General features: G+C 37.3%; 1 long non-coding RNA gene across 1 annotated transcript; it reads right to left on the bottom strand.

Moving 5' to 3' along the window:
* Positions 1-66,240: 66,240 nt before the first annotated feature.
* LOC122228385 lies at positions 66,241-99,558 on the bottom strand. Its single transcript, XR_006206546.1, has 4 exons — positions 99,402-99,558; positions 95,746-95,849; positions 68,015-68,203; positions 66,241-66,335 (listed from the first exon to the last, which is right to left on the bottom strand). It is a non-coding gene; the product is annotated as an uncharacterized LOC122228385 (long non-coding RNA).
* Positions 99,559-132,126: the final 32,568 nt, after the last annotated feature.

The raw sequence follows: 132,126 nt of genomic DNA on the forward strand, positions 1-132,126 counted from the left end.
TCCTATAAAATGATGATAAGAGTTGAGGTTAGGCTTCATTATTGCAGCATCTAAGGTCTCCTTGCCTCCCTCTCATTCCACAACCCCCCCCCCCCCCACTTCCAACCTGCAGAAGCTTTTCTAGTCTGGGGTCAAAATGTGCTTCTTGTAAAAATCATCATATTCTTCCAAATGCACTGCCTTCTTCAAAGTCCTTTCTATATTTCCAAAGGCCTGAGCATGAAAACAAAATAGCCTGTCAAAACTTTCTATCACCTCTAATCCTTTTCTGAGCTAACAATCATGGAATGATTTAGCTGACAAACCATTCAGGACAAGAAACATGTAAGTTAATACTTTTAAAAAAGCATCCAACTATAATTGTTTGCAAAGGCTATAGCTTTTTGGTTCTTAAATTCCAGAGTGGTAGAAATTCATCTCACCATCAGGATCTGCAATTGTGGGAAAAGATTCTTCAGGAAAATGCCAACAGAGAGTGGTTGCAGGTAAGGCTTTGGTATATTAAAGTTGTTTAAGTGTGGAGTCAGTTATGTCAATAACATAGCTTCATATCTTTGTACCATTCAACCATGTTTAATTTGGTCTTTATTTTCCCCCTCTCTGCCCCCCACCCCCACAAAAATCCTAAACAGTTATGTTGTAAAGCGTGTCTTTAATCACCTGTAGAAGTTGAACAAATTTGGGGCGCCTGGGTGGCTCAGTCAGCAAGCGTCCGACTTCAGCTCAGGTCATGATCTCACTGTTCGTGAGTTTGAGCCCCTCGTCAGGCTCTGTGCTGGCAGCTCAGAGCCTGGAGCCCGCTTTGGATTCTGTGTCTCCCTCTCTTTCTGGCCCTCCCCCACTCACACTCTGTCTCTCAAAAATAAACATTAAAAAATTTTAAAAGAAAAAAATCTATTATCTCAGTACTCTAACATTTGGACTAAAACTTGCTATTTGGTGTCAGGGAGTTTAGTCTTTTGTGCCAATGAAAAGGAGAAGGGCTGTCTGCTTCACGTATAGTACATTGTAAGAATCACTTCATACACCCAGTTGATATTAAAATAAATTCAATGAACTAAATTATATTTGTGGTTACTGGAGTCAAGAGTAACTCCACCCCCGTATAGATCGTGCTGTCAGTAACTTACAGGGTGAGACTCAATTCCTTTTTCTCTGAGTCAGCCACAAATTGTCTTGAGTCTTTGTTCTTGGAGCTTCAAGGAAGTTAGGAAAACTTACATAAATCCTTAAATAAGTAACTAACTAAATAAATAAAATAATGATTTTTTTTAGTCCTAGGACAACTTCCCACACCTTATAAGCATTGTTTACGTTGATTAAACATATTCATTCTGTTACCTGAAGGCAGAAAAATGTGTGGCTGATGTGTGGGGATGGGAAATGAGAGATAAAATACAGATTGTCCAAGGAACAAAATTGGAGGCTTGGTTCTGAGAAACTTGCACTTTGTATCCAGAAGAAGCCCAGATTCTGGAGCAAGAATGAATGAATTCTAGAAGAAGTCCTTTATGGAACAATAACACTGTTGATCTGTGCCTTAAGATCTGGTCACCTCACAGGCAATTCTTTGTTCCCTAGCCATGCTTCATCAGGAATCCCTCTGAGTCCAATGGTGGATGATCTCTCAGATTCTAACACCAGCTTCCTTTACTACTTCTGGCTCCAAAATGAGACGGCTGGTTGACTATAATTTCTTAAACATGGTAAGTGTATTTTTCCTATACTTCTATAGCCACAGTGCATCTTAGGGAGGTACTGCCAGCCATCCTCTAAAATTGGGACTGAATCCCACAGATGGTTTCAGTGTTATAGAAGAAAAACAATGTTCTAGGAGAAAATTAGGATGGGACAGACTTTCCGGAAGTCACTCTACCCGCACATTCTCGTGGGATTTCACAGCAAGGAAATTAGGCCTTGCTTCTCTCAGTTAGAAAAAATTTATTAGACAATGAGACAGGATGTGTCCTACCACTGATATGCTTCATACCTTATCATTAGATCTCACAAAAATAAAGGCATAGAAAACAAACTTGGTGAGAGCTTCTCAAGGAATCCTTTGTAACATCGTTGTACTCTAATTCTTCCCCTCTGTGTTATCCATAACACCCAATTTGCCACAACTAGATTGAATCAAGTATAAATTCATTTAAAAATTATTTTCAGGATTTAAACTTCAAAGAAGTAAATCAGCTGACATTGTCCAGCTAGGACAAAGTAGACTTGAGACGCTCTTGGGTAATCTCCCCACCTCCAAAAAGCTGAGGAGAACTATGACAAGGAAGAAAGTTTTTTGAAAGCATACTCTGTGTCCTGTTATCTGGCCTGTCTTTGAATACAATTAATTCAACTATGTGATAGGAAAAAGAAACATGAAAATGAAGGTTTTAAAAAAATAGAGGTGGTTTATAAAGAAATACATTATGCCTCAATTTTAATTACATAAGAACTGCTCAATGCTCACATAATCAAAATAAACACAGACCTTAGGTTGCTTTTCATGTGTGTTATGTTTGAAATTTGTCTAGCTTTAATGTTACTTATCCTTAAGTTTAATGTGCAAGCTACTAAAACACATGAACAGTGTGGGGATAGAGTTGAATTATGTGAAGTCCATTATAGAAAGAGTAGTCTTTGGGCTTGCTTTTTTAAAAATTCACCTGGAGTTGTCATGTAGTTAAATACCAATCTCACTTATTACATACAATCTGACTTAATACTTGGGATTTTTTGCATGTACTAAAAAGGCTTATCTCTTGTTTGTGTCAGGTCTGTGAACATAAATGTCAAGAATAAGAGATTCTTTTCTTTTGAAATGTGCCTCTGATCATAAGCATCTTGATCAACGTAAGGGTAATTCTCTTCATGCTAATATTTGAATTTCAGTTATAATAACTCCAGGAAGAGTTGGCTTTCACCTTCCTCTTTCAACTGTCCAAGACATGGAAAGAGATTCCCAAAGACCTGTTCATTCATGCTGCTGAAAAATAATTCCAAAAAGCTTCAAACTGCTTCAAAAAAAAAAAAATCAAATCCATTCTCAAATGAAGATTTTTCAATCCTTAAATCTAAAGAACCAATTGCAGACCTGAAAGTAATTCAACAGAAACAATGACACTCATTTGTTTTTGTTTTTGCATTTTAATACCAGATTGCTTTAAAACCACACCTATTTCATTCAAGAATTTCCATACATGTAGTCAAATTTCTTGTGTTTTCTCCAAATGTACATTTCCACAAAACTAGAAGAGTAATTTCCAAACATAACCACACATCAGAATCCATGAAAAAAAAATTCAATATACATTTTAGCAGCCCATCCCATATTTGCAAATTCATAAGTCAAATGCCAATTTTAGGTCAAGCATTTGAATATTACTCTCTAGAATATCTCTAATGTGATATTCTTATACTTGAATGCATTTGACAACTGAATAATCTTTTTCACATCTAGTAACAATGATTCTCTCTGTATTTTTCTTTTTTTATCAAAGATAACACTGCCTTGGTTTTGTAAACTTCATTATATTGGTACCCTGTTATTTTTCTCTCCTCTCTCTAACAGATCTTAAAATCTAAATCATTATAACTTATCGAACGTTTTATCTTTCTACAGTCATGACTAGTCTGCTCGTGTTTAAAACAAGCCAAAAAACCAAATTAACCAACCAAACGAAACACCTTGTAAGATCCATGGTGACAGTGAATCCCAAAGTTCTGAGCAGAAATGAGAAGAAACTATAGAAACTGTTTCCTGCATGTGTGCTGAAAAAGAAAGGTTTCTGAAGTGATCTTCTAAAGTTAGTTTAATTCGGAATTTAATCTGTGAAATTTGATAGGTAAAAATGTCAAATGAAGACCATTCTCACTTACGAATATTAGGAAAAATCTAAATATTTATGAAACATATTTATCAATATAGTATCAATTAGATACATAAGATTTATTCTAATGATGATAGTATGAATTAATGTTAAGAAATCCATAATTCATCATGTTAAAGGATCCATAGGAAAAAACACTTATCGTTAACTACACAGATACCAGAAACAAAATGGCTGAAAATACAACCATGATTGATTTTAAAAAACCAAAAACACATTAAAACAAGAACAGAACAATGAGTAAAAAACTCAAACCATCTCAATTTAAAAACGAGGATTGTCCTTTAAAAAATGAAATTAGGAGGAATATGCACATGATTAACACCACTATTTAACCTCATCTTTAGAATAGTTATCTAATGCAATTGTTCAAAACCATAATATTAGATATATAAATATTAAAAATATGATTGCTGTGCTATGGTTTCTGATTCATGTGATGGCCCATATGGAAAATCAGTTAATTAAAGTGGCAAACTGTATAAAACAAAGCACTCTTTTTTTTTTAAGTTTATTTATTTTGAGAGAGAGAGAGAGAGAGAGCATGAGCAGGGGAGGGGCAGAGAGAGAGGGAGAGAAAGAGAATACCAAGCAGGCTCTGCGCTGTCACCACAGAGCACAAGGTGGGGATCGAACTCATGAACCCTGAGATCATGACCTGAGCCTAAACCGAGAGTCAGATGCTCAATTGACCGACCCACTCAGGCGCCCCTAAAACAAAAGCAGTCTTAGGCAGTAAAACAAATAAACAAAAAAATTGCCTGGAAAAACATGTTCTCAATCTAATACTTAAATAAATACTTAAAATCATTTAAAAAGGAAACTGTTAAAACAGACTGAAAATTTCCAGGAAAAGCGATGATGGAAGATTTGCTAGTTTCAGAAACATATTACTATAAGCTTAAAACAAAAAAATCCTGAATACATTGGTGCCAAAATAGAATGGTAAATGGCTGGAACCAAAAAAAAGGTTATATGTATCCCTTGTGTGTGTGTTTTATTTCTCAAGGCCTTTTGAAGTCTCAATGAAGTTTTAATTGAAATATTTAACAAAAGACAGAATTGTGCATCTCCTTTGATCAGGAAATTAAATCTAATTAAATCTAAGAATTAGCCTTAGGAAAAACAATTCTCACAAATATGTCAAAATGTGTATGAAAATAAAAATAATAAGGAATTTATGAAATAAATCATGGGTATTGGCCAGTGGAATACTCTCTACAACCACTAAAATAATGATATAAATTGTTAGTTTTGAGAGGGGAAGATGTTTATTTTTTACTACGAAGTGTGTAAAGCAAGTGTATTCAGTCTCATTCCATTTTTGTAAACATAAAATCAGCACATGCATATAAAAAATGTCTGAAAAAGTAAGTGTGAGAGAGATAATGGAAATGCTTTATTTTCTTCTCTGTAGTTTCAGACACCTATAAAAATTTTTAAGTCTTATAATCATAAAATAATGCTGGTATTAGCATATTTTGAAGGTAATGAAGAAATAATTTACTGTTCCTCGTTTCTCCAGTTCATTCTTTAATTCTCTTCAGCATGTTTCAAAAATGTCTCTCCAGCATTCTTTTTTTAAAAATGTTTCTTTATTTATTTGGGGGGAGAGAGCGAGAGAGAGCGAGCACTAGTGGGGGAGGGGCAGAGGGAGAGAGGGAGAGAGAGAATCCCTAGCTGTCAGCACAGCCAGACTCAAGACTCTATCTCATGACCTGCGAGATCATGACCTGAGCCAAAATCAAGAGTCACAGGCTTAACTGACTAAGCCCCTCAGGTGCCCCCCTTTTTTTCTCCAGCATTCTTTTTTAAACATTTATTCAATTTTGAGAGACAGAGAGAGGCAGAGCATGAGCAGGGAAGGGGCAGAGGGAGGGAGACACAGAATCTGAAGTAGGCTCCAGGCTCTGAGCTCTCAGCACAGAGCCCGAGGCAGGGCTTGAACTCACGGACAGTGAGATCATGACCTGAGCCGAAGTCATACCCTCAACCGACTGAGCCACCCAGGCGCCCCTCTCCAGCATTCTTAAGGCAGCAATAATAATAGGATATGAACAGGAGGCCAGAATAGAATAACATGACAGGACTTTTCCCCTGAGCTCAGGTGAATCACTATTATTCCTGGATATTCTTGGAAATACCTGGAGACTTTTTATGATTGTGCAGTAATTGTTCAGTTGGCCCTCAGTTCTTTTTCAAGAGGAATTGTTCTATAAATAGGTGTTATTTGGTATTTTCGGTGGAGGAGGTGTGTTCAGGGTTTTCGCATGTCGCTATTTTGGATCAGAACCTCTGGAGACTTTTTTATGAATAAAGAGAATGCGATGAAACAGCTAACAGCGTAGAGGTCTTGAGGTCCTCATATTACCATGAATGCTTTTGTATTCGAATCCCATTAATGTGTGTGACATATAAGCCATTCATATATGAAAGTTAACATATCTCCTAATTGCAAACCCATTTACTTATTTAAAGAGAATTTCAAATCATTAATATATAAAAAAATATTTCAATTGGACACTGTAAAGTGAATTTATACTCTAAATGAAAAATTAAATTCTCTTGACAGAAAAAGGTACTGGGCAAGTTTAAGCTCCTGGATTAAAATCTTCAACAGAAAGATAAATGTGCTTATCTTTACATTTTTAAAAGCAATCGGTCCAAGAATAAGGAAACAAAGATCAGCTACGTACAGTTGAAAATGATTAAAAGAAACCAATTGTAATTTTAAAAGAATCAAAACCTCTTAATGAGACTTAGTGAGCGCTGAATTACCACTGGTTCCCTAAAATCAAATCTAAATTTAAATAAAAATAAGATTCATCACCTTAATAATATATGCATTTATAAAGTTGCATTTTGCTGCTGGAAGTTTCATTGTTATAGGAGTGTAAATGCTAATTTAATCTGAAAAAGTATTATTTATAATGATGTGTCCCAAAGCAGGCATATCTATCAGAGCAAAAGAAATTTTTTGAATTGTTAAGGTGAAAGAAATTTATAAAAAAACTTTGTCTTAAATAAGTATTATTGTTTATATTCTGGTTATGAAAGTAACATACATTGTTGAAATTTGGAAAATAGAAAAAAGTGTAAAGAAGAAAATAAAGATCATAATCTCACTGTTCTAAGGCAATTGTTATTAATATTTTGGTGTTTTCCTTCCAATAATTTTTTTCTTTTTGGAAATAAATCTTTCTTCTGCCAAACTGAAATCATACTCTGTGAATTGCTTCTATATTGCTTTTTTCACTTCATGTTATATTATAAACATATCTCCAAGCTATAAAGAATTTTTCAAATGCGTTGTTTTTGTTTCATACTATTCCAATGTATGCAGTACCATAATACATTTAAACATTCTATAAAGTTGGACATTTGAGTTGTTTCCAATTTTTTAATTAAAAATAATGCTTCAATAAGCACCGTTATACATATGTTTTGCCCATATTTTCTATCTTTTCCTCGGGAAAAACTCCTGAAAATGAAATTTCACAGTAAAAGTATAAGAAATGTCACAGATTCTGAACATAATTTCTTTTCAGAAAGCTATACCAATATACACTCTCACTTACTAGGTAAACATATGCCTAATAAGAACACTGGGAATTAACCTTTTTTAAAAAAAAATAGATTTTACTTGGTACCAAAAACATATTATAACACCTAGAGCAGTTTTTATACAGTTATTCATTCCATGACAAAGGGAATTCTCATAAGAAGAAGACCAAGGAATTTCTATTTCTTCCCCCAAACAAGTCATTTCAATCTCCTTCAGAGGTAGTCCAAATTTCCCATTTCTTGGACATCAACTTGTCCTTCTCTCTTTTTGGTTTTCACCAGCTGCAGACATCTGCTCTAAAGAGCTTACATGAACTCTCAACTAATTGTCTTCTACAAAGGATTCATTATTTCCTATCATTGGGGCCATCAGCTGTGCTGTGTGTATCTAAACCTGTGTGTTCCTGGGGCGCCTGGGTGGCTCAGTCAGTTGAGCGCCCAACTTCGGCTCAGGTCATGATCTCACAGTTCGTGAGTTCAAGCCCCGCGTCGGGCTCTGTGCTGACAGCTCAGAGCCTGGAACCTGCTTCGGATTCTACGTCTCCTTCTCTCTCTGCCCCTTCCCCGCTCATGCTCTGTCTCTCTCTCTCTCTCAAAAATGAATAAACATTAAAAAAAAATTATAAAAAAATAAATAAAAATAAACCTGTGTGTTCCTTACCAAAGAAGGCATCTTGACTTGGAAGAAAGGACATAGACTCTGCATTGAGAAAAGAGTTCCAGGCCCTCCTTTTGCATACTGAGGCTAAACCCTCTGACGCTGAGCTTCTATATTCAAAGCCTAAACGTGCCATCTCACAGGATTATTGTGAAGATTTGAAAATAATGAGGAGCTACCTAGAAACCAGTATTAATTAGGTACTGAAGAACCTTTGAGGTATGAACAAAAGAGCAAAAAATACGAGTTCTCATTTCGAACAAAATAAGCCACTCCCATCATGTAGGTAAACCGAACGAAAGGTTAAAATGAATTATTCTTAGAAGGTGAAAACACCAATGGACTCTTGCATTTCAGAATTTTTTTTACTTATGTCTTTTAAAGGATTCTGTGTTTGGGAGAACAACACAAATTAAGAAGACACTGTAACAAGCCAAAAATTATTACCAAATCAGGTTCGCTACTCCTGCAAAGGTGGTTGCCTGGTTTTTTGTTAAGGTCTATTTCCAAACTTCATTAAAATTTATGTTTCTTGCTTTAAAAAGAAATCTGTGCCTACCAAAGCACTTCTAATATGACATAAGCACATAAAGGGTAGACCGGTTTCTATATTCTGCTCCACATTCTTCTTGTGGTCTCTGATAAACTAGGGAATACAGGGCTTACAGTTTTTTCTCTGGTGGCGGGAAGACTGGAATGAAAGAAATATTTTCCGAGCCATACAAATTGTTAAAATCCAGTAGATTTCAGCAACAATGGTATTCCTAATGAGTTTTAAGTGGAAGGAAAGGGATTGAGAATAGTCTTGATACTGTCTTATCTTTCACCAGTTGCTGCTAATCTTTTGAAAGGTTTTCTATTTTTGACCTACATTCAGACGGACCCTGCTGTTTGACAAAGCTTATTTTCAAGTCTGATTCACAAGAGCGTTGCAGGGACTCCAAGGCTTGGAGGTAATTCTCCTAGAAATATAAAAGTTTCCTTTGGATAATTAACCACTGCCACAGGAAGCTTGGAGTACCTAGAAATCTGACTTTCCAGGACAACATCCCTCTATTGGTAGAGCTGAGGAAACAAAGCCCTTATCCCAGCATGCTCTGCACTGAAGACCGAAGTGGGGAGCCTGTGGGGCAGAATCAATGGATCAGTGGGACACAAGAAAGCTAAGACAAACACTGGGAAACAAGATGCAATTACTGTATATCTAAACTATCCTCAGGCAACAAGACACAGATGTTCGAGCTCCGCAAACAATTTTTTCTCTCAGGTGTTAAGTGTTGTAAAATGGTGGGTTGACCTGAATGTACGGTTGCTTAAAGATTTGGATTTTATGACTCTGTTTCTAAGTGATTGTATTCTACTTCCTTCTCCTTGTCTCTTATGTGCAAGGTCCATGTTCACTGTCACCTCTTCTCCCGATGACTGCCTTCTCTGAATTCTCATTTCATTCTACTGTTTAAATACGAATGGGATCTTTTGTCCTACTTTAATATTGTCATGACTCTTTAGGAACAGCAATAGATTTTGTTATCACCCCACAACAGACAAAATAATGTTTCATGAATCACACACCTGGGATTTTATACTGCTCAGTAAAAGAAGGAACTTTGAGACTGATATTCCTTATTTCATGACCCATCTTCGAAGTGTTTTCTGGTTTCTCTCCATAGGTTTCCAAGGAGAGGCCTTAGTTGGAGGGCTCTGCTTAACAACCAGAATCAGGCTTTCCAACCAGAGAAAGTCCTCTTATATCATTTAAATATGGGGTTTTCATGTGAGATTTTTTTTTTTTTTTTTTTTTTTTTTTGGGACATAAGTCTTCTGCTCCAAACCAAAGCAAACTAACAAAAACCTCTAGCAGCAACTCTTTGGATGGTTTCAACGGATACTTATTTCTATATTCCTATTCAGTAGATGTGTACGGCTATTCATTAATTTTTAGTTTTAGGTATTTTACCAGTCAGGTCTAGTCAGGAGATGGAAATCACGCCAATTATTTCAACACAGAGAGTTTAATCTAAAGAATGGTTAACCAGGAATAGAGAATGTTTAGCTGGACAACTTCAAAGGCAGTAAGGAAAACTAAGTTATCAAAGAGGTAGTGACTAAGGGAAGTAGCTACCAAATCTAGGTCTCTTGGAACAAAGAAGAGAGGTTAAGGTTATTCGAAGTCTGGAAGAGGGGCCCCACAGAGCCAGGACTCAGCTCGCTAAGGGGGAGATGCTGACGGGCTGGTGGAGTGTCTCTGAGGGCGCTGCAATATGGCCGATTCTGTCAATGAGGATAAAACTCTACACCGAATTCAACTGGAAAGATAGGCTGTTGCTGAGAACAAGAGTTTTATTTATTGTCTTTCCACTACGGAGGAGGAAGATTCAGTTCTCTTGCTTGCTCCGCCTCTCCATCCCTCTGCCTGCTTCTTGCGATTCCTTTCAAACCCTGCCCCCCCCCCCCCCCCGTGCAAATATGGTTGTATCATTATCTTAGTTTAATCCACCATTTCAGTGTTGACATTACTCTGTGTAAATATATTCACAGCTGAGCCACATCATGGACTATGAATTACTTATGAGTGCAACATTTACATTCCCTGGAGTTAATAATTTCTTGGATATTTTGTTTGTTTGTTTGTGTTTCAGTGTACTTCTCACTAACCCACCCTCAGACTCTCAATAGACACACTCCGCGGGTGGCATAACTTTCTTTTCTTCGATCACTCCTTGGGAGTCCTCCCACTCCATCTGGCCTGGTGGTTATCGTCTGTGGCACTTGTGTCCTCCGAGAATTTTCTACCACCACTGCCACCGCTCAGTGTGGCCTGCCGTCTTATGACCTGGGTTTTAGTTCATTTTGGTTTATTCCCTCATTTTTAATGGAACGCATCCTCGAATAATTTCCTTAGGAAGTGTACACGGCAGGTAAAATTTCGAAACCCTGAACATGTGAAAGCACATTTAGTTTAGTTAATCCCTAAAATTAATTTTCAGTGTGGCTAGATTTAGACTTCAACACATCATTTTCCCTCAGAATTTTGAAAGCATTTTTCATAGCCTTTCAGCCACCAGTGAGGCTGTTGAATGGTATCATATTGATTCTTGATTTTTGTTTGTGACCTGTTTGCCTACTCTGGAGGCCACTGGTATCATTAGTTAGGGACTAGCATTTTGAAATTCTATGATGTTGTGTGCTGAAGTCATCCTTTTCCCTTTCTCATGCTAAGACTTCAGTAGACTCTTCAATACTGAAATTCATGGTCTGCGGTCCTGGAAATTTTCATTTTATTGTTTCTCTGGTAACTACAGTTCTCCATTTTATTTGTCCCTATCTCCAGGAAATCCCACTATCCACATTTTGTGCCTCTTAAAACAATCATGTAATTTTCTGTCATATTGTGAATTTGTCATTTTAGTTCAGTTTGGAAGAAATCTTTTCCACTTATCTTCCAACTTTTCTGTTTCCCTCAAAACATTTTCTACATTTTAATTATCTATTTATTTAATTTTAATATTTTGGTGTTGCTTTCTGAATGTCATACCATCTTTCATGGATTTTTAAATCTTTCTACAACTCACAATTGTATACTTTATATTTTTAAAACTTTTCTCTCTCTCTCTCTCTCTCTCTCTCTCTCTATATATATATATATATATATATATATATATATATTTCAGCTTCCTGTCTCCTTTGAGATGGTTTTCAGTTTCTTTGGTTTTTGTCTTAAAAGTTTTTATCAAATGTCTGGGTACCTTTGGGGGTTGGTTAATATTTAAGAGCAAAGCACTTAATGGTGGATTACAAGTTCTGAAGTTCCCTGAGAAGCTTCACTGGACAGTGATTGAGTGAGACACAGCCATTTTGTTGGGAATGGGTGAAAATCTTTTTTTTTTTTTAATTTTTTTTTAACATTTATTTATTTTTTAGAGACAGAGAGAGACAGAACATGAGCAGGGGAGGGGCAGAGAGAGAGGGAGACACAGAATCCGAAGCAGGCTCCAGGCTTTGAGGCATCAGCACAGAGCCTGACGTGGGGCTGGAACTCACAAACCGCAAGATCATGACCTGAGCTGAAGTCAGACACCTAACCGACTGAGCCACCCAGGGGCCCCGAAAATATTTTTTCTTGAATTGGTCTCCCATGCAGGAAGACCAGCAAGAGTTCTTGGAAAGAGAGAGAGAGAGAGAGAGAGAGAGAGAGAGAGTGGGGGAGGGGCAGAAAGAGAGAGAGACACAAAATCTGAAGCATGCTCTGAGCTGTCAGCACAGAGCCCAAGGTGGGGCTCAAACCCACGAGCCGTGAGATCATAACCTGACCTAAGTCCGGCGCTTAACCTTATCTGAGCCAACCAGGCACCCCTGGAATCCATGGAGTTTTTTATGACCTCTCCCCTGCTCCCCCGTCTCCCAACTCCATGGTACCTGAAGTTCATGGTTCTGGCTCAGCTTTCTTTACATCAAACCTCTAATTATACATGAGCAGGAAGGAATCTAGATTCTGTCCTGATTTTATCCAGTCTTTCAGACAGTCCTCATATTTTCAGTCCTATGCTCTCCCATATGGTGACACAAGGAAACTTTAATTCCTCAGACTTTCCAGGGTCCTGAGACACAAACAAGGTTCCTCAATACACTGTCACATTAATTACCACTAGTGCATCTGCTTCCCAGCGGTTAATATTTTTTTTGGCATTTCTCTTCTGCTATTATTGCTGCTTCTGTTTTCTTTGCCTTTGTGGGTTTTTCCTTTATTCCTCTACTATCATTATAAAGGAGATTTTGGAGGAGTAGGGTTAAAAGTACATGTTCAATCCACTAGATTTTACAGAATTCCCCGTTTGAGTTATTTAATCGTCATTATTTTGTTAAGTATTCCTAATGTTTATTGTTAATTTTAGAAGTTAATATTTTTCACCAAATTTTCTAATGTGTGTATTGGCATGGAGATTTTTTAAAATAGTGCTTTTGGATGAATTATCAAGTCTTTTCAGTATTAACAACATGGTATATTTGCATAGGTTTATTTCTGAGATGTTTTATTGATTTACAATGTTTGTTTTTATGCCAATAACATACTGTTTTGATTACTGTAGCTTTGTAAAATATTTTTAAGTTAGGAAGTATTAAACTTCCAGCTTTGTTCTTTTTTAGAAAACAATTTTAAGTTTATTTATTTATTTTGAGTGGGGGCAGAGAGAGAAAGAGGTGGGGAAGAACAGAGATAGAGGGTGAGAGAGAGAATCCTAAGCAGGCTTTGCACTGTCAGCATATAGCCTGATGCAGGACTAGAACTCATGAACCATGAGATAATGACCTGAGCTGAAACCAAGAGTCAAATGCTTAACTGACTGAGCCACCTGGCCACCCCCAACTTCGTTCTTCTTTTTTCAAGATTGTTTTGGCTATTTAGGGTCCTTTTTGGTTTCATATGAATTGTAAGTTAGCTTTTCTTATTTTTTTAAAACTGTCTTTGGGGATTTTGGTAAAAATTGCATTAAATCTGTAGATCACTTTGAGTTATATGGATGTTTTCACAATATGCAGTCTTTCGAGCAATGAACATGGAATGTCCTTCCATTTGTTTGTGTCTTTAATATCTGTCAGCAATATTCTGTATTTTCAGTGTACAAGTCTTTTGCTCCCTTAAGTTTATTCCTAAGTATTTTGTTTTTGATGCTATCGTAGTTGAATTGCTTTCTTATTGTTTTTATAGATTGTTGGTTGTTAGCCTATAGAAATGCAGCCGATTTTTACATGTTTATTTTGCATCCCACAACTTTGCCGAACTTATTAGTTCTAACAGTGTGTGTGTGTGTGTGTGTGTGTGTGTGTGTGTGTGTGTGTAGAATCTTTGTAGTTTTCTGCAGAGAACATTTTATCTATGAAAAGAAATAATTTTCCTCTTCCTTTCTGATTCAGATGTCTTTAATTTCTTTCCCTTACCTAACTGCTGTGACTAGTACTCGCATTACGATGTTGAATAGAAGTGGTAAGAGCAGGCATCCTTGTTTTGTTCTTGATCTTGGAGGGAAGTCTTTCATTTTCAACATCGAGTATAATGTTAGTTGTGGGCTTTTCTTATGTTTTGAGGTGAGTTTCTTGTATTCGTAGTTTGCTCAGTATTTTTTTAATCATGAAAAGGTATTGAATTTTGTCAAATGTTTTTCTGCATGTGTTGAGATGATAGTATGGTTTCAACGATTTGTTCTGTCAATGTAGTTTATCACAGTGTTTGATTATTATAGGGTGAACCATTCTTGTATCCCTGGGATAAAGCCTGGTCATGGTGTGTAATCATTTTAATGTGCTATCGAATTTTGGTTTGCTCGGATGCTGTTGAGGATTTTGCATCTATAATCATTAGGAATATTGGCCTGTAGCCTTCTTTTCTTATAGAGTCTTTTTTTTTTTAGCTTTTGTGTCAGGGTAATTATGGCTTCACAACATCCATGTGGAAATAGTCCTTCGTCTTCAATCTTTTGGAAGAGTTTGGGAAATACTGGCATTAATTTTTCTTAAATATTTGATAGAAATCTCCAGTGAAGCCATCTTGTCCTGGGCTTTTCTTTGTTAGCAGATTTTTGATTGCTGATTCAATCTCCTTCCTCAATCTGGTCTGTGTAGATTTTCTATTTCTTCATGATTTAATCATGGCAGGTCACATATTTCTAGGACTTTATCCATTTCTTCTAGGTTATCCAATTTGTTGGCATATGATTGTTCACAGGAGTCTCTTATGATCTTTTTAATTTCTGTGACGTCAGTTGTAATGTCTCCTCTTTCACTTCTGATTGTGTTCACTCATGTCTTCTCTGTTTTTGTTTTTTGTTAACCTACCTAAAGTTTCATCAGTTTTATTTATCTCTTTTTAAAAACATAAACTTTTATTTCTGTTAATCTTTTCTATTATTTCTGCTGTAACTTTATATCCTTCTATGATAACTTTAGGCTGAGTTTTTTCTCTTCTGGTTTACTGAGGTGTAAAATTGGGATAACATTAAATCTTTCTTTTTTTTTTAAATCTTTCTTTTTTTTTTAAATCTTTCTTTTTTTAAATGTAGACATATATCAGTATAAACTTCCCTCTTAGTACTGTATCCCATATGTTTTATTATGTTGTGTTTTTATTTTTGTCTCAACATATTTTCTAATTTATCTTTTAATTTCTTCCTTTACCCAATGATTGTTCAAAAGGGTGTTGTTTAATTTCACATATTTATGAATTTCCCAGTTTTCCTTCTGTTACTGATTTTAGTTTCATACTATTGTACTCAGAAAAAGATATTTGATATAATTTCTATTGCCTTGAATATTTTGAGATTTGTTTTATCCCCTAACATATGACCTAGAAAATGTCCTATGTGCATTTGAGAAGGATGTGTATTCTGCTGTAGTTGTATGGCATGTTCTAAATATGTCTCTAAGTTTCATTTCAGCTTTAGGGTTGTTCAAACCCAATATTTCCTTATTGATCTTCTGTCTGAATATTCTATCTATTATTCAAAGTGGAGTACTGAAATCCCCAGCTACTATTGTGTTTCTGTTTATTTCTCCTTGCAATTCTGCTAATGTTTGCTTCATATATTTGAGTGCTCTGGTGTTAGATGCATAAATATTTATAATGGTCATATCTTTCAGGTGAATTGTCCCTTTTATCATTATATGATGTCCTTTTTTGTCTCGTGACAGCTTTTGAATTAAAGTCACTTTTGTCTGATGAAAGTATGACTACCTCTGCTCTCTTTTGGTTTCTATTTGCATGGGATAACTTTTTCCATCCTTGCATTTTCAGCCTTTGTGTGTTCTTAAATCTAAAGTGAGTCTCTTGTGAACAGCATATAGTTGGATCTTAGTTCTGTGTTTTTCTATATTTAATGCATTTAGCCTTTCTATGTCTTGTGGTTGGGGTATTTAATACATGTACATTTATGTATGTATGTATGTTTATATATTTTTGAGAGAGAAGGAGAGACAGAGCATGAGTGAAGGAAGGGCAGAGAGAAAGGGAGACACAGAATCTGAAGCCGGCTCCAGGCTGAGCTGTCAGCACAGAGCCAGCCGTGGGGCTCAAACTCACAAACAGTGGGACCATGAGACCGTGACCTGAGCCAAAGTCAGACGCTTTAACTGACTGAACCACCCAGGTGTCCCTTAATGTAATCTTCTATGCACAGTTTACATTTTTTAGTATTTTAATTATTTTATTTAAGTTCTTAAAATATATGTATATGAAATTACATGTTTCTTAACAACAGCCTAAAGTTCTTCATTATTCTATTCTTCCAAGTATGACAAGGAATTTAGCACATTGGTTATCAATAGGACAACCCACCCAATATTGTCAGGCTTTCTATTTTTATTTTGACACAGAAGTACTATTTGTTTTAAATTTATTAATAGTTTTAATCAAATTATGTGCTCATTATCTTATTTTATTTTTTCACCTCTTCCTTTTTGGGTTACCTTATTTTGTCCTAAGTGAGTAATTGTACTAGTTCTTTTGGTAAAAGTATTTAAAAAATCAATTCTCTGAATGTCTGTAATCGTGTTTATTCTTAATCATTTTTAATAACTCTTCAGTCTTATACTGAATTCCAGGTTGATAATAATTTTTCCTTAGCTTTTAAGAGATATTACTGTATTATTTACTTGTTACTGAGATTTCTATTTCCATTCCATTGTAAATAATACGTATTTTCTAAAATTTTAAAGATTTTTTTTTCCTTTGATCTTTAATAATGCAGTATCACCCAAATGTGATTGGGTATGCTTTCTTTTGTTTTCCATTCAGCTTACTCATGGATGTGAAAAGTCTTAGGGTTAGTTCCTTCAATTATGAAAAACTTATACCTGTTATGTATACAGATATTGCTTCTTTTAAATTTTCAACAATTTATTTTGGAATTAATATTGGGCTTACAGTGGAGCTTCTCAGGGTGCTTTTAAAAGTGCCCTTTATTATTTTTACCTCTCTCTCTGTGTTATGATCCACATAAATAACCCAGTGTAATATTTCAATGCTCTTATTTTCAAACTGCCTTTAGTATAAAGTTCACGTCTATTGTGACAAGTTAAAAATTTAATAGCCATCTATAACAATTCCATGTTCTTTAATTTATTCTTTTTCATACCTCTCTGATTTTGTTTCATGAAAACCTACTTTTGTTTTGTAATTTTTGATTTATTAAAATGAAAGTGATAACTTTATCAGCACACTCAGCTCAGTTGATTTATTTCAAATTCATTTTCAGACTGTTGTATAAAGTTAAATTAATTTGGGGTCAACTTATATTATGATGGTACGCTATTGTGAAGGGAATCTTTTTGATTTATTTTTCCCCCTCTTTCTTGGTTCACATCTCTATCACTAGTGGTCTTTGAAGTGTTCTCATCTGGCCTCTGTGGCCCTAATACCAAACCAACACTCAAAGTCTCTGTTCTACTGTGATATAGGAGATAGTCTACAACACACTAGTCTGGTGAACTATTTTGTCCAGTTTCTGCTCATCGGACATTAGGTTTGGGTCCTCTCATCTATCAAGGCCCAACTTGCTGTAACAGAGTCCTGATAGAAAGTAGCATTAGCTACTGACTTCACAAAGTGAATCTGACTCGTGTTCTCCACGCTGTGGGGAACACTTTTAGTTTCCTTTGAACCACACGTATCAAACTCTGATTATTTCACTTACTTCTGTGTCTAGAGCCCAGAAGTCTTGTGGCTTTATGTTTTTGTTCCTTTTCTGATTCTTAGAGATGTATACCCCGGTGCTACCTTTTATAAATTCGAATTTTATAGTTTATTGTTCAATATTATGAAGAGAGTAGAAACGTCCCTTAGAACATCACCTCATTGCCCATTGTGAGGAAACATTCCTGTCTACTTTTTGTATAACTTTTTTGCAAATCCCATTGATTTACCCAGTGATGAGTGATTTCACTGCACATCACTTTACTGCATCTCTAAACGCTAAGGCAACACTGGTAAAAACAGATGCCACTTGTAAGCTCAGGACCTTATTCTCAGGAGAGAATTTTGTTTCTTCCACCTAACTCTCCCCACAAGTCTCTAAGTTGCAGAGCTAAACACACTCTGGAACTAGAGACGCTTCTGGATACAGGTAAACTTAATCAGTATCTACTCAGTGTTTATGGACCCTTTAAAACACTGGAAGGAACTATGTCCTCAGTTCAAACTATTTGCCAAAGGAAATTCAGGAAATTAGTGGCTGGACTGGAATTAGAATCCAAGGTTGTACGATTCTTCACTCATAATCTTAACTATGTTGCTATTACTACCTTGGCCTCATGTATAATTTTGAACTCTTGGTTTTGACAGAAAGTACTGTCCAAACTAAAAGAAAAAAGTGTATTTACTCATGCAACTGGGAAGTCTTGGGGGTAAAGCTGTTGTTAGGAATTTTGAAGCTATCTATAGGCTCAAACAACACCATTAGGATGTGGTTTCTCCCCTCTCCTGGCTGGACTCACTTTCATTTGTTGGCCTCATTTCCAGATCTGTGTAGTAGCAGAATGGCTACAGCAGCCAGCTTCACATCCTCTCAGGCTCAAGTCCCAAGAAAAAGAAATAGTCTCTTCTCAGCAGCTCTCATACTTGCCCTTATAATCACCCTGATTGGAGCAATGTGGCTCCTGAGCTCACCTGCTTACCAATAGCTCAGGCCAGGAAATTGCCTGTGCTGATTGATCTAAGCCTAGGGTACATGTTCCATCCCTGTAGATAGAGGACGGGATCCACCCAAGTGATGGATTTCTGCTCCCAACTTGTTGGCATTTACCAGCAATCAGCCAGAGGTTGTTAGAGGACCCAAAACTTATACATGTCTCCCTCAGTTGTGATCAATAGTTGAGACAATTTTGCTATTAAAACATATTATCCATTACCATCAAATGTCTCCTACTTCTTCAAGAAATAAGATTTACGAAAGATGCTTTTGAACTGAGGAAAATTATTGGTATTCACGATACTCTCGGGATGATACTCAGGAAGCACAGTGTGAGACAGTATTACCCGTCTAAATTGATGCCTCCCTTTCATTCGATGAAGGAAAAGACGTGGATGTGCAGCAGTTGAGGAGGTGTGAGGGATGCTTAGCTTGATTGAGAAAGGTTAATTACATGTGAAATGAGGTTGGGACTCAGAGGATGTTTGCTCTAGATTTTGTGTAATGTTATATGAACACTGGGATTCTCTTTATTCTATTAACAAAATAAACTCATTTTGTTTGGTTTCATTTCACACTTGCTTTAATCCCACTGAACATTTATACTATTATTTAATTTTGCTAAACGTTTGTGGATAGTAAAATACCTATAGAATTAAGCAAGGGCAGGATATTAAATACATCCCGTTCTTGCAGAGATTTGATCTGCTAATTAGCCACACCAATTTTATGGATCATTGCATCTCACTTAAAATGTATTGTTATATGTTTATAATCTTTCCATAATGAGCTTTTATTGAGTGCATGGGCCAACTTCTGTGGGATGTACAAGAGAAACTCCCTTTCCTCCACCTAAAAAACATGTTCACAGACCTCGTAAATCACAATAACATTCCACTGGAAATGGTCCTCTTGGCATTATTAAATGGATTATTTGGGACCACAGTAGAAAATGTGTATACCTGAGGAGGGAAGAGTCAGAGTGTTATCCAGAAAAGTTGAATAAAAAAGAAGGATGGAGAGGAGGAAAGCCAACATTTAATAAATTGATGGGCAATATAAATTTATGGAGAAAACATATGACGGTCAGATTTTCTTTCATTATCACATTGACCTAATATAGTATTTACATTTTGGCCTTTCTGTTACTTAAACAGACTAAACTAACAGTGTGTAGTTTCTTCACAGGAAAATTCATTTTCAGAATTAAGTATTGACTTTTGAAATACATTTAAAAATTTTTGATTTGAAAAGAATGATCAGGTTGAAACGCTACTGACAAAGTTAAACAGTGATGGTTACCCTTTTGACCGTACTCTTTTGTATCTTAGGAAATGGCTCACTGTAAAGAACCACCCTTCCTCAGACAACTTAGATAAGACTTGTGAATGGCCCCCTTATTTACCTATGACAAGGCCAGATATAGACCCTCCAAATTTCTATTTTCATAAATGATTAGATGAATGGTTTATTCCTACTGACCCACTTGGACAAAATTCCTGCTAACCCTAGTTGGCCAAACCCTAGTCAGGCTTCTGCCTTGTCCTCAGGTCCCTGAACTTTGGCCCACCCTGGAGCATGGGAAGAGTGGAACAGCCGCTCCAGAGAATCAGCTGACCTCTAGGGAAAACATTCCCTGGGCAGCTAGCTATTTATGCTCCTGGCTCATCGCACTCCTTAACACCGGGTTCCTTCTGGCCTTGTTTGCTACACCCTGTGGAAAAAAAGCCATTGCTGCCTGACCTTTGAGACACTCGCAGATGTAATGATGGGAGCATTCTCCCTGTGGCAATTAATAGTCCCATCTCCCCTATCATCATGGTCCCTTTCCCCCTGTTGCAATAATTCTTTTGAATAATGTCTTTCCTTACCAAAGACTGGATTTTTTTTTTCAATTTAACACTACAATTAGTTAAGGCAGAGGATTTATTAGGAATTATTTATGAGAGAAAAATCTCCTAACATTTGTTTCCCTTTTACTCTAAATAGAAATTTAGTAGCATATTTTAGAGATGCTAGCAGCACACATAAAGTTATTAATGGAAAGACATACTACACATGTAAACACCAAAGAATGCTTCATATCACAAACTAAACACCTCAGCCTCACTACCAAGTGCCATCCTGCATTCTTATCTGGGAGGGGCAGAGAGAGAAGGAGACACACAGTCAGAAGCAGGCTCCAGGCTCCGAGCTGTCAGCACAGAGCCCGATGCAGGGCTCGAACTCACAAACTCTGAGGTCATGACCTGAGCCGAAGTCGGATGCTTAACTGACTGAATCACCCAGGTGTCCCTAGAGATTGGGTTTTAAAGTGAGAAGTCAAGACAGTAGCTTCCTTTAGAGCTCCTGAGAGATCTGGGAGCCGGACTGCAAATAGAAAGCTCAAGGCCATGTTTGAGAAACCCTATTTTTTTTAACGTTTTATTCAATTTTGAGAGAGTACAAACAGGCAGAGAGGGGGGCAGAGGATCCGAAGTGGGCTGCACACTGACAGGCTGACAGCAGCCAGCCTGATGTGGGGCTTGAACTCATGAACCGTGAGATCATGACCTAAGCTGAAGTTGGCTGCTCGACTGACTGAGCCACCCAGGCGCCCTGAGAAACCCTATTTTTAAAATACAATGAAAAGAAAAAAAAAGTTGAATAATAAACATAGACGAAAATAAGCTTCTAAATATTGAAGTCAAGATCTGAAAGTCAAGAACGATTAGATGGAGCAAGGGAAAACAGGTCGGGATTAGATATCTGTATACGAAAGAAGAATACGAACCCGTACAAGACTGTTCTATGTAATTGTTTCCAGTGAGTTAGAATTGGCCTTGGTGGTTCAGCAGCAGGCAGTATCAGGAAGGATATTCCTGAGTTAAATAGTGAGGCTGAGTCAGTCTGCTGGAAACTTATGCTTTCCTAAATTAGCTAGAGCAGCATGTCTGGAAATGCTTTGAGACTTTGTTAAGCTGGGAATTGGTTCCCATGTCTGTTCTTTATCATCATACCTTTTTTTAAAACACCAGATATTACAGTTAATTTGGTGCTACGATCTAATTTTGTTCTGTTTTGTTGCACTTTATTTCCTAATGATGGTGATTCAGTCGGGTGATTCAGGAGGAGACCAGGCAGTATTTTTATGGGCTGGCAAAACTTTCCTCAGGCTGTCCCTTGTTCGTGAAGTGGCTGACTCAGACAGGATGAAGGCTCAAGTTCTCAGCCGGGCATTGCTCTCTGGCGTTAGTAAGTTTCTAAGATCAGAACCCAGCTTTGATAGCCGTATCTTCTCCACCATGTTCTCCTCCCTACAGTGACCGTCATTGTGTTGAAAAGGCCAACAAGTTCTGAGCTAAATCCCTACGATCATCTAAAGCACCGTACTTCCCAGCCCTTATTTCTTTGACCACGCCATTCCCTTTCTTGGATAATGTCCTTCCTCAAGAGTATAAACCTTACTAGATTTGAAACTACTTATGAGCATGAAATATACATTTGCCTTAAAATATTTTTTATTGGAACTTATTTAACATAACACAATTTAGTACAGTAAGGTTGTGATGGTAGAGAATTCCAGTTTCCTCCTCTTTTTAAAGTAGATCCATCCAATGTTAGATGGACATACGGTTGCCAAGCACAAATTATATTTTCCAACTTCCCTCGTTGCTACGTATGGCCATGTTATTAAAGTTTTGATCTATTGGATGTAAGTGGGAATAGTGTGTAAAACTTCTGGGTCGTATCCTCAAAGAGAATGAGCATGCTGTATATTTCTCTTTTCTCACTTCTGATTGCCTGGAATGCCGATGTGATAATTTGATAGCAGGAGCCAGAGCAGCCATTTTGGTTATAATATGGAAGCTGTGTGCAGAGAAAGACAGAGCCACCATATTAGTCCTGGACAGCTTACACTTGGACTGCTAGAAGTGACAGAGGGTATTTTATCTTGTTTAAGTCACTGTTATTTTAGCATTTAATACAGAATGTGAACCATATGCTTTCTCTCAATAAATCCTTCCCGAGTGAAAGAATGAATAAGTATTGTGTCATTTAAATTGATCCCTTTTGTTCACGTTGGTTTTCAAGACTTGACATTGTATAGCCGTGCTAGGTAGCTTAGCCAGAGGTCCCACCTGGAGGCACTTGGACTTGGCTTGTCACACAAACACATGTTGATTGGGCCATATATTGATTTTAAATTAAAATGATTACCAACATTTATACCACAGAAGATTGCACATAAATACTCCTACTTCTGGATAAGAAGGTAAAAGATCAGATGATATAGCAACCCTCAGCCCATAGTCTGGCTTTGCACCAAATGACAACAGTCAGTTGTGTCTTTAGATGGTGCATGTGGTCCTATGTTCACCAGTTCAGATCAGCTTTGCTCATTTGTATCACTGCTTACCCATGTGGCCATTTGAGTTTGTGACCTGCCATGTAGTATTCTAATAAAAATGGACTTCTATTACTGATGAGTGCCTACTGCTTCACATGTGCACACTATCAGAATGCTGGAAGTAAAGCTGTTTCACTGGAATTTTCTTCTCTTATGAGCTCTTCCAGGTCAGGAGCTAATTACCCTTTGCTCTTTGTCCTTTACATTCACTCTGGTGAAAACCACACTTCTAAGCTGTTTTATGGCCTTTAATCTAATTGAAGGCAGAACTAGGGGCATCCTGCATGAGTTTAATCTTTCAAGCAGGTTTCAGCATGAATAACCCTTCCATAAACTGGCAGGCTTCCTCTCATGGGTTCTCCTCGAGTCGTTTTCCTGAAAGCCCGGGTACTTGCTTCTCTGCACAATAAATGGACCCTATTAATAATTAGAAACCCTAGCCCATTCTCATAACTGGGGAAGAAAAACCTTCCAAATAAGCCCCTCAGAAAACCAGCACCTTCATCTGATTTACAGCTTATTTTTTTGCATGACACAGATGGTCTCTGATTTATGATGGCTTAACTTCCGATTTTTCTACTATACAATGGTGTAAAAGCAACATGCATTCCATAGAAATGGTACTTTGAATGTTGAATTTTCATCTTGTCCTAGACTAGCCTGTCTTGTGATGCTGGGCAGTGAGTGTAGACACACGATCATGGGGTGAACAACAAATACACTTACTGCCATTCTGTCCCCAATCATTCTGTGTTTCACTTTCAATACTGTAGTCAGTAGATTACTGGGAATATTCAACATTTTATCATAAAATAAGCTTTGTGTTAAATGATTTTTCCCAGTTGTAAGCTAATGCAAGTGTTGGAGAACATTTAAAGTAGACTAGGCTAAGGTATGATATTTGATAGGTTAGGTGTACTAAGTGCATTTTGCCATATTTTCAGCTTAGGATGGGTTTATCATGATGGAGCTCCATTGTAAGCCAAGGACGATCTGTGTTGATACATAGAGTAAAAATTACTTAATGCATTTCTGGAAATTAATTATTAAAAACAAGTTAAAATGACATTGATGCTTTTTTAATGAGAAAGGGTCACAGAAAAGTTTTGAGAACACTTTAGATAAGTGGGATAAGATAGAGAAGAAGACTGGAATGGACTGCTTACGCATTATACTTTATAGAAATTTTAATTAATTAGTATATATTATATTTGCATAAAATTAAATATACTAATAGAGAGAGATTTGGAGGAAAATATTTTGGGCACTTTGCACTTCTAAAAAACTCAAAGGAAATATACTAGTAAGGAAATATAGCTAAACTATGTTATGAAATAAATACATATAATAATATATGTGATGTGATGCAATTGTTTTTATGTAATAAAATCCTTTATCTCCATATGTACACATGCACAGGAAAAAGTACTGAAAATGGAAGGACTGAAACCAAATTAAGACTACCAGTGAGGAAAGAACATGAGATCATATGTGCTTTGTAAGTATTTTCATACTGCTTACCTGTTTCTGAATTTCACATACTATTTGTGTAATTTTTAAAATAAGTTATTTATTTATCTTGAGAGAGAGAGTGTGTGAGCAGGGGAGGGGGAGAGAGGGAGAGAGAGAATCCCAAGCAGGTCCTGGACCATCAGCATGGAGCTTGATGTGGGGCTCAAACCCACGAACTATGAGATCATGACCTGAGCCAAAACCAAAAGTCTGATGCTTAACCTACTGAGCCACCTAGGTGCCCCTACTTGTGCAATTTTTAAAAGTATTTAAAAAAGAAATGCAAATCATAATGTTGACCCAACAATTTTATTTCTGAGAATATATTTTAATTATTCTCAGTATAGTAAAAAAAAAAACAACAACAACAAGTATTATGTGTACAAATACCTTAGGAAAATATTTTGGCTTTGAAAAATTGGAAATCACTTAAATATCCAATTATAAGGTACATGTTAATTATGGCAAATCCATACAACTTAATGTTTAGTTCATAAAAACCAGTATTACCAAAAGCATGTAATGTCATAGAAGCATTTGTGACTTAATATCAAGTGTAAAAAAAAAGTAGGATGCAAAATTAAATGTTGAGTTTGGTAATAAAATACAATAATTGGGAAATAATACTGGAAAAAATACATCAAATGTTAATGTGATTTTGTTTCACAAGGCATTATTGGAAAATGAAAGATTCTGATACCATTCATGTTGTCTGCTGGGCAACCTGTAATATGAAGAACATAAAATATGGGAAAAAGGATGAACAATTGTTGGTTTTTTTTTTAATATCCAGGAAATTTTGCTTTTATCAATTACAACCAACTTCACATTTACCTCTAAATATACTGGTGAAGAATTTTAAAGAAACTCCAACTTAGTATGTAATTTGAACATTAGAAACAAGTGGAATAAAAAAAAAAAAGAAACAAGTGGAATTTTGACTAGCCGTATCATTTCTACATGAATTTGTCCATAAAGAGTAGTGTTCCCCATAGGCAAGAGTATATAAACTCATATTATCTCTGGGAATTCTACTTGGTATTAGTGAATGGCTTTCTTTATAATCATAAATATATTCACTAGAAAACTCCTATTAAATGACTTTTATCTTATGGAAAACAACATTTGATTGATCTTCTTTGCTTTCCTATTTTTCTCATTCATTTGGTTGAATGTGTTTCTATTTAAGTTTCCCTCTTTTTTCCACGTTTGCTATTTTTCTAGTACTACAGTAAGAAAAGTGTGCCTTTTAGACACTAACAATATTCCAGAAAATTCAATCAGGATTTTTATCTTCAAGACTTTGCTTGCACTATTCCTGTCATGGCAAGATTCCTTTTCTATGTTTCCTGATTTGCCCATTCGTCATATGAAGTTACTCAGAGAGCTAAGAAAACCTTTCATGCACTAAAAAATCTCATGTGATCATCCACGAATTCACCAATGAATTCTTGCCTCTCCTCACATAGTGTGAGATATTCATACTCTTGTTCTATATTCAATGTTTGAGTAATAATGTGGTAGGATTTGAATGACATCTGGAGAACATCCAATAAATGATAAACTCTGTTACATCCTTCATCTTTCTTTTACCCTGCAGTATCTCCCCAGGTAAAGCCTATAACCTTCTGCCTGTTACGTTTCTGTGGAGTTAAGTGACCTTAGTTGTTTGTATATTTTTGCCAAAAATATTCCTTTTTATTGTCTTCTTTGTTTGCATAGCCATGTATTGCTTTGAATGTATTGTAATATAAGCTGAGGTTTAAATCGCAATTACAAATAGAGGGATTCTAGATCTTTACCAGGAATGTGAATTTAACCTTTAGATATCTCTCTTTGTGGTCTTATGAGTAGACGCTATGAAATGCCGGATGATTGAGTAGGAGCAGACGCTATGAACTGCCAAACGATTGAGACTTGACCTGTTCTTATTTTTGTAGGTACATCTAAATTTCAACTTATACCTGGATGACTAAACCACATTCTGATTTTAGAAATATAACTTTAATACAAATTATTTTTTTCAAAGTGACTGTTATAGGATTACTTTTTCTATGGTCCTTATACAATTTACTGCATTAGTTTCGTTGCCATTTTACTTTCCTCAGTTGCCAGTTTCCACTCCATTATCAGGGACATTAGGCCACATAAACATTCAAATTATAGAGGCCTACTCTGGGAGACAGGCAGATGATTAAATAAAAAAGTAGGATGAGATGAGATGAGACAGGGAGCTGTTTATGTTGAGACCCTTTGTCAGTATTTCATTCTAGCCCACTGAGAAAGCTACATTCTATAGTAAAACAAATTCTTGCAGCTTAAAGTAAGCCAAGAAAAGAACAATCCAGTCCCATACACTTTCTTAGCATTATGCTAGGAAAATATTTTTCTATCTTAACAAATGAGGTATGTGTGGTGAGATATCAAAAAAAATTTGTATATTTACATATACAGTACTCATGTAAGATACTTAGAAAGCTCAATCTTCAATACACTTAAAATTAAAGGACTCTTGTTTTCGTTAAATGATGGGTCAGCTTAATGTTGACAATCTGATGGGGGAAAAGGACTCTAGGGGTACAGGTGCTCTCCTTAACCTAACAATTCTTTGTTTTCCATTGCTTTCTGGGTCATTCACATTTGCATTTTGAGAGAAAAAAGAAAAAAAAAAAACAAACCAGGCCCTTGAGTAGATACTTTACATATTAATATAAATTAAGAGTAAGAGACTTCACATGGAAGAAAAACAAAAAAATGAGTGTCAGGAGAACGAGGCTCACTCCTCTCGTGAGCACATCAGCACATCTCCCAACTGATTAGTTGTTCCTTTGTCTTTATACCAAGGTCGGAGTAAAGAGTTGTTTTGAGACAGAAGGCACAAATAGAAGTGGAAAGTCAGCTGCGGATATCTTTAATTAAGTCTTTAAAATCTTCAGAACAGTGTAAAGGCACAGCGTTAATGTTTTGTCTTGCTCAAAACCATGCACTATTTATAAGCATAATGATAATAAAACCAATACAAGGTTTACATTACTGAATTCACTTCTTTGTATAGAAAAGCGTTCCATAATGCCCTATTCAGAAGTGTTTTCACATGCAGAGATGGAAAAAAGGCATTTTTTTTTCTTTCAGGAAAAATCATTAATATATTCAAGGTTTAACTTTCCTTTTACAAGTGTTTCTGAGCGTACCATATGGCACCAGTTAGATTTGAAGGTTTTCATTTGCTTTTTAAAAATCTGAGTGAGGTTTCCTTTCATAAGCTCATACATACTGGTTATTTTTTAATAAGCATAAAACTTCTATATAACACCAAATGCATGATTTAACAGGAAGGAATAAAAAATACATGGCGATATAATAATTGGCTCATTTAGTTAAGAGCCGCTTTGAAGCTTAATAGTAAAGGATAAGCAGTCATTAGCTTATTAGCTCAAGTTGGACCCGGTACTTATTTTTTTTTAAATAAGTGCTGGAATACATATCTTGATAAATTGTGAAATGCCTTTCCCCTTTCAGGACCCCCTCCCTAGTTCTACATTCACAAAGAGGAGTGGGGGGTATTCGTGCCAAATGAGGCAGTTGGGATAGAAACGTTGGTATAATTGAGCAGATGTGTGTCAACATCACTCTGGAAAAAAAAAAGTTGTCTGTACCCTTCATTGGCACACAACATCCCCCAAATAAAAGCCGCTATGATTCGGCACTTCCATTCAAACTCTCCTATGGCATTACAGTTATAATACAGAAGATTCAAAGACTTCAATGTACTCGCCCTAATGACTGTGACGAAAGGAGAGCTTCAAATAAAACATTATCACACCCTTTTTAGGAAATGTAAGTAGGATTAATAAGTTGGTCTTTCTTGAGTTTTATCATATATTTGATAAAGGAACTAGTGTGATAAGCTACTAAAAATCGAGGTGTTTAGGTAAATTGTTTCCTTTTCAACTTTGCCTAATTTTTTTCTACTAGGTTTTCAATCTAACTGATGTTAATTTTTTTTTAATTTTTTTAATGTTTATATTTTGAAAGAGAGACAGAGGGCGAGCAGGGTAGGGGCAGAGAGAGAGGGAGACACAGAATCTAAAGCAGGCTCCAGGCTCCGAGCACCGAGCTGTCAGCACAGAGCCCGACGTGGGACACGACTCACAAACCATGACATCATAATCTGAACCAAAGACAGCTGCTTAACTGAGCCACCCAAGTGCCCCAAACTTCTGGTAATTTCTAAAAGGACTCTTCTTACTCATGGGGAATTTATGACTGCTTTTCTCCTACACGTTTTCTCTAGTAAAATTAATGGAAGAGGATTGTATATGACAGTAGTGGGACCATTAGAAAATGAAGACATTGGGCTGTGCATGGCAAAAAAAATTGATGTCTTATTGGATTCCTCATTAGTAAGCATAAAATTCCCAGGGGAATTCAATAATCCTAAAGCTGACATTTAAAAGGACAAATGGCACCTACAATGTTCACGTGTCTTTTATAACTATTCTACCTGTCCATTCAATAAATATTAATTGAGAACATATTATTCTCTATGCATCATTTGAAATTCTTATGAGTGACATGAAGGGTGCGATTCATATTTTCAAGAAACTAACAGTCCATGAAAAGAGGAGACAGTTACAATTATAAAAATTACCATAGAGATACACAATGTTACAGCAGCAAATAACAGGTTATTCAGAAGGCATAACTCCAGTGGATCTTCAAAAGATTAGTAAGAGCTATCCTGGTAGAAAAAGTGGTGATAGTATCTGTTACAAATGAAGGAAAGGTTGCAGCTGATATGGCTTGAATATTAGTGTGGTGAATTAATGTGAAAGAAAGTCAGAGGGGGAGCTGCAGATAATCGAAGGCTTTACATATTATCTTTATATACCTGGTCTGTATTCAACCAACAGAGTAGCACTAGAGGATTTTAATCATAGGAGTAACAAAATTAGATGGCAGCACTGTAGAGGGTAGGTTAGCAAGAATATGAGAATTTACAGGCAACCACCAGAGTAACTTAGGGAAAAATAAAAGGAACTTGAGGTAACCAGTGGCATTGGAGACATGAAGAAAACATGTAAGAGGAAGAAAGGAGAGCATATGTTGACAAGGTAACCAGCAGAGAAGTTTTCTAGATGCCTCCATTCTGGCTTGGGAGATTGTCTATGTGAGAGTCCTCATTTCCAGATTGGGGAATATAGGAAGATGATCAGGTTTAGGGGGAATCATTGGGAGGAAATGAGGGCACATAAACCAAGAATGTGGAGTTTTACAAGTTGAGTTTGAGATACTTCTAGAACATACAGTGCAAATATTCAGTAGGTTCATTTGAATAGAAAGGTTTTTGAGGAAAAAAAGATATGGAAGAAACTTTAGCCTGTATAAGGTAATGGTACTTCAAGAAAAGGATGTAAGTCAAAACTCACAAGAAAAGTGTATAGTGAGAAGAAAGTAGGGCCAAGGGCATGCTGCTTGGAACATCAATATTTAAAGGGAAAGTAGACAAACTCAGAACATCAAGGAACAAGAAAGCAAAGGAGGTGGGAAAGACATGTAGAAAGAGTGGAACTGTGGGAGTTAAGTGGATAGTTAAGATGGCTTAATTCAAGACAGAAAGATTGATTCACATAATTATCTAGCATTAAATATCTGGACAGAAGCCAAATAATATAAGGTCTGTACTAGCTATGTCATTGATGACTTTGGGGAAAGGGGTTTCAGTGGGGTAGAAGGGGAAAAAAATCACTGTATATTTTACCAAAGAGGGAAGGAAAAGTTTCAAGAGGCTGGAAGATCAAAACAGTATGTGTGTGTGTGTGTGTGTGTGTGTGTGTGTGTGTAAATTTTAATTGTAATTCCAGTGTAATTAACATACAATGTTAGTTTTAGGTGTATAATATAGTGATTCAACAATTCTATCCATTACTCAGTGCTCATCACAAACGCCCTCCTTAATCCCCATCACCTATTTCACCCATTACCCCCCCACCTCCCCTCTGATATCCACCAGTTTGTTCTCTATATTTAAGACTCTGCTTTTTCATTTGTCTCATTCTCTCTGTTCATTTGTTTTGTTTCTTAAATTCCAAATATGAGTGAAATCCTACGGTATTTTTTTGTCTTTCTCTGGCTGACTTACAAAATAGTATGTATTTTTAAAAATAAAGTTGGTTTTTGGATAGTAAGATGTAATTGTAGAATGTTTTTAAACTTCTGGAAAAAAATAACTAGGAGGAATGAGAGAAGATATCAGACATTCCATAGGAATATATACATATGCATTTCACTAAAACATTTATCTGAAAAGAAGAAGACAATTTATATTAATACCAACAAATGGGGTGCCTGGGTGGCTCAGTCAGTTGAGTGACCGACTTCGGCTCAGGTCATGATCTCACGGTTTGTGAGTTCGAGCCCCGCGTTGGGCTCTATGCTGACAGCTCAGAGCCTGGAGCCTGCTTCTGATTCTGTGTCTCCCTCTCTCTCTGCCCCTCCCCCATTCATGCTCTGTCTCTCTCTGTCTAAGAAATAAATAAATATTAAAAAAAAATTTTTAAATACCAACAAATGAAAGGTGAAAATGTGGAGAGGAAAGAAGGAGGAAGTCAGACAAAAGGGGTACAGTGGGAGTTAAGAGACAGTACTAAGATGGTTGGGGTTAAGGTTTTAGGAATAAATATGTTCTTTTTGAGGTAAAGGTCTAAGATGTGGCTAAGGATACACGTTGCCAAAGTGGAATAGAAAAAGAAAAAAAGAAATTTGAGTTGAAAATTTGCGGAATTATGCTGCAGAAGAAGCCTCACTATTTTTGGAGTCTCCAAAAATGATGAGAAAAGCTCAAGGGTAGGAAGCCTTGATTGTGATACCAAAGTACTCAAATTTCATGGGAAGCCCACAGTACAGCAAGTAAATGATATTGATAAGAAATAGTCCTATCTCAAATCAAAGATGACAGGGAAAGCGGGGGCCTAGGAAACTGTTGGCCCCATTTCCTGGCCAAGGAGAAGTATAGTATGAATAAACAACAGCTTCTGCTAAGGAAAGCTGAAATGGGGGCCATGATTTAGTTTTAGAGCCACATTTTGGTAAAGTCTAGAAAAAGAAAGAGGGTCCTCTGCATAAGAGTTTGTATATAAAAAAAGTGGCTATGTAAGAGGATACCGATTCATGTCAAAACAAGCAAACGGTTATAATTTTTAAAGTAAATCTGTCTCTATTGAATAAAGTGATTTGGGTCATTGTTGATTCCAAGAGGGCTAGTGTTTCTTTCATTCTACTAATATGTGATGAGAAATTACTAATCACTTTTTTAAAAGTTTATTTGTTAATTTTGAGAGAGAGAGAGAGAGAGAGAGAGAGTGTGTGCGTGCTTGCGAGCAAAGGAGGGGCACAGGGAATCCCAAGGAGCCTGACAAGGCTTGAACTCACGAACCATAAGATTGTGACCTGGGCTGAAACCAAGAGTCGGACGCTTAACTGAAAGAGCCACCCAGCCGCCCCCTTACTAACCACTCTCGAGTGAGTTTTAAGTAAACTGAACATCCTAAAATTTAGTCCCTGCTGTTCTTGACTCAGATTATCGACTCTCAGAGTTTGGGAGTCAGGTGGCCTAGTTCATTTCACTATCCAGTCAAAAGTCACAAGCAGGCTACCTTCTCAAGACTCTGAGATATATTATGTAAAACAAAAAATGTTATTGCTAGCAGTAATAACCACATTTATTCTGAGACTCAATAGAATTCAATTATACACTGGGTTGCAGTTAGCAAATTAACAGAATTTTTTTTTGAAATAATTATTAACCAATTAGGATAATTGGACTTTAAGTTCTTATGTTGAATCCTTACTCTTTAGATTAAAGCCATCGACTTTTTTCCCCTTTATTTGAAGGCAGGCGTAACATTAAGCTATTTAACTTCCAAACTATGCTTTGCCATCTGCTTAGTTCAAATGGTAGTGTGGATTCATCTCTTGTTAGGCTTTATTAAGCTTGCACCAACAGAACATTTTAACCTCTAAACACAAGAAAAGCAACAAACAGGTGAAGATCAACAAACGCTGCAGGAAGATTTTAAGTGACTAATCAGATGGAAGGAATGTCTAAAAAAGAGCAGGCAGGAAAATGGGATGCCAACTGTTGTAGCCACAAGCTTGTGAAGGTGAGAATGGATGGCTACAGGCCAAGGAACCTCAGGCCCTGTAAATAAAATGTGTTATTACAAACAGTAGTCCTTGTACGTGCACGCGCGCACACACACACACGCATCTTAATAAGAAAGCAACCGTAAGTTTTAAACAGGGACCTGTGAAAACCTTCAGCTTTGCTGGGGGAGCTTCCACAGTCTAGGCTTAAGGTCAAAAAGAAATGTTCAGTAAGGATGGATTTTTAGAATCAGAAAGATCCGGGTCAAAATCCTGCTGTCCTCACTCAGTGATCAGTTGTCTGTTCTTTAACCTTTCTAAATTTGTACTTCAGTTTTAAAATGGATTAAAAACAGTCCCTATGTCTGGGCTTGTTAATGGAGATGGAATGTGTGAATGCAGGAAGGGTTTTCAAGCCTTACACAGAACAGGCAGTGGGCACATGCTGGCAATCATCAATTAATGTGACTCCTTGGCTTCTTTGTTGCCCATTTGCAGCTGTGCCCCACCCGCCCTTCCTTTAAAATAGAAACAGGAAAGCCTGGGTGGCTCAGTTGATGAAGTGGACGACTTTGACTCAGGTCATGATCTAGCAGCTCATGAGTTTCAGCCCCACATCAGGCTCTGTACTGACAGCTCAGAGCCTGGAGCCTGCTTCAGATTCTCTGTCTCCTTCTCTCTCTGCCCTTCCCCCACTCACTCTCTGTCTCTCTCTCTCAAAACAAGTAACATTTAAAAAAAAAAGTTAATTTTGTGATTTTAACACCAGTTTTTGCTTCATTCATGTCTGGTGACCTTGTGTATTTCCTTTTTTTGAAATTTGCTTCGTCAGTTTTTAAAGTTTTACCTATACATAATTTGAAGATAATTTCAAACGTTTCTCCTTTATGCCCTTAATTCCTGTACCCCTGGTTATCTTAAACTGTGGGGCAAGAAGCAGATATTGGTCGCTGTAATTTGAGGCTTAAGATGAAAACTGCCTCTAGAGGATTTTTGTGATTTATTCTGCCAGATCCCTGGAGATAATAGTGTTGCAGGATTTTTTACCTCAATACCTGTGTTTCGTTGTCTCACCGCCTCAAAGAATGGAGAGGTGGGCCCAAAATAAAATAAGCAGCAAGCAAAAGTTTATTACAGTATAAGATCAGAAAGTAAGAACAGTATGAAAGCTCTCTTTACAGAGAGGGGGCATTCAAAAGTGAATGTCCGTGACCATAGACAAGGCTTTTTGTTTTATAAGGTTCTGGTCGCTTCCCCCTTCCCTCCCGCCTCTTCTCAGGTCCTACGCTTACTGGCTGGATAACTGCAGGTGCTGGGTTGTCCATTCCTGATTGGCTCTGCTCCATTGTGTGAGGAGTCAAACCATGGTCATCCTGTCCCTCATGTAGTGTAAATTTTATGGTTTCCTTTTTTCAGTTAAGTATTTTGATTGTCAAATTCCTGAGGGGAACCTGAGGGGGAGTAGGTGGTATCTGTTACATTCTTAAGAGGACCTTAAGCCCTAGAAGGTTTGCTGTGGTCAGAGGCTCCCAGCATTGTTCCAAAATACGTGTTTTTTTCCACCCAAGGACCTCAGGTCCTAACCTTTCTCTCTGCCCATTTTATCTTATCTTTTCCTTATCCATAGCAATCCAGGGCCAATTTAACTAAGTTCAAAACCAGAACTCTTCCTAAAATAATCCAGTCAACTTGAAAACATGCTGTAATTCCATGTGAGAACTTTTCCCTTTCTATTTTACCTTTTCCCCAAATGAGTGAAATTCTTTGGGATCTCAGACCATTACGGGCAAAGTCTCTTGTTAGACTCCCAAATTTTTATGGGTCTTCGTTTTGATTATTGTTTTGATCATCATACAACAGCTGCCATGCTCATTTCCCTCTCTCAATTTCCATTTTCTTTCCACTGTTTGTTGCAGAATATTTTACCACAATACCTGGGATTCGACCTCAGGTCCTACTCTACTGAATCCTATCTTCTTCTATCGTATTTTGACCTGATAATTCCTTATTGTCTTGTCAGGTTTTCAGTGCTTTTCAGATGACTTTAAAATATGTCTTCTGTACTTCTTTTAGTTCTCTGGGTGTGGGAAGAGGAAAAGATTGGTCTAATTATTTAACCAATCATTGTGAGAAGCAAATTATGATTATAGCAAATGGTTTGCTATAATCCCAGCCCAAATTGCTGAAGTGAAATGTTTCATTTTGCATATGTAAAAGATTAAATGCCTATTATAAACTAAATGAGATGGTGAGTGGGGAAGTGGATACATGAGTCTAAAGCTCTCAGGAGAGTCCAGTATTAGAGGCGCGATTTAGAGAGACATCAACATATACATGTCACTTAACACCATGGGATCACATGGGATCACTTAAGATGTGAATGCAAATAGAGGAAAGGGTCAAAGATCAAGAACCAGAGATTCCAGACAATAGAGTTCAGACAGAGGAAGAGAAGCTGGCAGATTAGGCAGAAGGAGCTAATGGTGTTTGAGTAAACCAGGATATCTTGGTTTAGAAAAGATATCCTTGGTTAAGAAAAGAAAGTATTTCAAGAAAGGAAGGTAGCCAATGGTGTCAAATACTCCTGAGAGCGAGTAAATGAGAACAAAGAAGAAACCATTGTTTTTGAAAGCATGGAACTCTTAGATTAAAACATTTTTAGGGAGCAGTGTGACTCAAACTTTAATGGAGTAGTCTGAAGAGGTAATATGACAAGAAGTGGAGAGAGACATTGAATGCTGACAACTCAGTACGGTTTACCTTGAACAACCCAGATTTGAAATGCATGGATCCATTTATACAGGACTGGGGCTTGTTTTTATATATAAATACAGTACTATAAGTACAGTACTATAAATGCATTTTCTCCTCCTTATGATATTCCTAGTAACACTTTCTTTTCTCTAGCTTACTTTATTATAAGAATACAGTATATAATACGTATACAAAATGTATGTTAACTACGTGATTGGGAAAGCTTCTGGTCAACAGTAAGCTATGAGGAATTAAGTTTTGGGGGAGTTGAAAGTTATATGTGGATTTTCAACTGCATGGGGAGGTTGATGCCCCTAATCCCCGTGCCTTGTTCAAGAGTCAACTGTACTCATTTTCTATGAAAGTGGGCGAGGGGGGAGGAACAATGGGGCAGTTGATGGAAGAGAATTTATGATCAAAGTGGGGGTACTTTTAAATAGAAAATGACATGAATTCTTTCTTATTGAACTGATCTTGTATAGAGGGAGGAATTGCTGATGCAGAAGAGAGTAGGAATACATTCAAGTATAGAGTGAATGGGCAGGAGGGGAGAGAATCAAGACAGTATGGAATTAGGAACATTTCTTTTATTGTGATCGAGAAAACAGAGAAAGTAGGTTGATATCTACGTAGGTTGATACAGTTGGTGGTGGGCATTTATGTTTTTATTGGTTTTCATGGAGTCTAGACATATTTCCCAAATATTTTTGATCTCTGACAAGAAGTTGCATGTTGGAGAAGAACAAAGAGAAACATACCTAGGAGAGAGTGACTAGCATTATAAGAGGGTCTCAAAATTTTACTACTTAAGGAATGAATACAGGCACATTTAGTCTCTTGAAAAGGCCTTGGGAACTCATGCTTCAAACAACTGAAATGCAACCATGAAGCAAAGGCAGAGGTCTTTTGTGTGTGTAACTCCAGACACAGAGCTCTGACCAGTGGATGGAAGTTATAGGGAGGCAAATTTCAATTCATAATAAGAATAAACCTTGTAATAACCAGACTTTTGCAATTGTCAAGTTGCAAAGTTTCCTTTATAGGAAATGTTCAGAGAGCTAGCTGAACTCCTTGAGGACCTTGTGGAGATATCACTTGCACTGAAAGGAAAATTGATGTTAGACAGTTTGAATTTGTACCGGAAGTGAGTTCCACCAATTGTATGACTGGTTCATCTTCTCAAATCGTTTCTCAGCAATGTCTTTTCTTCCTCACACTTGGTTCTCAACTATAGCATCACGGCATCTCAAGAGTTCTTAATGGAGACTCTGCAAACGGTTGAGGTGAGATAGGAAATATAGTTCAGATTGCCTTTTAGGGTCACATTTTACGAGCTTCACAAACAAAACATGCAGCATGATAGAATTCCTCTGACCTAGGATTGTCAGAAAACCTAGAGGAATCACCCATCCAATTTCCAGTTTCTTCTCCTTTCAGTGCTTTTGAACTTGAGTCTGGGCATAAGATGCTTCAATGGGGTTATTGCTTAATTAATTAGAGACAAGAGAAGAATAAAATTTTAAAGAGAGAATCGTAGATTACAGAGTCCGCTGTTCAGCAATGACATAGACTAATTCGACAATCGAAGGGTCAGTACCTGCAAAAGTAAGGACACTGCTTACAAGCATTAGCATCCAACTAGTAACAATGTGCGCACCAGGATAATGAACTTAAAACAATAGTAATTAGCAGGCTAAGACAAAGGATTAAAATTAAAAATGAATAGTGCAGTGCTTTCGCTTCCTTGTAAAACAGCATTAAGCCAACTTAATCCATTTTAATTCATTGTGAAACCTGCAGTGCAAATGAGATGGATTCAAGGGTCAGGTTCAGCTCCTGAGAAAGTGCGATACATTCACCTGTGACAATTCTTTCTGGAATGATAAAGTAAGGGAAGTCTCTTAAGAACTCTGAGTGACTCCATAAGGTCCCCAGGGATCAGGTGTCAAAGTTGTCTATCAGATGCCTGAAAAGAAAAAAGGGAAGCATTACTCAATGCTATTGTGAGACAGTTGTCATTGACTGATCAGGCCTTTGAAGCACGCTTTCACAGTCAATGAAACCACCTGAATAGATGAAAGCCAGACAGCTTCTGACAAACAAGAGTCTATGGAATATTCATTGTGCATCTGGGAGGGAAAGATTAATGTATTAGAAATTAAAATGGGACCAGAATGTATGATCTTGCTCTAACACTTGGCCAGACCTGTGTCACCCACTGCTAGTGCCTGAAGTCAACAGACAATTCTGCCAAGGTAACTGAGAATCATTAAGCATCCTGCTATTGTGCACGGTGAATAATAAAACTTTCCTCCTATTCTTTGCCTGGAGCTGACAATGAATAATTCTGGAGCTATTTGCAATGTTAACAGCACCTATCTTGCCCATCCATTCCTTTACGATAAGGATGGAAATATGCATTTCAACAGTCTGTACAGATACCGATTCACAGGCATTTCAAAGGACACCTGTCACTCAAGTGAAGGACCTGTCAGTCTTCAATGTATGATGGTGCCAAGAAAATGGCCAAAAAGATTATCTGTACTTTATTTCTCCCCTTTTTCAGATTAAAACACTGTTACATTTGCCATAGACTGACAAGTGATTTACGCTGGCAACTGTAATGTGTTTAAGACTAGAAAAAAAGCTATTCTCTTAGGCAGGCGGTTTCTTCCAGGGTTTACAACTGTAGCAAATATACTATCACAAATGTGATCTAGACCATACAGAATGTCATTATGCTTGATATTAGAAGCATTTAATCCGTTTGCTGACATAAAGGTGACATTGATAGAGTTGTATTTTTGATGTCACTACCCGAGTAAATTTACTTTTAAGAAATTACAAGTAGGCTGGAATTATAAGGAGTCCTTAGAGTATGACCAGCTTTGTACTGGACATCTTCATTAAAATGATATGTGAGCAACTAAAGATTTTGTTCCATTGGCACATCACTGAGTGTATGGTTTAGAATAACACAGCTTCCATAATCCGTAGAAATTCATGTCACTTACCAAAAACTTAAAATTCAACTACCAAAGAGATTCTTAATATTTTCTTCCCCTGGACCAAAAGCGTGACCACGATGTAGAGTTTTAGAGTTCTTCAAAGTTTTATTCCCCTGTGCAAATACTGTAACTCCCATTGGGATCCTAATGTTTAGGAACAAATCATTCTGCCTCGTTCAACTATAGTTAAATTAATAACTGAATTAAATATTAAATTAATAAACTTCAAAGAGGTCCACCTTTCTCTCCCCTACTGAAGGTCATGAGAGCTCATCTTTTTACCAGGATGTTATGGGTCTTCTCTTTTTTCCTAGGAATAATGAGCTTATTACACTAGCCGTTGACCACAAGGCAATTCTTGGATGTTTCAATGGTACTTAGGTGTAACAGAAGACTTGCGTTTAGTACATTAAAGAACTGACCTGTGAATGTCTTTAGCCTCTGGTTAGTGAGCGATCTTTCTCTTTCTTCTCGACAGGAAGTTCTTATACATATCGATCTTTTTTCCTAAAAATTATGAACCAGAAATTGTTTAAAATGCCTTCTTAGGCATTCTGCCTGTAAGATATTATAAAACAAATATATCAGATCCCAATAGCATACCAAAATTTTCAGTGACTTTGTAGACGACCAAGATGTTAATCACCCACACATTCTCCAGATACTCGTTTTAAGTGGCTCCTCTTCATACTGCTTTTCTACCTTACCCAAATATGTCTTTTAATTCAAACTTCTCAGTGTTTAAGGTAGTAAGATTTCCTATTATCCATGATAATGATATCAATTTATAATATATTTATTTTTTTATAGCCCTCCTTCGAGGTACTATTATTATCCCCATTTTATAGATGTGGAAACAGTCCAAGATCATGCAGTTAGATTTAAACTCAGTCAGTTTGGCTCCAGAGTCTATGCTCGATGTTTTGAATCCAGAAAGAGGTGCTTTGTCTTCGAATGAACTCACAGTCAGGGAGTACCTAAGGCAGCAAGATCCATTAAAGTTATCACACTTTTGGCTACAAACTCCTTGAGAGATGAATTTAATTGTCGCACAATATTGACTCACAACACAAACGTTCTCTAATTAGTGGATATTTAAACAATAACAAAAGCATGCCGTTTTATAATGTCCATTCAAGTGATCATTAAAATGATATTAACATGAGGAAGAGAATGCATTTATATTCTCAACCCTATGTATTACTAATTACTTATTACTTTTTATGCTCTGGATTTTCTCTAAGAAAGCCTACTTCTACTGGTTCCAATGCACAACAGATCTCAAATTCAGTGCTGGCTGACATCATATTCACAATGTTTAATTGTCCATAATAGTACACATAATAGTACATAATAGTGCACAACATAATAGTGCACTTTATGCAGACTGGAATATAGAACAGTCAAACATCACTTCAAGTAAGGGGAGAATAGTAACAGTGCAGAGCATTATTTTAAGATTTTTTTAACTGATCAGAAGCAAAGTCTCTGTGTCTAGACCAAAGCACTGAATTTTTTTCTTATCAATTCACCTCTCTATAAACATGTCCTTTGATGTCCATGTTATCAAGAGACATTAGATTTTATATGTAAAGTTATACTAAATACTCTAGTAGTCCATAGACCAGCTAGGATGTTACTTGCAAACAGCTCAACATGAGATGATAAGCGGCTGGGTTAGGGAAAGAAAAAGATGGCAGGTAAGTGAGAGAGAGTTCTGAACTAGGAGACGCCAGTTAATCCCGGGCAGGAGTGAAGCTCGGAGGTTGTCTAGTTCCTCATCGCCACTTCTCTGCAGAACCCAGGGGCAGGAGTTTGTCTTTTGATTGAAAAAAGATGGAGGTGGTTCGATTGTGATGGAGGATGGGGACAAGCTGCAACCATTCCACCTGGAGGCAGAGGTTGACAGAGTCTCCCTGAAGATAGGAGTGGTCTCAAAAGAGTGGAGCTGTTTTCTTGACAGACTTGGTGAGGCTCTTGGAACACCCCGTGAGCTTTGGGCCTAGGGTAAGGGAGAGGCCCATTCTGCCTCACCTACTCTCATCTCTGGCCATGGCTACATGTGTTGGCATTCCAAGAATGACCCAGCTTATTTGTGTTATGAAGGAGACCATGAATCCCAGGAGAGCAGTGACGCGATTTCAAGGCGACTGCCCTTTCAACAGATTTGAAATCTGTGGAAGCCAGAGGGGAAGAATATGAGGAGATTTGTCTACAAACACATGTGGTGCACACTCTAGATATTCCCATAACAGCTTGGGAGACTGGGTTCCAGGGCATAGCATGCAAGACAACAAAATAAAGATATGAAGGTCCGTTGTCCTCATTTGTAACCGTAGTCTGATTAAACCTGGGGACACCAGAGTTAAATTTAATGGAGAAATTTCAGGGATGTGTTATTCGGTGATAATAAGTAGAGATGTGCCATAAGCATAAAATACACCCTGGATTTCAAAGATTTAGTGTTAAAATGATAAAATACTTCATTTTAATTTTTATATTGATTATACATTTAAATGATGATATGTTGGATTACATAAAATATATTATCAACATTAATTTTGCCTATTTCTTTTCACTTTTCTGAATGTGGCTGTTAACAATTTAAAATTAAATATGTGGCTCACATTTGTGGCTTGCAATATAGTTCTGTTGGATAGTACTGCCCTCAACAGTGTTTCCCAGGATCTGGCAATTGGAATGGAATGGTAGAAATCTAGATTATTTTAGTTGAGGGACAACTGAGTGGCTCAGTCAGTTAAGCATCTGGCTTCTGATTTTGGCTCAGGTCATGATCTCACGGTTTCTGAGATCAAGCCCTGCATTGGGCTTTGTGCTGACAGCCCCAAGCCTGCTTGGGATTCTCTCTCTCTCCCTCTCTGTGTCTCTGTCCCTCTCTGCTCCCAGCTCATGTTCTCTCTCTAAATAAATAAATAAATAAATAAGTGAACTTAAAATAGACATATATAGATTATTTTAGTTGATTAAAATATTTATTTTATTTTGTTATGTGTATATTTTAATGTATTAGAAAAAGATAACTATTAAGCCATAGCTTTATATGGTATTGCTTTGGGATAAAGATAAAGAAAGTAGGTAGCATCATAACAATCCTGTTTACATAGACCCAGGAATTACCAACACCGCAAACTTTCCATTATCATCTGTTCAGCAATACTGATCATGTAGATGATTCCAACTGCTAGTATCTTGAATTTCTATGTTTATTCCTGCATTCTTTCAACTCATACCTCATACTATACTACTTGTAGTCAGTTGACTATATGTAGTATGAAAAGAAATTCGAGGCTTTCTAAATAAAATGTCTAATATGAAAAATCATACACCTTCTTAGAACTGACATATGAATATATCCTGCACATGAGTGTGTATATGTGAGCAATAAAAACTTATTCTTACAATGCATGTTTCTTACATCAGTATTCTCTTCAAGCATCACATGAATTACTTGGATGCAATGAAGCCAATACTGAAGCTATAAAGTATTGAATTCTCTCAACCCTAAGATCTGGTTAAGAAATCATAGACCTCCCTGAAAGTGCACTTACACATTCAATATATATCTACAGTGTGGGTATCAAAACCGTTTTAGTCTTAGGAGATAGGGCAGTGAACACAAAAAATCCCTGGAGTGAGAATAAAAGGAGAGGAGTAGAGGAATAAATGAATAAGATTCTAGGGTTTTGTAGGCCCTCTAAAGACTTTGGTTTCTACTGTAAGTGGACTAGTAGAGGTTTTTGGCAAAGCAGTGATGTGATCTTATATAGTGAAAGAACAATGCCGACTGCTGTATGGACAAGTAGTTGGGGTCTGAAGGCAAGACTGCAAGTCAGGGGACCAGTTAGGAGGTTGTGAAATAGTCCATAAGGGACATGATGGTGGCTTAGAAAAGATGGTAGTGATAGATCTGATGACACATGGTTGGATTCTGCATATAGATTCATACAAATTTCTGACTGATTTGGGTGTGTGGTACGGGACAGGGGGGAGTGAGAGAGAAAGAGGGAAAGTGAAATGGAGAGAGAGATAAGCATTAAGTCCAAGGTTGGAGATATGGTAGCTATTATTAAGATATATTTAAAATAAATGACAAAAGATGTTTGTGCGTGTTTTTCTCCAACCAGATGGTAAAAGTGGTGGATAAGAAATGCTTGTTTGCACCAGACTATGAATAGGACAGATTCAAAAGGAATAGGTTTGGGAGATTGCTTTGTATGGTTTCTTGAAATACGATTGTATTGAAAAAGAATTACATACCGATATGGTTAGTAGTTAGTTCTCAGTATCAAAATCTATCAAAGGAGGTGGATGAAATATCTTGCTCTTTCTCAGTAGATAACATGTGTGAGAGGAAATTTTGATTCTTGTTTAGCCTCACAACAAACAAAAAAATGCAATCATCTTACCTATATGGAACGCATTTTATTTTCTTCTACTAAATATCATCTAGCCAAGTAACACTTTATACTATTATCCAATCGATAACTTCATTATTTTTAATGACACACTTACCTTTAGGTGAGAAGTATCCGATTACATTTGTTATTGGCTTCATTTTATGTTTTAATTTTGAAGTTAATCATATTGTTTTGCATTGTGTTTGTTTTCATGGTTACTTTGATTCATGGCACGTGACTGGTAATACTATTTTTAAGGCATTTCAAGAACACAGTTGAATTGATTAAAAAAATATTAAAGAAGGACTCCAATAGATGGTATGGGATATGGCAAAAATCACAAAGATTTGGGTCGGATGATTAACGTGTGGGGAAATGTTAGTATTTCCGATCAGCTGTGTCAGTCCTGAGCAAGTAGGGTTATCTAGCCTCGTGCACATCTGACACCTTGCTGATTCTTATCAGCTGTAAAACATGTATGTTCTATCCTGGTGTAACATTGTTCTAGGCACTACATGTAGTAGGTTGTAAGGATATTACTCTTATCTTTTAGAAATGTATAATTTTATGCAGGCATATCTAATTTATTAAGGGAAAATAGCTGAAACCTGAAAAGACAATCACGTAAGTCATAGATGTTTTCCTCTTGATTTTAAGAAATCCGGATCTTTTACTTCAAGGCAGAGTTCAAAGCTTCAAACTTCACCTCCCTCATAAACCTGTTCCTCTTAACATCATCCTCTTTGATTGTACTTTGCACACATCCCTTTAATATAGAGGTGCACAGGCCATATTATAAACTTAAATACTACTTTCTTGTTATTTTCTAATAATTATGCATTTCTATGAAGTTGTAAGTTTTTTTTAATGAATTATAATTTTTAAAAAATTTCCGCAGCCTAGAGAAATCACTGTAGCTAATAAGTGTTGCTGAAATAAAAGTGATATCCTTTTTTTTTTTTTTGCCTTTATTGGATGCCCACTTTCAAGAACGACTCTTCTTATAACCTTGTTTAATTATCACTCACGGCTTCAAAAGTTTTTTTCTTCCCAGGATCAAAAGTAAACATCAAACCTTTGCAGTTTATTGTTGGCCCCGCCTAGCACATGGTGGCATGTGTCTGTATTACCCACACACAATGCAGAAAGCCGAACAGATAAAAACAGAGGATGGCATCAGAACACGGTATTTCCACTGGTTCAAGTGATTCGACCTGTACCAAGCTCCTGGTCAGGTCTGGTCCCAGGACAACGGAGCCCTATTAAATATCATCATTCTATTAAGACAGTGATAGCTTACGTAAAATAAATAGAAAAAATGAAATAAATTCCAAAGTTAGGATCACCTCTGGGTTGTTATGTAAGCCAAACGGCACATTTCTCTATAGATCTGTCTCAAAAACTAGTAAGAGGCTTTGAATTTTCAAAAGTCATCCTGAGGTTCTTGACTCATCTCCGTTGCCCTGCTCTTTTGCCCTGAAATATTAGCATCTAATCCTGTTTATCTTTGCCTTTGATGTTTTCAGCTTTAATGATTTCCAACTCATAAAACATCCTATTCACAAGAGAATCCATCTGAAGTCCCCACTTTTTGCAGTAACTGGCAAACAACAAATAGGCTGACAACAAAGCCTGCTTAAATACATGCAGAAAGCTCAGCAGCATGACAGACATCCCTGGGCAAATAAAATTAGGCCTTGCAGAATTTCACCCTACTAAATTTGGGGGGGAAATAAAGTGACATGATTTTACCAAAAGGGTTTGGAAGAATCTGCATTTTTTTTAAGATTTTTCATTTTTAAGTAGTCTCTACACCCAATGTATGGCTCGAACTTATAACCCTGAGATCAATAGTCGCATGCTCTATTGACTAAGCCACCCAGCTGCCTCAGAGTCTGCATTTTTAAAACTGCTCATCTCCCCAGGCTGTGAGTTTGCTGTCAATATCTTCTATCAGGTATATTACACTCCTAAAAATAATTTCTCTGAAACATTCCTTCTAAATTTTTCTTTCAATTCTTAATGAGGGAAATGTTTCTTGCGTCATTTCACTTGAAATATTGTAATCTAAAATTGATGAAGTGACAGAAATTTTTATAAGCAAGAAATATCAAAATAAAGCTTAGAATCCGGCTTAGAGGTCATGGCATGTTTTTCCCTCTTAAAAGAAGCTGAGTGTTTATTCAGAAACTAACTTTTTTGGGGGGGAAGATTAGTAGTAGGTGTCAGTTGAAGATATAGACAGAAAACATCTGTCTAGGTGAGAGCTTTGCTACCTTGACTTGGAAACTGAAAGACATATGTGCAATAAAAATGATTATTTTGATCCAAAGTTTATAAAAAGAGGCAAATTTCAATCTCCTCTCTGGACAAATATCCAAAACAGGATTGATGAAGTACAATCAGGAATTTAACAGCAAGACCACCAATGCATTTACAATTGAAATGAACAAATATAGCGAGCACCCTATTTCTATGATTCTACACCGTTTACCCGTGACCACTGTAGATGTAATGTGTCTTTGTTCCCTGCCAAGTTGTGAGCTCCGTGACTCGTCCACTGGTGTTTACTAGTGTCTAGTGATACACCTGCAACATGGTAAATGTTCAAAAGGTATGAATGAATAAATGAACGAACAAACAAGTGAATCATTAAGTGTGTTGAGTGAAATAGTAAATAAATAGCAGTTATATGTTGCTAGTTTTACGATGTCATTCCCCCCCCCCCAAATTTTTTGGCTACAGGAATTGCATGTTACAAATGCAAGATCCTAGCCCCCATCACAGACTTTATGAGCATACTTCATTTGGCTGCTGTCTGTTTCCTAGAATTTCTTTTAATCTCAAATATGTGATTTATTATTCAATTTTCAGGAAGTCTGCTCTTTCTTGTCAGTTAAAAGAAATGTTACAGCTGGAAGTATAACTCCAATCTCATGATTGCTTATTAAGAAAAATAAGTATAATTTCTAACATGGGCCTAAAAAGACTCTGCTTATCAGGGCAAGTCTGGGCGTTGGATGTTGATCACATTGCTTTAAGAAATTTTTATACTAATATTTTAATTTTAACTCTGTCTTGAAGAAAAAAAAAAACACAAAAGCTCTGAATGACAGCACAGCATATTCTTGTCAACCTGTGCCATGGGAGACTTCTCTCCACCCTTATCCCAAAGTCGAAGACACTTGGTGAGTTTGTAAAATGGGAGTTTTCTGCTTGTGTTACAGAGCTATGTCACTGATCTCAACTTTGAAAGTTTGAGTCTCCCAAGGCACTAGTAAACATCAATGGACAAGTCACAGGGCTCACAACTTGGTAGGGAACAAAGACACATTAGCTCTACAGTGGTCATGGGTAAACGGCATAGCAACAGGGTACTCACTATGTTTGTACATATCGATTGGAAGGGCATTGGTGGTCTTGCTGTTAAATTCCTGACTGTACTTCATCAATCCTGTTTTGGGTATTTGTCCATAGAGGAAGTTGAAAGTTGCCTCTTTTTATATCCTTCGGTTCAAGATCATCAATATTTGTATTACACACATGTCTTTCACCCATATGAGAAATTGTTAATGAAACCTTACTGAGGCACTTCTTAAGAAATCAAATTTAAAAGAACCCGTTTCGACGGTCAGTAAATGAAAATATGCTTCAGCAAATCTGCTCAATAACACTGGGAAACCCAGTGTTGCTCACGTTGCAGACGGGACACAAAAGTCTACTTTCAAGAGAAAGAAGGTAGCTTATAAGCAAGAGAAAATCCCATATTGAGAGGCCATAGCTATCTGAATTGAATTAGAACTAAGTTAATATGTTATTGTAGGAGCCCACAATATCTAACATAGAACGATTTTGAATATGCAATCAGCAATAGCGCCGAGAGGACGAACTGTATTCAGAAAGCGTGCATGAGGCTTTAAGATATTGTAGCATTTACAACGGTGTTGTAAGTGTCCTGTAAATGGAGTTATTCCCCAATTGCATAATATGAGTAACTGGCAATAATGTTTCATTAGATAGATAGATAGATAGATAGATAGATGATAGATAGATAGATATTTTTTATTTTTCTCTCAGTTACAAAACTGCTGAAGTCACCAGCCTCACTTCAAGGCCTTGGCAATCATACCGTTGATGTTAATAAAAATTATAAGTGCATCTGGAATATGGGATCACAAGGGTACGGAAAGGTTTCCACACTACCCAGCCACTGAGATCTTATAAAATATCTCCATACGCTTTCATAACAACAGAGAAATTAAAAATATGACTTACAGTGATTTGCAAATAATTTGGAAACGTTATTTGAGGTGGACAAAACTTTATCTGGAGGAAAAAAAGGTTTACTGCTACATGCTTTCATTCTAAAATTAGAATTAATGAAAGTAAGTACAGGCATACCTTGTTTTATTGTGCTCCACTTTACTGTGTTTCGTAAATATTGGAATCTTTACAAATTGTAGGTTTGTGGCAACCCTGCATCGAGCAAGTCTATCTGTGTCATTTTTTCAACAACACCTGCTGAGTTCCTGTCTCTGGGTCATATTTGGGTAATTCTTGCAATATTTCAAACTTTTCCCTAATCATTATATTTGTTATGTGATCTGGGATCAGTGATTACAACTCACTGGAAGCTCCAATGATGATTAGTAATTTTTAGCAGAAAGTATTTTTTTATTATTTAAAAAAAGAGAGAGAGGGAGACACAGAATCCTAAACTGGCTCCAAGCTCTGTGCGGTCAGCAGAGTCTGATGTGGGGCTCAAACTCTCACACCGAGAGATCATGACCTGAACTGAAGTCGGACGCTTAACCAACTGAGCCACCCATGCACCACATCAAAAAGCATTTTTGATTAAGTTATGCACATTGTTTTTTTTAGACATAATGCCATTGCACACTTAGACCACAGTATAATGTAAACATAACTTTTATATGTACTAAGAAACCAAAAAATTCATTTGACTTGCTTTACTGCAGTGGTCTGGAACCAAATCCACAATTATCACTGGAATATGCCTGAAGTCTAATGAAGAACTCACAAAAACAACATAAACATCAATAAAACAGGAGCAAGAAAATATATTCAGTGATTTTATTGTTTTAAAATAGTTTTTATCTTCAAGAGCTGCATCCTTGACAATAAACTTATAAAACAGACAAGACTCTAAAGTCTAATTTAAAAAGGGAAAAAATACAAATCTAAACCCAGGAATAATAAAGGGAGTTAAACTCAAATATCAGGGAGACATAGAAATAATAATGAAGATATAACAACAAATCACAAGTTAATGAACTTTAACTAGATTCTGATTCAAATAAATAAACTGTAAAAAGACAATGGGGAGAGTTTGGATATATGCTGGATAAGAGATGATATTTTTAAACTATTGTTCATTGTATTGGTGTGATAATGGCAAATGAGAAGGTAAAAAAAAAGATAAGCATGTATTTATAGATGAAATAATATCTGAGATTTGCCGTGAAATATTCTGGAAAGAAAGTGAAGTGAAACTTAACTTGGTAAAATGTTGATAATTGTTAAAGCTGAATAATGAGCACATGGGGTACATTGAACTACATTTGCTTTAAAAATTACAGCAGAATTTATTCTTTGCTAATGAACTTGGAAATTTTGATGGAGTGTACTACTTTTTGAGAAATAAAAATTGCTGAATTTGACACACAAAGAAGTGTTAAAAAAAAACTCTGAATATTATACAGGAAAATGGGCAAAGAATTTGAATGTATAATTTTGAAACAAATGCAATGGACAGTATATACAGATAGATAATATCATGTTATAGTTGATGTATAGAAAATATCAACCATAATTTTTTTGAAGTATCATTAACATAGAATGTTATATTTGTCTCAAATGTACAACATATTGATTTGACAATTCTGTATACTACTCAATGCTCACCAAGATAACTGTAGTCAATTATAAGTTGACAACTATAAGTGTATATCAACTATAATTTTTAAAGTCTGCCATTTTAAAGAGAAATGCAATAGATAATTTTACCTCTTATAGTGTTTCTTTTCATTTTGCCTTCAGCCTCTGAATACTCTGATGCTCCCAACTAGGATTTTGGATTTGAGGAAATGTTACAAAAGTAAATTGTAAGTTTAAGGTTTTTTTCTTGGAGACTACTGTAGAGTTGAGAATCCAGTGACTTTGAGGTGACTGCTTATGGAATCTAGCAGCAAAGTGACTTATTCCTCAAGTAAAGTTTAGTGAGACAGAATCTGTGCTGGAAGGCTAAAATGGATCATGACTAAAGTAGAATATTGATCATATGTTGTTTCCCTTGGTTTCTGCACAACTCAGATTCTTTATCTTTCCTAGTGATTCTGTGCATTACCTGGTTCAAATCCTATATATTAATTTACTGCTTAAGTTAGGCAGAATCGACTGAAGTTGTTTATAATCAAGAGCCTTCTGTAGTTCACCTATGTAATTGACAATGAGTGAAGAATAAATTGAAAGTATCCATTTTTGGGACGCCTGGGTGGCTCAGTCCGTTGGGCGTCCGACTTCAGCTCAGGTCATGATCTCACGGTTTGTGAGTTCGAGCCCCTGGGCAGGCTCTGTGCTGACAGCTCAGAGCCTGGAGTCCGCTTTGGATTCTGTGTCCCTCTCTAGCTCTGCCCCTCTCCTGCTCGTTCTCTGCCTCTCTCTGTCTCTCAAAAATACACATTAAAAAAAATTAAGAAAGTATCCATTTTAGATGAGATACAGTTTTATTTTTTTACTAATTTTTTTTAAGTTTTTATTTGAATTCCAGTTAGCATGCGGTATTATATTACTTGCAGGTGTGCAATACAGTGATTCAACACTTCTATACATTAGCTTGTGCAGATGAGATACAGTTTTAAAAAGCAGTTTCTGGGGCACTTGGCTGGCTCAGTCAGTGGAGCATGCAACTCCTGAACTTGGGGTAGCAAGCTTGAGCCCCACACTGGGTGTAAAGCTTACTTAAAAAAAAAAGCACTTTCCAATGAAGTTAAAGTGTAAGTTTTTTTGAAGTCTATGAACAAATGCCTTTGAATATGCATGTCTGATGATATTTTCTTTTTGAAAATATATCTTAAAGGAAAAAACAATCATGAAAAATTACAAAAATATTAATTTTCACCTTTTTAAAAATTTTGAAAATTAGAAATGACCTAAATGCCAATCATTCAATTATAGATTATGGAGCCATTTATTACTGGCACAGAGCAAGTTCTTAAAACAATTTAAAGTGCAGAAAAGTCATAAACCTTTTGGAAAATGTAATTCTAACTATATTGTGGTAGCCAACTTCCAACATGCCACCAAGATCCATATCTCCCAGTATTCTAAATCTTGTATGGTCCCCGTCCACAATGAATCATGGCTGACCTATGAAACCAATGGAATAGTGCAGAAGGGACAAGATTTGACTTCTGAAGTTAGTTCCTAAAAGACATTGCACCTTCTGTTGTAGTCTCTTGGATCACTCTCTGTGGGGAAAAGCTGATGCCATTAGGAGTGGCTCATGTAGAAAAGAGGTTTCCAATCAACAACCAGCACCAATTTACCAACCAGCCATGTGTATGACCCAACTCGTAATAAACTTTCCAGCCATAGTCAATACTTCAGATAACTACAGTCCTAATTGATATGAGATTGCAATATCCTGTGAGCATTCTTTTTTTTTTCTTTTTTTAAAGATGTTCAACGTCATCAGTCTTTTTTTTTTTAATGTTTATTTATTTTTGAGACAGAGAGAGACAGAGCATGAACGGGGGAGGGTCAGAGAGAGGGAGACACAGACTCTGAAATAGGCTCCAGGCTCTGAGCTGTCAGCACAGAGCCCGACGCGGGGCTCGAACTCACAGACCGCGAGATCATGACCTGAGCCGAAGTCGGCTGCCTAACCGACTGAGCCACCCAGGCGCCCCTATCCTGTGAGTATTCTAAGACAGAAATGCTCGATTAAGCCATTCCCAAATTACTAACTCATAGAAATTATGAGGGGTTATTGATTATTATAGTTTTAAGCCATCAAGCCTTACATGTTGCATAGCATTAAATTAATAGAGAGTTGCAAATAAATGTGCATTAATATGTGCATGAACTTAAAAAATGCCTGGAAAGATATAAATTAGAAGGCTGGTCATGTCCTCTTTTTTTATTTTAATTTTGTGGATTTCCTTTATGTATTTTTTTTTGCAATTGTTAAGCAATAATAATTATATCACGTCTCATAATGTAATAGCTTAAAACCAGTGATAAACAATTCCAAATGAAGTCATAAAAGGCAAGACTCAGCATAAGAAACACAAAAGTAAGAACTCTAGCAGACATTTATTGGAAGCAATGCAAAGCAAAACAATTGTGGAGCATCTTTAGAACTGAGAGAAAAAAAACTGCCATTCTAGACTTCTACAGACAGCATAAATGTATTTCAAATAAAAGTGAAATAAACACTTTTACAGGCATACAAATTTTCAAGTATCACCATGGACCTCTATTGCAGAAAGCGCTTAGAAAAGAAGAAAATTATGGCAGTTGTAGAAACAGATCTACAAAGGAATAAAGAGCACAGAAAACAATCATTACATGGATAAATATATACTTCTCTAATTATTGAAATTTTTTTTAAAAAAAGTAACTGATATTAAACAAACAAACAAACACAAACCTATGTCTTCTGGAATTTCTAACATGGGTCAAAATAAAATGTCCGATAACATTGCCACAAGGGAATAGAAGGGTACCGTGGTAAGTTTCTAGTAACTGTAAGGGAAATGGCATCATATCACTGAAAGGCAACCTTTAATAAATTGAAGGTGTATAATACACGCCCCCAAACAACCACTAAAATAACAAAATAAAACTATAGGTAGTAAAACAAAAAGCAGACAATACGGAATTATAAAAAATACTACCTACCACCGAAGGCAGAAAAAGAGGAAAATGAGAGAAGAGTCTGTGTGCTTACCAATACTATCCTAGGTAGTTGATTTATTTAATCTCCCATGAGTTAGATTTACAGCCAAAGGAGAACAGGAAAACAATATCAAGGTGGCAGATTTAATCTAATCATATCAATTTTGTATAGACCCCAGTTAAAAGGTAGAGGTTATCATATTGAAATCAAAAGCAAGGCCTCACTCTAGGATGCCTAGAAGAAATGAGCTTCAAAATAATGGCACAGATGAATTAAAAGTAAAAGGATGAAACAAGATATAACGTGATAATATGAATCACAAGAAAACTGGAGGGATGTGTTAACATCAGATAAAGTTGATTTCAGAGCAAAGGATATTGCTAAGGATAAAAAGGGTTGTTTAATAGTAATAAAGTGATTAATTCACCAAAAAGATATAATAAGGTTACGTGTTCAGTATATTTTGTCCATGGTTGCAAATACAGCTAGTATCCCTGACTAAACTACACAAACCCTAGCTGCTCGTGGAGGAAACGCTTGAAAGAATGCAAGGAAAAACAAAACATTAGTTACCTCTGGTAGACAGAACGCTGGCCTAGCCAAATATGTGTACTCCCTAATCCCTGGAAGCTGTGAATGTATACCTTACATGGCAAACACAACATCTCAGATGAGATTGAGGGTAAGGACCTTGATTTGGGAAGATTACTCTGGATTATAAGGGTGGGTCCAATCTAATCATACAATTCCTTAAATGTGAGAATCTTTCCCCGCTGAGTGAGGGAGAGATGTGATGACAGATGAGTCAGAGAGATGTGACATCATTAGCTTTGAAGATACAGGAAGAGGATCACAAGCCGGGGAATGTTTCTAACTTCTAGACGATGGAAAAGCCCAGGAAATAGATACTCCCCAGAGCTTCCGGAAAGGAACACGACTCTTCTAAATATTTTGATTTTAACCCAGGAAATCCATGTTGGACTTCTGACCTAGAGAAATGTAAAGTAAAATAATAAATGTGTGTTTTTCACACCTCTACGTTTGTGGTAATTTGCTGTGCCAGAAATCTGAAACTAATACAGTCCTAATTACTAAGAATAATCTGAAAAGGAGCTTTGGCGTATACTAAAGAAACACTAATATGTTTACCTGCTCAACTGGAATACATTGCAGTCTACAGTGCTTTTAGATTTGTGGTTATTGTGTTTCCAGATGGTAATGTCTCAAGATAATTGTCGCTCTCTAAATATCTGAAATAGCTTGTAGAAAATCTGGATGCTTCTTTATTCACCCCAACTACTTGATTTTATTATTTTGTCCTACTATCAGACTACAGCTTTGGATGTGTGGTGCTGGGCTAACCTGGCTACTTTCTGGGAGTCACGGCTCCAACAGATTGCAGTTGCATCCATACAGAGATCAACTGTATAGAAAGGCGTTTCTCTGAACAAAGAAAGCGCAACTTTTAGAGAAGGTCCCTATTTTCAACCATCTCTTTTGGGGACCAGTTGGATTACAAAATTAAGGAGTCAGCAATTCATCTTTGTTCCCTGAAACTGCTTGTTTCTACTAACTTCGTTTTTCCATGGTGTCTTACTCCATCCAGGCTGCCATAACCGAGCACCATTGTAAGGTCGTTTATAAGGCTGGGGAGCTTATAAACAGTAGAAATTGAATGCTCACAGATCTTGGAAGTTCAACATCAACGTATCAGCAGATTTAGTGTCTGGTGAGGATCTGTTTCCTAGTTAATAGATGGTCCCCTTTTTACTGTGTCCTCACATGGTGGAAAGGATAAGGGCCCTAATCCCACTCATGAGGGCTCTATACTCATGACCTAATCACCTTCCAAAGGTTCTACCTCCAAATCATCACACTGGGTGTTAGCATTTAGTATATGCATTTGGGGAGGGCACACATGCAGTTTATAGCACATAGTATCATATAACTCAGTAACATATTTGCAAAAAATATCATAATGATTACATAATTAGGGAAGCTTTTCGTTTTCATGGATGCTAAGTGATTTTATTGTTTACTGTGATTGTTATATTCCTTTTAGTCTTTTATAGCCATAGACTGAATTAATATTAGCTTGAATTTGCTTGCCTGTCGGGTTGTTTTGTTTTGTTTTGTTTTCCACAATGAATGATATTTTGCAGACCTGTTCATCTCTGACTTGTTTTATGTCTTCTCAACATAATGCACAGTGACAAAAAGGAAAAAAAAAAGGTTTTTCCTTTTCAAACGTATTTGGATGTAAAAGGATTCTGGTATATATTTAGTGTTGTAACATCATAAGCAAGCCCAATGATGACTGGTACTTTAGAGACTGTGAGGTTTTGAATTCTTATGTAGCCAGAATTAATCTCTAACTACTTTCTTGGGCTTAGTTTAAGAAGACAGGCATATCAAAGAGATTGAGGAATAATTGGCAGAATTTGAACATCGGCATATAAATATCATATTTAAAATATAATGAATTTTGAGACAGTATAGTGAGTTCAAGTTACATTAAAAATTATTTTAATTTAATTAATTTATAATTATGTTTCTTTAGTAAAATGTTTTAAAAATATGTGCATATCACTATGAAAAGTGGCTCCGTCGGTTAAGTGTCCAATTCTTGATTTCAGCTCAGGTCATGATCTCACGGTTCATGGCCATGACTGGCCATGCGTCAGGCTCTGCTCTGACAATATGGAGCCTACTTGGGATTCTCTCTCTCCCTCTTTCTCTGCCCCTTCCCTGCTTGTGCTCTCTCTCTCTCTTTCTCTCAAAAGAAATAAACTTGTAATTAATTAAATATAAAGAATCTACATTTCAGCTCAGTGTGGTGCCATGTGATTCAAGTAAAGGAAAGGTACAGTTCACTGGAAGAAGACGATGTACTTACCAGGTATTATTACTAGATACTTGACTTCTCATTTAATTTTCATCATATTTCCATGAATCAGACTTACAGCCATTTTAAAGATAGGCACACTGATACTGAATTTAAATAAATTGTGTACAAATGCTCAGCTAGCGACAAAGGTTGGATTCAGAAACAATATTTAGGCTTCTAAACACTATGGTCTGTTATAACCCACTCTCAATCCAGTATGTGCAAAGCAATAAACTAGGTATGGACAGTTGTTAAAATGAATAGAATTAGGTTTCTCCTAGGGTACCTAGAAGCCAGAAAGCAAAGGCAATATAAAGAAAAATGGCATAGGGGTGCCTGGGTGGCTCAGTCGGTTAAGCGGCCGACTTCGGCTCAGGTCATGATCTCGCGGTCCGTGAGTTCAAGCCCCGCGTCGGGCTCTGTGCTGACAGCTCAGAGCCTGGAGCCTGTTTCAGATTCTGTGTCTCCCTCTCTCTGACCCTCCCCCGTTCATGCTCTGTCTCTCTCTGTCTCAAAAATAAATAAATGTTAAAAAAAATTAAAAAAAAAGGAAAATGGCATAAAAGCTAATGATTTTCAGATTCACATCACTTAACACCTTTCTACTGTGTTACATTTTTACTTCTGTGTCATAAATTCTGTCTATTCGCCATTCTTCTCTTACCTTGCCACCATGGTACCACATTATTCTAGCTTCTTGCTTTTCTTGCCTCCAGTATCAACTTCTATGGACGTAGGCCCACGGTAGGTGAAGCATTGCTTATCCTATCTTCTTATTCCTACTATCTTACCCACTCCTCCTTGCTTTATAGTTCTCCTGATCTCTGAAAGGCCATTATAGTTGCAGTCTGTTGCTGCATGAAACTCACCTATCCCCAATACCATTTTTTTTAAACAAAAGCTCTTTTAATCTTTACCTTTACCTTGATCTTTCTATCTATGCCTCAGCTTAAGAGAAATCCAGGTTTGTTTGGTTTTTTTTCAAACTCTCTCTAAGTGATATCTACTGACCTGTTCTTCCATACCACTAAAAAATTCCTTGGGGTGCCTGGGTGGTCCAGTCTGTTAAGTGTTTGGCTCTTGATTTCGGCTCAGGTCATGATTTTGAACCCTGCTTCTGGTTCCATGCTGACAGTGTGGGATTCCTTCTCCTTCTGTCCCTCCTGGACTTATGTGCATGCTCTCTCTCTCTCTCAAAATACACAAACTTAAAAAATAATTTCTCAATAATATTCTAGGCAGTAAACTCCATGAGTGAAAAATTGTAAGGAATTATACCACTCCAGGATGACCTCCTTTTAACTAGATATATCTGCTATGACCCTATTTCCAAGTAGGGTCACATTAAGGTCACATTCTGAGGTACTTACAAGTTTTCACGTCATACAATTGAACATATATTCTAATTCCCATTGAAATTTCCTATTTTACCTATATATTATTTTAATCTGGTGACTTTTCTTATTGTATTGAGTTAAAAACATTTTTTTTCTTGATTACATATGTCCATGTTATCAGTCAGACTTACTCAAAACATGAGTGGCATTCAGTATCACACTTTACTAACAACTAACAAAAGATTCAACACAGTCACAAAAATTGCCACATCAATATTTAGGAGACCCCAAAACCATTAAACACTTTTTCCTCAGACATGTCTTTCAAACAAGGATGTCATTTAGATTCAGAATGATAAGCACTAACTTTGTGTCCTTGGTAAATTAGTTGGGGCTATTTAGTTAAGGATCTCTCAGCTTTTCTATGTTACTAGTTACATAGCCAGGAGTATGTGAGTAACTTCCATTTTTCAGGATATCAGTGGCTCATATATCCAAAAATTGCAGGTTTATTTATACACCAATTATTTTCTGATGCAATCATTTCTCAGATTAACAGTCAAACATCAAAAGATATCTTTGAAATATCCTCATTTATAATCTAGGTTGTAAATTCCAAAGGTCAAAAATTACAAGGAATTTGTTTGGGGTCAAAGTCAGCCTCCAGTTTCCTGACAAAAGAGAAACTCTTTACAGACCAACTCAACTCAACCTTTTCTACCCAATTCCACCATGATCAGAGTACATACTCTGAATTTGGCCAATCCTTTGAAAGTTGTTAAAAATCTGGCTTTATGGCCCATATATGGTCAGTTATGGTAAATATGACCCGTGCTCTTGAAAGAAATGCATATTCCTCCATTGTTAGGGCAGAATTACATTTCTATATCTCTACTAATTTTTTGTCTGTCCTATTTGGTAGTAAGAGAGATCTCCTATGGTTGTGAATTTATCAAATTCTCCTATTCTATCAAAGCTCTGTCTAGGGGCGCCTGGGTGGCTCAGTCGGTTAAGCGGCCGACTTCGGCTCAGGTCATGATCTCGCAGTCCGTGAGTTCGAGCCCCGCGTCGGGCTCTGTGCTGACAGCTCAGAGACTGGAGCCTGGTTCAGATTCTGTGTCTCCCTCTCTCTGACCCTCCCCCATTCGTGCTCTGTCTCTCTCTGTCTCAAAAATAAATAAACGTTAAAAAAAAATTTAAAAAAAGCTCTGTCTACTTTGCAGCTTATTAAAAGTATAGAAATTGACTTTACTAGATGACTGTCCTTTTATCCTTTTAAAAGCCCTTGCTTATTACTGGCATGTCTGACTTCTTTTATTATTATTTAAGTTCAAGTTAGTTAACATATAGTGTCGTATTGGTCTCAAGAAGAGAATTTAGTGATTCATCACTAAATCATATAACTAACACCCAAGTGCTCATCCCAAGTGCCCTCTTTAATGCCCGTCACTCATTTAGCCCTTTCCCCAACTATCTCCCCTCCAGCAACCCTTAGCTGGTTCTTCATATTTAAGAGACTCCTGAGGTTTGCCTCCCTCTTTGTTTCTATCTTATTTTATTTTCCTTTCCCTTTGCCCATGTTCATCTGTTTTGTATCTTAAATTCTTCATATAAGTGAAGTCATATGATATTTGTCTTTCTCTGACTCACTTATTTCTCTTAGCATAATATCCTCTAGTTCCATCTACTTGTTGCAAATGTATGTGTATCTATATCTATATCTATATCTATCTCACTTCTTTATCCATTCATCAGTTGATGGACATTTGAGCTTTTTCCATAATTTGGCTGTTGTTGATAGTGCTGCTACAAACATTGGGGTGCATGTGCCCCTTCGAATCAGCGTTTTTGTATCCTTTGGATAAATATTTAGTAGTGGAATTGCTGGGTTGTAGGGTGGTTCTATTTTTAATTTTTTTGAGGACCCTTCATACTGTTTTTGAGAGTGGCCTCACCAGTTTGCACTCCCACTAACAGTGCAAAAGTGTTCCCCTTTCTCCACATCCTTGCCAACATCTGTTGTTTTCTGAGTTGTTAATGTCAGCCATTCTGACAGGTGTGAGGTGGTATCTCCTGTGGTTTTGATTTGTATTTCCCTGATGATGAGTGATGTTGAGCATCTTTTCATGTGTCTGTTGGTGATTTGGATGTCTTCTTTGGAGGAGTGTCTATTTATGTCTTCTGCCCATTTCTTCACTGGATTATTCATTTTTTGGGTGTTGAGTTTGATAAGTTCTTGATAGATTTTGGATACAAACCCTGTATCCTATGTCATTTGCTAATGTCTTCTCCCATTCCACTGGTTGCCTCTTAGTTTTGTTGATTATTTCCTTTACTGTGCAGAAGTTTTTATCTTGATGAGGTCCCATTAGTTCATTTTTGCTTTTGTTTCCCTTGCTTCTGGAGACACTGACACGTCTGTCTCAACATCAACCTTTACTCTCTGTGTCCTCATATTTAAGTTATGTCAGTTGTAAACAGTGTATCTTAGTTGTTTTTTAATCTATCCTGAAAATGTTTATTTTTAATATTTAGGCCAATTATATTTAGTATAATTATTGATCAATGTGAGTTTACAGTTACCATTTTGCCCTTCGTTTTTTGTTTGAATTATTAGTGTTTCATTTCTCCAAAAGTCCTTATTTAAGTGGGCCCTTCTATCTGGAATTCCCTTTCTCTTTTGCCTACATTCATTTAGTTATCTCTCACCAAAACTTTAGTTATTTTCTCACAGGGGACCATCTGGCCCTATCTCTAGATATGGTTTCTTTTGGTAGTCAGTCTTGTAGTATCATATTTCTTCTCTTCAGTGCACATAACTTAATTATTTTGTGTACTGATTGATGTGTGTTTCTTCTAGACCATAACTTGATGATGATAGGACTTATTTATCTTCTATTAATAAATACTTGCAGCATTAATAAATGAACATGTCAATTCTAAAACAAATTTTACCTTTCTTTACAAACAAATGTTAAAGAAATACAAACAACACTTTCAGAAATGGTCTACATATTTACACAGAACCACAGTATCTCAATGCGGCACCACCGTTACATTAAATCTAATTTGTCTTGCCACAGATCTTATCAGGCACCCTTTGCAGAAGCTAGGGGATGCTTTACAGCTTCCTATGGGCTTATTCCTATATAAGAAAACAAGATTTCCTGAGACAATTCTATTTCTTTCACACCCACATAGAGGGAGAATAGGACTGACCAAGTGCTGGTTTATTTCAAATATTTTCCAGATTATTTGGTGCAAATTCTTTTCTACAATATCCCATTGTCATTTTTAAGTGAACTCGGCAAGGCTCAGGGCTCTGACTCATGAATGTTCACTTTCTTACTGGATTAAGTAGGCAGTCACAGGCAAAAATGTCTGATGACTCAAAGTTTCTCTGAGCGTATTCAAGTTTTTTCCCTTTTGGAAATCACTCTGAGTACAAGTGGGAGAAATAATGATGTGCTATGGGTCCTTTCTGTCATTCCTGTGCAAACAGTACACTTTTTAGGACTTTTACCCTTTCAGAAATATTCCAGTTTATCAAGGTCCTCTTAGCCACTCCCTTATTAAAGGAAGAAATTATTTCCTCCTGTGCATTTAGTTTGAGAAAGTTTATAACAAATAATTTAAATTAAACAGAATAAATGTTCTGGAAATTAGAGAATAGTAGGTGAATAGACTCATTGCAAATAACCTGGAGTTTGAACCATCCTTGGGTTGAGTTACCTGGTACTGGGCTAAATTTAATCTGATGGGTTTTAATAAAAATTCAGGGAATGGTGCAGCCTTATCATCAACAAATATATCATTCTGCTTTACTAGAGCAAATAGAGTAAAAGAATATATATCAATTTGTCTTCTTAACATTAAGAGCTTAAAGTTTGTCAAATAAATAAATATATATATAAAAAGAAAATTTTAATATCTAATTCTTATAAGAAATCCTTTTTGCCTCTGCTTCCTTTGAAATAGACTACTATTTTTGAATCACAAAACCTCAATATTAAAGGATTTTTTTTCATCCTCGCATGCCCAAAATCTCAGACTGGTTGAAACTTCAACTTCACAAAGAATTAAATGTTGTATTTCTAGCCCAGAAAGGTGATTGCCTACCATTTTTATCGTATAATTACTTAGATTTTCATATAAACTGTCACATACAAACTTTAAGTAACAAAATGCAGAATACAAAGCTGCCCCAAAGTATATTATAACTCAGGTATTCATTAGATCAAAACATAAAGGAAGTTACTATGAAAAAATTTAGTCTATGTATTTAAGAAAATTAATCATAGGTAAAAACAAGTTTATTCCATAAAAGAGGACAACTCTGCCATAAATTTGTTTTAGCAATAGCAATAATAAAAAAAAAATACTTCTTGTTTTAAGAAAATCCAGTTATTTTCAAAATTTTTAGAATTCCCCATTTGTATATATTCACACTTGTTGGAGAACTACATCCAGAAATAACTCATCTCATTTAGTACCTCTCTCTTTGAGAAAGTATTCCATATATAAGATATATATAGCAAATGCTCTAGACTTTGGGTGTAAATGTCAAATTAACAATCCAGTAAATACTAGCCATTCCCTTTTATTTCCCACAAATATAAGAAAGCCATGTTTTAGTGGCCTTTCCTCCCCTAACAAGTCTAAGAGTTCCTGACATTCATCTTCTTTGTCTTTATATTCTCAATCAGTCATTATCTTCTAATCCCCTGCTCAATTTTTTACAGGTGGCATACTATCTCTGCAAACCACCTTTTCCTGTCTGTTACCTAAATTCTGCAGTCTCTTAACTGCAATATGAGCATAGAGCATAAGTCATCAGAAAGCAGGTAAAACAGACTGGTATTTTAAAAAAATATTACATAGGTTCAGGAATCAGAAATGAACAGGAATGTAGAGGGAAAAAAGCTTCAGCTAGATACCAGGCATCACGGCTTCTGGACTCCATAGGATTTGTTCATACCAAGAATAATTACAACCTCCTTTTCCTCTGTAGGACTATTGTGACCACATTTTTATATACCAGGCCTCTCAGAATTTTCAACTCTCTCTGGGGCCCAGCAAGAGGAAAATCAATAGTGCACCCCTCACTCACCCATTGTCTCAGCCAACTTTCGATTGTACTTCTTAACTCTATAATAACAATTTTGTTCCTGGGGTAACAAGTTTTGACGTTAACACACTAAACAGATTATTCTTCATTGTGACAAATTTCTTCATTTCACAATAAATTAGGGTTTTGATTTTCACATAACATAATACTGGGGGGGACGGGGAGCACTTGGGTAGCTCAGTTGGTTAAGCATCTGACTCTTGATTTTAGCTCAGGTCATGATCTCATGGTTTGTGAGATCAGGCTCTGCGTTGACAGCATGGAGCCGGCTTGGGATTCTTTCCCTCTCTCTCTGCCCCTCCCCTGCTCACTTTCTCTCTTCCTCTCTCTCTTTCAAAAATAAATGAATAAACATTAAAAAAGAACATAACACATAGGCTTACTGAAAAAAGAGAGATACACACACATACAGAGAGAGAGAGAGAGAGAGGGAGAGAAAGAGAGATTTTCCATTCTAAAGAGAATTCAGTTCTCCAAAATATAAACTAGGAAGCCCCATTTCTGACCCTGACAGAATGAATAACTGACTAGATTTGCCCTCCCATATTAAACAACTAGAAAAATAAAGAAAACATATGAAAACATTTGTTTTCAGAGATTGGACAATAGGCAGTGAAGTAATATGATTCTGAGGTAAGGGGAACAAACAAGTTGAGTCCTAAAGCATAATTGGAATTTGAGGTTGCTGACATTTCCTTCACTGTTAATTCAGTCCACATTCCGGAAAGAATTTTCAAAACTGTTAAAGATTTTTTTTTCATAACAGAGACACAATAGGAATGATAAGCAGAGAGGGATAACAGTTTCACGTGTATTAGTCAGTATATAGGAAAAGAGCAATTACCCTAGAAATGTTCGACAGATAGGAATTCAATACAGGGATTTAGAGCTAATGTAATTGTTGGAAGGACCATGGAAGTGTTCAGGGAAAGACAATGTTGGATTTTAGGACATTATAAAGTGGAGGAACCACAGGAATCCACTGTTGATGGTCAAGGTTATCTACAGCACGAAACTGGATGATTTTCGATAAGATGTTCAGAAGCTTTCACATGTATCCTTTGCTGCCACAAAAACAATGGCAGCTAGTACTTGGCCTTCTCTTTCCAAGCATCAACCAGTATCTTTCATTGATGGAGTCTAACCAGGACTCTGGTTGGGGGGTGAGGATTCTTGAAAATGCACTCCAAGCTTTGACTGCTATAAATACAGGAGAGTAGAGACAATATGACATGGTAAGACATGCAAACTGTAGACATTTTATTCATACAACAAATAATTTTGAGTATCTATTTACAATATGTGAAGCATTGCACTAGGCTGCAAGAGGAGGCATGGAGAAATTAATAGATGTTCTCAAAAACTTGCAACGTAGAAGCAAAGATCAGACTTGTAGTGAATACCACCGTTGAGAGAAGCACAGTAAAACCTTGGATTGCGAGTAATTTGTTCTGCAGGGAGAGCAAACATTTCTAATAAGTTTTAACTTGATAAATAAGCGATGTCTTGCAATATGAGTAGTATGTGATGCTGAATGTCACATGATCGCAACTGAGCCAATGGTTCTTCTCTCTCTCTCGCCGTGGGATTGTGGGTGATCATCTCCTATGTTTGGATGCTCTGACTCAGGCAGAAATCAGTGATTTTTCGGAATGTTGGAAGATGCCCACAACTGGCACCAGTGTATTTTTTGCCACTTCAAAGCACCTATGGACAGTCCTTTGTTTTTCTATTCAAGAGTAAGCTTAGGAATGCTTTGCTTCATTCTAAGTCAGGCTGCCTGCAGATATAGACCCTTTCTTCTGCTGCTTTATTGCCAGAAATCCTCAAGAGGAGGTAAAAGCAAGTGTCTTTGGGTAGGTTCCTTGTTAAAGTTGCAAGAAAACAGAAATATTTCATGGAGCCAATAGATAGCAGTGGTTCCAGTAGTGAGAGCGAAAGACATCCTACACAATAAGCCTCCTCTCTCTTGTCTCCCTCACACCAGCCCTGAAGGTTTTCAAAGGTAAGTACAGATTAATTTGTTTATTTTTCTTTATATTTTGTATTTTCTTTGTTATTTCATATTATATTACAGTATTCTAATCATTTTTATATGAATATTTTGGGGTTGTGAAATGAATCATCTGAGTGTCCTTTATTTCTTATGGGGAAATTCACTTTGATATACAAGTGCTTTGGATTATAAGCGTGTTTCTGGAACGAATTATGCTTGCAAACCAAGGTTTTACTGTATGTGGTTAGTACCAAATCTGTAATGTAAATAAAATAATTAGAAAATAGAGAAAGCATTTAGGAGATCCAAATTTTATATTGTTCAATTAATTGCCTTGTATTTTAAATTAATAATCCTTTCAGTTGCTCAGCATTGCAAAAAAAATTTGCCATGTTTAATTAAATGTAATCCACTGCAAATGACATGTTTTCCTTAAATGGCTGAGCCATTGCTGGCCTGTGACTTTTTAGATGAATTATAACTTTGGAGTAGCTTCCCTATTCCAGAGTCCATACCTCAGCTATGCACATGGAGGATATCTACTTCATTAATTCACTCAGGGATTAATATGTCAAGGGTTTGACCCCTACGAAACAATACATAACAAGCAAATGTACAAATCAGAAGGCCAATGTTTAATTTACCATGAGAGACTCATTTAACCAGGTCACTGAGATTGGCTGTATAAATGGGGCATAGCTTTTTGATAGGAGGAGCTTGTGCCTGAGAGTCAGTTTGGAACTGTCCACTCCTTGCATCCTATTGCACAACTGTTAAAGCAGTGAATCTTTTTGTGAGTGACAAATCCACTGAATAAACAGAGAAAGACTCTAAGTCTTTGCCTTAGAGCAGTGCATTGCAATGATGACAAATCCTTATGCAGAAATGTACTTTCTACACAACACTACATTTGTGTTTGTGATTGACAGAAGCATGTAATTATTCCTGGACTTTCAGCCTACTGTACTTTGGTTTTACTTTTCATGGGCATCTGCCTGGTAATTTTTGGTGACACCTGGACTTATTTACAACATCTCCTAGTGTGGGTTAACTTTGCACATGGCTTATTGTTTTAAATTTTTTTAATGTTCATTCATTTTTGAGAGACAGAGAGAGGCAGAGCGCAAGCAGGGGTGGGGCAGAGAGAGAGGGATACACAGAATCCAAAGTAGGTTCCAGGCTGTGAGCTGTCGGCACAGAGCCCCATGTGGGGTTCACTCGAACTCATGAACTGTGAGCTCATGACCCGAGCCGAAGTCGGTCGCTTAACTGACTGAGTCGCCCAGGCACCCCTGCATATGGCTTATTGTTTTAATTTTCTGTTGATTCTTACTAGCTACAATTACAGAGGGTGATAGTTACAACTGATCTCCAAATGCTAGGGGCGTGCTTCATTCACCGTTTGGAGATACATTGACTACAGTTAATATTGGTAATTATAACTATAAATACCCTCCAAATATTCGGGGTCATTTTTAATAGAGGTTATGAAACATTTTAAAGCTACTTTGTATTATTTTAACGAATTAAATACACACTGCTTTTTAACAGTCGTGCAGATGTCAAAAATTGCTCTCATTACTCAGAGAAAAGTTAACACCATATTGTAAAATATTATTTTTATCTCAGCAAAGGTTTAAAAACAATTTCATTCTGATCCTCAGCCTCTTATTCTACTTAAACTCTTCTTTCATATGTAGTGATACAGATTTCTATTTTAAGTTACTAACAGTTTGTGATTTTTGTCCCTTTCTCTATTTGCAATGATAATTGGCTAATTAGAGAGTTGATCATTCACAAAAAAACACAGCACTGTTGAGAAGCTGGCTTTGGATATGCAAATGTTCTTATGTATCAAAAGGGATTATTTTTAATGTTTTCCCCCCAAAACTCAAGCGTTATTGCTTTACTTGTCTTCACTTCTGAAAGGTCATCAATGACATTTTTTTAAAGCACACCAAAAAAATAAACTGTGATTAATTTGTTTTACGAACTTTGTACTTTTATGTTTGTATACATTTTTTTAATGTGCCACTATCATTTATTTATGCATAAAATCTTGGCACAACCTACTATGGCGTTAACATTCAGTTTCATCTTTACATGTGGTCATTAGCACATTAATTTTTTAAGAATTATAAAGCCTCTTTTAGAAATTTTTATGGGAAAGGTATATTTACTCAAAGAATGTAAATTTAGAATATCTATTTTTCAAACTAAATAGGGCACTAAATAGAACCACATCTATCTCTTGGTTCCCAGTCCAGGGATTATATAATTTTCTTCTTGTTTTTAAATCTTTATTTATTTATTTGCAGAGAGAGAGAGAGAGAGAGAGAGAGAAGACACGTGGGGGAGGGCAAAGAGAAAGAGAGAGAATCTCAAGCAGGTTCTGTGCTGTTAGCGCAGAGCCCCACGCAGGGGCTCGATCTCACAAATCATGAGCTCATGACCTGAGCTGAAATCAAGAGTCAGACACTTAATTGACTGAGCCACCCGGGCACTCCTGTATGATTTTCTTTTTTTATAAAGTAAAAACTACAACAAATCCAAGGTTTTTGAAAGCTCATTTTGCAACTAATTTCTTCTGTTTCTTCGTTATTTCTTCTAAGTAACTCTTGTTCATGAGCATCTATTAATCTTAGGGCAATATTAGTTATTTCTAAGTCTGTCATTTGCTATCTGCTTACTATGTGCAGTTTACAGATATTATTTCATTTGACCCTTATACAAACTCCATTAAATACAACCAGAAATTTTAGAGATGAGGAAAAAGAGGCATAGAAAATGTGAGTAACTTACTAAAGTCCTACAGATAACAAGCAGCCAGTCTAAGAATTGAGCATGTGGCTACATGATCCAAAGTCTGTGTTCTTAATCTCTTTGCTATCATCAAGCTCTACCTCTGACCAGCAATTGCAACGGAAGACAAAAAGGTACATACATAACAATATGTAGCTTAAGGAATGTACTTTCATTTTGAAACAGATAACACCTCTCAGAGTTCAGCTTTTCTTTGAGCAGGTCAAGATCAATGTTGCATTACTTCCAGTGCCTGAAATGATAATATCTCTTAGCTTTCCTTGTTGTCCTTATTGAGTCGCTTCTAAAAGATTTTTCTATATCGAAAGTCAAGTCACCTGATTCAACCATCTTGGCCATGGCTTTTTGGATCATGATGGGCATCTGACCCATGGTTTATAGTCTAGAAGAAGTCTAGCCCAAAGCTTCGCTCCATAGAGATGATGACTTGGCCAATAATATATTGTCATTAGGAGAGTTTGAATATAAAACTATAAAGGGGCACCTGAGTGGCTTCATCGGTTAAGTGTCCGACTTCAGCTCAGGTCATGATCTCATGGTTTGTGAGTTCAAGCCCCGAATCAGCTCTCTGCTGTCAGCTCGGAGCCTGCTTTGCATCCTCTGTCTCCCTCTCTCTCTGCCCCTCCCCCACTCGTGCTTTCTCTCTCTCTCTCTCTCTATCTCAAAAATAAACATTAAATTTTTTTTTTTTAATATAAAACTATAGAGAGATGTTGTTAGTTAGTGGCCTGAGTGGGGATATCTGGTTATAGGAGCAGAATCTAAAAGATAACTAGAGGGGTGCCTGGGTGGCTCAGTAGGTTAAGCGTCCAACTCATGATTTAAGCTCAGGTCATGATCTCATGATTCGTGACTTCAAACCCCACATCAGGCTCTGCGCTGGCAGCACGGAGCCTGGTTGGGATTCTGTCTCTCTCCCTCTTTCTCTGTCCCCCCCCTGCTTGAGCTCTTCCTCTCTCTCTGTCTCTGTCTCTGCCTCTATCTCTCTATCTCTGTAAAAATAAATGAATGAACATTAAGTTATCTAAAGGGGCAAGAACTATAGAGAAGAGAGGGGGAAATCAAAGCAACCAACAAGAAAGCAAGGTCATGAACTCTTGCCCACTCACTCCTTTAATTCTCTTGATGAATGTTTAATTCTCCTGCAGAATTTTCTCATCTTTTATGTCCAGCACATTGGCTTCAATTCCCGGCTGTTCTACTTATGTCGTGTCTTAAGCTAATCTCCTACCTCTTTTAGACAATGTACTCGTCTATAAAATGACAGGGCACATATTGTGTGATAGCTCCTGGCAAATGGTAGACCCTCTAGAAACATTACTTGAATTTACATGTGACACAGCAATTCTGCATTGAAGCTTTATTCAAGATCAGGCTCTCTTCCCACTTATTCTGCCCCATTTTCTCCTCTCCCACATCTTCCCTCATTTCTCCTTGGGATGAGAAGAGAGGGGAGCTCAGGTAGATCCCTAGTTCAATTACATCCTGAACTTCCCTGCTAGCTTCTACACTTACATTCTATTTAAGACTAGACTCTAAATAGGAGGAGACCGGTGGACCTAATATACCCAACATCGTTGTTTTTCATTGTTGTTGTTATTGTTTGTTTGTTTGTTTTGTTTTATTTTCGTTTAAATCAAATTCCCAATCATCCTTTAAATCCATTTCCAAGAAATTTCGTCTGGTTTCTCCCACCAGGTTTATTGTCCCTTGTATCAGAATTCCTTTTAAGACTATCTTATCACTCCATCAAAGTGGCAGTCTCTGAGGGCAGAAACAATATATTACTCATTTTTCATCTCTAGAAGTATATAACACAGTACCTGGCACATAGAAGGCATTCAATAAATATGTGAACTGAAATGCAATGTGCTGAGCCATGGGGCAGGCTGCCTGAACAGAAGCACTTACCAAATCAAAAGGGCAAGGGAATGCTTGAGCTGGTTTTGCTGATTTCAGGCCTTCTGTCCTTCCGAGACGTAGGAGATTCACCCTTATTGTACATGGGTGGCTGCTTTACCACACCCCAGAAGTGCAGGTGCAGATATTAGCATTGAGCAGATTTGCACAAATGAGAACTCTTCGATTTGTCATGAAAAGCTAGGATTCCAAGAAAGAAGGTGATAAGTTGAAAAATTAGGGGAAAATATGTTGTAAGAAGAATCTGGCACACCCCTTCCCCACCTCCATATTAATGAAATGAAAAGGGTGGGGGAAGGAAATGTTATGCTACACATTGGCAGGAAAATTGTGCGTGTCCTGTGAGCAGATGAACATGGGACTGTGAACAGGAAGCTGATTATTCCAACACATTCTAGTTCTCACTGGAAATATCATCCTGGAGGAAAAGTCCAATATCTCTACTTTTGGATCACCTACTGCTCTAACTTTCTGTATTTTCTTGGACTGGAGATAAGGAGACATGTAACTATCTTAGAGGCAGGGCATTTAAAACTAAGGTAGATAGGGGTGCCTGGGTGGCTCAGTTGGTTAAGCATCTGACTCTTGATTTCTGCTTAGGTCATGATCTCACGATTCGTGAGACTGAGTCCTGCATCGGGTTCTGCGCTGACAGTGCTTGGTACTCTTTCTCTTCTTCTCTCTCTCCCTCTCTCTCACAATAAATAAAAACTTAAAAAAATAAGGTAGATATTTATTACATATATGCATTCAGCCAAAAGCTGACCTCGACTTACCATACTACCATTTGTGGGAATTACCTCTCTCTCTTTCTCTCTCTCTCTCTCTTTTTTTTTTTCTCCCAATTATCCAGGGAGAGTAACTTATTTTTTTATATACTGTCCGACCAGTATAGTCACATGTGATTGTCCCAGTACTAGTAACTAAAGCAATCTAGACCAATCAGAATCTCTTTCTTTCTTTTATTTTTTTTGTAATGTTTATTTTTGAAGGAGAGAGAGACAGAGTGTGAGCAAGGGAGGAACAGAGAGAAACGGAAACAGAAAGGGAGACACAGAATCCAAAGTGGGCTCCAGGGTCTGAGCTGTCAGCACAGAGCCGGACGCAGGGCTCGAACTCACAAACCGTGAGATCATGACCTAAGCCAAAGTTGGACGCTTAATGACTGAGCCACCCAGGCACCGCTAGAATGTCTTCCTAAAATGGGTACTGAGATGGGAGAGAATTCAGCCTATAATGTAAGAATTGGAGAGCCTCTGTCAGCCAGATTTTCTACTCCTTGGACCAAAGACATAGAGAAAGCTAAGGTGGTACTGAGGTAATAATGAATAAAAATGAAATAGCTATAAAGAAAGAAGAAAGATGCTCACAGATGGTATTTCAATTATTGTTTCCAAATCATCCCTGAGGACCATTTGTTTTCTATTCCTTGCGTATGAGACACTCCCATATCCTTAAAAATGACTGCACCACCGCCCCCCCCCCCCCCCCAGGCTTGGAATTGTTTTCTGCTAAATACAATCAAATGAGTCTTAAATATTTCAATTTCAGGTCACATCAATGTCAGTCTGTCTGAGAATGACCCAGACAGATCTTATCTCATCTTTATTTTTAAATATTTATGTATTTATGTTTGTTTGTTTGTTTATTTATTTTTGAGAGAAAGAGCGAGCAGGGAAGGGGCAGAGAGGCGAGGGAGAGAGAGAATCCCAAGCAGGTTTCACAATGCCAGGGCAGAGCTCAACTCGGGGCTCGAACCCAGGAACCGTGACATCATGACCTCAGCTGCAACCAAGAGTGGGACGTTAACCGGCAGAGCCCTCAGGCGCCCCATCTCCCCTCTCATCTCTAAACTGGAATCATTCCATGACTACCCAAGACTAAAAACATAATCATAGTTACCATTAAACGCGACTCTGAAGATTATTAAAGCTGGGCCATTAGAAAATAAAAGTCAAAGGTAAGAGCTGCAAAGGTTTTTCAAACAAGAAATAATGTTTAATAAATCACAGAAGCCAAAAAAATATCACGCAGTAAGTAAAAGCAGCCACTTTCATCAATCAATAAAGCCAGTTTTGTGGGGGTTTTTTGTTGTTGTTAAATTCCATAAAGTCGCTTGAAAGAAGTTGTGTTTAAAGCTGTGCTGTGCAGCGATATCCTGAGTCCCCACATGGAGGGTAGTATTTTGAAATTGGTAAGACACGGGTGTGCATCATTTGAAATGGAATTCATTAACAGGTTGTATTATTTTACTCAGCCCCCATGGAACATCACAATGAACTGATCAGCTGCCACGCTTCAGGTAGAGGGAGGTACGTAAACACGTTTTCAAATGAAAAACCTGTGGGGTTAGGAACATACACAATGTGCCCCTTGCCAGCTGATTTATCCAGTAGGACAAGGGAAAAAAAAAATGATCTTTTCTTCATTTCACTGCATTTTCAGTGTGATAGAGCACCAAATCCAGTGACTAACCCCACTAAATTACTTGGCAAGGGCTGGACCCTATTTTTCTTTGGAAAAAAAAAAAGTGGCAGTGCAATAAGATAATTTGTAGGTCTGGGTTTCTAATATACAATAATTCTGACCATTTAAAACAGTTTTTGCAGGAAATATTTTATAGTTAGAGAAATAGTTTTTGACATTTTGGGGGGAAAAGAACAATGGGCCGTTTACAGGTCTACACAGCAGATTAATGAATCTAATTGAGTCTGTAGGGAAATGTTTCAGTTTAACTACTGGAACTAATTTATACATTCACTACATCGTAATAAGTCAATTTAAGTTTCTGGAAATAAAACTGGATATCCTGGGTATAGATTTGAACTATAAATTTCTGCAAGAAAGGAGTCTGTGTGTTCATTATACATTGTAAAATTACCATATGGACCTGTCAACACTTCTTAGCACAGCTTTGTAATAATGTCATTTAGTTTAACATTGTAATGTGCCAACTGAATTAATGTGTATGACACAAAGCATGCCTCCCTCCCAACCTCTGCTTCTGGGGAGCTGTGCAACTTTTAAAGATTTTTCTCAAGGCAAGAGCCTCCTGCATTTGCATAGAGAACTTCAACACAAAGATTGAGTGTAATCACATTTACCAGGAACTGCTGAGACACAAGCCATGGGGCTCTGATGCCTAAACTTTCCAGAAATATGCAGTCCAAAAATGGGAATAAATCTTCACCTGCGAAACCTTACTTTACAACCAATACTAATCAACATCTAGATAGCAATGGCTTTCTTCATTAATTGCTTTTTTAACTGTGTAAAACTCTTAAGAAGGAGAATTGAGGAAACATTCTGCACATAATAACACGTGATATTACTCTGTTACTCAAATGTTCTTCTCAATCTGGATACTTATAACACTCATATAAAAACATTTATATCCAGATATCATTAGACCATGACATAATATAACCCTGTGGAGAAATAGTCAAGCAAAATGGAAAATGGCGGGGGTGGGGGGGCGGGGAGAGGGACAACTGCTAGCATTTACCATACGTGAACCATATATATGTATAATCTGATTTAATTCTCAAAACCCATTCTGTAGATGAGGAAACTGAGACACAGAGAGATTAGGTAGTTTCTCCGAGGTCTTGTACCTAGAACAGTTTGGATTTGAATACAGACGGGTCTAGTGCCAGAGCAAGAGTTGCGTACCAATATACCATACTTTCTGTCCAGAATAATAATTACTAACTCTTATATAGAGCTAGTAGTGTTCCAGTAATTAAATTACTTGACTCATCCCCATAACCATCATGTAAGCTAACTGTTTTCATTATACCAATTTTATGGATGAGGAAACTGAGACACAGAGAGACAGTGGAACTAGTTCAAAGTCACATTGTTAGAAAGTGGCAGAGCGGGAGTTGGAACCAAGGCAAAGTGACTTTAGGATTTGATTTTCTTCAAAACTACCACATAGATGAAGTTGCCCTTTGAATAAAGCAGGGGTTAGGGTGCCAACCTCTGTCCAGTTGAAAATCTGCATGGACATTTTGACTCCCTGCAAACCTAACTACAAACAGTCGAATGTTGACTGGAAGCCTTACCGACTGCATAAACAGTCAACAAACACCTATGTTGTATGTTACATGTATTATATACTGTATTCTTACAATAAAGTAATCTAGAGAAAAGAAAATGTTATTACAAAAATCAGAAGGAAGAGAAAGTACATGTACATTACTGCACTGTATTTATTAACGACAACAACAACAACAACAACAACAACAACAAAAGTCCACATGTAAGTGGAGCGATGCAGCTCAAATTCCTGTTGTTCAAGGATCTGCCGTAGATAGTTTCCTTTGTGGCGTATCTTAGTAAGAGAGTGAATTTCATCTTGTATTCAATCATAAGGGCTTCACAAGTGTGTATAACCATTCTTTGCGTTAGGACATTGCCTTAAAAAAAATTCCGTTTCCCTTGGAAGAGCAATGCACTATCACATAAACCTTCACAATCACGTAGGGACGCCTGGGTGGCTCAGTCGGTTAAACGTCCCACTTCGACTCAGGTCATGATCTTACGGTTTGTGAGCGGGAGCCCCGCGCCAGGCTCTGTGCTGTAGGTTCAGAGCCTGAAGCCTGCTTCCAATTCTGTGTCTCCTTTGCTCTCCGCCCCTGCCCCGCTCACGCTCTGTCTCTCAAAATATGACTAAACATTAAAAAAAAAACACCTTTACAATCACACTAGGATAGGTGAGTTAATCTGATAAGCAAGCTGCCTTTATGCAGAGAGTCAAGGTTCAGGCGGAGGAACCTGTGTTAAGTCCCTGATAAAGATAAAGCTTTCAGAAAACATCCGGATGCTCCCGGAAAAAGCCATGCCCGGTAAGGAGTGAAATGATAGAAGGTCCTGAATAAATAGGCCACCACTTTGTACCACGAAGAGAAAGAACACCTAAAGCTTGGACCTTTAAGCCACACCCAACTGACCACCTTAAAAGCCACCCCTTTAAACTGACACATCCAAACACCGGAAATGGGATAACAAAGAAACTTAACCTCTTCACAGAAAACTTCTTGCTTGCTTACAGACTAAACGTTTCATTCAGCGTGTTACTTTTCTCTTGCCGCTCTGTTCCTCCCATTTACGCTCAACATTTGAACTTTGATTTTCTCTCTTTTGATCCTTGATGCTCTGAGTCTGGGCTCCCTGTCTGCTCGGATGGTTTACACCTTGGTTCTAGTCTCCATGATCTAAATGAGTTTGTCACTGATAACGAGAACCTTGGGAGGGAATAGATAGCCCAAGCCTTGTGATGAAAGTTCAGAGTCCCTGAAGTTATATGTGTATTTTTACCGTTTTGAAGTCTCGGTTGGCATGGCTGACTATGGTTGATGGTGCACGTTGCAGGAATTGTAAAAGTAGCAGGGCTTATCATACACCACCACCTTTACCATCAATATCATTCTCAGCTATTTAGATTTGTCCTCTAAACAACTGCTCTGAGACACCCTTTGTCAAAGTTTATGGGATCCCCTGCCATTCATTCAGTATTGATGGCTATCTGCTATCTTACAGGAAGATAGAGTAGATACACTATAACTTTAGCAAGTTGCATCGAATTCTGGGCACACCTCCCAGAAGAGGACTTATATTTGCAAAAATACTGTAAATAGGTGGCTATCTGTCCAGAAAGTATGCTTCATTGCTGTTTTCCCTTTTAGTGGAACATTATAAGAAGTCTAACTGTCAGTGTCTCAGATGAAGGTAGGAAAGATTGGATGACATCTTTTAATCCACTTCAGATGAAGTGGAGAGAGGTACATCTCAGATACCATCATTTATGCCCCCAAAAGATGTTAAAGGGCACATAACACCCTGTACTTATGAGCAGTCACTTGGGATAAGCCACAGTGGTTGATGCTGAGTTGACGCCAAACCCCGTTAACCAAGCGAACAGTACAATATAATAGTACCGTGCAGTAGTAATGCTTTCTGATTGGCCTCTGGTCTTCATTGTTCTGTGACATCTGTCTCATTGGCTTTAAAAGGAAGAGAAGTAAGGAAAGATTCCAAAATAACTACCTTTACCAAACTGAAACAAATACAGACATTCCTCATTTTATTGTTTATTGATTTATTGTTTTTGCTTTATTGTTTGTTGCTTTGTTGTTTTTGCAGAGCTTGCATTTTTTACAAACTGAAGGTTTGTGGCAACCCTGTGTTGAGCACATCTATTGGTGCCATTTTTTCCCAACAGCATTTGCTCACTTCATGTGTCAAACTTTGATAATTCTCCCAATATTTCATACTTTTTCATTATTATATTTGTTCTGGTGATCTGTGGTCAATGATTATGACTGGTGGAAAGCTCAGATGATAACATTTTTTAGCAATAAAGTATATTTTAATTAAGATATATACAGTTTTTAGATATAATTCTAGTGCACACATAATAGACTACAGTATGCATAAACATAACTTTCATATGCACTGGGAAACCGAAAAATTCGTTTGACTTGCTTTATTGTGATATTTGCTTTATTGCAGCGGTCTGGAAGTGAACCGGCAATATCATCAAGGCATGCCTATATAATTCCTACAAGAGTTAAATTTCCCATATGACTCACGTTTAGAAATCACAAAACTAAGTATGATCTAATAAATTTACTGAATAGTTTAGGTGAAAAATCATTAGGACAGAAAGCTCACATTAGAGCATAAGTACCCTAGTTTGGCTTCTGCCTGGGTCAGTGTGGGGCACTGGCCTTGATTCTTCTTTCCTTTGCTCCTCCCAGGCATTGGTATAGTCTTCAGCATTGGAAACCAAGGTATAGGAAGGGGTTGGTAAATATCTTACAAATTCAGGTAATGGATCTAGATCTAGATAATGTAGATTCCAAATTAGATGTTTTGGCCTTGGAATTAAGAGCTTTATAAAATAAGCTCCTTTATTAGGAAGTCCTGCCTTAGCTCTATTAACAATTTCATAAGTGTGAGAAAAATTGTAATACTTCACTATTTTAATAAATTTGTATTCTCTCTTCAACATTTTTATAGAAATGCACAAATCTCTTGTTTTTATGATCATGGTAAATGGGGAGAAATGTAAAGGATAATTCTCATTTTCTTGATTACATTTGCACTTTCCCAACCAGCTCCTTGTACTTTCACCTAATCCCTGCCTTCAAAATATGCCTAGCTTTTCCATTTAGATGAAACATAATTTGTTCAAATTGTCCTTTCCAAATTTGAAGAAGTCCTATCTAGGATATGAGGCAACACATGGCTTTAAAATACTTAGCATTTGTGTGATGCTGCTCATCTTTAATCCACTTCAGAAATATTACTAATTAATTAATTAGTTCCTGATTACAAGGGGGTAGAAGTTCAAGGAGAAAATTGACAACATTTCTCCACCTTTATAAGAAATATTGCTTATTTTAGAGAACATTATTTCTCCTGAGCAATCTGTACTATCATAAAAAGTATTGCAGATGCCCTTTGCTGGGACTAGGTACAATAATCATTAAAAATGACGAATAGTACTAATAATATTAGTACAAATGCAGCAATATTTTGTAAGGTGGATACACATTTGTTAGATTCCTTAAGAGCAGGAACTATATCTCGTTGTCCTTTGTGTCTGACACCTAACACAGTCTCTGGCACAGAACATACGGAAACATGAATTTATAGGTAATGAAGTCTAATTTAGAGAGTTTATTTCAGCCAGTGATAAATAAAATGAGAGACAACACAAAACAGAATTGAGCCACGTAAAAGGAAAGTAAGAAATCAACACTGTGGTTGATTTTCTGATCATGAAGTTGAGTCCGTTAAGCCTCAGGAAGAAAAGGCAAAGGAAAAACGAAACAGAAAAAGAGCCCTTATTAAATATGAGCATATTCCGTGTGTAGAGAAGATTCAGATTTTGACGCCATTGCATACAAAGAGCAATCTAATGCTTTCAAACATAGTCTCAGCTATGTTTTCTTAGAATAGTCACCCTGATGTTATAACAGTTGAGTTGGTGGAGAGTGTAACCTCTTCTCATCCATCTGATGTCAAACAGCTAGATTTTTCAAATTGACTTTTTAGTTTTACACGAGTCCCTAATGCAAGATAGACACAAAACTAAGCCGTCCACACACATAAACACTACACTGTTTTGATCCCCAAATAAAGTATTTAGCAAAAGAGATAAAATGACTAATAAACTTTTTTAAATTTAGAAATGACTTTTAATTTTGTAATTTTCTAAAATCTAAGATTTAAACTTCCTTTATGGACAAAGAAGGGTCCGCTTATTCTCTATTATTGAGGAAAACCAAATCAATAACCTATAATTTATTCTGGTATGTAATAGCTATAATGTAAACAATATTCTTGTAAGGGTAGCCTAAAAATTTAGATTTGTATATATTGTTCATGATACATAAAAGAAAAATAGATGTTAAATTTGGCTGTGCAGCAAGGATTTTTTTAAGCTTTTTTTTTTTTTTTTGATATCTGACCCTTTTGAGAAACCAATAAAAATTCTAAAAGCTTTCTTCAGAATAAAGAAGCATAAAAGTAATACAAACATAATGTTTTACACTTTATATCAAGAAATCCACATACATTAAGAATCCCATGCATGGCCCAAAGAACCTAGGTCCCTTGGAAGATGGTGGAACAATGAACAGAAGTTGAGACATCCAGGAGAAAAAGTTTAGGAGAGTAAATTAATTCGTGTTTGGGTGTTGAAAGTTTCAAGGGTCAGTAAACATAAAGTCAAATTGTCCAGCATATAACTGAAAAATCAGAAGCTTGAGAGACAGAGGTTGGGGCTAAAAATAGAAACTTTTCTTACATGGAAGTGATTACTAAAATCATGAGCATTAATAAAATCAGCCAGGGAGAAAACAAAGGAATGGGAAAGAAAAGATCATTGAAAAGATTGTAGGATGCTTACTTGCAAGGAGTGTGAGAAGAGCAAATGAGAGGAAAGTGGAAAATGAGAAACCAAACATGTAGAAGAAAAGCCAGGAAGATCATTGTCTTCTTGAGAGACTCAAGCAGCAGATAGCCAACAGGGCCAGAAGCTTAAGAAAAACATATTGAGAATTGAGAAAAGACCAGTTAATTTTGTGACTAGGAGATCTCTATTAAACTAGAAAGGACTAGTCACTAAATTTTAAGGGGTTAACGAGAGAAGAAGAGAAGGAGTGATAAGGAAGAGAAGCCGCCATGTTACTGAGAAGTTCTGTAGTCCAGCAGAAGGAGAACGGAAGGTAGACAATACTTAGACAAGATCATATTCATCATTTTAGGACTCAATTCAGAGAAAGTTAGGGAACAGCAAAACAGTGAGACCACTTTCCCGCACACTTTCCTTTTCCTGTCTGATTGTTTTCTGTCACATATTGTCCTTTTCCTGAGACATCAAAAGCTGCTGAGCTGGGTAGAGTGGAGAATTTGACAAAGCCAGTCACTCGCATTTTAGAGAGAGACACACATGTTTATTATATTCATTGTATTAGGACTGTGAATTGCTTGGAAAACAAAACAAAACAAAACAAAACAAAACAAAACACAAAAATTTAAAAAAGGATCCTTGACTCTTTCTACCTGAAATGGGGGGACTTCTATAGTCAGAGGGAAGTTGTCACCTGCCAAAGTATGAGTCTGAATGATGTGGCTTGACTAGCATAGTGTTCTATGACTGAACTAGTGTTCATAAGCTGATGAAATGCTGTGAGATTTCCCTGTGGACACAGTCTTGAGCCAAGCACTAGTGAAATTACTACAATCCTACCTCACCGAATTAGATGATCAGACTAATCTTCACAAATGGGTAGGATTTAAGATATGAGTGTAAGATTTTTATCCAATTGCATAAATCTATGTATGGATGTAGGTTCAGATTAGTAGACATTAAATATAACAGAAAAAGATATGGACATTTCTATCTAGCAACTTTTATGTATATTTTAAATCGTTTCGTTTTTGTATGTATTTCTCTCAATAAAAGTAGCAGACTGAAATGGAGGAATTTGTTGCAGTAAAATATAAAACCGAGCTACTATGTTACTAGCTCAAGAACACAATGCCTTAGATATTTAAATCTGTGCAGAGGGAGTTATATATATAAAATCTCTGGCCAAAGTCACCACGTGTGAAGTTGGAAAGACAGTATCTATATATGGCTGAATAGAAAAGTTTGAAATATTACTTAAAAATTACCTCTTTACAAGAATATGCACATGAGAATCACTAAAATTAAAGTATTCTTTTTACTTAAGTACTTAAGTAAAGAATGCAAAAGGTATTGTGTTGGTAAGTATGCATGAATTCACCCTTAAAACAAAATTTCAAATAGTCTTTAGATAAAATCCTTTGCCAACCTGTTTTTTTACTCCATGTAACTGAGTTTTTATTTTTGGTGTTACTATAAACTTGCTTTCTATTTAATTCTGATCAAGAATACACACATTTTATCACACACACACACACACACACACACACACACACACACTCCTGGGTCATAGAGTCAGGGCATAAAGAGCTGTTAGGAAATTTTGAGACAAATCTAACTCCAGCCCAGAGCTAAGAGACATGAAACTTGGCTCACAGAAGGTGAATCCTCGTCCCCAGTCTACAGTATGAAAAATCTGGTAAGAACTTTGGTGCTTAGGCTCATGGTCAACTAACTTTATTCCATATCACTCTCCTTCATCATTTCACAAATATCCTCTGAAAATGTCTTACTTTGTGCCTTGGTATCTTATGCCGACACGTATTCCCTTCTTTTTTACCTTAAGAGGGTCAAGGTGATCTCCTATATTCCTTCAGACACAGAAAATAGGCTAAATATACAAGGCTCTAATCTCATGATATTAACCTAAGCCTTTTTTTCCCCCTGCGATGATTCTTTTCCCAGAGATGGATCATTGGTTTCAAAATCAATGTTGTAAATGTAAGAACTGATTCTCTGTAATATCTCTGTCCTGGTCCCATTTTTGCTGGATCCATAATGTAAGACAACACCAAATGACTTTATATGCACTGATTTTGAGTTTTGTGCAAAGTTTCTAGCCTGAAACATTATCGATCCCATTGTCATGTGTACAACCAGCTTTTGGCAGAATATGTATCCAGTGGGTCATTCCATAAACCATGGAGTCTCTGGCAGTCATCCTTTTGGTAGTCCACACAAGGTGTTACTGTAGAGCTGTAGTAAAGACAGAACTCTACCTTATCATTCACACTCTAAGAGGTCTTAGATAAGATTGTTCCATTCTTGATTTAACCCAGGGTAAATATTCAAATAACCCATTCTATTTTTTCAAGTCCTAATCTGTCTTTTCCTAAGAATGGAAGAAGAATCTATTGTTGTAAGAGATGCCTAGGATCTCACCTGAGATAAAACCAGGTATCTCAGTATTGACTAATAGTTGACTATTGTTGACTAATTGACTAATAGTTCTAAATTGACTAATAGTTCCAAGTGACTTTAAAATACATCATGTCATGTGGATTTACCGAAGTGTTTAACCACATGTGTTCCTACTTAGAAATTGTGAAAGTAAGGCTTAAGGAGAGTTTTTCAAGGTCATGAATCCAACACACGTTCCAAATATTGTTCTCTTTGTTGTTTTTATTCTTTACTGTTATTTTCAGTTTAAAAGCTCCAAGTACTATATAGTGCTGACAGTTTTTAGCCTGCATGTAGAACACAGTGCTCACAATTAGGGACTACTATGGCCCAATGGAAAGGGTGTGTTAAAAAACAAAAGGTAGGAGGATGATAAGTTCATGGGAGTGCTTCCTCACCAGTATGCCACTAACACGTGCCAGGGGACTTTTTTCCCCTAATCATCCTGTAGGGTATTGAATATTGAAATATTTCCCCCAGACACCATAATCTCAAGATCCCTCTATCAGATGACACAAACCCCATTAAGAATATTTGTCATATTGGAAGAAAGAAAGTTATATTTTCTCTTCCTTTTCTACTTGTGAGCCTCTTTGATTGAAATGTCCCTTACTGATGTCATCCAGATCAGCTCAAGTTAGACATTTGACGAGTCCATCTGTATCCACAGTCACCCACAGACATGGGAAACTGTCACCCATCTGCCTCCCTGTGCTCTCACTTTGTTCCTGTCCTGGATATTTTGTTCTCATGTAGCCACAAGACATATTAATACCCTCCTCCCTCCAAGAGATGTGAAGAGAATAGAGTCTGTGCGAGCTTGTGCTCCAGAGAAGGATGTTATAGAAATGGCATATGTCATTATACTGCTATCCACATATGTTCCACAAATTCTCTAGCAACATCCTCACATTTTAATGAGCATGTTGCTTCACTTCCTGACCTGCATTCACTGTTAATCATTTCAATGACTGATTACGACTCATCAGTTACTCCACACTTTCCCCAAGTTGATTGTTTTCTCTTAATGTCAAAAAATGCTATAAGTTTGGGAAACCTTCTTAGCTTCTGTTGGCTTCTGGTATATTGCCTAAATTGTACTTTGTCACTAATTAAGGTGACTTTGTTGGACTTGAATATTTGTGTTAGTCCCTTTCTAACTTTGGAGGGAAACATTTCACTTTTTGGGAAAATAATGCCAGCATGATTTTCAACCAGAGAAAGGGCAAACTTTAGATGTGAAACTTAAAGATGAGAAACAAATGAAATTTTTTCTTTATCACACTCCTGGGGCACTCTGTATAAAATTCCAATAGTAATTAATGAGTCTAAAAATAACATGATTCTAATAATTCCATAAATATGATAAGAATTCAGAAGAGCTGTCAAAACCCCAAAGAAAACAATTTTGTCAGTGAATTAAAAAAAAAAAAGATTACTTGGATCAATTTTAATCATTTTTTAAAGAAGTCATATTATTTGAAACGAATTCTACAGATTACAGCTGAGTGTACTAACTTGCAACCATGTCATATGAATTCAAAGTCTTGTAAGATACATCCATTCACCATTGTCATGTAAGTATGAATGGTGCAAAAAAACAATTATTGTTTACCTGCCAATGCCTCTCATAGGCAGTTTCCTCAGTAGGTAATATCAGTCATACTTAAGAATATGTCTGAAATGCTATTTTGAAGCATCAAAATAATTTTACTGAGGTAAAGACTATTTGTAGTTTCAAAATCTGCAGTTTTCCCTTAAAAAAAATGTATTTTTGTTGTGATGTATTTCTGGATGCCTAAGCAACGTTAAAGGAGTTTAAATCTCTAAGTGTATTTTGAACGTACAATCATGTCTATGACTAATGCAGAGTTCATTTTGTTCAAATGAAAGTTACTGTAAATATTCTCTGAAATGACTTGATTTTTTTTTCCATTCTTTTATTAGGTAACTGATCTTTAGATGAAATAATAAAAACAGGTTTGTTAAATGAGATAAACCTCGGTTAATCTTTTAGGAGACAAATTGTTGTTCTGGTTATTGATTCTTTCCTAGTTTTATGTGGAAATGAATTAGAGAGGCTCAAAATTCTCATTTTTTAATTTCAAGAGAATGTGCCCGTAAATGTATTTCTGTGTAAATGCAATAGCGCCCTCTGGAGGTCCGGAACACAGTGCATAACTTTCATAAATCAGTGTCTTCTTTTGTTAACCCTGCATATTTTTGTTGACTTCGACATTTAATATTTTATATTCTGATAATTGTATTTGTCTCTTCACATGATTAAATACATTTAATCTATTATTACTTTCTATCATGCATTTCATCGTGATTTGTGTGTCATCTCATTTGTAATGTGACAATGTAATAACAAAACATACAATTCTGCTGATCTTGGTGATGGATCCATAACTTTTCTATTTTTTATCATGTGAAAATATTTTCCAAACAAGAAATGACAACTTTCATTGCTGAAATCCCTTAATATCTGGTTATATGCAGACAACAGCGAGCTAATTTTACCTCCTTTGAAGATGCCTCATGGAAACAGTTACTTTCATTCTTTGAGTCCCTGATCAACAAACACAGCTGTGGTTTTTCTGTGGTTTTGAAGCGAATTTATTGGAGATGGGGGAATATGGAAAGGAGCAGAGGTCAAAAAACATCGGAAAAAATATCATGAGTCACTGGAACACATTCAAGAACCAGAGTGACTTCTATTGTGCCATAATAATATAAATAAATGATCCCATAATCATTGGCCTCTCTGTAACAGCTTTACACACAAAGATCTTTTTGAAGTCCAGGGAGATGCAAACAGTTTTTCAGCCACTATAAAAAAGGGGATGAGCATATGACTAATGCAGGGTGAGAGGAAATAATGTCATGCAACTCTGAATGAAGCTTGGGCTTGCTTCTCCCGGAAGGTTTTCAAGAGGCCACATGTCAGCTAGGTGGGGGTGGATATTGGAGTGTCCCTCGGTTCGGTTGACCTCTGGGGAGGTTGGTCTTTCTCGGCTCAAGTAAAGGAAGTCAGAGGACCCACCCCTGTTCTGACCCCTGAAGGCAAAGGAGTGACTGCAAGCACGTCACATGGAGTCTTCCTACTACATACAAAGATAAACAGACACAAAGGTGAATGGAATTATAATTCTAGCCTCCAGCACTCACATACACTCAAATATGGATGTACAAAGGTGTATAACATTATAATTTCTAGAGCAACTAAAATTCATAGAAAAATGTAACACTGAAATGATTATATATCTAACAGGGAGGAGGAAAAAGAAGATTGGAAGAGCTCGAACTGCCTCCATCATTCTGTCCTCAAGGTCAGAATGCTCCTTCTCCCCATCTCTCCCCTCTCCTCCTTTAATGACATCATCGAGAGGAGTCAGGGCACAGCTGTCAGCAAAACCGGGAACATGAACTATGTTCATTATACAAGTTAATCATCATAGAAGTTAAAGATGTCCATGTTGCGTTGTTTGGATTTTGTCACTGACTTTCTTGAGTTTGTATCCAGAGTACTTGTCATAAGTAAGCTCCTGGTGCTTTGGTTTACCTACAGGGGTGAGGAGAGTTAAGTGATGGGGTGCTTGCAAAGCATGAGTTGGTGACCATGACATAGAAACAAAGGCTGGCTTTCATAGAGTTGTAATTATTTGACAGACACTTAGCACCCGTATGGACTGGGCACTGATCAGAATACTTCATAAGTTCTAGCCAGTAGACTCTTTCCGGCAACAGTGTGAGATAGTTAACATATTCTTATCAGCCATCATCTTCATCAGTAAATCTGAGACACACAGACTGAGCAATTTTCCCCAAGTCACACAGCTAACAAATTCTGGAGCCAACATTCAATCCCAGGCAACCTGGCAACTCTATGCTCTTAGCTACAGGGTGATTTTGCAATTCTGCCACTGCAGCCATTATGGTCGTTGTTGGACAAGACCGTCCTGTTACTTTGCCAAATTTATCAAATAAACCTGTATTGCGAGAGAGCGAGGATAACTGTCTCTGTCAATATAAATACAACGGCATGATTGAGGTATCAGCATAAGAAATGGAATTTGAGAAATAATGATTTGTTTCTTAAATTATCCTTAACATTTATTTTTTTATATTTGTTCTTCCCTTGGTGGCCATAAGTTACTGGATGATCATCCCTCGGAACCCCAGATGGTCTTCATGTGGACATTGAAAATCAAATGAGAAAAAGAAACACAACAAGGGCCACTGACCCGTCTTGTGCCCTTTGCATCCAGCCTCCTGGTTGTGTGCATGCTCTGGTGGTTCACCATCATAGCGCTACGGTTTTTCCATCAAATATTCCACCAGTGATTCTCACAGGTAAAGACTAGAATTGTTGAGGGACCCACACCTTCCTAGAAAGTAGTGGGTTTTTATGTCTGGTGACATTTGTGTTTTTTTGAGTCACGAAAGAGCAGTGGCACTTGCTCTGAATAAGCCTTTGGAGTTTTGATGTCATGTTTTTGGCTCTTGATGGCTTCGACCCAGCTCCTTTTATAAAGGACTCATTGCTTAGCTTACTGCTAAGACTGAAAGGGCATCTGTCCACATTCCTCTTAATCATCAGATCTCAAACTCAAGTGTGAATCAGAATTTTCCCAAAGATTCTGGCTCAGTATCTCCAAAACAGGGTCCCGAAAAATCACAGATTTTCAAATGATTCGGATGCAGGTAATTCAAGGATTGCACTTAAAGAAACAGAGCAGACCGGTTGGTCTGGAAGCCAGGGGAACAGTGGTCTCCTGCAAGGCTCTTTCAGATCCATGTGCCTGAATGCCATACTAGATGTGAAGAATCAGAATCTCTGGAAGATGGAGGGCTGAGCATATGTTTTTAGAATGAGCTATTGGAGTTTTCTGCAATGTCTTCAGAACTTGCTCTGTTCTGGGATTGTGGTTTGAAGGCTGTGTTGAGTGGAGCCCCAGGAATTTAGGAAGTGCTTCAAAGCCTTTTCTGTGGCCAAATAGGCAGGCATTTCCCTTCAGGCTTCTTACCAAAGCTCTGCTTACGTTGCTTTTTAAAAATATTAGGATTCCACACAATGTCCTCCCTTTTTTGGAGAGGGGAGGATGTCTGGGGGGGGGGGGGGAAGAAAGAAAAAAAATATATTTCAAAACTGCACCTCTCCAATTAACATCAGGGATGTCACTGAGGCCATATAGATAATTCTGGTCATTGTGAACCAGCTTTGTATCCAGCTCTATTCCCCAATCTCCAACAGACGTGTGACTGACATAGTGTCTCAAATCATGGAAATCTCTGAGTCACAAGTGATACGAAGAACCTGTTGATTTTATTTTAAGCCCATGACCTAAAACACACAAAGAATTACTTTTCATTTTGTCGTTATCTAAAGATAATTCCACAGAAATAATCATAAAAATCAAGACATTGACATCTGACTCCATGTTAGTCAGAGTTGATTTTTTACAAGCTTTCCACTTCCACTCAGCTATTAGCATCAAGAAAAAGGCTGATTTATTCTAAGCCTCAAAATGAGCACATGGACTGAACTGAATGTTCTATTTACTCCTGGTTACAAACTGACAAGGTTGCCATTGGACCAAGAAAAATGTTTCTCCTGCGATTATTAATATTTGTTGAGAACCCAGGGTCTGGATTGCCACCATAAAATTTATAATACAAAATTTATAGTCTGTCAAGCACTAAAAGTCAGAAACTAAAAACAGGAAACAAACTAGATGTAAAAACATAGGTGAACTAAAGAACCAGAGTTAACTACTTTCTTGACAGATATTATTCTTTTATTTTTATAGATAGCTTGAACAGGATCATCCCGAGGCACAAGATCAACTAATTAAAACATTTGCACAGGAAATGCTTATACTTACAAGTTCTGATTTTGCTGCCCAATGGAAAGAACAATAATTAATGAAATGGGCCAAATAAATTTCAAACTCACTTAGACCACTAGTTTCACCCCCTCTGCTCATCACCTTCATCCCTCTCTACCAGATTCTCCAAATAGCAAATATGAGCCATGTACACTTTATTCTCGTCTCTGTCCCCAAGTACAAACAAAACAAAAAACAAACAGAACGAACAAAAAAACAAAAACAAGGACATAGCTCAAACTTAGCCTCAAGACAGAGAAGAAATGCAGTAAAGTGTATTATGGCTGAAAAAAAAAGTTTTTTTAAACATTTTCAGAACTATCCTCTTTGTATAGTCATCCATTTAGCAAATATTTATTGTGTCCTACCGTATTCTAGGCATGGGGGAAGCAAAAATGAATAAGAGGCAATTCTTTGCCATTTGGGAAAGACTTTTTTGAATTGGGAGCTGTGGCCCATTATTGAGCTGTGAAATCAATAGATCATGACCAACAATAAAAAAAAATGAGAGTAGAAAATCTCAAAGGACACTGCCCATTGTAAGGAAATATATTCTTTTTATTAATGTTTATTTATTTTTGAGAGAGAGAGAGAGACAGAGAGAGAGAGAGCAAGCATGAGCAGGGAAGGGGCAGAGAGAGAGAGGAGAACAGAGGATCTGAGGCAGACTGCGCTGTCAGCAGATAGCCTGTCGTGAGTGAGATCATGACCTGAGCTGAAGTCGGATGCTCCACTGATGAGTCACCTAGGCGCCCCAGGAATATATTCTTTTATGGAAGTTCTGTTTCAATCTGTGTCTGTGCGTGCTTTGGGTCATGATGTAAACACGTATTTCTAATGGTAGTTGCATTTGAAAAGTTTAAATGATACTGTTAAAGAGTCTACCTAAAGAGGGAGACAATTAATACAATTAACACAAAATATCACAAATGCTCTTTCACAGGTGTGGAAAAGGAAGCCTGAAATCTTAAAGAGAGAGAGCGTCTATCTCTGCCTTGAGACTTGCAAATGGCTGTTGAAGAAGAGTTTTGATATTTGAACTGGATCCAGAAGGATGAAACTGAAGGTAGAGAGGGCGACCCTAAAGGGAAATTCCAGGAAGAAGGAACCAACTGTGCAAGCAGTTCTGAAAGGGAGCACTGTGCTTAGAGTGGTAGGAATGTGTCTGTGGGGGAGCACACGGTTCATGGGGGTGAAGAGAGGGGAATGGCATGTAATAAAAATGGAGAACCGTATATGAAACAGGCTGGCCATTGAGGAAAGGAACGACAGATCCAGTTTGCTCTGCTGGATCTGGATCTCTGGATCATCGTTAATTAGACATGTGTGGGGTGACATAGATGATTCAAGAATGATCCTATTGTTAAAGAACTACGGAGACAAAAGCATCACAATGTGAGCGAGACGTCTATTTCTTCCCTTACAAATTAACTTTGTTTTCCGTGGTGGGCCATTAGGTAACTTTTTTTGAGCCTCCACTTTTTAGTCTGCTAAATGGAGATGTATGTAACATAAAGATGCCTTTAATCCGAAGTTTCTAACTGTATAGCTTTTTGAACAGACTATGGTTTATTATTATAATGGCATACTTCTGTGATGCAAAACACGTGTTTGTTAATGTCATCCTCACTACGATTCAAATATCTCACTTCTCAAAGTATTATTTGCTCAAAGAAGTCAGAGAAAGAAGCTAATTATTTTTCTTCTACTTCCAAAACAAATCTAATAATACAAACTCAATTAAGATTCTATATAGCACAAACTGACTTAGGTAAGAAAGAAAATAAACTATATTGGTCATCTCGTTAAAAGAATAAAAAAGCTGGGGCGCCTGGGTGGCGCAGTCGGTTAAACGTCCAACTTCAGCTCAGGTCACGATCTCGCGGTCCGTGATTTCGAGCCCCGCGTCAGGCTCTGGGCTGATGGCTCAGAGCCTGGAGACTGCTTCCGATTATGTGTCTCCTTCTCTCTCTGCCCCTCCCCCCTTCATGCTCTGTCTCTCTCTGTCTCAAAAATAAATAAACGTCAAAAAAAAAAATTAAAAAAAAAAAAGAATAAAAAAGCTGTTTTCCTTTCTCACCTTGTTCACACCAAGGACACACAAACCTCTAAGCATTATCTTCTCATCCTGCCATAATGAGAAAGAAATTTTGTGGTCTGTGTGTTTGCTAATAGATACATTTCAAACCTTCCATCTGGGCATCACAGAGTCATTTTCTCCCCCCAAAAAGACATCCAATTCACAGGAGAATGCAACTAAAAGCAAGTCAACTCAAGCTCTGGAGATTTTTTAGAGTATAAGGTGTGTGGCCCCAAAATCTGTTTAGCTGCCCTAAACAAGATTCCACCACTCCCCATCTATATACAAATACTGATAACCACTCTCATCAATATTCTTTTTAGAATTATAAAAGTCTAGGGATGCCTGGGTGGCTCAGTCGGTTGAGCATCCGACTTGGGCTCAGGTCATGATCTCGCAGTCTGTGAGTTCGAGCCCCGTGTCAGGCTCTGGGCTGACAGCTCGGAGCCTGGAGCCTGCTTCTGATTCTGTGTCTCCCTCTGTCTCTGCTCCTCCCCTGCTCATGCTCTGTCTCTCTCACTCTCAAAAATGAATAAATCTTTTAAAAAAATAGAATTATAAAAGTCTACATTAAAGTAAGCCCTTAGTTATCAAGAAAAGTTGAATATTTTATGAATGAATCATGTTCTCTATGTTGGGCTGTGTAAGGCCCTATAAAAGTATCTAAGAGCAGATTCCTTGTTGCTTAGTATGAGAACCTTAGACTGGATCGCCAGATATTGTGGACTCGAGGAAGGTGGTTTGGAGAAATCCAAGAATGCTGACTGAGAATTTATAGAGTTGGATTCCAGGCTTCACTCTTTCTCCAGCTAATCAATGTCATGTCTTCATTTTTCCTTAGGGTTGCTCACTCAGAAAAGAGAGGGTTAAAATTAAAAGGATGTTAAGATCTTTTCTAGTTGTAATGGTGTCCAACTTTATAAAAAGCTTAGAAAATAAGAGAGAAGGTAAGCGCATTCAGCTCAACATCCTGGTAATTGTTAAGATGAATCTGAATTGGAAAGAAAAAAGTCATGAAGAAATTTAGTTTGGGGACCACCCTGAGGTCCCAGGTGGAGAGGAGAGGAACAGTAGTTGTTGGGCTCCCTCCCCATTTTGAAAACAGTTTATTTGTAAATCCCTCTAAGAATGGTGGATTGTGTCCTCTTCTCTATAAAATGCCTTCTCTTGTTCACCATAAAGTGCAGATTTTATAGTTTCACATGACCAGCCTAAGAATTATTAATAATACTTATTTGTTCACCATTCTGCACGTAGGTGGGGAATAGAGAGCAAATAAAGACTCGTTCTCTCATATTTTCCATATCTAGGATTTCTTAAGCTTTTGAAAACCATTAGTTCATGTAAAGGCACATTGTCTTTGAGGAAGTTTATGGCCTTGTCTTCACGAAAGAAATTAAAACTACACATCTGGTAATAAAATATGATTGTGGGTATTTACCAAGATTCTCCCAGAGAGAAAATCTACTCTCACTGAAGTGTAAGACTAAGTCCCTCTGTTGAAACACTTTGAATCTCTGGGAAACTTATCCTTTTCCTAGATTTCCAGTTCTGGAAAATCTATGCAGAATAGAAATTAGCAGATGGACTGAGAAATCATCAGAATAACGCTTTTGGTGACAAATTCTCAGCAAGTGCCTTGTGAGCATGTTCCCATCTAAAAAGGATCACAGCTGTCTTTCCATGTTAACTCATGGGTAATGGGAAGAAGTCCAAGTCAACTCTTTGATGGGAAATCAACTCCTAAAATCAAGGTAAAATCAAAGCGCTATTTTGGGGGGTTCCTCTATCCTGGCTTAATGTAGGCATATTACACCATTTTGAGTGAAAAGTGGCCCTGGCCCTCTTATCAATTATCACCCTCACTTGGCTAGAAGGAGAAAACCATTTTGTTGTTTAGCGAGAGAGACTGGCTTGAGCCTACCTGCCAAAAGGTGAGTGTGGTGAACTCACTCTAGATGCGTGCTTTGTTTTGGTGGATCTTTGTGTTGATATGGTGTTCAGGATCGATGGCCCTCCAGTTAAATGTGAAAGCCTGGCAACAACGCATACACATTCCGTATGTACTCATGTTATGTATTTATATGTCAAAGAGGAGACCTGATTGTCTAATATTCAATACTTCCCCCAGTAACATATACCACCTGGGATCTGTTTCATGTTTACAACAGGCTAACAGTTCCAGTTCCAGGGAATTTGCTCCTTTTGTTTAATTCTGTCTCTACCAGGACCAAGTAACCACATGCGATTAGTGGCTACCATATTAGACAGTGTCGATTTATACTTTGACTTTCAAAGCATCCCAAGATTTTAGTTAATGGCCACCCAGATTCTGAAATCCAAAATTGTTCCTGACTGTCTGCCATTCTTCAGTGGCTAAAAACGCCCTTTTTGTCTTATGAAGTATAACTCAATGTCAAAAGGGTTTATGTAATATTTAGACTTGTATTACATGAAATTAATCTTAACATAAAAAATCTTTTGATTACAGAGTATGCTTTGTCAGTGATTGATTAACTAACTTATTTATTCATATAATAACGTCACTATTTCCTTTTATTTATATTCTTGAGCTGTAACAGAAAGTTTCTATTTGTGCTATGCTAGAAGGCCGATTACATGGTTATCATAATCTTTCCACCTGTTTTACTAGGCTCCCTAGAAATAACCTTTTATTTTCTTTGTTAATGACTCTCCCTCAAAACCACTTTCTTCATACAGAACCAAGATTTGAGGACAATGATATTATTGTCTATAGAGATTGCTACTCTTTCCTCACCTTTACCTCTGCCCTCACCTCACTGGTGTGGAAAGAATAAAATCTTTATTTTCATCATGTCTTCTTCATAAATAGTTACACTTGGAAGCGAAGTGACATACGTATTTCCTAATGCACACTCTGACCCTTGGCTATACTGTTTTGTATTATTCTTGCCTTTCTTGTCTCTCCGTGTGGAAAGTGAATTGAGGACATTAACAATGACCTTCTAATTTGTTTACTTTCTGCATTAACAGGATAGGCGATAGGTATGGAATAAACTAATAAGATCCCGTACATTGATTACTTTGTTGATTAAGACCTCCATAATGAAGGAAACCAAGAACAAGTTCATTAATAAATCAATTAATCAACATTTATTTATAGTCTACTATGTACTCTGAATTAAGAGATATATAAATAAGTATAAGATAGGATACCGGCTCTCAGAAAACTTCCTGTAGTTTAGGAAACCAAGATGAATACTCAAGAAGCTATTGTGGACTGAAACAACATGAAATTAATCATTACATTTATGTCAAAAATCCGTAAGCATTTTATACTTTAAGCTGTAGGATTTCAAGAACCAGAGAGATCAGTGAAGATGAGTAAAACAAGGAAAAATTCATGGAGAAGATGGTACTTCAGCTGTGCCTTAATTAGCAAATAAAATTTGATGAGACCCCTGAGAAGACAGATACTATTCAAGGGAGAGAGTAACTCAGATGTAAGTCAGAAAAGCCCTGGAAAAGGGCAGTGCTGGTAGAATGGAGAGGTTGGCATGGGTGAAAGAGAATCTTGAAAGGAAAAATGGAAAGTAAGCTCTAGCTATAAGTGCAGCAGATACACAATAAATCTTTGTCCTTCATTCAATGATATCATATTTTAACAAGAATTACTATGTCCTACGATTTTCTTCTGCTTCACACATCTTCATAAAAGGACCAGATGGCAGTGGGATCTTCTCCTCCTCCTTTTTCTTTCCTTTCCTTTTTTCTTCGTGTATTGTTATTGTTATTGTTATTGTTATTGTTATTGTTATTATTATTTTCTAAACGCCATGTACCCACTCAATATCAGAGGACAGTTTCAATCACATCGGTATAGTCCTCTCCTCACAAAGGTGATCAAGGAACAAATGAGTGACAAGGAAGGAGAGTCAGAAGGATGTATGGAGCAAGGAAAATTTCCCAAGTTGGATTCTGGGCACTTACTATTCCTTCCTGTATTCTCTTGCCTTCTCCAAAAGCAATATTTCCCTGGAATGGTACAAACATGGCAGCTGAGGAAACCAAAATGCAAACATTACCCAAATTATATTTATTTTCAATATGAATTTATCCCTAAAGTGTCTCCTTGTGCCTTTTATGTTATCAGGTAGTCTCTCATCATTAATATGCTAAGTTAATAAGAGGAAGTCACTGTAGAGATGCAATTTGCCAGCCTAGGTAACCAAGTACTACCGGAGAACCAGGGAGCTTAAGGAGGAACAGCATAAAAGTTGAACAGCTTTTTTATCTTGCTCTTTGTACAAGGGAGTTGCCAATTCAATTCAGTGATGTTTCAGCAAGATTTTGTTGATCTTGTTTCAGATTGGAAAATATAAAATCTAAAGCCCTTGCCACAAACATAGTGTTCACATACAAATATATATGACAGGCGTGTGTAGAATATAGGATAAATATATGCCCAGAAGCCAATGATATGCAAATTTTGCTGTAAATTGTCTATTACTGTCACCACTTGTCAGCATGTCACCAAAACAGTAGCTATCTTAGACCATAACTCTCTCTAATGAGTAAATTAAAAGATTGTGAAATCAGAAGAATGCATATTTTCAACTCTAACAATCATAATAATGTTATGATGAAAAATCATAATTATACAGAGTACCTGCATCCTGCTACAAGAAAAATTTCAATGAAAATTCACTAAAAATGGTCTAGATTAAAATTATTAATACTACAGAAGTCATTTCATGGTGGGGCACCTGGGTGGCTCAGTCGGTTGAGCTTCTGACCTCAGCTCAGGTCATGATCTCACAGTTCGTGGGGTCGAGCCCCATGTCGGTCGAGCCCCGCGTCGGGCTGTGTGCTGACAGCTCGGAGCCTGAAGCCTATTTCAGATTCTGTGTTTACCTCTCTCTCTGATCCTACCCCACTTTCACTCTGTGTCTGTCTCTCTCAAGAATAAATAAACATCAAAACAATTCTTGAAAAAAAGTCACTTCATGGTAAGCTAAAACATTTAAAGAAAATAGTGGATTTATCCTTTCCAAGGCATTTTATAGATGTTGGGGTTGAAAATGTAATGTAGAAATATAGGGAGACATAACCTCATAGATAGAGGTAAGCTATAGCATCCAGGCTTAACTTCTTTGCTAATCTTTTAATTAATTTTGGAACTTTCTTTTCTCTATTTATCCCCAATGCATAACCAGCCCAGACTAAAATTTACTTCATTTAAATAAAGCATTATCCCATGAGGAAACTGCAGATTCCAAGAGATATGCACCAGTGGAGACAATTCCAGTACATGGCAGCTTAGGTGTGTTATGAGTGTAAAAGCATGTAATTGTCTTCCCTTGTTATAATGAAAAATGTTATAGAAACCTATGAAGATTCATCCTTCCTAACAGGTCTTTTACAAGTTTCCTGTCAGTATCGAAGTCAGCCTGGGGCTAAGAAATGAAAATGGGATGTATGTCAATTTAGTAAATAATTTTCAGCCTCTACACACAGCCAAGAGACTCTTGGTATTAAGATGTTTTAAATTGCTGCTCTCTCAATTAGCAATACTACACTTAAGATCTTTAACTGTTATCTTGGTTAACTAGCCCTTTTGCCAGGAAGGGTCCAGGTCAATGACGTAGATTTAGAAGCATCACTGCAAAAGGTAATGTTAGTAAAAATGGAATTCTAAGAAAATCTTTGTCATATATTATGCCGTGTGTTGCAAAAATATTTATTGATGAAATTTTTTAATATCAGGGATTGTATTATGGTATAAAAATATTAGAAATAACTCAAGAAAAATATCCAGGAAAAGAGAGGGAATAAAGAAAACAGGTTAATTTGAACAAGATATATTCCTGGCACCAATATTAATATGATTGAGCCCTGACCTTTGGAATATTTCATGCATTATTAATCCATTGAAGACAGTAGGTAATATGATTTTATATGCTTTTTAGGTTATAATTTGCATAGCTGGGGATGTAGTTTATTTTTTCAGCGCCTTGCATGCTGTGAGTGCTCAATAAATACTAAACAACAATAATATGGTGTGTAGTGTATTCCTGAGCTTTAATTTGCATGGCCATCTGGAAAACTCTTGTGTTGTAAACACTAGTTTTATTTTGAGTAAGAATGAAATTCTGCAGAAGTTGTTTAGCATTCTTGGTTCAAATTTTTTCCTGGTTTTCGCCCTTTCATTTGGTAGAAAATGTGAAATAATCCAAAGAGTTTAAGGCTTTTCAATGTAAGAAGTAAAAGATTTGGATAGATTATATTTACATGATGGTATATATTTTATCAAGTTAGCTTTTTATAACTCTTTTGAAAATCCATATATTTTTTTTTTTACTTTTATAAATCCTTTTCATTTTCATAAATCTTCCTCTTCACCAATCGTATATGTAGGAAGGTAATTACCAGGCGAGGCCCATTTTTTTTTTTTTTTTCGATTCATCCATTTGCCTGTTTTTATCATTTAGATCTAGGTCACATTCCATCTAATTGGGATCTAGATCACATTCCACTCTTTTAAAACGTGTGGTTCAATTTTTTTTTAGTATATTTGCAGGGCTGTGCAATCATCACCATGGCTAATTTAAAAATGTTTTCCTCATGGCAAAAAGCAACATGGTGTCCATTAGCAATGACTCCCCATTTACCTCCAACCCTTCCCTTCCAGCCCTAGACAACCACTAATCTACTTTCTGTTTCTATAGATTTGCCTGTTCTTCATATTTCATGTAAATGGAATCATACAAATGTGGCCTTGGTGACTGTCCTCTTTCACCTAACATAACGTTTTCAAGGTTCATTCTTGCTGTGGCATGTAACAATAATTTGTTTCTTTTTATAACAAATACTATTCTGTACCATATATCCATTCACCAGTTGATGGAAATTTGGGTTGTTTCCACTTTTTTGGCTACTATAAATAATGTTGACATGAACAGTTGCGTACAAGTTTGGGGGCATAGGTTTTCATTTCTCTTGAATATACACATAGACATGGAATTGCTGGGTCATATGGTAAAACTATATTTAACTTTTGGAGAAACTGCAGCCTGTTCTCCAAAGTGACTATACTACTTTACATTCGCACCATAGTGCATAAGATTCCAATTTCTCCACTGCCTCGCCAATATTTTTTTTATTATCTGTCTTATTGATTACAGTTATCTTATAGGTGTGAAATGGTATTTCACTGTGATTTTGATTTGCATTTCCCTGATATCTATTTATCTTTAATCTGTTAAATAATTGACACAGCCTAAAAATTATTGGAAGGGGTAGGCTAATGTGTGTGAGAAGCAATGGGGTCAGCTGAAAGGTAAAGCATAGAGGCAAATTCCTTCTCCCAAATCATTTGAATGAGATTCAGAATTATTTAAAACTTCCAGGGTGGCCCAGAAAACCCTCAATCAAATTTTAGGGAAAACCAATCAAGTCCTGAGATAAACTCCCATGAAAACAAAAAGATACTAGTGGACTGGCCCTTTCATGGGAATTGTTGCTATAACAGAAGATAGATTCTCTGTATAAGTTTCTACATTGATCAGTCATGACCCTTGAAGGAAACAAATGTCATATTCAAAGGAGGCAATTAAAAAGTGTTTAGTAAAGGAACCATTTACAGAGATATGGGCAGGGTTAGGGGAACTAAAAAGCGACAGGGAAGCACCTAGAAACTAGCAATAGTGCTAAGCCATTATCACCCTTAGTTCTGAATGGTCCAAGGCAGGATACAATATTCTCTCAAACCATTGAAAGCTATAATTATGGGACAGGAGCCACCAGAAGGAACCATTATCTCATGTAGAAGAATGCAGCCAATATTAAAACTACCTCCCAGATCGAGTATGAGGAGGAAAAAATACGCTCATCTTTCCTTTTTCCCACACCGTCATTCTCCCACCAATGCCTCCTATTGGTCAAACTCAACCAGAAGCTGAAAAGCAAAGCAGCTTGTGTATGAGATGCAGAGATATTAGAATCTTAGGACATAGAACATGGCAGGGAAGAGAAGAGCAGATAATGGATCTGGAGTGGCAATGAGATAACACAGCCAGGGAGGAAAGGTGGTAATGTGCTCTCCGTGTGGAACAGAGACAGTGGAGGTACTTTTCAAACTGTCTACCTTTGACCTGCTTTCCCAAAGTTTCTGGTTTTGATGGGGGTAACGGCAACACTGAAGTCCCCCTGAAGCAAGTAAGTTCAATTCCAAGTGGCTCTACAATCAGGTGGGGAATCAAGCAGTGAAGAGGAACAAAGAGACACTATTCAGTCACAGGAGGAAATAAAAACACTTCGGCACCACTTAGAAGGTGGGAATTGGTTGATTGCATTCTCTAGATTTCATCTGTTACCCTCTGACCTTCAACATTAGAGTTGGCAGCAAAAAAGGAACAGCACATTCCAGGAAAACACTTTCTGATGGCCAGGGCAGAATGTTTCCTACTGCAAGGATGACATCTATACCTGTAAAATAAGAACAAATGTGACTGGTCCTGGGTGACAAGAAAGTGCTCTGAGACGTTTCTGAGTACATCAGGCGAGGGGTGGTCCATTCCAGAGAAGAGAGATCATGGAATTCATGCCTTCTGAATAGATGGGTTCTTAGGTAGTATTTGGAATCACTGTGATGGAGCTACTATTTACACTCTAAACTGTAAGTCATGTATCTTACATCAACTCTCTCTCTCTCTCTCTCTCTCTCTCTGTGTATATATATTATATATATATATATATTATATATATATAAATATATATATATAATATATTATATATATATATATTCTTTTGGTGATGGCAATGATGCGTGAGTATAATGATAATTTAAAATTTTTGTTATCTCCCACACTTGGTTTAATTTTTAGATATATTTTCACATTAAAAACGAGGTTCAAAACATAAGGTCTATGGTTTTAATTCTTTTATCCAGAATCACAGTATCACTACAAAGATGTTTTAGAACACTGATGAGTTTAAACAAGGAGGAAAGTTTTCAGTGAAGAGTTAAATTTGAAGGTTGGTGGCCTATAGGCTAAGAAAGGGGCTGTTGCAGATAGATAAGATCACGCAAGGGTGACTGCAAGAAAAAAAATGAAGGAATGTTCAGCTTTAAAAAACAAAATAGAACAAAACCAGAGTACATTTCCTTTCTTTCGTCTTTATACAATAAATACTTATTTTCAGTGGAAATCTCATCAAGCCGTCAAGTCAGTTGATTTGAGCTGGGAATCTGAATTCTCAACATAAAAGCTAATCCCAGCCATATTACCTGCCATGGAGATTTCGTGTTCAATAAAAAGAGCCTTGCTCTTTGGGTACCTCACATCTCTGTGAGGAGTTTGTTCCTAATCTTTATTTCCTCCATCCACCTCAAGCACAAAAGATCAGATGGCAAGCAGCATTTTGTATCTAACATCTAAGTAACTGGCATAGTATAGTGTTTCACTTCTTCAGAGGATAAATATGCCAGGAAATCAAATCGTTCTAACATAGCCCCAGACTAGCAACACGTTTCCTAATGGTTGGCAAATGTGTGTGTGTGTTTATAACACCTCACATGGTTTCATTTAGAAAAACTGTATTGTGTGGGTTGGTTTTTTTTTTTTTTTTTTTTTTTTTTTTTTTTTTTTTTACGTACATATATAGGTGATCCTGGTAATCACCACTTTACATAAGCATGTGTACTCTTCCTTCATTTTTATGCAAATCCTTTCCACAACCAGACAGGTGCATTGTCTGCTTTCTATTCATCATCAAGAAATCCAATAACTTGGCTGTGTACCTACATCTGGTTAGGGTTTGACCCAATATGTACTTGAATGTGGATTTCAAACACACGCAGGTGTTGAGCCTATCAGAGCTACTAGCAATTGGAATCTCATTCACCCCTGCAAAGGCAACCAGTGATTTAAAAAAAAAAAAAAAGAAAAAAAAAGATTATAATTTGGACTTCGATGCCTAGGTCTTTTGGTAGGGGGAAGGGGAGGGGAATTTGTTTATTTAATTACTGGAGCACCACTGAGAACTAGGTTCTCTAAAATTCTGTTATGCAGCGAAATGTAGCTTCATGTAACTTTTGAGAACTGACATATAAAATGAAAAAATTGAATTGCATTTCAAAATCAAAGGAAGACACACAGCCTATGTTTGGTAGTGTATTTTTCACAGTGTTTGCCTACAAAAGTGACCTTCTCAATGGAGCACAGAAGTCAGGAAAGAGCTGGACTCTGGAGACAAGACAACAAGCCGTCCATAACAAATGGTAACATTGCAGCTCTTCTCCTTCGCCAGCAACCCCTCCCCACCCCACCCCCACCCCCCAGTGTGCTTGAAGGAGGACACGGATGCCACTACATATAGGCAGCTATTAATCAAAGAGCCCCTTTTGGATACTCACATGTTGAGAAGATTAAGGCCTATTTTTAGTTTTCAGGGAACAGAACTGCTAACACATAAGGTCACAATCAGTTGCTCTATAGCAACGAAGATTTACATGCCCACAAGAGAGAGGAAGTAAAAAACAAGAAAGGCCAAGATAGCTTTGAAAACTGTCTGTTGTCTCATGGCCATGCAAACAGCTTAAAAGCCTGTGAGAATGGAGGGGGGAAAATGGACCGCCCATATATCAATGACCAATTTATAATCTTGTAAATGTGCCCTTAATTCCTAAAGCAAATTCTGTTGGCAGCGTAGGGATTTGGAAGGAAGAAAACCACTTTGTACCTACAGCAGACAGAAAAAGGGAATAAGGGGGGAAGGAAGTTCTAAAGGGAGTGTTGACAAGGCATGGACTAAAAAATGACTGAAAAAGATATAATGAGCTCATACTGGGCACTAGAAAGGATGAGAGAAGAGGACACAACACAGGGGGAGAAGCAAACAGATTTAGCATATACCTTACACCAAGGAGAAAAAGGGAGGGAGGGAAGAGAAAATGTGGTTTGTCATTATAGAACATCCTTCTGGCAGGCTAGACAGAGTATGCTGCTTCTGGAATTGAGACAGAAGCCAGCTCCTTCCCCCTCTGTCTGAGTGGCACATAGCTCACTCCTCCCTGAGGTCCAGGGAACATGTCAAGGCATCATGAACCTAGGTCAGTGAAGAGCTTCCTTGAATAGGGAGAGCTTTTTAAATGATAAAGTCCACTGAAACCTCTCAGGGTAAAGACGACATCTCAGACAATTATTATGAATTAGAGAATGGCAGACCTGGACTGAAGCATGGAATGGAACTGAGTGAATTTGGTTGATATTTAATTTGCTTCATTGAAGGCTTTAACTTGAGAACTGTAGGAATGCACTAATTTAAACCCAGGAAATCTGTCACAAGAGATAGAGATTAATATGATTCACTGGTGCCCACTATAAAGATTTCGAACCTATGAGCGCAATAAAGGAGGAAGAAGTTCAATCCAATGGCCAGGGGTGACTAATTCCACCCAAAAAGACACCAAGATCCCACAAGTCCAAAAGGCATTTGACTCACTCCGTTTCACTTCCGCCCATTATTACCATACCAAACCTGTTTCTTCACCAGGCATTTTTGTAAACCATCTTAAAATCTCTAAATGTTCTTTTCAACGCTGGTGGCCTGAAAAGCATTAAAACACTTTCAGAGTTGTCTGAATGGAATCCAGAGGGGCTCTGACATGGGTAGAGTTGATTCTGTAGGTAGCATTCACAATCCTTTTAAATTATTGTATTTCTTGTTTTATGGATCATCACGATTTGATGTATCCACGACATTCAACAAACATTTATGAAAAACCTACTATTCTAATTATTTTCCCAGATGTTGGACTAAAAGAAACACAGAGATGAATAAGAAGAGATCTCTGTTCTTGAAGAGTTTGGAACAGGCAGAGTTAAAAAGTATCAGTTTTTAGTTTAATGGTTGGTAGTGTTTGAATTAAAAAAAAACTCTCAGCATTATTTCTTTTCCTGACTTATCCTAGGGGTGAACTAAATATTTAAGTGTATTATAAAAGATCATATTCTCTTTACTATTTTTTTCTTTCACCTGAGAATTCCCATCAGCATTGAAACTGGAAACACACTTTGTGGTTTCTCCAAATTTCACTGACTTCAGCATGTTAAAAAGAATACCCGAAAGGCAGATATGCTTTTCTTCTATGCTACTTCTCAATTCTTTCTTCCCCTCCTTCTGCTTAGGAAAAAAAAAATCTTACAACTCTAAACTGGTCTCCTGCTTGGATTAATTTTCTTCACCAAAACAGTGACCATTGTCAAATGCCTCACATCTCCATGGAAACTGTTTCCTTGGCCATAGACAAAGGTCTGCCTATAATACAATGCCAGGAGAGTGTCTGAGGTTGTAGACCCCTTGTTTAAAAAGCACAGTGCAAGGGTATAGTGTAGATTTTATATTATTTCTGCCTGTCTGCTGCAGCTGGTGGGCCTTCATTCCAAAATAATATTTTTTCAAATGAAGTAGCAGAAAACAGCTTTACATTTTTGTTATCCCTTCCAGCACAAAATAAAAAATGCCTGTGCTGCCACTACCTGATTCAATCAAGTGGAGTACATTCGATACCCACAGGCTACAAGTGCTGGAAAAGCTGACTTGTATTTTAATTAATAATGTGCTACACTTTTTCAACAGCCAGGCCTTTGGCAATCTGATTTGCTTTGTTCATTATTTGCTGTAAACAATTTTCAAACAACATGTAGGCAACTCTATTTCTGAATATCTCCTGCTAATTCATAACATTAACAAAAACGTAGAGGAGATTTTTTTTCTTACTGGTAAAAAAAAAACCCTAATTAAACTTTAATCATAGCCAATAGAGACTTTGAGATAGGAATATTGGGGTTCATATGTTCAAAATATAAAATTAAATATTTTAATACAAAAATAGAATGAACATTACACACACACACACACATATATATACCTCTATACATACATATATATACCTTAACCTATAAATATATATATTTATACATACATATATACACATACATATATACATATATACACATATTCTGCCAGTTCACTAAAGTACATATAACCAGGATGAAGCATAGGCACTAATTAAAAATCTGGTGACACAAAATGGAAAAAATTCCACAGTTGTTATTCGGTACGGTGCTATGGACTGAACCATGACTCTCTCAAATTTAGATGCTGGAGCACTAACCCCCATGTGACAGTATTTGAGATAGCAGCTTTATAGAAGTAATTAAAGTTAAACGAGGTCATAAAGGTTGGGCCTTGACCCAATACAATTCATATTCTTATAAGAGACACCAGAAAACTGTATCCATGCCATGTGAGGGCACAGCAAGGAGGTGGCTGTCTGCAAGCCAGGAGGAGAGCTCTTAGCAGAAACTGACTCAGCCAGCATCTTAATCTTGAGTTACTCAGCCTTTAGACCTATGAGAAATAAATTTCTGTTGTTTAATCCATGAAACTTATGGTGTTTTGCTATGGCAGACAAAGCTGACTAATACATGTGGAAAAGGAAATTGAAAGTGTTGAATAACTTGCGTTAGATTAAATAGAATATATATACCTCCTCACCAAATAGAAGTGATGGGCATTGGAGGGCACTTGCTGGAATGAGCACTGAGTGTTGTATATAAGCGATGAATCACGGGAATCTACCCCCAAAACCAAGAGCACACTGTATACACTGTATGTTAACCAACTTGGCAATCAGTTACATTAAAAATAAAGAAAAGAAAGGAAAAAAAAGGGGAATGAATGGTTAATCTTCATTTCCACAGGACCAGACCTTCTGAGAATAGCATTAAAGATTAAGAAAGAGGACTTGATTTAGACATGAAGAGTAACTTTAGATTAGGGACATATATGGAAAGAATAATTTCTTTCCTTTGTATGGAGCTTTACAGATAGCAAACCACCTTCCTACAGATTGGCCTTCCATCATCCCTATAAATGCAATAAGAATTAGTATGTCTATCTTTAAAACGAGGAAACTGATCAAGACTACACAGGTTATCACTGACGGCACAAGGAACAGGGGATGAAGGATATACCCGCGGAAAAAGGATTAGAATCTTTTTGGCCATGAGTGTAGTACATAATGAGAGGTATAAAAGGACCAGTTTCAAAGTCTACTTTCCAAATATGCATAGCTTAAAAGAAGAATTTGTTTTTAATTTTCTCCTCTTTTAACTTAATAGTATATTCCAAAATAAATGACCATTCCCATCACATTAACATTATCTACCAAAAAAATCTTCCATAGGACAACAGTGACTATAACTATAGCTGAGGTGAACTTGGGTTGATATATTCAAACAAAAAACCATTAATACATTTATTAACCTGTGAATATTTCACCTAACAGATATTCAATAAACATCTATTTTGCTTCAGACATTATGTTTAGTGCTGAGTATATAATGGTGAAGAAAATAATTATGGCCCCTACCCTTAAGGAGCTGATACCCATTAATGCTAGTTCCAGTAAGCCAACATGTACTGAGAATCTATTAGGTAGCAACCACGAGATAGACAAGAAAATAAATACGCAAAAGTAAGATTTGATGATTGTAAGAAAAAAATGATGAATAAAAAGTTTTAATGCAGTGTAATTACCATCACGTAGAAGTATGGGGTAGATACCATGGGTCATGAAGTCAGAGACATTCAACTCTTCTTGTGAAGGGGAATCAGAAAATACTTCATTTGAATTTTGCAGAATGAAAGGAAGAGCACTAGGTGCAGATTGTGAGGAAAGGCCTTTCGTTCAGGTGTAATAGCTAGCATAAATATATACAGGTCAAAATAAAGAGTAGGACTGGAGCAAAATCTTTCAGTTTCACATATTTTCATCTTTTTAGTAGATGGGTAAGGTGTAACCGTGGATATATTCTGAGGGATAAAGAGCAATGAGGCTGAAGATATAAATGGAACCAAATCATAACGAGCTTTAAATGCCCCCAAAAATAAATTTGCTTCGTTTTATAGGAAATCGGAAACCACCGTGGAGTTGTAAAGAGAGCGCTGAAATGATCAGACCTGTGTTTTTGGTAGATCTCTAACAAGAATGTGGAAAACAGGGTGGACAAATGTGAAACTGGAACCTAGGCGATATTTGGAATAGTCAAACTGGGGTTAATAAGGACCTCAACCAAGGCACTGACAGTGAAAATGAAACTTGTTTGCTGATACGGTTAATCACAAAGATCATCCAGCTTGCTTTCTTATTTTACGAACAAGACCTTCATAGCCAGAGAGAACAAATGACTTATCCAGTGGTACATAGAACCAAGGTTAGAGCTCGGATCCCCTCATTTCCATTCCACCCCACCGGCCTCAACGTGGGAAGGCCTCACTCTCATCTTTATCTTATTTCACATAATAATAAGCACCTGACTTTCCAGGTCATCCTTCTCTTGGTCTTTTCATAGACTTCCACTCAAGCCTGATGCATTGCTGATCACATAATTAATATACAACATAGGTGGAGACTGAAGGATGTCCATGCCACTGAAAGCTGCTTCTTATTTTGGAGGGCTTTCAGATTTAAAATAACTCATGAGCTATTAAGTGCAGGCACGAAATCTGTACCGTACCCAGCCAGTCACACAATGTCACATCAGTTGAGCCGGATCCAGAACAGAGTCTGAAGAGAAATGGTTTCTCAGGACATTGATAGCATAGAGTCACTGTTGTCCTAAGAGAAGCACTTGGTATAACTGGAACCTCTTTTAAGTCAACTAGTATATTTCATAGCAACTCACATCAGCCTTAGAAATCAACCCACTTTGAGTAATAGTCAAATATTCAAAGTTATTGCCTGGGGTTATAATCTACGTTCCTATGTGTGAGAATCCTCACAAATACCTTGGCAATTTAACTTTAGATCCTTCATTTAAATTTTATCTGATCCTCACAGAGCATAATAGTACTTCAACTCCCCACATTGGTATCACTAGAGTTAAAAACATTACTTCGTATTGAAAAGAGTTGTTACCATTGGGATTCCCAAACTGCCCCCTGGAGGTCCAGCTGCTCAACCCATCTGCTGAGTGTAAAGGCATCTCTCTCACTTCAACTAAGTATGAGAATAGAATAGTATTTCCAAATTCTTGATAAACACGAATCTTTGGGATTTGGGAATGAAACTTCGGAACCCCTGCAAATTCTTGAGAATTCTCAAAATCATAAGTTATTACTAAATTTTTCATAAGATTTTCTTTCTGTGATAGTAATGAGTGCCCATAATAACAAACATGAATCATTCATGGATAGGGTTACACTAAAAGTTTCAGCACTGTTCTGTTAAAAAAGGATATAATAATAAATGAGTGTTTTATTCTGATCTAAAACAGATGATGAGCTAAGTGATTTTCTTTATGTTTCTTAAGATACTTTCAACATTTTGCATACTTTTTACTTGCTCTTATGAATATCAAAAATTGTTTAATACCTAAAAATTATGAAGTTTAGTATTATTTACAAAGAACTGTAACTGATAGAGTATATTCAAACACTGAAAATGCCAGTGAATATTATTGGGTGGTATTTGAACACAGTAACATTCTAATCTCCTAGCAAGGTTAAAGGCACTGCACAGAATCAAATGTTGAAATTACCAATTTAGGAACTCATTTTACTCCCAAAACTTGTTTATTCTTGGGGCATCAATCACAGGACTTAACGTATACTATATGTATAAAGTTCTATGGGGCGCCTGGGTGGCTCGATCGGTTAAGCATCCAACTTCGGCTCAGGTCATGATCTCGCGGTCCGTGAGTTCGAGCCCCACGTCGGGCTCTGTGCTGACAGCTCAGAGCCCGGAGCCTGTTTCAGATTCTGTGTCTCCCTCTCTCTCTGCCCCTCCCGTTCATGCTCCGTCTCCCTCTGTCTCAAAAATAAATAAACGTTAAAAAAAATTAAAAAAAAAAAACTTCTAAATATTTATTTCATTTGTGAGATTGATGAACCAGTAGGTAAGACAGTATCACAAACATGTTTATAACCTGGCAGCCAGTCTGTAACTAGGGAAGCCTGACTCATTAGGATTGTGACCACTTCTGTCCTCCTTCTGTCCTCCTTGCTCTAGCCATCATTCCAGGAAACATTTTTCTTGGACTTCACATCTCAGCACTTCCTACCCTTGCTTTTTTTTTTTAAATTTTTTTAATGTTTATTTATTTTTGAGACAGAGAGAGACAGAGCATGAACGGGGGAGGGGCAGAGAGAGAGGGAGACACAGAATCCGAAACAGGCTCTGGGCTCTGAGCTGTCAGCACAGGGCCCGACGCAGGGCTCGAACTCACGGACCGTGAGATCATGACCTGAGCCGAAGTCGGACGCTTGACCAACTGAGACACCCAGGCGCCCCAGTTCCTACCCCTGCTTTTGACTTGAAGCTGCTCCAGTAACATTTTTATGTTGATTGTTCAACTTTAAGTCCTGTGGAATTACAATACTTTTCCCCATTTTCTGGATTTCTAAACTGATCTTTCTCAGTATTTGGGATTCAGAAAAACATGATTCTCCCAAGAAATACCAGGACAAATTTTTGCATGGTGACACTGAAGCCAATCATCTCTTGGCAACCTGAAGTCACAACAGACATCAGCCATCACAGTAACCAAACCCGGACTTTGAGAATGTGAATAGTGAATTGATGTCTGCAGGGTATTAACATGTTCAGAAGTCAGAGATTTACACTCAGAGAACATACTTTTAATTTCAATGAAAAAAATACTTGCATTTCAACATTACATTAGCCAGATGACTAGAGGAGTGATTACTTTTTAAATTTCAGTCATTGCTCATTATTTATTTTGGAATGAGAAATCAACAGATATTCATGATACTTAGTTGCCCTGATGTCTGTAAGGATAAGATGAATTTCACAAGTTATTCACTAAGTTTATCTCATTATAACAGATACAAATTATATTGCTCAGCTACTCAGAGAAATTTTCTAACCTTCTGTAATAGATGAAGTACATAGATAGAATAACTATTATACAATTCCCATTGCTCCGAAGAAAAGAGTTTGGCTTTTCTTAAGTTTACAAAACCAGCATAGGCTCTGTAATCTCAACAATACTATTCTGGTCATTGTTGAAATAATTCTTGTGTATTTTTCATGGATTTACCTGGTTGCTGAATACAAGAGATAGAGACCAAGGACATAGTACAAGCACCTGACACAGCACCGTGACGTCTCGTTCACAGTAGAAAAGGGAACATCTCCATCAGGATCTCTGCTCTCTGATTAATGAGGAAGCATTCATTACCACTCAGGAACAGACAGTACCTTCACATACTGGGAACTTAATTTATTAGTTTAAGGGGCAGACGTTAAGGAACACAACAAGAAAGAGACAAAAAAAAAAAAAAAAGGAAAAAGAAAGGACAAGAAAACAACTGGAGCAAAACAGAGACATGGAGTTGTAAACATAATGGGCTTAACAGTAATAATAATGACTTCTAGAATTAAGCACATATTTTAAATAAGTATAAAACCCTTTAATGATTAGAGTCTAAATATTAATGATTCAGCAAGATGTGTTATTTTAAATGTACCCATGCCACTTCCATTTATATATATATGAAACTGACTGTATTCTGTTGAGAAAACCAAAGAATATGGGATCCACTACAAAAAAACAGAATTTTTTGGAAGCCTTTACTTCCTACTGCCTACATAGCTAGTGTCTCGGTAGCCAAGCATTATTAGATAGGATGAGTCACTTTCAAACATGACCATTCCTTGGGTCTGGATGGAAACCAGAGCTGTCTGAATGCCAGAGACCCAACATAAGGTTGACGATAGTACTGACTTCTGTTTGCATCACTTCTCTCCCCGGATGAAACAATTCTCCAAGAGAGCTGGGACCTTTGCCATATCGTCTTCCAAAAGTGTATACATCACCTCGGACAGTTCAAAGTGCAGTTATTCAAAATCTCTTAGTTTGAAACAAATAAATGTATTTCTTTGGAGGATTCCTGTATAAACTATCACATCAGCCACGGAGTTTATTATCACAGCCATAGCAATGTGATGTCATTTTAAAGTACCAGAGCTTTGCCAGACACTGGCTAACCCTTCCCAAATCGATTTCTTCTTCTTCCCCAGAACACAGCTAGACTGTTTTCCAAACTTTCTTACAGTTGGGTGTGGCCACTAAACTAAGCTCTAGTCAATGACTTGTGAGTGGAAGTGACTGACCTACAAAGCCTCCCACACAAGGTCCTTCATGCGTTTCCTCTTTCTGCCAGCTCGGGAAGGGGATCTCGGCTATGTCTGGGTGCCATACTTGAAGACGACGAAACCACAAGACAGAAGAAGTCCGGCTTCTTGAGTCACCACTTAGAGGAAAGGCATCCACCAGTCCAGAGCACCTGTTTTGGATTATACGAGACCAAAATATCAATTTCTATTGCATGTGTGCCATTATGCATTTGTCACTGTTGTTAAAGGAGCTAGTGTCACCTTAACTATTACAAGAGTTATTGTGATGTAAAACCATGCTTTATCACCCCGTGTTCAGAGACTTCATATCATCTGTAAGGCCAGTGTGAATCTGCACTAAAACAGACATATCACTCATGCACCATCACATTACCGCTTTTAATAATTAATTTAGAAAATGAAATTAATGGTTGCTCACCACTGAATTTCCGGGATCCCCTCTGCCTTATCTCGCTAGTTAAGTGATAGGCCACGGGTTTATTTTTTTGATCTTTCATAGGGTGCGAGGAATAGTCAATGCTAGTCGATAGCAGTAGAAAGAAGGTCGTTAAAATCCTGAATATTATTTATTCTTTTGAGATTTATTATTTTACTCCGTATTCAGTATTTATACTTCCACAAAGGTGAAAAGAGCTCAAAGACATCAGAAGTTAATCCAGTCCAAAATCAATACAGTATGGATACGTATTTCCTCAGAATCAAACAAAAAAACTTTGATTTAAAGGCAAATTATATAGAGATAGAGATAGAGATAGATAGAGATAGAGATAGAGACAGATAGAGATATATAAGGTTTTTAAAGCATCATCAAATCACTTAAAAGGATAGCTAATATCTGAGGAAGATACCTAAGATTATTTGTAATACTGAGGGAGCTCACACTTTACAAGAAAAATGTACAGTTCTAAAGTGATCATCCCAAACTGCCAAGCAGCAGAGTATAATTGACTAATCTTTATTATTTATTCTGTCATCTTCTTCCCTTTGGTAAGTGTTTTGTTTCAAAAGAAAGAGAAATGCTATGGAAACTGCTTTTCCCTTCTCCAAAGAGTATCTGTAAGTCACATATGTTATAATACATTTGCATTCTTAAACAAATAGAACCCAGGCAAACAAATTAAAAATGATTATTTATGCCCTCAGAAGCTGGGTTAGCCCGAAGTGCCAGCAAAAGGTCAACCATTGCCTCCAACTCTGCTGCGGATACCCTGACCGGGAAGCGCCATTGATAATGACCCCTGGGCTGTAGGGCTTGAAGACTTAATCATCTGACATGCAAGCAGCCCGGGGCGTTCGGAGCTGGCATTTTCCTTCGTGAGATGTACACAAACAATATGCATTTTAAACAATTCAAAGCCCCGGCGCCTAAAATAGACCTGGCACCGGGCCCCTCCGCAGGAGCTGCTTCTCACCATCTCAGCTCGCACGCAGAGGCACATGCCGGGGAACGTGGGGCTGGCTGCGGCAGCTGGAACAAGACGCGGCGCACCTACCGTTGGCATCTTCCCCACATTTCAAGGCACGCCTGTCATCTGTATCGTCGGAAACTTAATTGCAGGGCGCTGTAACTCCAGCCTCTTTGGAGAGGAGTTTTTACGCGTTGTGCCGAGAAGGAAGACTCTCTGCTCAGAAAATTTCACCCTTGTCTTCGGCGCGACACCAGAACTGAAGGCATTTGCACGCAATGGCGTGGTTGCTGTGTCCCCGTAAGTGGTATCGCTAGGTCTTCGTGAACAGAAGCGCGGAACATCGGGAGGGTCATTTCGACTACCCCTGAGATTCACCCAAGGCCTCCGGAGAGAGCTTTCTCCTGATAAAACCGAGGCAAAGAAAAAAGCCGTGCATCTAGAATCTGCGTTTTCTGATGCCGGACAGGAACATTTAGGAACGTTAGAAATGAATATCCGCGGGGGAAAGAATCCTCAGAGCTGATCAAAACGACTCTCAGCATGTCAGTTGGAAACCTGTGTTTTAAAGAAGAACCATTTCTCTTTCATATACAAGAAAAAACGAAAGCCATCAGGGGCTTCTTCTGTTTAAAATGCCAGTTTCCTCTCGCGACCAGAACTACCAAAACTCCTACCTACCACTTTCTAGACGGTCAGTGGGAAACCTCCCTCCTTTAGCTCACTCATGTCGTCAGCTGAGTTGCATGTGGTCTGTGATGTCATTCTTCCATCCATGAAATGAGGGCTTACATTCTGCACGCCATGCAGACACCCCAGAACTGGCCAACGAGCCCAGATGAAAGGCCATGAGTCAACTTCAGCTATAGGGCCATTTGGCAGGAAATCACTATTGGTAGTCGTTGGTCCCACCATTTATTCATTTAAGAAACATTTTCAGAGCTCGGGGCTATATTTGGTGGGAAGATGGCTCTAGGGAAAAAGAGCCAGCCAGATGTGTATGCAGATGGCCAAGGCAGGCAGTGCTGCACGTGCTATGGAAAGATTCACCCTGGGGTTATCCGTCACAGGTATTTGATGCTTTTTTTGCTATCGAATATTTTACAGAATTTATTTCATCCACTGAAGGGTTTAATCTTAATAAAAAGAGAGGGAGACAAAAATAAAACAAAACACACAAAAAAACTTCACACCATGAAATGTGATGTCTCTCTCCTATTTTTTCCATTGCTCAACACCAAGAAAATGAAACCTTTCTCTTACCATGTGTTGTGTTTTAATAAACTGTACATTAGTTTCATTCAACTGCTCCAGCCCCTGGCTATCCACTTTTCTGTATATTAGTTTTAAATACACATTGCTTGCAATAACACTGTAGCAGGAGCTGTGCCTCAAGTGAAGAAATGGTTAGGATTGCTTTACATTTGCAGTCCCATTGAAAACATTTATTCAATCAAAGGGAAAAATAAATGTGGTCCCTCAGCTCTGTCAAGTATAAACTGTTATTGATCCCCTAAATGAAATTTGTTCATGCTGATCGATCAAACACATTATCTTTTTTTCCAGTCTATTACCAGCAATTGGAAACTCTCAAGCGTCAATAGTTGTTTGACCACATACAGCTGTAAATTTAGACGATTGCTTTCAAACCTGAATTATTTCTCCCCATCCATCTCTCCCAAAAAGTGATGTCGACATCGAGCTGATTTCTCTCTGAGCTGACGGTTAAAAAAATAATTGAATAACATGTTGACAATAATTGGTGTCTCTCCCACTAAGCTACAAGGCAGGGAAGAGTGGAAGCTATAAAACACGCTTTAGTGACAGCAGACTCAAAGCCCTTTTCCCTTTTCCTGGTCTCCTTACACTGGGGGCCATCTCACCTTCCTTATACATTGTTAACCACATTTGACACAGAATCATTCATTATTGAACTTTCCTCCTTACACGTTCTGTTAGCATTGGTTGGCTTCTGACTTATTACACTACTCAAGTCTCATGCACCTTACATGACAAACTAATCCACTAGGAGCGCAACCTCTCCACAGAACACCCAATGTTCCTAACATAGGTGGACTTTAGAGGAGTTTAAAGTTCCACTGGATCTCGAAAAGCCAGTCTGACTTGATAAAGGCAATGGATTCCATTTATTCACCCATTTATTCATTCAGCAAGCCTGCTAGCCATTCATTCGATCATTCATTCATTCATTCATTCAAGTTCATAGTTCTGCCTTCTATTTTTTAGACACCACTATAAAATGGCCTATTATATCATAACACTTATTGCACTGCAAATCAAACTGAATTTCCTGCACACTTAGTGAAGTACAGTACAATTAGTCAATTACATGGATGTTGAGCCTGGCCCCGATACTAACACCATGTATTAAGTTCTGTAGTTATAACAAAACAAATCTGACAAATCCCAGATCAGATCTATATTGTCCCACCAAGTTATGAATCATTACAGATAACCAGAGGACCATAAGCATTTGTGTGAAATAGGCCAATGATTTCACCCCCACTTCAGCAAACAGTGAGACTGCCACTGTTTTTATACTATATCTCAATAATGATGTACTTACATCTCACAGAAAAAAACCATTGCTAATGAAAATTCTATCCGTGAATGGATACATGGGTTGGGCTGGTTCAAGTTCTGTGAAGCCTTTTCTCCCCTATTTCACAATTTTACTATTTATCAAAGCAAATCTGCGTCTACCTTAGACAGTAAAATCAGATTCTCGCCACTAGTTTCCAATCGTCAACTCTCTAGAATTCAAGTTACATCTTCAAAAATAACTTAATTTAGAATAGATTATATATATATTTTTACAGTAACTTTCACCTCTTAATTGCCATCATTAGGGACCTACTTTCTACCGCTGTCAATACCATATATGTTTGTCTTCCGTCTTGCTGATAGGTAATAATTTTCCAAGTAAGCTTAGGGGAGCAGTGATTCTTTATTAAAACTAATAAAAGAGGAAATCACAGGTTTTTAAAAATTAGTCTGGAAATTATTACTGACAAGTCTGTCTTGAATTTCTAAGCAGAAAAGAAACAGTGGGGAGTTAACATGACTTGTCACCACAGCAAGCTACTGGCTTTTCTGCCTTACACTTCCGCTTGTGCCTTGTACAAGTAAGTTTTAGCAGGTGCCATTCTACTATTGTCTGAAGCTCCATTTTTCTTATGAGTGATAAAGGTAGGAGAAAACATAAAATGCATCGACTTATACAACCATATTTCAATGATGGTTACTAATTATCAATCTTACTACTCCTGACACAAATATGATAAGAAGTAAGTAATAGATACCAGGAAAGAAATCACTCTATAGGAAAAAGCATTATGGAATGATAAAGACCAGTGAAAGAATATTTGTATTTCATTAGAAGCTCACAGTGAGACTAGAAATAACTACAAGTATTAGAGAACCATATTCTTCTTTCATCAACTCAATTCACCTTTGGATTTTTGTTCTGTCTTCCATTTGGGGAAGTCTCAACTGGTAGACAAAATGTAGTTGCTGGAGAGAGGTTTTTAAGAAAAAAAAAAAAAAAAAAGGCAATGTTTCTGACCTGTTCACCACCTGTCAGAATTCCAAAGTCATTGTTCCTTCTACTTTCTAGGGAATTCACACAAAAATGAACTTCATCTTAGCTCTATTAAATCAATTATCAATCAAGAAATATTTTCGGAATGAATTCCCACAACATAATGAGTGATATGAAGCTTTATGATTTCTGCTAACTAGGATAGAAGCATTTGATATGACATATACTTTACCTTCAGAAATGGCGCTATTCATAATACAATGGGAATAGGGCACTTTAAAATTAATATTGACAAATAGTACTGAGGGTTTCTATAATGTTAAAAAAATACACATTTCAGAAAGTCAAACATAATTCTCATTTTCTCCTTATAGGAGAATCCATGCAATTGAAAGTCCAAATTAGTTGGAAGTGATTTTCATGCTGTATTACTGGATGTGGGGAAAAAAATTTCTTGATTCCTCAATCTATTCAATCTTCTCCCTATGTACTTAGTATAACCATTTAATTCTGGTGTATGGTTATATAGATGGGAATCCTGAAAACAATGACCAAAAACAAGACAAATATTCACAACGGCAACACTGAGAGCATATGTATAGTTCATTCTAATATAAGGAAATTCATATTCTTAGGATGTTCATAGTCACAAAAACCTTAGTTTGAGCAATGAACTATTTTAACTTGAACCATAACTATACGGAGCTCAACTAGTAATAATTCGCCATCTAACCAAATATAGAAAGCTGCAGTTCAGCTCTGATTTGTTGTCTCTAAATGGTTTTTGAGGGATAAAAAGGAATGTGAGTGTATGTTATGTGAATATCTAAGTCAGACTGCCTTTGCATGGTAGCGTAGGGTGTAGGATTGGTCTTCCATTTATGCAGAAGCGTCGGTCTTGTTGAAGTAATAGCAATGTTTCCTTTAAAGTTAGGGAAAAAGGCTGTACAGACAAATATTAGAATTAAAATTACTTTCAATCATTGTGTATCTAAACCAACATCAGATTATCCACTTTGGATCCATCATATTTTTTAATGTCTTTTAATTTTATTATTATTGAGAGAGAAAGAGTGCGGGAGAGGTGCATAAGGCGGGAGAGAAAGAGAGAGAGAGAGAGAGAGAGAGAGAAAGACTCTTCAGCAGGCTCCACCCTCAGTGCACAGCCAGACCTGGGGCTCAATCCCACAGCCCTAGGATCCTGACCTGAGTCAAAATCAAGCCCCAGATGCTTAACCGACTGAGCCACCCAGGTGCCTTGGATTTGCCATGTTTCTTAATTGCTCAACAATAATCATAAATAATTCTTATTGAGGCACTATTTTAAGTGTTTGAAATGTATTCATTATTGCCATCTTCACAATAATCCTATACGGCATAATAACTTGTGTTGAGTCATAGGGTTCCTTAGTGGTAAAGCCAAGAATTGAGTTCAGAAAGGCTTGTTTTCAGAAGCCACTTCCTCTACCTTATTTTGCTTGTCATATAAAACAACATTAAGAAATGCTAGCTGTCAGATCTCTTTGCTTTTCAAAAGATGAGCTAGAAAACTATCTTTAACAAGTAAAAGGAAAACTGAACTTCTGATTTTGTTACTTTGAGAAGACTAATTACCTCCTTAAACAATTGTACTTATCCTTCTAAGAACATGGCAAATTTATCCTTCTCTCACATTTGGATCATCTAAATTTACTCTGACAGTCAACTCAATGATACAAATTCGGTGATCCTTAGGGCCAAATGGGCCATCCAGGGATCCTGATATCTACTTCTTGGTCAGAGAATGCCTTCTAACACTGTCCAACAGGCTGAGCAATAGCTCTAAGACTCTGAGTAGCTTAAGAACATGGATAGTATCATGCTCATTTATGCCTCTGCAGGGATGAGTCCAGTGCTTGGGTCGATGTTTGGATGCCATGTGGTAGATACTGCAGTGTTTTGGAGGTTAATCTTGAGGATTCGATGTAATAATAATTATATTAAGCTAGGGGCCTTCAAATACCCAAATTCTGTAAGATTCTTCACAAAGAACAACAATAGCCAAATCAGAACAAAATATTACTATACTTAGGCCCTGGCAAGCCCTTAATAATTCTTCACGTGGGAGCTATTGATTATTACTAAAATGTAAAATATGACTTTGACTTAGAGGCCAAACAAACGAACAGGCAAAAATCTTCTGCTTCCTCTTCCTATATACACACATAATTGGGGCTCCTTCCCACTTGATCTCTCCTCTCTAGAATTTTCCCCTCACTTCCCAACAACTGTGGTTGCCCCTAATTCTATCCTGTGGCTCTTTTGGCAGGAACACTGGTTTTGTTGTTGTTGTTTCTTTGTTTGTTTGTTTTTTTATTGGAGTTTTGGCTGTTCCAAATAGCGCCAACTTTAGCCTGCTCCTCAGCTCGAAGTGTGTAAAAAAGAAAAATTTACCCCATGCTACCCTCAGTCTAACTGTCTACCCTGCTTCAGAATCTGCCTGTTTTTGTTCATTTTCAAATCTCTATAGGTCACTGTGTGTGTGTGTGTGTGTGTGTGTGTATTTCAGAGTTTATAACTGCCACCTATAGGTACATTAGGTTCAGTAGGAGCTTATTCAACCATACCAGGATTGGAAGTCCTAAATTAAATGAAAATAAGTAAATAATAAATAAATAGGAAATAACACCTCCTATATATTCTCTACATACACAAATGATAACCAACCCCACCAGGAAATGCATAGTTGTTGAATCAAAGCCATAAGCAGCAATTCCTAATGGGGCTCAAATGAAAAGAAACTAATTTTAGTGGTTTGATGAACAAGCTCTATCTAATCTCTTAATTCTCTAAAGTAGACCAGTCACCTGGAAATTTCCTGACAAGACGTGCATTGCTATTTACCATTATCTACCCATATCTATCATAATGCCAGCTACATAATTGCTATTTAATAAATATCTGTTGTATAAGTGAGGAAAATGACTACTAATAAATATTATAAAAGAATTGAACAAGGTAATAAAGAAAATCAGAGGCATAACTCATTATTATATCTCAACTGAGTGTACATAAATAAATCATACATACAATAAAGTTCATACTTCATTCTGGATCTCAAGAAAAGAAAAAGAAAATTTACCAACCCAGTCAAGGAAAGTTGAAAACTTCTGCAGACGGCTACAGAATGTCTGGTAAAAATAAGGTGAAGAGAGGAGTAGGATTTCTTAAAGAAGTTGAATTAAAAAGAAAGAGACCTATCCCCTCCTGAGAAAAGGAAAAAAGAAATTAATTGGCTGATAACTTGGTGATATCTAACTTGGTATAAAATAAAGAAAAGGGCAGCAGAAACCTGCAGAGCTCTCTTCTTGACCCTAGGCATTTTTAATTTCCTAGAGAGTGCTTCCCACTCCCACACTGTTGTTTTGGATAATAAAAGGCCTTATGTGGTGAATGTGAGTCATACGCATTTAGAGGAAGTAAAGTTTCAGGCAGTAATCAAGGCTTCAGTGGGCCCAGCAAGCTTCTCAGGCCACATGTGCAAGGATTTGGAGAAAAGTTATCTGAGTCCAGTCCAGAATAAAAGCACTAGCTTCTGTGGCTTTTTAAGTCATGTCAAAGCAACAAAGTAGCTGAAGTCTCCATCTGTGTCTTGGGTTATAAACCTAAAGTCAGTCACCAGAATGGGAGAGGAATGTTTCTGCAGTAGCAATTAGGACCCAGTGGCCCATGAGCCCTGACTGGTTTGCAGGGTTGAAAGAAAGTTGCAATCCCCACAAGCAAATTTTGAAACCCTTGGCACAATGACTAAAACAGAAAACTTAGCTGAAACACCCCAAAGAGAAACCATGGTCCTCCCACACCAGGTCAAGAAACAAATCCCAAACCTGATAGAGTGAAGATGTTAGCATGCACAGATGAAAACAGAGACAGAGATACTGTCTATCTTCCCTGAAAGATAATTGGATGATTACTGCAGTGAGTCTTTGGGCAGCTCATTTCCTCTTGCCACAGACAAGATTTTTCTCTGAAAATGAGGACACCCAAGAAGGTGACCTATTAAATCACTTCAAGCTATGAAAAATTCATATGCTAAAAAATGATGGGGAAGCAAAAGACACAAGTGGAATATTGTATTTCCACTCCTCTGTAGGATGGGGCAACATATATTAAACACTGATTTTCAAGACATTTGATATCAGACAATGAGGAAGGCGATATTCATAAGATGGAAAGGAATAAAGTAAGCCCTGCCATTTTTCCAGCTCATAGCTTGGAGAGAGTTTGAGAGGTAATTCGAGAGCTCTAGAGATCTTCAGAGGATTAAAGCATTTGGCAAAGTATTGTCATACACGTGAGGAAAATTACCCAATAGTAAGGAAGGAATAACTAGAAGAAAGAGTACTCACACCAGGCCAGAAAAATTGCCTGTTCAAACCAGCCTCATATTAGAAAGTCTCATAATCCATGGGGCATTTAGTACTCAGACGAATCTCATTTCAATAGTGGGGTAAAATTAACCATAGGTTAATACTGCTTTAGCCATGCCAAACATATCTTAAAAAGCAAGCTCTAAAAACATCAATTTCTAAGCAATTAACTGGGTCCCTGAACAAAGTTCAAGAATATTTATAGCAACATAAACATACCTAGCACAAGAAAAGGTAAAATTCACAATCTCAGGCATCCAATGAAATGTTATCAAGTGTGCAGAGAAGCGGGAAATATGACCTATAATGAGAAAAATCTACCAGAATAGACCCATAATTGACACATGTGTTAGAACTGGTAGAAAAAGACAGGAAAATAGCTATTATTGCCATGTCTCCTACATTTAGAGAAAATTTTGAATGTGTATTTAACTTATTTAAAGTTCTATGAAAAGAATACAAGTTAAATTTTAGAGATGAAAGGCAGATTAGACATTTTGAAAGAGAAGACTTGTGAATTTGAAGATATAGCAATAAAAACTATCCAAAATAAAATGCACAGAAAAAAAAAAAAACAACATAAAAAAGTAAATAGAGTGTCAGTCGGCAGTAAGCTGCCTGTCAACTTCAAGAGGTCAAATATGTCATTGGAGACTCCACAAAAAAGAGGGGGTGTGGGCATGACCGAAAAACAAAGAGCAATCGCTGAATTTTTTCTAAATTTAATAAAAACTGTAAACCTTAGGGGGCGCCTGGGTGGCTCAGTCAGTTACGTGTCCAACTTCAGCTAAGGTCATGATCTCATGGTTCACATATTTGAGCCCTACGTCAGAGCCCGGAGCCTGCTTCAGATTCTGTATCTCTCTGCCCCTCCTCTGCTCATTCTCTCTCTTTCTCTCTCCCTTCCCCCCTCAAAAAAATAAATAAATAAAACAAAACAAAACAAAATAAAACATTAAAAAAATTAAAAAAACCCATAAAACATAGATTCAAAAAGTTCAACAAACCTATGCTTCAGAAACATGAAGAAAATTACACAAAGCACATTGTAAGCATAGTGCTAATGACCAGGGATGAAGAGAAAAACATAAAAGCAGTCAGAGAGAAGAGAAATGTTGCATACAAAAGAACAAGACGGTTCTTGTTAGAAACTTTACAAGTGGGAAAACAGAGGAACAATACGGATATAGTACTCGAATTCTATATTCAATGAAACATCTTGCAAAACGACAGGCAAAGGCTCTCCCAGACATATAAAAGTTGCAATAATTTATCACCACCAAATCTGCTGTGTGGAGAATGCTAAAGGAAACCCGTCAGTTAGAAGGAAAAAAAAATGTCAGTTGAAAATATGGATCTACATGAAAAAATAAAGTTTACAAAAAATGGTAATTCCATGGAAAAATAAGAATTTTTTTATTATTTAAATATTTAAAAAAGATAATTCAATATTTATTCAAAAATAATGTAATATGAAATTTGTAACATATTTAGAAGTAAGATATATAGCAATAAAATTACAAATATCAAGAGTGAAGAAATGAAAGTATGAAGTTTTAGGTTTCTTATCATATACATACTGTTTAACATCTCACAAAGACTGTGATAAGTTAAGGCTGTGTACTATAAAACCCTGAAGCAATCACTAAAATGACAAAACAAGGGTTGTCACTGAAGAGATAAAGAAAGAGATAAAATAGAATTATAAATCCTACTTAATTAGGGGCAACTGAGTGGCTCAGTTGAGCATAGGACTTTAGCTCCCGTCATGATCTTACAGTTTGTGAGTTCAAGCCCCACATCGGGCTTGAAGCTGTCAGCCTGTCAGCACAGAGCCTACTTCAGATCCCCTGTCCCCCTCTCTCTCCATCCTCACCTGTGCTCTCTCAAATATTAAAAAAAATAATAATAATTACTCAGTTGACCCAAAAAATGTTTTAAAGAAAGGAAAATGAGAGCAAAGAATAAAGATGACAAATAGAAAGGAGTACCAAGATGGTAAATCCAAACCTAACCCTATAAGTAAACACATTGTAACAAACGATCTAAACACACGGTTAAAAGACAAAGCTTGTCAGATTCAACCAGAAAGCAAGATTCAACTCTATGTCACCTTCAAGAAATTCACTGAAACATAAAGATAAAAACCTGTTAAAATTTAAAGATTAGGTAAAGATAGAGCGACAATTGTCAAATAAAACTGGAATGGCTATATAACATCAGATAAAGTGAATTTCATAGGAAAGAATATTACCAGGAATTTTTTTTAAAAGTCATTTCCTAATAATAAATGTATGAATTCATCAAGAGAGCATAACAACACTTTAGTGCATAACAATAGAGCTTCAAAATACACGAAGTAAAATAGAAGTATAAGATACAGACATAACCACAATTGTAGTCAAATATTGCAATATCCCTCTGTCAATAATTTATACAACAATTAAACAGAAAGTGAGTAAAAAGATAGAAGACGTAAAAAATGCTGATCAGTAAATTTGCCTTAATTGATATTTTTAGAACTCTCCAAGCAACACTACAAGATTGTTGATTTTTTTTTTCAAGTGCACATAGAATATTAACCAAGATTGACCATATTCTAGACTATAACAAAGCTATCAATACATTTGAAAATATTCAGGTACCACGAAGTATGTTTTCTGACCACAACAAAACCAAACTCAAAATTAACAACAGAAATATTTTTGGAAAATCCCAAGGAATTTGGAATATAAACAATACACTTCTAAAACTGCATGGGTTAAAGGAAAATTTTAAAGAGAATTTAGAAAGCATTTTGAACTGAATGAACATAAAAACATAGCATAGCAAAATTTTCAGTATTCCACTGAGCAGTATTTAGAGGAAATTTTATAGAACTAATGGTCTATTATAGAAAAAACATAAAGTGTCAAATCAGTGGCCTCAGGATCAACGTTAAGGTATTCGAACAAGAAGACTGCATTAAAGCCAAAGTAAGCAGTAATAATAAATATCATAGCAGAAAAAAAAAAACTAGAAAACTGAAAACAATAAATCAAACCAATGAAACAAAAAAGATTCTTTTGAGATCAACATAATTGATCAAATTCTTGGAAAGACACAAATGACCTAAGGTAACTCAAGAAAACATCCAGATGGTGACATAGGTCATTCCTGACTTTAATTCCTCTCACAAGAAGACTAATTAACAACTCTCTATACACAGGACACCAACTGTGGAAATCACAGAACCCACAGATGGTGCTGAAGCACCCGCCCCAAAAAACAAGAGCTGAGAAGGACCGCATTATAAAAAGGTAAGAGGAGCAGTTTCCCTGTGACCGCATTATCCCTCCCCCAGGCTGGCAAAGCACCACACAGAGAGGGCCCTCCTGGGGTTATAGTTCTTCCAGTGGGAAACGAAACCCCAGAGTGGACATTCAGCTCTGCCAGCATTATGGCTTCCTTCCTGGGAGACTCACTCCTGTCTCACCTCTCGGGGATCACTGGAGAAATCTATAGAGCTTGACGGCTAGGGATCAGATAGAAATGGAGAAGGGGGGATGGGGTTTACAACAACCAGCACTCAGATTTTGGTGGATCACATTCCTGCTTGCAGTGGCACCTGACCAGACATCCCGGTCATCAGTCTACCTATCTATAGAGCTGGGCCAGTGGCCCTGTCAGGCCAGGGAGCTGGGTTGGCAGTTCTACCTGATTGGATCCCCAGCCATCGGGTCATACTGGATGAGGAGCTCACTGTATAGCCCCGTCCCAGAAGGAGAGCAAATTCCCAGTCCTGCTTATCTGCTCAGCATGGTCACCAGTCCTGACCCTTTCAGGTCATAATCTCATGGTTTGTGGGTTTAAGCCCTGCCTCAGGCTCTGCTTTGACAGTGTGGAGCCTGCCTAGGTTTCTATCTCTCTTCTCTCTACCCCTCTCCTGCTTGCATGCTTGCTCTCTCTCTCTCTCTCAGATAAACATAAAAAAAAACATTTAAAAAAAGGGCTAAAAAATAAAATCCTGACAATCCTAAGTGCTGATGAGCAACTAGATCTCACATACAATGTTAAATGCAAAATGGGACGGTCATTCTGGAAAAAGCGTTTGGTAGTTTCTTTATGTATATTTTAAACATGAGTTTACTATAAAACCAATGAGTCCTGTTTGTAGGTATTTTTCCTAGAAACATGAAAACTTACGTTCCCACAAAATTCTGTACATAAAAGGATTCATAATGACCCCAAACTAGAAACAATTCAAATGTCCTTGAACAGGTAATAAACTGTGGTGTATTGATGCAACGTAATACTATCCTGCAACGAAAAGAAACAAACTACTGACTTAACAGCTGGATAATTTTTTTAAATTTGTATGTGTGTGTGTGTGTGTGTGTGTGTGTGAGAGAGAGAGAGAGAGAGAGAGAGAGGGAGAGAGAGATAGACAGAGACAGAGACAGACAGAGACAGAGAGAGAGGGAGGGACACAGAGAGAGGGAGACCCAGAATCTGAAGCAGGCTCCAGGCTCTGAGCTGTCAGCACAGAGCCCAATGTGGACCACAGGATCATGACCTTACCCAAAGTTGGAAACTCAACTGACTGAGCCACCCGGGTCCCCCTAACAACTGGATACATCCTAAAGGCATTATGCTGAGTGGGAGAAGCCAGCCTCAAAATGCGGCACTGCATAGTACAATTTCTATGACAATTCTGAGAAAACCAAAGGGTAAAATAAAGAACAGAACCAAGGTTGGGATAAGGCAGGGTATTGACTGCAAAGGGGAAGCTGGGGGGTAGTTTTCCAGTGATGGAAACATTTTGTATCCTAATTGCGGTAGTGGTTACATGAAATCATCCATGTGACAGCATTCATAGAACTTTGCACCAAGAAGTCAATTTTCTTGCATATTAATTTAAAAAAATAGAATAACAGATTTGAAAACAGAAAATAAACTTTGGTATGAAGAAAACAATTCAATAAAAATGGACAAAAGATATGAACAGATATACGGTTGGCAAACAGGCCCATGGAAAAAAATAGTCAATATCATTAGTCTTTAGGGAGTTGTAAATTAAAATCACAAGGCTATAGCACCCCATGCCATTAGGCTAAAGTTAAAACATCTGACCACAGATACCAAGTGTGGGTGATGTGAAGGAGCTGTAATGCTCAGTGCTGCTAAGAGGATCTGAAATGGTAGAACCAGTATGAAAAATAGTAGTTTCTCTGAAAGTTAAAAATATACTTGCCATGTGCTTCAGACATCCCATTCTTAGACATTTACTCAAGGATAATATGAAAGCATACATCTGCACAAAGACTCATACACAAACGTTATACCATGTGTATTTCTGGTGGCCAAAGTTTGGAGACAACTCAAAAATCCACCAACAGTTGAATCGAAAAACAAATTGTGATATATCCATACAATGGAATACTACTCAACAAAAGGAAAGAAAAAATACATACAAGACGGATGAATTTCAAAATAATTATGCTGAGTGGAAAAAAAAAAAACTTCCAAAAACAGAGTGTATTCTGTATGATTCCATTTCTATAAAATTCTAAGAAGTGTAAACCAATCTATCAAGACGGAAAGCAGAGTAACAAGTTGCCAAGAGATGGGGTGGGGTGCTGTGGAAGGGCGGGGTGGAAAGCTGTGAGGGACAGGAGAAAGAGATTAAAAAGGGGGCACAAGGAAACTTTTGGCATGATGGAAATGTTTATTTCTTGATTTTAATGATCGGCCACATGGGTGTATACATACGTCAGAACTTAAGTCGTATACTTTCAAAATGTGCAGTTTAATGTCTATCAATTTTACCTCAGTAAAACTATAAAGAAATAAAAAGTAAATGAAAATAAATTTTAAAATATCAAGAATGAGAAAAAAAACAGAAACAATGTCAAGGAAGACACCAATGATCATTTTTACCTGTTCAAAAAAAATAACGGTGAATACTCGCCCCTCACAAACACAAGGGTAATTCCATTATGGCTTCCCACTCGTCATATTCCCCTTCTTCCATCTTCCTATGAGGCAAAGATAGCCCATTCAGAGAGGAAGAGAAAGGGTAGCAAGTTTGGTCAGGGTTTGCCTTCCTCCTCCTAATCTCCCTGGATGTATGGTGCCCCAGGCTGCAGGAAAAGACACAGCTCACTGCTTCTCTCCAAATCTCCTTGACAGAAGTGAATTCAGTTAGTTTGGGAGCATGTCTAGCACAGATAATTCAACAGGACCATTGTCAAGATTGTCAGCAATATGGAAAAGCTGTTTCCCAACCTCCAGAAAAGCACAGCTCCATCCAAGTGAGAGTCGAAAAACATCTCAGTTTTTGTACAAAGATCCCATAGACCTGACAGATTCAGTGTCATCCGCGTACCCCACATGCAATCCCACTTCTTTGCTCATGTCTTGTTAAGTGATTTTTGAAAGCTGTAATTATATAAACAGAGAGCCTCCCACACTCTGACAAGAGGAAAAATACATATTAACTCCAGACAAAATGTGGGTGGTGGTATCTTTTTTTTTTTTTTCCCTTAGCAAGCGTTATACTGTCAGAAACTACGAAACACTACTGCAAACAGCAATAAGTCACTAAAAGTCTCTCATATGAGAAACTGCCGTGCAGTTACCTAGGATATTATTTTACTTTTTCATGTCTCCTGGTGATTTCACCAATGTGAGAGGTGAGACCGCAAAGCTCTTAAATCCAATTCTTCCTTCCCTGTAAGATGTTGTCAACCCATCCCCTTTCCCAAATACTTCTGTTTGTAAGACGTGGCTGATTAGCCAAATGCTTGCTATGTTCTGTTGTGAGATGTATTGATATGAGTTCCTTCTGACACTGTGCTTTCTCATCAGTTGAATTACATGGTGTGGCGGGGTGGGAAATAGAAAAGAAAGATAGGACATAGACGTCTCCTCTGGTGTAGAAACTAGGACCGTCTAATGCAACATCTCACGTTAATACCAATGTGAAAAACAAGACCACAAACCCAAATCAGGTGTAGTAGAATTATCATTGTTAAGACAGTGTTAATTGTTAAACAATTTAGTTTGTGTCCTTGGACGAATTTGACCTTTTAAAGAGTTCATTCATTTAGCCTTCTTAGATAACATTAGTATTTGTTGAACGTTTGTCACGTAAAAACTGGCGTAAAGAAACTAAGGTCGCCCTGGAAAAATTAGGACAAATTAGTAGAACAGGTATTAAAAATAGTTAGTCTGGCTTCAGAATCCCACTTTCAACCCTTCTGCTATTCTATGTCTCAAAATTGTGAAGAATACTTATTAAAAGCTTCTTATGGGCCCAGCATTATTCTAAGCCCTTTATACTTATTATCTCAGTTCAGGCTCACAATAGCCCTATGATGTATGCATTCTGAGTTTCCCAGTTTTTCAGATGATGAGACTGAGGCATGGAGAGATGAAATAACTTGTCCAAGATTCATGGCAACCGGCAGAGTAGGGACTTGAACAATGAACCGGACCCCAGGGCTTGTGCTCCTCAGCAAACATCGAGGAACATGGATTAGGTTTATGATCTGGACAAATCACCACGTCCAGTACTGGAGTTTTATACATAAAGCCCCTGTCAGAAAGCAGCTCAGCGTCTAGTTACAGGGTTAGGGAAGTAAGCCAGGCTCTTATCTGCTGCTTCTCTTTCCTTCTCCCCCTTTCTTTCTTGCATCCTCCTGCTTTCTTCTGTCAGGATTTCATTCTACGGACAGAAAAGTAATGACATGCATAATGACTAATCCATCTCCCACCCCAAAATGGTAGAACTGGTAGGTGAAGGAAGTGGGAGGGTATAAAATTTTCATGTTCATCTTTAGAGAGCTCGGGGTTAAAAATGTTAAAGCATACCAGAGATTGGCAGCTGCAAATTCACCCAACCTTTTTGTCAAATCTGCGTCCACGTGTTCAAGATTTTCATGGATGACAAGAAACCCCATCCTATAGGAAATAGCTTAGCTGGAAGGAAGGTGCAAGTAATTTCAAGCCACAGAAATGTTGTCAGTGAGACCTGAAGGCACATAAACAAAGAAACAGGCCGATTCTGCCATAGTAGATCATTCCTGAGAGGAAGAGGTAGAAAATCTGGACAGCAGGACGATAGGGCTGCAAGAAATAAAACTTTATGTTACTGAAGTTTTGGAGATGTTTTGTACAACAACTCACAGCATCCATCCCACTTAAAAGAGAAAGCTTACCAGAAACAGGCTTCTGCATTAACAACAAATAGGAAATGTATAGCAGTGGCTTAGACGTCAGGTAACCAGAGTCAAGAAAATAGATACAGCAGGTTGGGCAGCTGGAAATTCTCATTACACTACGGGAAATATTTAACAAAACTGTGACAATTTGGAAGACGGAATATGTGTCTCCTGAGACTAGCTTTTAAGGAAGTTGTTGGGAAATGTCAGAATGTTATGTGCTACTCTGTTGCTTTTAGCAAGATGTTATAAGAAAGAGATGACTTCAGGCAAGAATAGCTTATTTTGAGGTAAAAGTTTAAAAAATAGAGAGCCAAGAGCTTTACTTAGTTGCAAATGATGTTTATTTCTGGACCCCAAAATAGTAAGTTAGGTAAGTTTGAACAAAGTTTTGAGCATCAAAAGCCCAACAAGACTTGTTAACTGAAAAAAGCATCTCAATCTTTCAGCAAAGATTAACCATACAATCTCACCCCCCAAGTCATTAAGTTAAGGTAGAGAGGCATAGGAATGAGGAAGCAAAGAAAAAAAGCAATAAATAAAGAAGGAAACTTTGGGTGTCATGACCGGCACATGGAACTGAATGAAACAAAACAGGCCGAAAATGTAGTAACTGTATGTGAGACTTGCATTGCCCCCGCAGAAAAAAAGAACACAAACATCAACTGCCTGACACCCTCTTTACATGTGACCAAAGAGAATATGGACGAAGCACCCATAAACTGAGGGCGTAAGGGACCCAGAAGAACAATAAACAAGATGGAGTCTTCCAGAAGCTGTAATTAGAGACTATGAAGGGATTCTCCTACTGATAGGGCAAAGGTATTTCACCGACCAGCTGGACTTCATCGTTGAACTAATAAGGACAGGCAAAACGCCAAGAGTTTCTCATTGTTGCTTTTTCCACATGGGAGCTTATACTGCAGTTACCCTCTCTCCATCCTACCGTTGTACGCTAGATGGCGGATGTGGTGGTGGAAGGAGCAGAAATAATTTGTCTTCAGATCAGGAGCCAGCAGAACATGAATAGCTATATCTACATGAGAGAGAGAGAGAGAGAGAAAAAGAAAGAGAGAGAGAGAGAGAGAAAGGGAGAGACAGAACTGCATCTCCCCTACAGGTTCTAGATTTCTAGGTATGAAACTTTGGGTCACCTCCTTGGGGGATGTATTCAGTATATTCTAAGAGAACTGGCAAGGATTGGTCAGCTCTTCACCAAATGCATTTACTCTTCCTCCCGCGCACACAGCTAAATGAGAAACTCCATTCTTTCAGTTGACATGGTCATGTGGCTAGTTATCACCAATGAAATTTGGGTGAAATAACACTTGTCACTTTGGGGATAAGGGCAAAAGAAATGAATGTGTTTCTTTCACCCTCTTTTTTTTTCCCATTAATAAACCAAATGCCGGTGACACTGGAGAAGGGCAGAGTTACAAAATTAAGGGGTTCTCTGTTCCATAAAGATCATGTGGAAGGCCAGCTACCAATTAGGAACATCCCACCTGGGAGGACGATTTATGTGCAAGAAAGAAACTTACATGAAGTCATTGATATTTTTTCAGATTTGTTTGTCACAGCAGGAAACATTATCCTAAGTAATACAATGCACAAAGCCTTTAGTATTCTAACTTGATCTACAGTGCTTTATCCCTTCTTTGAACTTTATATAGCACTTAATCTGTGATAGGAACTGTTCTAATTATTCTACAAGGTACTTTAAAGATATTATTATATATTATATACATATACACACATAGTCCATTAAGTCCCATATCAAATATAGGCTGTACTTCAGAACTTAATACTTAACTGTACCCCAGCAGACACAAAAAAATAACTTTTTATCCATCTACAAGTTAAAAAAAAATAAAAGTCAGTTTGACTAAACAAATCACAAATTGATCACTAGGGGACCTTAGTAAGATCTGCTTGAAGAGAACTCACTTTGAGCTCTATCATAACTTTATAGCTTTCATCTCTTTACTGGTCATTTAATTTTGAGACATAGTCCAGCAGCAGGAACTTGGGTCCAATTTAACTAGTAAGTTACACAATAAACTTCTTTAGACTCTATCTTACCTATGATATAAAAAGTATTCTTTAGATTAGCTGTAGAAACATCATTAGACAAACATGTATTGTGCATTGACTATTGCTTAGCTTTTGCTAGAAATATAAAGATGATTGAGACCCAAGTCCTGTTCTTGAGGACCAGAGAGTTTGGTGAACACACAGGCATGTTAAAAAGTACTACAACAGGAGCGCCTGGGCTGGCTCAGTTGGTTAAGCGTCTCACTTCGGCTCAGGTTATGATCTCACAGTTCATGAGTTCGAGACCCATATCGGGCTCTGTGCCGACGGCTCAGAGCCTGGAGCCTGCTTCGAATTCTGTGTCTCCCTCTCTCTCTGCCCCTTTCCCACTCACACTCTGTCTCTCTCTCAAAAATAAAAACTGAAAAAAAAATTGAAAAAAATCTACTACAACAAAACCTGATGAATGCTGTTGTAGCAGCATGTACAGACTGGGATATGAGCACCGGCCACTGGTGTCAGAGCCATAATTCTGCAAAGGATCATTCTGTAGGCAAAAAAAAAAAAAAAAAAAAAAAAAGATTTTGAAGCAGAAGATAAAAACACACACACACGCACACATACGCACATACACACACATTATATGAAAGAAAATTCTCATGGCCCCTTCAGCCAATTATTCACAATTATTCACCATAGTAATGGTTCAATTTGATCACTAAAATGCTCTAATGATCACAAAGCTGTACATCAAGAGGTGAGTCTAAGTACTATAGCATTTATTGTTATTCGGAAATCCTCATATCATTTCTACCATTCATTAATATTTTCATGGTTAGTACCAAATTGATTGCCACTATTACTAGTATGCCTTGCCTTCAAAGATCCTCCTTACCCAACTCTTCAAAAAAAAATCGTCTTCTACAGTTCTCCCAGGTGAAGCCTTAGATTCATATCTGATCTCTCTTTCTTTATCACCCCCACATTTAAATATAGCTTTGTCTCTCACTAAGGCTGTTTATAACATGCCTAGCCTTCTGAGATTGCCTCCGTGGTAACCTGTCTGCCTTTCCATCACCTGATTCATGTTGATACTCCCTACCAGACGAATATTTCAACAACTCTAGTTTAACTGTGTCACACTCTTTCCAATCTTTCCATGTCCCCACATTACTTAAGTCCTGACTTTGTTACTTACCAACCAGGTACTTAATCTTGTTGAGATTTGATTCCCCACTCTGTAAAATGGGGATAATAATCACACCTAACGCAAACGTTTATCGTGAAGTTCAAGTGCTTTCAAACACGTAGTGTATTTAACATAGCTTCCAGCACAGAGTAAGCATTCATTAGATTTTATCTGTCGCTATTACTTTCAGTAACACAATGTGTGATGCAGTCTGAAATTTGACCCAAATTTAACTGTCTCCTTTATTGCACATAAAACACCTGTTTGTAACAAAAAGCAACTTCTCCCAAGTTTAAGAACATGTCTTGCAAATCCCTTCCTTTGAACCTACAATTTTAATCATGTTCTCCCCCAAATATCTCTTGCTTTCAATTTGTTCAAATTCTCTTCATTCTTTGTGGACCAATTTGAGTCTTACCCCACAAATATCTTGTCATAGCTGATGGTAGTTCTCTCCCCACCTTGAACAGATAAAATGATATTCCTTTGGAGATTATCATATCATGTCATATTGTGGGGTATGAAATAATGCAGATCTAGATCAGATAGGAAAAAAGACATTCTTATCCCCACTCAGTCATGGTTTGTTCAGCATACTGTCCCAAAGCTGGAAGTGAGCCATAAATGTTTGGGGATTGACTGTTCATAAGGTCAATAAGGATATTCCTATAAAGTTTAGATTTAGAAGCAATAGGGCAAAAGACAAAATAATGAAAGACCCATATACAATTCTCCCTTGAGTCACATAAGGGGGAAAAACAGCATCTAGAAAGAAAGATGGCTATGATTACCATATCTCCAAATGATACCACGTGGAAAAAAGCTAAATATTCTAAAATTAATATTTTCTTGTCTTATAACAATTGGCTTTTTTTTTGTTTTGTTTTGTATTTTGTAACTGGAACTGATTTTCATTTCTGTGCACCAAATCACAATTGATACACGTGATTCTAGTCAACTAACCATGTCAAAAACCATACAGATTTTTATACAATTCACATAGACTTCATGCGGATGAGCCCTCACTCTACCATGCGGATGCTTTATACTACAGCCGCCTCTGTCTATTCTGGTGGGTTGGATAAACACCTGTGCATATATTTTGTTTTACTTTTCAGAGTGTAATAATGCATCCCCAGAGACCGGGAAAGCAGATTAGCCAGGGTGAGGATTAATGAACACAAGCTTTGGAGTGAGACACATCATTGCATTGCTCTTCCCAAGGTAGATGGCCATGGGCAGGTTACGTAACCTTCCTGAGCCCTTGTTTCCTCCCAGGAAAATGAGGATAATAATACTGCTTCATGAGGTTTTCAGAAGGATTAAATGAAATGAAGTCTAGCAAAGTTCTCGGCTCATAGTAGGAGTTCAGTGTTTACTTGCTCACATTTGCATTTCAGAATTATGATTGCATTAGGAAAAGAGGTTTTCCTTCTATGTCATGGATGCTGGGGAGTGATACCTCAGCCTGATTTGTAACCCCCATCCTGGAAAATCATGCTGGATATTTTCATTTAGTGCAGTGACTTTCAAACATTTCCTTTAACAGCAGCAGCAGCACCTTTTGGTTTCCAGTTAAAATCTTAAACAGACCCCAATTAAAGAAAAAAAAAAAGGCAGTCATTCTGGGAAGACTTTGAATTAGAAGATCTGGTCCTATCTAGCTTGGTATTGCCTGAATTTGAGAAAGTTACTTGACATTTTTGAATCCCTTTTCTCATCTGCAAATTTTGGATGATAAAAAATACTGCCCTGCTTAGTTTACAAGATTGTTGTGACACTCAAGTGAATGCATGTGTATGAACGCACTTGGAAATAGTAATGCAATACACAAATATACACTAGTTTTCTTATCACAACACAAGCTTCTGCATTTTGGCTCACCTATTTGATTTTTTCCCAACAGATTTACCTCCCTAATTACAGGCAGTTCCTTGCTAGCAAACAGGTGTATTCCAAAATTTAATTTGCTAATCAGTTGTTAGGAACTCAGCACACATTTTCCCTTAGAAATGATGTTATAAATGGAATAGCTTATTTCTAAAGAAATTTCAAATGAACACTGTAGCCCATGATGTAGTTGAAATATTATATACATTTGCTATAAAAACCATTGGAAATATTATTGCAATATAAGTAATTAAATAGTCAAATAATAAAAATAAATGAGTTTAATTTATCTTTAATGCCAGCATTTAATGCCCAGCAAGTTTAATTTAAAAATAGTAGACATTTAAGCTAGTGGAGATTCTAAAGAGAATTTCTGTGTCCCACAGGGGTTTGGAATTCGTATTACCTGCTTTTGTGATTGACAGATTTCAAAACTTAGATTTTTTCATTTCTTTTTTGTTACTTTTATGCCTAGCAATTACTACTGGGATAATTGATGGGGGGGGGGTGGTTATAACAAGAAACAAAAACAGATAAGAAGAAGCATGGAAAGGGAAGACAGGTAGGAAGAGAAATAAAGAGAGAAAAAAAAAACAGAAATTTAGGGTAACCAGGAAAATGAAAAGGAAGGCTGAATGATGTGAATTCATTTGGGAAGAAGACAAACAAACTAAAAAAAAGTAGGAAAGAAAGAATGGTGAACCCAGTTAAAGATTAAGCGGGGAAAACATTTTGGAGGATTTATAGAGTTGAATTCATTCATTCTACAAAAAGGTTTCCAGTCCTTGAGTCAAGCAGTTGGAGAAGGGAATATGGAGACTCCATAAGGTAGATGACAGAACAGGAACAGATGTGGAGTTGACCTTTGGTATGAATTAGACATTTATTACTAAGTGCTATTGACTCTGGAAGTCAATAACCTAAATAATATTAAAATCATTTGAGGCAAAGAGTTAGTATCTGAGAAATAATTAAGAGAAATTAGCCAAAGATGAAAATATTTAACTGGACAATCTACTTGGTGGATTGACATACAATCACTTGAGAGATGTCTTTGATTTATAGCATAATAGGAAATTGTTTTCCACTCAAACATTAAATATTTATCATAACACCTGATGCTCACGAAGACCCCTACGGCGGTGAATAAAAAGCTAGTTGTTAAAGTAAGGGCAAACTGTCTCTGACAAACCTCCCAGCATCTCCAAAGGTCACCGATGACTTACTCATTGCCTCATGCAATCAGCTAGTACTCCACAGCAATGTGTCCTGATACATACTTTCTGATGCTTTCCAAATTGGGGTTCTCATGACCATTCTTTCCTGAGTCTTCATCTGTCTCTCCAGCTATCTTTCGCTTTCATCGTGGTAGGGCTCCTCCTCCTTGCCCTTCCTCCTCCTAGTGAAGGTTCCTGTTCCTCGGTGTTCTGATTTGGTTTCCTTTTCATTGCGCAAGCGCTCTGCAAACAATCTCACCCACACCTATGGTTTCGCCACCATTTGCAAGCTGTGTTCTACACACTAGTAACACCCACATTTCTACCTGCAGCCCAGGCTTTGCCCTGAGGTTCCAGAGTTCTGCATTCAACTGGAAGATAGCCAGAAGCCAAGATTCACGTTTTCCTCTCATTTGAAATGCCGTGGTTTTGATCATTTAAAAAGTTGAAGTGCACTAAATGAGAAACAGCAATTTTATCTTTTGTACCTTTGTGCTGATTCTCTCAGAAATTAAAATAATTTATCTTCAACTTAACCCTTTGTATGTATTCCCCCATCCTTAGTATTATAAGTTGATAAGATAAAGAATTCACAAACATTTAAGAATCTTCCTGACTAAGGCAGCTTTTTGATTGAATCTAAGGCAGCTTAAGATTAAAACTTAAAATCCTCGGGGCACCAGGATGGCTTGGTTGTTTAAGTGTCCAACTCTTGATTTAGACTCAGGTCATGGCCTCACAGTTCATGGGGCACATCAGGCTCCACACTGACAGCATAGAGCATGCTTGAGATTCTCTCTTTTAGTCTCCCTCTCTCTCTGCCCCAGGTGTTCACACACTCTCTCTCTTTCTCCAAATAAATAATAAACTTAAAAATAAAAGTTAAGGGGCACCTGGGTGGCTCAGTCAGTTAAGTGTGCAACTTCAGCTCAAGTCATGATCTCACGGGTTCGTGAGATTGAGCCCCGGATCGGGCTCTGTGCTGACAGCTCAGAGCCTGGAGCCTGTTTCCGAATCTGTGTCTCCTTGGCTCTCCGCCCCTCCCCCACTCACGCTCTGTCTCTCTCTCTCTCTCTCTCTCTCTCTCAAAATAAATAAACATTAAAAAAATAATAAATAAATAAATAAATAAATAAATAATAATTTTTTTTTTTAAGTTAGGGGTGTCTGGGTGGCTCAGTCGGTTGAGTGTCTGACTCAGGTCAGGTCATGATCTCATGGCTCATGGGTTAGAATCCCCCGTTGGACTATGCTGACAGCTCAGAACCTGCTTCAGATCCTCTGTTTCCCTCTCTCTCTGCCCCCCCCCCACTTGCACTCTATCTCTCTCTCTCTCAAAAATAAATAAACATAAAAAAAAAATTAAGTTCAAACCTAGAAAATTCCAGAACAAACTGTGGTGATATTTTCCTGTTACTGAAATTTACGTAGGGAATTTTAAGTGAGGGGATTAAGACCCCGCCCCCCTGCCCCCACATTTTAAACACAACAGATGTGCCTAAGCTGGCTGGGGTCTTCAAAGCTCTCACAGTTTCTATGCTCAAATAATGCTTTCTCCATGCTGACTTATCGTTTCTTTAGTTTTCTTTTCTTTCTTTTTTTCTCTTTCAGGCAATGCTGAA

The sequence above is a fragment of the Panthera leo genome, chromosome C1, assembly GCF_018350215.1.
Source record: "Panthera leo isolate Ple1 chromosome C1, P.leo_Ple1_pat1.1, whole genome shotgun sequence".
NCBI lineage: Eukaryota > Metazoa > Chordata > Mammalia > Carnivora > Felidae > Panthera > Panthera leo.